This window comes from Hippopotamus amphibius, chromosome 6, assembly GCF_030028045.1.
Source record: "Hippopotamus amphibius kiboko isolate mHipAmp2 chromosome 6, mHipAmp2.hap2, whole genome shotgun sequence".
Classification (NCBI taxonomy): domain Eukaryota; kingdom Metazoa; phylum Chordata; class Mammalia; order Artiodactyla; family Hippopotamidae; genus Hippopotamus; species Hippopotamus amphibius.
The window spans coordinates 26437094-26581272 of record NC_080191.1 but is presented as its reverse complement, the minus strand read 5'-3'; the positions used below and the strand labels follow the sequence as shown (position 1 = coordinate 26581272).

At 38.9% G+C, this 144179-nt stretch overlaps 4 protein-coding genes across 7 annotated transcripts in view; 2 read left to right on the top strand and 2 right to left on the bottom strand.

The window, feature by feature from the left end:
• Window positions 1-14935, bottom strand: part of LOC130855032 (nephrocan-like) — a 22675-nt gene extending 7740 nt beyond the window's left edge. The window contains exons 1-2 of the mRNA XM_057737850.1: window positions 14747-14935; window positions 2100-3001 (exon numbers count right to left, since the gene is read on the bottom strand). Of these exons, the coding sequence (XP_057593833.1) occupies window positions 2100-3001; window positions 14747-14935 (1091 nt within the window). The remainder of the gene's footprint in view (window positions 1-2099; window positions 3002-14746) is intronic.
• An 11150-nt stretch (window positions 14936-26085) lies between these two features.
• On the top strand, window positions 26086-64378 carry GOPC (golgi associated PDZ and coiled-coil motif containing). Of its 2 annotated transcripts, XM_057739130.1 has the most exons (9): window positions 26086-26617; window positions 47836-48000; window positions 49538-49561; window positions 52933-53108; window positions 54979-55144; window positions 57545-57640; window positions 58292-58456; window positions 60930-61110; window positions 63847-64378. In XM_057739130.1, the coding sequence occupies exons 1-9, from the start codon at window positions 26330-26332 to the stop codon at window positions 63975-63977; spliced, it is 1392 nt and encodes a 463-aa protein (XP_057595113.1). In that variant the 5' UTR covers window positions 26086-26329; the 3' UTR covers window positions 63978-64378. The 2 variants fall into 2 exon arrangements, with proteins under 2 accessions (XP_057595113.1, XP_057595114.1); XM_057739131.1 differs by lacking the exon at window positions 49538-49561 and having other exon boundaries at window positions 26112-26617.
• Window positions 64379-79734: 15356 nt separating this feature from the next.
• Window positions 79735-142736, bottom strand: DCBLD1 (discoidin, CUB and LCCL domain containing 1). Of its 3 annotated transcripts, XM_057740076.1 has the most exons (15): window positions 142574-142736; window positions 120587-120799; window positions 106324-106458; window positions 104914-104965; window positions 101291-101363; window positions 94439-94572; window positions 89594-89634; window positions 88413-88628; window positions 87895-88019; window positions 87508-87655; window positions 87300-87407; window positions 85410-85494; window positions 85132-85181; window positions 84122-84241; window positions 79735-81832 (listed from the first exon to the last, which is right to left on the bottom strand). In XM_057740076.1, exons 1-15 carry the CDS (start codon window positions 142683-142685, stop codon window positions 81324-81326), a joined length of 2121 nt encoding a protein of 706 aa, XP_057596059.1. In that variant the 5' UTR covers window positions 142686-142736; the 3' UTR covers window positions 79735-81323. The 3 variants fall into 3 exon arrangements, with proteins under 3 accessions (XP_057596059.1, XP_057596060.1, XP_057596061.1); XM_057740077.1 differs by lacking the exon at window positions 106324-106458; XM_057740078.1 differs by lacking the exon at window positions 79735-81832 and having other exon boundaries at window positions 84158-84241; window positions 85132-85177.
• Window positions 142684-143304, top strand: LOC130854873 (uncharacterized). Its single transcript, XM_057737749.1, has 2 exons — window positions 142684-142707; window positions 142765-143304. The coding sequence occupies exons 1-2, from the start codon at window positions 142684-142686 to the stop codon at window positions 143302-143304; spliced, it is 564 nt and encodes a 187-aa protein (XP_057593732.1).
• Window positions 143305-144179: the final 875 nt, after the last annotated feature.

Sequence of the window (144179 nt, the reverse complement as noted above, 5' to 3'; positions counted from 1 at the left end):
AAGTCAGATTTGAAAATTAGGATTAGCTCAGGCCTGCAACTCCAATATATACTCTGTTGGATAAAAGCTTTGTGCTTTCTGTAGTCACTTATTAAAACGCAAATACCCTGGCAGGAGTAAATAATTAAGCTATTTTTCACTCATTAAACTTAGCAGGATTACTGCACCAAATTCTTTTTAAAAGTCACCCGAACAGAAAAGTCCACCACGGAGTTCACAGTTTTGCCCGTGGCTATTGTAACCTGCTGATAATCCTTGTGTGGTATAGTCACTTCCAAACCTGTTTTGTAAGTTTTTATTTTATACACAGTTTTTTTTGGAGGAGGAGGATACAGTAATATAAAATAAGGCTTGAAACATAGTTGAGAAATTATTTAAATAACAACAAGATTTAGAACCCTGAAAAACTGCCTGCATGTTCTTGCCTTCAGGACCTTTGTACTGGCAGTTTTGTCTAGAACACTTTTTCCCCCAGACAACTTCACAACTAAATCCCTCACCTCCTTCCAGTCTCTGCTTAAAGCTTACCCTTTCAGGAGGGTTACCATGCTTACCTTATTTAAAATTGCAACCAGTCACCCCCACTCTCTACAGTCCTGAATCTGGTAATCCTGCCCTTTTTTGTTGTTAATTATAACACCTAACACGATCTAAATATTATGTACTTTACTTATATAGTATGTTGTCACTCTTTCCCTGCTAGAATTTAAGCTGTACGGAACAAGAAGTTTTATCTCTTTTCTTACACTGATGTATCCCAAGTGCCTGCTAAGGTACCTGGCACATCGTGAATGCTCAAAACAGACTTGCTGAATTAAATTAATTGTATGCACATGCTTATGCATCAAGAGAAATTGATTACTTTCAAATCATCCTCAATACATAATTTAAAATACTCATTTCAGTTTGAAAAATCACATTTTGATGTTTTGCGTTTGATACAGTTATACCGTATAATTTAAAAATCCCCTTTCAACTAGAAAAAAATAAGCATCTGTCCACATCAGATAATTTTTTCCTTTCTCATTGACAAGAAAAGTTATCATAATGAACAATGATTATAAGTAAATCAAGTGCCGCAGGATTCTACAGAAGCCAGAAGTTGGCATATTAATTGTGAGTAATTTGATAATGATAATAGGGCAGGAAGATTTTTTTTCTATAAAGCACTGAAAGGAAAAAGAATTCACTGATAGATACATTTAATAAACAATCTAATAGCTTTTTTTAGGAGAATAATACTACTTATTCTTTTTTTTAATTCTACTTTAAAATGTGGAACATGGAATAAAGTTTAAATAAATAGGATCAATGTAAGTATGTACATTAGTTATAGATTATGACTGGTTAGGGGGAACAGGTACAGTGGGTTGGGCATAGAAGGAGAGATATTTGGAAGAGAAATTAAGAGTCAGAGTATGTACGTGTGTGTGAGAGAAAGAGAACAGAAGAAACAACCAAAAACAGAAAGTAAGACAGATGCAGACTGACTCACAGGCTCACAGACAGACACCCAGAGAAATAAGCAGTGCCCCTTAAACCCTTTAAAGATCACAGCACTGAGAAAAACATGAGGCTCCCAATATATAATTCAAAATAAATACAATGTTTGATTACAAAGTTTTGATTTTTTTCCCATAAATACTGTTTCAATGCTTTTTAAAAATATAAATGTTTTACTACATTTCCCCCCAACCCCCTCATTTTTCCCTGGTGTCCTTGCTTTGCTAGTGGTTAAGCACACGCCTAGTCGGCCTGTTGCTGGATCCAGGCCATATACTTAGAACACATTTTTACAAGGAACACCCCCCAAGGTGTTTGTTAGCATATGGCCCCAAGGCGGCATTGCATATTTTCAAATACAGATCTCACCTGTTGGTGTCTTGTCCCACAGGCAAGGTAAGTTAGTGCAGGAGTCAGCTTGAGGGCTGGAGATTCCAAACCCCTGTTTAAAACTTCCACCCCTGAACCCTTGGATAGCCTTGATCAGATACTTTATGTTTGCTCGGATGACTTTTCTTGCTTGTATAATGTGCTTAATTGTCCCAGTCTTTGGAAAACTTTTTTAGTAGTTACCCTAAGTGATAACTGTCACTTACCGTAGAGGTATAGACAAGAGTAGGTTCTGTTCCAGGGCCAGGTTGGAGAGCTGGGAACACCTCTGCAAGGCTCCAGCTTCAAACAAGCTGACAATGTTGTTGTCCAGAAACAAATGTTTCAAATCTCGGAGGTCCTGAAAATCTTTTGCTGTAACTTTCTGAATCAGATTATTGCTGATATCAAGCTTTTGTAGCCTTGCTGGTAGTCTGAGGGGCAACATTTGAAGCTGATTTTGGGACAACTCAAGAGTAGTTAAATTGACAAGGAACTGTGCCCCATCGATGGAAGAGAGTGAGTTTTCTGACAGGTAAAGATGAGAAAGATTTTCCAAGTGTTTCATATCTCGAAACCTTACCACTTTGAGCCGGTTTCTCTCCATTTTTAAAGAGAGCAAGGATTTCGGCAGGTTGATAGGAATTTTAGTCAGAAAGTTACTACTGAAACTGAGAAATTGCAGAGACTGCAGAGAAGTGAAGAAGCTAGCTGGTATGAGGTGTAGCTTATTATTCTCCATGCTCAGATGTTTCAGATGGGGAAGTGCCAGTGGGCCATCCACAGACTCAATATTGTTGCTGTCTAACACCAGGCTTTGCAAACTGACAAGGGAGGAGAGCATGCTGGGAGAGAGAGAAGAGATCAGGTTGTTTTTCAGTTCAAAGATTTTTAATTTCTTCAATCCTTCAAAATCAGATCCGTGAAGGACATATATTGAATTATCGTTTAGTTTTAACACTTCAAGACTGGCTGGGAGAGCACTGGGGACCCGTCTTAACTTATTTTTCCAGAGTTCCAAGGTCTTCAAAGCACTCATAGTTTTGAAAGTGTCATTTTCTACTGACTCTGTTCCACTGGCCAGCAGAATAAAATCTTCTAGAGCCGACATTTGGGTGAAGTTAGATAGCTACAAAAAAAAGCAAGGATGGGGAGAGAAAAGCAGTAAACTAGGATTATTGTAAAAAAAAAAAAAAGCCATATACATTATCATTCAATACTAAAGATACTTCAGATTTCCCTTCAGGATCTATTTAAATATTTCTTGGAAAAGGGTAGAAACTCAGGTCCTGACCATTTTTACTAACAGTGTAAGATGTCTAAAATATTTTAAACACTTTCACACACATTAGTAGACTATTGGCCAACTTTTGCTGTGTATTCTTTGATCCAGTAAGTTTACTTCTAGGTAGAAGTACTTACAAATTGCACAATGATTTATGCAGTAGGATGTTCTTTGTTGCATCATCTTGTAATAGCCAAAAGAGAAATAATCTGGAAACATTTCCCCAAACTATTAACTAGAGTTGCTAACTCTATAAGGAATTTTCATAATCTATCTACATTTTGCATTGCTTAGATTTTTTTAAATTATAAATTACATCTTAACAAAATTTAAGCATTAAAAAAATTTCAGTGTCCTAGATACTGCTATCAGTAGAATGGGCCTATCAGAGAAATATTTGCAACTATATAATAGTTTGGAAAACTATAGCCTCCTTGTTCCTACCTGCCAATTTGCACTTCACTGATGAAAAAGGTTCATGAAGAAACAAAGAGGGTACACATGTCTCCATCTCTGTAGAGCAAGGAGTCCATTCATGCATCTTTCTCAGACCTAATGCTATTCCTCTCCTAAATTTCAGAAATTACAAAATCTGATATACTTTCTCCATGGTTTGCAAGTTCAAGCACTCCTATCTCTCTACATATCCTCCAAATTCCTCCTAGCTTGACATTCAGCTCTTTGCATAGGATGATGTAATCTTTGGTACTTGGTTCTCAGAGTAAAATCAAGTTTAGGCAAAAAGAGGAATTGTTCCAGATTTTCCTCAGCTTGATAAATCTTCACCAAATTTTCAACCTGCTTCAGATTTCAATTAGGCTGTAATTTTCAGTGCACAATTTTATGTCTTACTTTCTACAGTTTATAAATGTTTTATTTAATTGTTCAGTTGAGCCTCTTTGTAACACCAATACATGATTAATACCTTCAAAGTGGGTTAATTTTGCATCACATATTTGTTATAGGTATTTATATTCCGGGAGAACATGTGATGTGAATTATGGTATATTTTAAAGTACCTCCTAACATGATACTCTGGTAGAAAAATCTCATGTTAACAATTCCATAAATGGATATTTTCAATCATAAATAGTTTTGGCAGCCGCCTTGGCTTATATATTGTTGCTAACGTTTGATATTTCCTTAATGATTAATCAGATGTATTAATTAGTCCTAATCCCAAAATTAATAGCTTTTTTTTTTGCATTTGTTGAGAATCTACAAGTTCCAAATACGTTTTTATGTTATCGTTAATTCTCTTAATAACCCTGCAAGTTCAGTATCATCATCTTGAAAGAGTTGAGAATTTCAAAAAAGTCTCTTGGACTCCAAAGCCTTTTCTTCCTCAACTCATCATTTTCTAATACATCTTCCATTGCCTGTGGTCTATAATTAATGTCTTTCAAAAAAGACTCAAGATCTAGACACAGATTGGAGAGAGGATCAAGATGGCGGAGTAGGAGGACGTGTGCTCACTCCCTCTTGCAAGAGCACCAGAATTACAATTAACTGCTGAACAATCATTGACAGAAAGACACTGCAACTCACCAAAAAAGACACCCCACAACCAGAGACAAAGGAGAAGCCTCAATGAGACGGTAGGAGGGATGCAATCGTGTTAAAATCAAATCCCATAAATTTGGAGTGGGTGACTCACAAACTGGAGAACAGTTATACTGCAGAAGTCCACCCACTAAAGTGAGGGTTCTGAGCCCCACATCAGGCTTCCTAACCTGGGGGTCCAGCAATGGGAGGAGGAATCCCCAGAGAATCAGACTTTGAAAGCCAGCGGGATTTGATTGCATGACCTCCACAGGACTGGGGGAAACAGAGACTGCACTCTTGGAGGGCACACAAAAAAGTGTGCTCACCAGGACATGGGGGAAGGAGCAGTGACCCCACAGGAGACTGAACCAGACCTACCTGCTGGTGTTGGAGGGTTACCTGCAGAGGTAGGGGGCAGCTGTGGCTTACCGAGGAGAGAGGGGCACTGGTAGCAGGGGTTCTGGGAAGTGCTTATTGGCATGAGCCCTCCCAGAGTCTGCCATTAGCCCCACCAAAAAGCCTGTAAGCCCCAGTACTAGGTAGCCTCAGGCCAAACAACCAACAAGGTGGGAACACAGCCCTACCCATTGGCAGACAAGCAGATTAAAGTCTTATTGAGCTCTGCCCACCCAGCCCAACCCACCATCAGTTCCTCCCATCAAGAAGCATGCAGGAGCCTCCTAAATAGCTTCCTCCACAAGAGGGCAGACAGCAGTATCAAGCAGTATCAGCAATATTTCGTCTTGTGGAACTGAAAACCACAGCCACAGAAAGATAGAGAAAATGAAAAGGCAAAAGACTTTGTACCAGATGAAGGAACAAGCTAAAACCCCAGCAAAACAACTAAATGAAGAGGAGATAGGCACCCTTCCAGAAAAAGAATTCAGAATAATGATGGTGAAGATGATCCAGGACTTTGAAAAAAGACTGGATGCAAAGGTCAAAAAGTTTACCAAAGACCTAGAAGAATTAAAGAACAAACAAACAGAGATATGCAACACAATAACTGAAATGAAAAATACACTAGAAGGAACCAATAGCAGATTAATTGAAGCAGAAGGGCGAATAAGTGACCTGGAAGACAGAATGGTGATGATCACCGATGCAGAAAAGAATAAAGAAAAAAGAATGAAAAGAACTGAAGACAGCCTAAGAGACCTCTGGGACAATGTTAAACGCACCAACATTCACATTATAGGGGTCCCAGAAGGAGAAGAGAGAGAGAAAGGACCTGAGAAAATATTGGAAGAGATTATAGTTGAAAACTTCCCTAACGTGGGAGAGGAAATAGCTACCGAAGTCCAGGAAGTGCAGAGAGTCCCAGGCAGGATAAACCCAAGGAGAAACATGCCAAGACATATAGTAGTCAAAATGACAAAAATTAAAGACAGAGAAATGTTATTAAAAGGAACAAGGGAAAAATGACAAATAACATACAAGGAAACTCCCATAAGTTTCACAGCTGATTTCTCAGCAGAAACTCTGCAAGCCAGAAGGGAGTGGCATGATATATTTCAAGTGATGACAGGGAAGAACCTGCAACCAAGAATACTCTACCCAGCAAGGATCTCATTCAGATTCAACAGAGAAATCAAAAGCTTTACAGACAAACAACAGCTAAGAGAATTCAGCACCACCAAACCAGCCCTACGACAAATGCTAAAGGAACTTCTCTAAGAGGGAAACATAAGAGAAGAAAAGGACCTACAAAAACAAAAACAAAACAATTAAGACAATGGTAATAGGAATATACATATTGATAATTACCTTGAATGGAAAAGGACTAAATGCACCAACCAAAAGACATAGACTGGCTGAATGGATACAAAACAAGACCCATATATATGCTGTCTCCAAGAGACCCACTTCAGACCTAGGGACACATACAGGCTGAAAGTGAGGGGATGGAAAAAGATATTCCATGCAAATGGAAATCAAAAGAAAGCTGGAGTAGCAATACTCATATCAGATAACATAGACTTTAAAATAAAAAATGTTACAAGAGACAAGAAAGGACATTGCATAAAGATCAAGGGATCCATCCAAGAAGATGAGATAACAATTATAAATATATATGCACCCAATATAGGAGCACCTCCATACATAACACAAATGCTAACAACTATGAAAGAGGAAATTGACAGTAGCACAGTCATAGTGGGGGACTTTAACACCCCACTTACACCAATGGACAGATCACCTGCACAGAAAATCAATAAGGAAACACAAGCTTTAAATGACACAATAAATCAGCTTGATTTAATAGATATCTATAGGACATTCCATCCAAAAACAGCAGATTACACATTCTTCTCCAGGGCACATGGAACATTCTCCAGGATAGATCACATTTTGGGTCATAAATCAAGCCTTGGTAAATTCAGGAAAATTGAAATTGTATCAAGCATCTTTTCTGACCACAGTGCTATGAGATTAGGAATCAATTACAGGAAAAAAACTGTAAAAAACACAAACACACAGAGGCTAAACAATATGCTACTAAATAACTAAGAGATCACTGAAGAAATCAAAGAGGAAATCCAAAAATACCTAGAGACAAATGACAATGAAAACACAACAATCCAAAACCTATGGGATGCAGCAAAGACAGTTCTAAGAGGGAAGTTTATAGGGATACAATCCTACCTCAAGAAACAAGAAAAATCCCAAATAAACAATCTAACCTTACACCTAAAGAAACTAGAGAAAGAAGAGCAAAGAAAACCCAAAGCGAGTAGACGGAGAGAAATCATAAAGATCAGAGCAGAAATAAATGAAATAGAAACAAAGAAAACAATAGCAGAAATCAATAAAACTAAAAACTGGTTCTCTGAGAAGATAAATAAAATTGATAAACCTCTAGCAAGACTCATCAAGAAAAAGAGGGAGAGGACTCAAATCAATAAAATTAGAAATGAAACAGGAGAAGTTACAACGGACACTGCAGAAATAAAAAGCACCATAAGAGACTACTACAAGCAACTATATGCCAATAAAATGGACAACCTGGATGAAATGGACAGATTCTTAGAAAGGTCTAACCTTCCAAGACTGAATCAGGAAGACATAGAAAATATGAACAGACCAATCATAAGTAAAGAAATTGAAACTGTGATTAAAAATCTCCCGACAAACAAAAGTCCAGGACCAGATGGATTCACAGGAGAATTTTATCAAACATTTAGAGAAGAGCTAACACCCATCCTTCTCAAGCTCTTCCAAGAAATTGCACTGGAAGGAATACGCCGAAACTCATTTTATGAGGCCACCATAACCCTGATACCAAAACCAGACAAAGATACTACAAAAAAAGAAAACTACAGACCAATATCACTGATGAATTTAGATGCAAAATCCTCAACAAAATACTAGCCAACAGAATCCAACAATACATTGAAAGGATCATACACCATGATCAAGTGGGGTTTATCCCTGGAAGGCAAGGATTCTTCAATATATGCAAATCAATCAATGTGATACACCATATTAATAAACTGAAGGATAAAAACCACATGATCATCTCAATAGATGCAGAAAAAGCTTTTGACAAAATTCAACACCCATTTATGATAAAAACTCTCCAGAAGGTGGGCATAGAGGGAACCTACCTCAACATAATAAAGGCCACATATGACAGTCCCACAGCAAACACCATTCTCAATGGTGAAAAACTGGAAGCATTCTCTCTAAGATCAGGAACAAGACAAGGATGTCCACTCTCACCACTACTATTCAACATAGATTTGGAAGTCCTTGCCACAGCAATCAGAGAAGAAAAAGAAATCAAAGGAATCCAAATTGGAAAAGAAGAAGTAAAACTGTCACTGTTTGCACATGACATGACACTATACATAGAAAATCCTAGAGATGCCACCAGAAAACTACTTGAGCTAATCAATGAATTTGGTAAAGTTGCAGGATACAAAATTAACACACAGAAATCTCTTGCATTTCTATACACTAACAACGAAAGATCAGACAGAGAAATTAAGGAAACAATCCCATTCACCATTGCAACAAAAAGAATAAAATACCTAGGAATAAAGCCAACCAAGGAGGTAAAAGACCTGTACTCAGAAAACTATAAGACACTAATGAAAGAAATCAAAGACGACACAAACAGATGGAGGGACATACCAAGTTTTTGGATTGGAAGAATTAACATTGTGAAAATGACTATACTACCCAAAGCAATTTACAGATTCAATGCAATCCCGATCAAATTACCAATGGCATTTTTCACAGAACTAGAACAAGAAATCTTATGATTTGAATGGAAACGCAAAAGACCCCAGATAGCCAAAGCAATCTTGAGAAGGAAAGCCTGGAGTTGGTGGAATCAGGCTTCCTGACTTCAGGCTATACTACAAGGCTACAGTGATCAAGACAGTAGGGTACTGGCACAAAAACAGAAATATGGATCAATGGAACAGGATAGAAAGCCCAGAGATAAACCATGGTCAACTAATCTATGACAAAGGAGGCAAGGATATACATTGGAGAAAAGGCAGCCTCTTCAGTAAGTGGTGCTGGGAAAACTGGACAGCTACATGTAAAAGAATGAAATTACAACACTTCCTAACACCATACACAAAAATAAACTCAAAATGGATTAAAGCCTAAATGTAAGGCCAGGCACTACAAAACTCCTAGAGGAAAACATAGGTAGAACACTCTTCGATGTAAATAACAGCAAGATCTTTTTTGATCCACCCCCTAGAGTAGTGGAAATAAAAACAAAAATAAATAAGTGGGACCTAAGACACTTACAAGCTTCTGCACAACAAAGGAAACTCTAAGCAAGACGAAAAGACCACCCTCAGAATGGGAGAAAATATTTGCAAATGAATCAACAGACAAAGGATTCATCTCCAAAATATATAAACAGTTCATCCAGCTCAATATCAAAAAAACAAACAACGCAAACAAAAAATGGGCAGAAGACCTAAGTAGGCATTTCTCCAAAGACGACATACGGATGGCCAAGAGGCACATGAAAAGCTGCTCAACATCACTACTTTTTAGAGAAATGCAAATCAAAACTATCATGAGGTATCACCTCACACCAGTTAGAACGGGCATCATCAGAAAATCTACAAACAGTAAATGCTGGAGAGGGTGTAGAGAAAAGGGAACACTCTTCCACTGTTGGTGGGAATGTAAGTTGATGCAGCCACTATGGAGAACAGTATGGCGGTTACTTGCAAAACTAAAAATAGAGTAACCATATGACCCAGCAATCCCCCTGTTGGGCATATACCCAGAGAACACCATCATTCAAAAAGACACATGCACTCCAATGTTCATTGCAGCACTATTTACAATAGCCAGGACATGGAAGCAACCTAAATGTCCATCAACAGATGAATGGATAAAAAGGATGTGGTACATATATACAATGGAATATTACTCAGCTGTAAAAAGCAATGAAACTGGGACATTTGTAGAGACATGGATGGACCTAGAGACTGTCATACAGAGTGAAGTGAGTCAGAAAGAAAAAAACAAATATCATATATTAACACATATATGCGGTCTATAGAAAAATGGTACAGATCAACCGGTTTGCAAGGCAGAAATAGAGACCCAGGTGTAGAGAACAAACATATGGACACCAAGTGGGGAAAGCTGGAAGGGTTGGGGGGGAATGAACTGGGAGATTGGGATACCAAATTGTACACTCTAAATATATGCTGTTTATTGTCTGTTAAAAAAAAAAAGATCTAGACACAGATCAAAGAGTTTTAGAAAAGCAGAAATTTTAGAGATTATCTAGTGCAAATCATCCATATAAGGGATGAGGCCAAAAAAAATTAAATGACATGTCTAAGACTCAGTGTTGTTTAATCTATTCTTCATTCTGAAGTGCCTTTTTCTAGGCTTTCTTTCATATAAAGTCATTATTTACTCTACACATAGATTTTCATCTTTGGGACTGTTGATCTGCTCCCAAAAGACCTTGGTGTTGCAAATGCTTCTACTTCTATCTGAGTGACAACAAACCCTAAAAGATTGTTGACTATGCAGTAAGCCTCAGAGATGATATAGATCTGATTGGGAAATTTCTTTGGGGACTAGACAAAGTATGGTGTCAGAGCTTCAATTTGTCTTCATTTCTATTTGTAAAGTATATAGACCAGCCTAAATAGTAAATATAAGTCATTTTATTAACTGAATCCAGCAAATAGTTGTATTCTATTATTAAGCATAGAGAACCTTTGCTCTTTGTCAAGTCAATGCAGATTACTTTTGATTATTGTTAGTTAAAATGGCTACCATTTTCTAAGTATTTCCTATGCTTATCTTTACAAAGCTCTATGTGTAAGCATGATTATTCCCTTTTCAATGAGGGAAACTTAAGCTCAAGAAAGCAAAACAAAATGTCCAAGTATGTCTTGCTAGCAAGGGGAAAAGTTGGGTTTCCACCCACGTTTATCTTACCCCAACACATATATTTTTAACCTTAGGGTCTATAACATGCATTTAGCTTAAGAGTATAGCGTTCTGATGCCACAGACAGTGAGGAAGTCACCCACTGATTTTCAACTTATCAGTTGAGTTTGCAGAGCTGACAAAGGGAAAAAAAATCTGTCAGATTTGTTTTTCCATTTCCATGGCCTAAGCAGGGTTGTACTCAAGAGTTGTGAAAAGAGATGCTTTTGCCCTGGAGCTAACCTTGGCAGTTTTTCAACATTGCTTAAAAAGCAAGGCAAGTATGGTTTGGTGTTAACAATTAGGCTTAGGAAGCTTAGCTAAGTAAAATTCCTGCCATCACAGTTTTACAGTTTAGTGAGCTTAATACTCATGTAGATAAAAGCTACTGTATAATAAGAAAAGTTAAAAAAAAAAAAAAAAAGGCAAACCAAGTAAAATGAAATAGAGCAGAGGGGCAACTTCAGCTGGTTTCTCCATGAAAAGGCTTTGTTTCAGGTTTCAATTATGGTCAGGCCCTACTCCAAGCATTAGAGGGTTACATGCCTTTCTTGGACTCCTTATAGGTCTAACGCATACAGGAAACTCACACCCTCACAGTGACTGCCTCAGACATGTGTGAACCAAGCCAGCAGGGGGTTTGTAAACTATGTTGGAATTTTTTTTCTGATCATCAAAGCAACACTTGTCCTCTGTGAACAATTTAAATTCTGGAAAGTATGGAGAGAATATAAAAAGAATCCATAATCCACCCCCCCCACACACTTGTCGATAAACTATATATTCTTACCCAAGAGGAATTTGAAGTAGCTTCTTCTCTTCCACAAAAGATGTACAGTGCAATTATTTTAACTCACTGCCACCATAAAGACATTTCATTTGTCCTCTAAATGTTAGAGCTAAAACTATAAAGCTCTTAGAAGAAAATATAGGCATACATTTTCATGACCTTGGGTTTGGTAAAAGCTATCTTGGATAGGACACCAGGTGTGATCCTCTCCAGCAGCACCCAGCTGTCCAGGTATAGAAGAAACAAAGGAAAATGATCACCCTAACTTAAGACTGAGGCTTTGCTGAATAGGTGTTGAGATAACTAATTGTAGGATGCAAAGGGGGAAGGAGTAGGGAAAGAAGATAGATAAGAAATAAACTGATTATCTGAGAGAATGTGGGTAGATCTAGGATTAGAAGTCTCCTTGAGGTGACAGCTGAAGGAAAAGGAGATGATGATCAGGGTGGGTATGGGAATTCAAGATTTTTGAGTGGAGAAGTTTCAGATATAATGAGAATTATGATATAAGCAACAGAGTAGATGGCTGTGGTGACGTAGAAATGTAGATAGATTCCTTTTTATGAGTTCAAGGACGTATGGGACTAGGATATTGGACACTGAAAGCACCCCAAAAGATGCAGGACTTAGGATGGAGAGGAAGATTAGGAGCCAGGGTGGCAGGGACCAGGGGCACAGTATAAGACACACAGAGGAACAAACTGTTATAGTCTGATGGCATGCACCTCAAAGAAGTAGGGATTTTCACAGATAAATGAATAAAGTTCCTCTTTTCTTGAAGGCAGGAACTGTGAATTTTTAGTGTTTTTTTTGGCTGCACCATGTGGCTTGCAGGATCTTAATTCCCTGACCAGGGACTGAACCTGGGCCATGGCAGTGAAAGCCCAGAATCCTAACCACTAGGCAACAAGGGAATTCCTGGAACTGAATTTTTCATCTTTTATCCCCAGTCATAAACACGGCATTCACAGACCCAAAGACATTTGAATTATATGAACAAGTAACAGAAACATTTAGAAACACTGGAAACTATATATATGTATATATATACACACACACATATATGTGTGTATATATATATATGTTATGCATACATGCATATACATGACATGTATGTGTATATATATGCACGTATGTGTGTGTGTATATATATAATTTCTATTGCTATGAATCTGAAGATTTATTTTAAGGCTTCTTTTTTTTAAACATGGGCACCCAATTCTGTAGTTCAAACCAAATAAGCAAAATATATATTGCATTCACCAAATGCAAGTAAACTACAGTCATTTAAAGCCTGAGGATTTTTAAAAGAGAAAAGAGTATTATTGTTCAGAGCTTTCTACTTCCTTCACAAAACAGTCCTCTCTTTCACCAGCCTTTCACGGGAAACTGTCCTTCCTAGAGATAATTAACTGGGTTCAAGTTGGAAGTAGCAGTATTGCTGTTGAATGAACTTAAACCAATGACAAATGAACTCATTCAATAAGTGAATTTGATGAGAGGCATAATTTCATTTTATTGGCTGCAAAGCAGCAGTGTGGGATCATTACCAGGCTTAGTTGACACTCCAGCTCTCCGTATCTCAAGTCCTCAGGACAAATATTTAAGCATCTTGCCCTTTACCCAGGTGTCTTGCTTGAATGCTGAGACCAGACAGGGTCAGACCTTCCCTCTGGCATTAGGCACTAATAGATTAGAAGAGGAAAGTAAACAGATGACGACTAGGCAATTGTGCTTACTGAGCCTCGAGACAAATACTGTGCCACATATTTTAAACTCTGTGTTTATGTGCACCTACATTAAAATATCTTACTGAAATAAAAAAGGGGGGGAGTATCTCTGTTTGAAGGAAAAGTACATTCATCTACTGACTCTGTGCACCTGGATCACAGACAGGCAGTTCCTTATCTTAAGATTTGGATCAATGAGGGAGAAGCAGTCACCGGTAAAAGCAAACTCGGAGAGCCGTAGAATTTTCCATTTAGAAAGTTCCTGGGATCCCCAATCTAATCCAGCCTTTGCACGTCATAAAGGTAACAAATGAGGTCCGGAGACTTTTTTAACTGCTTGTCTAAGATAGTTCTATCTCTAGTTAGTGAGAAAACTGGAATGAGAACTCTAGTCTCTTAATGCCTTTCAAAATACCAAAGGTCAAAAACAAAAGTTTCTTTATGTTATACAAGTCAGGCAAATCTATAGCACTCTTTTCAGTGCCCTCTGAATAGGGAAGCATGAAAATGGAAGTCATAATTAAAAGCACATAGAATGAGAATTGCAGTAATGTGGCAAAACAAAAACATATTTCTTCTGTGTAGGTTTGCACAAAGACACTGATGCCTGGCTGGTTTTTAGGGTTAGTATGAATAATTCTCATATGCTGCATTCACTTTGATAGTCTTATAATGTTCTAAGTATTATCTGCCTTCTATGGCATGAACAAAACTATTTTTTCCCCTAAAAGGACTTCTTTTTAATATGGGGACCCATAGGGGCCATATGCTCTCAAACTCTTTTTGTTAAGAAAGTCATTTCTTTACTTTTACTCTGCAGTAACATAATTAAATTTTCAAAAATAGAAACTAAAATAAAATATTGTTAATTATAGACTGATTTTTGGGGAGGCTACTTCCCTAAAAAGAAATATCCAGAGGCATATACCCATCTCAGTATACAGAGCAAACAGGTAGCTAGTCCAGCTACCCAACTTGGTAACCATCACTTTGTTTTGATTATTTAAATTGAGTTGAACAAACCCACACTCACCCCTTACTCTAACTCACAAAGTAAAATTACAGTAACTCGGATGTAGAATAAGTAATTACCTGAAGGTGTTGAATTTTGCTATGGCTGATGTAGAGCTTCTTGGTGGTGGAAGGAATACCTGATGGTACCTCCGTCAGCCTGTAACATTGCACCGACTGCTCTGAATCACAGCTGCATCTTCCAGGACAGTTAGGATGGAAACTATAGCTAGATGAGAGCAAAACAAGGAAAGTGTAAAGCAGATGCATCTTCCAAAACAAGGCCTCTCAGGTCGGAGGCGAGTGTTTGGGTGATGTCTCACTCTTTATACTGTGAAATCTGGTAATAGAATCTTATGAATGTGTACTCTGTCAATGTAAGAAGACAGGAAAGAAAAAATTCTCAATTTGCCTGGGTTAAAATGTTAGCAGCCGTTACAAAGAGGAAGGCGCTTAAACATTGATAAGCTGCCTTAATATTTGTAGGTGAGCAAAACCCTGTGTTATTTATGGCTTGGAAGGCTAATCTGCAAACACCTCTATTATCTGTAGTTCCCTTGTTTTGTTAAAAGTGACACCAGGGAATTAGTGGGAAAAGACAAAGAGCTGTTTTATAGTGGGCTATAAAACCTTTGAATTTTCTGTGACCCTATATTAAAACCATTTTTGTGGACTGCAATGGGCAGGTGTTTTCTTCTCACATTAACTAGTATGGGAAAATAGGCAGGTTTTCTATTTATTATTGTTGTTTCAGTAACATTTTATTGCTAGTGAAACAATGGGAGTACAATGGAGAGATATTTAGAATCACAGATAACTGGTTCAATTCATCTGTCACTTAATTATCCAAATATCATATATAGAAAATATTTTTTCATTCAAAAATACTGACTCAAGTGAGAATAAAACATCAAACTAGGTCTATTATCTTTATTTATTTGTAATAATGGAAGAAAGGCCTCTAGTTTCTTCAGAGGAACTTGGTTGTGAATTCCTACCAGTGAGGGAAAGCTTCCCTTGTCCTGGGTGCCCCTTTGTTGTGGCTTTTTGTCTTCCTGTGATCATCCCTGTTGAAGGAATTTAAAAGCATTTTAAGCAAAAGATTATATAGAGAAGCTCTTTCCCCCTAAATGGAAGACCTAAATTTCCCCATGCTAGTTGGCCTCAGCAGATTGCTCTAAACAAACCCTTTCTAATATTAAAAACCTTCTCTGATGTCCTCTTTAAATTTACCTCTCTTTGCTACAATTTTTATTTTGAAGGTAAAAGTTTCTTTGCTTTAATAATCAATTAATTCTATTTTCAGAGTAAGGATTTTTGTATGTTTTTCCCAAAAGACTTTTCTACTCCTCTTTTCTGATTGTTTGCCCTCTGTTTTCTTTTACTATCAGAGACAAGAAGTGATGATAGATTTCTTTTCTGTCAATATGCTGATTTTCAAGGAGCTTTATTATTTATTTCTTTTGTCCAATAATAGAATTAGTTTTTAGTTTTTAGAGTTTTCAAATAGCACAGCAAGACTTGATAAAAGAAAATTTGGAAAAAGGAGCAAGGACGGAAAAAAAATTTAAAAATAGCTTTAGTCCTGTCTCCAAATCAAAGCTCTTTTCAATTTTTTTCCTCTGCCTAGTCTTTGAAACAACAAAGAGAAATACTCATTGAACACATTTTCTGTGTTGCTAAAAAGGTAAGTTCATATTTAGTTACTTGAAATGAAATGTCTGTAAAATCCTATCCTTTCATCTGCCATTAACAACAGTTAATTTTTCTGTTATGCAGCACAGCGATGCTGTGTATCCTCTGTTGGTAGCCATGGGATTCCCTTGTCTTTGATTAAGCCTTGAAATTATGATGTATAATATATTTTTCTTCTTTTCTATCGTATTTCTATAGCTTTCTTGAAATTTTGGCATTATATCTAATATATTACTCCTTTTCAATGTGAATAGTTTTATTTTGCCAGGTCTCTTCCCTCCTATAACCCAGTTATAATCCTCTCTTCCCTCCTGTAACCGAGTAGTTCTTCACCAGGGGCAATTTGGCAATGTCTGGAAACATTTTTGATGACAGTAAAAGGATGGGGGTGGGTAGGTGGGCAGTGCTCCTGGCATGTAGAGGGTAATGGCCAGGGATGCTACTGAACACCCCACAATGCACAGGATGGCCCCCACAATAAAGAATCATGCAGCCCAAAATATCAGTAGTGTCACTGCTAAGAAACCCTGCAATAAACACAAATGTGGGCTTCTATGCAATAGATATTGTCTTTCCTTGGTGTATTAAAAGCAAAGGGCAACTGAATTCCAGAGAAGAAACTGACTAACCCCAATTCTCCCTGACTTGCAATTGATTTGTGATTCTTATTATAAAACTGATCAACCAAGAGCTAAACAGAAGACTTTAATTTATTAAAATCTCTTTCTGAGGCAAAGTAAAAGACATTTTAAAGAATAAAAAAAAGGGTGAATATGATTCTTTTTAAACTTGTTTGCTTCTTCTTGTTTGTAAAAATAGCGTAAATTAAAAAAATTTTTTTTGATAGTTACTTATCTTTTATTTTATTTTTCTTATTTTTTTAAGCTCTTTATTGGAGTATAATTGCTTTACACTGTTGTGCCAGTTTCTGCTGTACAACAAACTGAATCAGCTGTATTTATATATCTCATATCCCCTCCCTCCCATGATTCCTTCCCACCCTCCCTATCTCACCCCTCTAAGTCATCACCAGTCATTGAGTTGATCTCCCCTGTGTTATGCAGCAGCTTCCCACTGGCTATCTATTTTACATTTGGTAGTGTATATATGTCAATGCTACTCTCTCACTTCATCCCAGCTTCCCCTTCGCCCCCTACCGTGTGTCCTCAAGTCCATTCTCTACATCTGCATCTTTATTCTTGCCCTGTCACTGGATTCATCAGTACCATTTTTTTAGATTCTATATATATGAGTTAGCATATGGTATTTTTCTCTTTCTGGCTTACTTCACTCTGTATGACAGACTCTAGGTCCATCCACCTCACTACAAATAACTCAATTTCTTTCCTTTTTATGGCTGAATAATATTCCATTGTATATATGTGCCACATCTTCTTTATCCATTCATCTGTTGATGGACATTTAAGTTGCTTCTATGTCCTGGCTATTGTAAATAGTGTTGCAATGAACATTGTGGTATATGTATCTTTTTGGATGATGGTTTTCTCAGGGTATATGCCCAGTATTTTTCTTATTTTTTATTGGAGTATAATTGCTTTACAATGCCGTGTTTCTGCTGTACAATGAAGTGAATCAGCTATATGTATACCTATATCCCCTCCCTCTTGGACCTTCCTCCCACCCCCATCCCACCCATCTAAGTTGTTACAGAGCACCAAGCTGAGCTTCCTGTGCTTTATAGCATGTTCCAGCTAGCTAGCTATTCTACACAGGGCAGTGCATATATGTCAATCCTAATCTCCCAATTCGTCCCACCCTCCCCCTACCCCCATGTGTCCACATGTCCATTCTCTACGTCTATGTCTATGTCTCTATTCCTGCCCTGCAAATAGTTTCATCTGTAACATTTTTCTAGATTCCACATATATGCATTAATTTTAAAGTAAAAGAAAAAATTTTCTAATAAAATTTACTTAACCTCTCTACACCTCAGTGTTTTGTTCTGTAGAATGAAGACTAAATGGGGAAAATAATTTCAATTTTACAGAAGAAAGAGGAGAAATGTACTAAAGCATGTCAAGTCCACAGGTAAAAAGAGGATCTCAATAAATGATAGTGGTGGGACTTCCTTGGGGGTCCAGTGGTTGGGATTCTGCACTTCCACTGCAGGGGGCATGGGTTGCATCCCTGATGGGGGAACTAAGATCCTGCAAGCCTAAGATCCTGTAAGCCCCACAGCATGGCCAAAAACACCCCCCCAAAACAATAAGATAGTTGTATAGGTTTGGGTTATTAGTTGCAAGCAATGGAAACAAATTCTGGCCGACTTAAGAAGAAAAGGCATATTGAAAGAAAATTGGGTAGCACACAGAATTGTAGGAAAGTCTGGAGAACTAGATTTGGAAATGGACAAGAATAAAGGAAGGCTATATAGCTAAAATCACACACTTCAGTGTAGTGTCACCACACAACAAGGATGCCTTGGCCTCCACCATTAAACTGGAAATTGGATACCATTGCTGGCACTGTTGCTACTGAAAAAGGATGCAGCTACTCCCATCCCATCTCTACTCCCTACCAGCAAGAATTCTTGCAATCCCTGCCTCACTATCTCCATGTTAAAAAATTTCAGGTGATTTTGGTTAGGTGAACCTAGGTCGTATCCCTGGGCTCTAGCTGTCACAGACCTGGGAAAGTGATTATCTGATGTTTTCAGTTCATTATGGGAGAAGGACTCTATTTCCAGTATTCCAGTCACATAAGGCAGGGAATTCCCTAAACAAAAGAAAGGGGTTCAAATATGGACAGTCCCCCATTTGCAGTGGCAAATGTCCACTATAGAAACCTTTTCACTCTCACTCTTGCTCATCATGACCACAAAAGCCAAATGAGTTCTGAGTGAGTTACAACTAACTGAGGACCAAACAAATTACATTTCTAACAATGGTTGTGACATAGCTTTTTGTGTAATTGTTTCACTATACTTTGGTGACTTTTTCATTTAGAAGACTATAAAAATTCTAATGAGATCAGTTAAAATATTTTTATACTTTTAAATATACATGCAAAGAAAAAATAATGTTAAATGGTATTCAGAATGCGATTGTTTCGGGCCCCTTTTAGAACTAATCTGGAAGAAATATAATAAATGACAGAGGGGGAGTCTGTTTGATCTGTGAAGTCTGATAATCTGAGAAGGAAACAGTAACTTGACAGTGAATGAAAAAGGAAGAATCAATGATTAGTAAACTCTGATAGCATGATTGATAAATGGTAGTTTTAGATAGTGCTGACTCAAACCTGCAGCTGTGGGAAAGGGTAAATGAAGAATGTAGATCAGGTAAGACTGGAAAAGCAGTTGTAGTCAGTCTGAGAGCATAAGGGAATAAAAAGATAGTGATAGGATTTTAAAAAAATTTTTATTGAAGTATAGTTGATTTACAATGTTGTGTTAATTTCTGCTGTACAGCAAAGTGATAGTTATATGTATATATATTATTTTTCATATCCTTTTCCATTATGGTTTATCACAGGATGTTGAATATAGTTCTCCATGCTATACAGTAGGGCCTTGCTGTTTATCCAACCTATACATAATAGTTTGCATCTGCTAACCCCAAACTCCCAATCCTTCCCTCTCTCACCTCCTTCCCCCCTTGGCACCCACAAGTCTGTTCTTTATGTCTGTGAGTCTGAGTCTGTTTCTGTTTCTGTAGATATGTTCATTTGTATCATTTTTTTAGATTCCACATATGTGATATTATATGATATTTGTCTTTCTCTTTCTGACTTACTTAGCATGATAATCTCTAGGTCTATCCATGTTGCTGTAAATGGTATTATTTCGTTCTTTTTTTATGGCTGAGTAGTATTCCATTGTGTGTGTGTGTGTGTGTGTGTGTGTGTGTGTGTATCTCACATCTTCTTTATCCATTTATCTGGACATTTAGGTTGTTTCCATGTCTTGTCTATTGTAAATAGTACTGCTATGAACATAGGGGTGCATGTATCTTTTCAAGTTATAGTTTTGTCTGGATATACATCCAGGAGTGGGGTTGCTGGATCATACGGCAACTCTATTTTTAGATTTTTGAGGAACCTCCATATTGTCCATACTATTCCATAGTGGCTGCACCAATTCACATTCCCACCAACAGTGTAAGATGGTTCCCTTTTCTCCCCACCCTCTCCATCATTTATTATTTTTAGACATTTTAGTGATGGCCATTCTGACTGCTGTAAGTTGGTATCTCACTGTAGTTTTGATTTGCATTTCTCTAATAATTAGTGTTGAGGAGCATCTTTTCATGTGCCTGTTGGCCACCTGTATGTCTTCTTTGGTGAAATACTTATTTAGGTCTTCTGCCCATTTTTCTATTGGGTTTGTTGTTGTTGTTGTTGTTATTGAATTATATGAGCTGTTTGTATATTTTGGAAATTAAGTGCTTGTTGGTCACATCATTTGCAGATATTTTCTCCCAGTCTGTAGGCTGTCTTTTCATTTTGTTTATGGTCTCCTTTGCTGTGCAAAAGCTTGTGAGTTTGGTTTGGTCCCATTTGTTTACTTTTGCTTTTATATCTATTGCCTTGGGACACTGACCTAAGAAAACATTGCTAAAATTTATGTCAGAGAATGTTTTGCCTATGTTCTCTTCCAGGAGTTTCACGGGATCATGTTTTATATTCAAGTCTTTAAGCCATTTTGAATTTATTTTTGTGTATGGTGTGAGGGTGTGTTCTAAATTCATTGATTTGCATGTGGCTGTCCAACTTTCCCAACACCGCTTGCTGAAGAGACTGTCTTTTCTCCATTGTATATTCTTATCTCCTTTGTTAAAGATTAATTGACCGTAGGTATGTGGGTTTATTTCTGGGGTCTGTGTTCTGTTCCATTGAGCCATATGTCTCCTTTTGTGCCAATATCATGCTGTTTTGATTACTGTAGCTTTGTAGTATTGTCTGAAATCTGGGAGGGTTATGCCTCCTACTTTGTTCTTTTTCATCAAGAATGCTTTGGCAATTCTGGGTCTTTTATGGTTCCACATAAATTTTAGGATTATTTATTCTAGTTCTGTGAAAAATGTTATGGGTAATTTGATAGAGATCATGTTAAGTTAGATTGCTTTGGGTAGTATGACAATTTTAACAAATAATAGGAATTTTTTAAATTGTTTTTCACTATGTTTTGTTTTTAGGTTTGGGTACACCATACCAGATGTAGTATCTTATAAATTTTAACTATGGAATAGCTAAAATAATTCCTGATGCCTAAGTTATACTGGGCTTATTAGTAAAATCGACCATTACTGTTAAATGAACCTTTCTCTTTAGGTTGGGAAAAATATTCCTTGGATTTTAAAGGAATATGTATTGTATAGATATTTAACATGTATTTTATAGATATCCCTAACTCCTTAGCCAATATAAAAAAATATGTTTAGCTATGCTCTCTAGCAGCTATCAAATGTATGTCTTGAAAAGTGACTGTCTTTAGAATTTCCTAGGTAGACTGTCGTAATGTCTTATTTTTTGAACTGATCACACAAATATTTTCAGTATTCCTGCTATATTCAAGAGCTTGTGTTAGGACTGGGGACTCAAAGATAAGCAAGATACCATTATTATTGCCAAGAAGGTCACAGTCCAAGGAACTCCAAAAAATGTATGATAAATGCTATATCAGATATTTGCAGGAAACTGAACAGAGATGGAGTCCATAGTTCCACATGAGAAAAAAAGGAAGGCCTCTTGGAAGAGGTTTCTGAGGTAATCCTACACCACTGCACCAAAGTTCTCAAGTTTTAAGAACAAGAGGGCAAACAGTTGTTCCACATGTGTATGTAAGAGAAATAACCAGGAGAATGAAGCTACTAAATCACCCTGGAATGCCCAAACTTCTTCAGCATGTGTATCACAGAATTTCAGATTGTTAGCAAATGTGAATAAATATAAATAATACATATGACTATGATATTCCAAGACTTTCCCCACATTGCTCAAATAAAATGGTAGCAGGTTTTCCCTGACCCTCTTTATTCATTACAACATGAATTTCTGTAACATCCTACAGAAAAATCCAAAGAAACTTTTTGGCCAACCCAATACTTACTTAATGCCTTTTCCTTTTCCTGGTAGGATTACTGGAGAGTAAATCAAACATGTGAAGCTTAGTATAGGGCCTGGCACACAGTAGCATTCAATAAGCGGTAGTCTCCCTCTCCAGTCCAGGGTAGATTGTCTATGTCCATTCACTACAGTGCCTTTGCAATTAATGATACACTAATAAATGTTTGAACTCTACACTAATCTCACAGCTAATTACCGGTACCCACCAAAGAAATCTTTAGCATCTTCTTTCTTATCCCAGTTTCCTCAGTTCCTCACTGTATTCTTAGTAATACCGTACGGTAAAACTCTTAAGTTTTAAATTCTTAAACAAGACTGTCACATTTAAGTTACACAAGAAATTTTTAATCACATGAACATGATTCATGAAACAGTTATTGGAGGTTTCTGCCAATGCAATTGCATATAGAAGTATCAAGATTGTATTATTCCTAAGAAAATAAGTCCCACAAGTATTCAGATTACATACAACTCCAAATTCTAAAGTAGACCAAGACAAGGCAATAAATGTAGGTAGAGCACACTGACAATAGATGGCAGCACCAGAACATGAAACCCTGCCTTTCATTTCCGTGTTCGGCTGTGACTTGCAAAAATGCAGAACCGTAATCAAGGTAGGCAAAAGATAATGTCTACCTAGAGGCTGCCTCATGAGCATTTGAAATTGTCACGTAGCACCAAGCAGCAAGCATATAGGGATGCGGAAGCTGCTACAAAACATGGTAATAAGGAGGGACAATATGAGATGAAAGTGTTCTAAGACAGAGGGTGTGACTTGTTGGACTTCTAAAAATTGTACAAAGAAATGGAGTCCGATTCTTCAGTCCTGAAAATGGGGGTATTCACCAAGGATCAGAGCACTGGATACATATGAACACTTAAAATGCATTTCGGTTGTACCCATACAATAAGTATGTTGAATAATACATTTTTTTAAAGAAATGAAATTTATTTTCAAATGTAGTTCATATAAATGAAAGAAAATGGTAAGAAAATGAGTATTACAGTTAATTTTTTGCATAATAGTTCTTATATTAATAGATTGTATATGGCTTATAACTGGGAAGAAATTGTTTTCTTGAAAAAAACTTTTGGACTGATTTGCCAATTTATTACACTGGTAACTTATACGTGAAGAAATGGATTTCCTTATCCTTCAAAAACCACATGATTAACAGCTAAGACTTTGGAGAAAAAGACACCTAGATTGAAATCTCACCTCAGGGGATCTTCAGCTGTATACCAAGCTTATCAAGATACTTAAATACTCTGTGACTCAACTATAAAAACTGACAGTAGCTAACTCACAGGATTTTGTGAGTCAAAGAACTAAAGCAAATACTCCGAAGCTTAACACATAGTATGTATTCAATAACTGAAAGCCATTATTGTGAGTCCGTATGTTTGTTGGCCCCTCAACCCCAACTTTAAATTCTTTTTGTACTTTAAATTCCTAATGATGCTACTAACTATATTATGAATAGAGAAAGTGGCTGGGAACTTGGTGTCGTAATGATGTTCTTGCAAATACCGCAGATAAAAATGAAGTTAATTTGGAAGGGAGTGGAGGAAAGACGGAAATCTTAGTTTTATATCATTTCTGGGTAAAACCTGTGTGAATGTGTCTACTTAAGCTCAAGGCAAGGATCTCTGAGTAGTCTTGCTTAGCTAAGTTTGTTGAGGCCAAAGGACTTTGACTGATATGCTACACAGCCTGCCCTGACCCAGAGAGCAAATTAAAGCTATGATTTCTTATTCCTCATTGGCATAGCATTAGCCAGGGGCCCACAGTGCAGGCTTCGGTGGAGGTTAACTGGAAGGGTCTGCAGGTGGCCAGTAAAATATTCCCTTAGGCAAGTCTCCTAGGAGAGGCAGTTCCTACTTTATCCTACTTGTTTCTCCTTCCGTTTTCAAGAGTGGGCTACTGGAAGTGGAAGGGTGTTGAGAGTGTGTAGGTAGAATGGTAAAGAGCAGTTGTTCAACACTCCCAAAATTCAAATTAAAGTTGTAGCTATGAGGGTTAGACTCAGTAGCCTACGAGCTCTGCTAATGTGAGGGTTGTCTCATTCATTTTTGTACCCCTTATGCCTCAACAGGGTTCTGTATTCAATATACTTATGAATATATGAATCTTTATAATTTTGTTTTACTGAAACGTCATGTGTAGGAACACTATGCCAATTTTTAAAATAAGTACACCTTTTTAGGTAGTTGCTTTGGAAATGTATGACCTGTGGTGTGATACTAAGGAATACCAAGTGCCAAGCACTGCAGCTAAGCATTTTACCTTATTACCGAGTGAAGTAAATTTCAGAAACTGAGGCTTCAAGGTTAAAGAATACAACTAAGATGGCACAACTTATAGGTGATAGGGTTTAAAACTTGAACCCAAGGCTGTTTTTTTTTAGAACTTTTATTGAGATACCATTGACATACAATAAACTGCATATATTTAAAGTGTACAATTTGATTTTTTTTTCTTATTAGTAATGTATACATGGCAATCCCAATCTCCCAATTCATCCCACCCCCCCCAAACCCCCTCCCCCTTCCCCACTTGGTGTCCACATGTTTGTTCACTATATTTGTGTCTCTATTTCTGCCTTGCAAACTGGTTGATTCGTACCATTTTTCTATAGCCCACATATGTGTTAATATACAATATTTGTTTTTCTCTTTCTGACTCACTTCACTCTGTATGACAATCTCTAGGTCCATCCATGTCTCTACAAATATCCCAATTTCATTCCTTTTTACACCTGAGTAATAGTTCACTGCATATATATATACCACATCTTTTTTATCCATTCATCTGTTGATGGACATTTAGGTTGCTTCCATGTCCTGGCTATTGTAAATAGTGCTGCAACAAACACTGGGGTGCATGTGTCTTTTTGAATTACGGTTTTCTCTGGGTATATGTCCAGTAGTGGGATTGCTGGATCACATGGTAGTTCTATTTTTAGTCTTCAAGGAACCTCCATACTGTTCTCCATAGTGGCTGTATCAATTTACATTCCCACCAACAGTGCAAGAGGGTACCCTTTTTTCCACACCCCCTCCAGCATTTACTGTTTGTAGATTTTCTGATAAAAGGCTGCTTGACTTTTAATCATAAGAGAAAAGGTCTCGCATTAATTCCGCAAAACTTGGTGAGCCACTGTCCTTCAACTCAGTTCTAGGCAGGTTCCACCCGGAATTTAAGGCCTAGTTTACCAAGAAGAACCAGTGTGTTCACCCACCCCACCCACCTCACCCTAAAAGAGAACTGGGCTGGAAAAGGAAAAACGTGGCCACTGCGCATGCTCAAACGGCCCTTTCTCACTCTTCCTTCCCTGCCCGGGACGTCACCGCGGGCAACTTTCCCGGACGACTTTAGACTGGCTCCCGCCCACTGCGAAATCAAACGGGTGGAAGCTCTTCCTCTCTGCGACGTGGACACCCCTCTCTTCCTCGGGCCTTTCCAACTTGGAAGCCAAAACCACGCGCCTCTGTCTCTCGGGGATTCAAGCTGGCGCTTGCCAGTTGTCAATATGGCCGCTGACAGACTAGTCCCAAGTAGAGGCTTTTCATAGGCCAAGGTTGCATCCTAGCCCCGCCCATTTCGTCCCTCCCGGCTGCGTCCGCCTAGGTCTTCGCTACGCATGCGCGGCGGGGGCGGGGCGAGAGGTGGGACGGCCCAAGTCTTCCGTGTGCCACCGCCGCCGCCTCAGCTTCGTCTCTCCTGTCCCCGTGGGGCTGCATTGGCGGCGTTAGCCGCGCGAGGGGAAGAGAGGGGACCGACGGAGCGTGCGCGCGCGGGGGTTCCCGCAGTCCCAGCAGTTCCTCTCGCGGGGTGGACTGCGGGGTCAGCAGCAGTCGGGGGAGGCCCTAGACGGCGCCATGTCGGCGGGCGGCCCGTGCCCGGCAGGAGCCGGAGGGGGCCCAGGGGGCGCCTCAAGCGCCGTGGGGGTCTCCCCCGGCGGGGTATCCATGTTCCGGTGGCTGGAGGTGCTGGAGAAGGAGTTCGACAAGGCCTTCGTGGATGTGGACCTGCTCCTGGGCGAGATCGATCCGGACCAGGCGGACATCACTTATGAGGGGAGACAGAAGATGACCAGCCTGAGCTCCTGCTTTGCACAGCTTTGCCACAAAGCCCAGACTGTGTCCCAAATCAACCACAAGCTAGAGGTGAGCTGTGGGCGCTGGAGGGGGTGGCCTTCAACTCCAGTCATCAGACCTCATTTAGCGCAGTAGTGAAACGACCCTAGAAAACTGCTAACTGGGGCACCTGGGCTTCATATGTGAAGGGGGAGTGCGTGGGTGTGTGTGCGAAGCAAAGGAGTCAGGTGAGGTTAGAGTAGAGAAAGGTGTGTAGATTGAGGTGCTGGGGTCCTGTCATCCACCTTCCTTATATCCTTATGAGGAGGAAACAGGAACTAGTTACACCAGCCTACTTGTGCATATATTACGTTAACAAACCTAGGACTTAATTGAAGCTCAAAGATTCTGTCATAGAATACTTTAGCTCACCTTTTAACGTTTGAGTTTTTAGATCTACTTTCACATTGATAAACTAGCTTTGTATGATACCAGACAGACACAGTCCGGATTATTTTTAACTATTTCATATCAGTTTCTGTTGTTGCAAACAGACGTGCTATTCCTTGCCTGCATGAACTATTTAGGGGAATTTGATCAAAGCTCTTAGGAAAATTTAGTGGAATAAACAAGATAGTATCAATGTCTATCTCAGTTTACAGTTAGTTGGTCCTTAAATTACAGGCAGATACCTCCAGAGCGCCCTACAATTATTCAGATGACCTCTAACATTGAGGTTTTGTCTGTACTTTACTATATTTTCCAAAGTCTGAATTTATTTTTGAGAGTGTAAAGAATGATCATTTGCTTTAGTCTTTAATCTTGGTTGTGGGTGTGGGTGCAGGGGTGGTGGTTCCAAAAAAACCAAAAAACCTGCCATGTTTTGCAGAAAATTAAAATAGCGCATTATTACAATATTTAGAAATCCTGATAGATTAACATTATTACATAAAGATCATTTTCTAACTGGATAATTTAAATAAGAGAATGGGTCTTTCATTTTCAAGTAGATAAAAAAAGGATAATAAATGATGTGGAAAAGCTCTTTGAACATTAGATTTCATGAGAAATCTTCATTACTATCAGTTATGATTGAGAGTGCCCACTGGATCTAAATCAGTATGAATACAAGAAATGCATCTTCTCCCTGCTTAGTGGTTAGCATCCTTTTTCTTTCCTGTCAGTTAGTCATGAAAAAGGTGGTATAATTTATCTTTGATTAGCATAGAATTGCATAGGGGAGATTTTATGACTCTTCTGCACTGAAAGGACTGTTAATTTCTTTCATCCTTTCTGAAAAGGTTGGAAGTGTTGATATGAAGCTAATCACTTCTTAATCTAGATATATGAAAATGTCTCTTGATTTCTTGATTTAGTAGTAGTTTCTAGAAGATGGTTATTTATTCACATAGTAAAATTGCATTTGATGATCTTTAGAAATAGTACTTCAGCTTTAAGTAACAGAGTACCAGTAGCTTTTGCTACTCTTCATTTACAACCAAGAGTATTTACTGAGGAGAAACAGATTTTTTAAAATGAAACAATATCTAATTCATTCTTTAAATGACTTAAGGAAACTTTAAAGTGGTATTTTGATGTGAGGTATAAAACCTAATTTTGGAGAAGTGATTGTTCTATGAGCAGGAGGTGATGCTTAGTTTTTTTCATCTTTAAGTATCTTAAATGAGTATTCAGAGCTATAATAAATTATGCATGTTCTTTTTTAGAAATTATAATTACATATTCTGATTCCATGTCGTGGCTTAGAAGGTGGCATTATTTCTCAAAATAAGAAATGTTAGCCTGTCACAATGTGAGCATGTTTTTTCAACATGCTTGAAGGCTTTGATTTAAAGATCTTAGAAAATGGGGATTGTTTGTGTGTTTTTTCAGTTACTGTTGACTTTTCTGTCTGTGGGGTTATTCTTTCTGTATTTAGCAGTTTCTACAGTTTTCATGGAATCAGTTGTGTATTGCTGAGGAGAGAGGTTCATTGTCAGTAGTGCTTTTCAAAGTAAATCTGCCATTGTATCATCTGCAGAATTTCAAAGGTTGCCCTGTGTACTGTTAGCAATCCTTTGAGATCTTGAAATTTTAGAAAAGATTTCATACTTTCTTGCCCTGTTTTATTTCTTAGTAAGTGAATTAGTTCTATTGTTTTAAGGATATAGACATTAAGACATAATATTTGAGGTCACTTATGTTTTAATATAGCAGATGTGCACCAAAGTTCGGTGGTTTTAGATATTAATACCTTAAATCATATTACCATAATAACATATTTCTTCTTTTAATCAAGACAGATGCCTCCAGTATGAGTAACTTATATTTAAATTGGTCTTGAGTATCTTTCCAGATTGCCCTTCTGCTCAGTCACTGTTTTTAGGTAGTTAATTTAATATTAATATAATAGGAAAATAATTTTGCTATAAAAAAAATCAGAGGTTACATTAAAACATTAAATATAAGTGACATCTAGGTGACTGCTTTTTTCCATAAGTTATGTTTGGGGAGAGGGATATCTATAAGAGGAAGGGGAGGGCAGAGAATTCAGAATATTTTTAGGTAGTGCCATTTCAAATTACTCACATCTCCACCTTGCTTATACTTCCCATGTGCTTGAGAATCCCTGCTATGGTGAACCACTTGGTGACAGCTGTGCAGGAGTCAAAGATAGTGATTGGGATAGTAGTAGTAGTAATAGTAGTAGTAGCAGTAGTAGGTGTATTGGAGTAGAACGAAGGTTGAGAACCCATGCTTTAGAAAAACTTACCTCTCTCCCTTGAAATACGGTTTTCTGCCTGTTCACCCCTTCTTTAAAATAATAGCAAAACAGTACATCTTCTGTCACATCCTCCTTTCTCACAGCAGTTGCTGAATCAGTATCTCTTTTTAAAGTGATTTACTGTTCACAGCCATCTAGAGCCACATTGAAAATAAACTAATGATATACTGTCCTTTTACTGCTTTAAAGCTATTCTGGTTTTGTGTGTGTGTGTGTATCAATTTTATTGCAATTTGTTTAACATTGGCTGTTAACCACTCATGAACAATTTCAGTGCCATAAAATGCTTAGGTGTCAAGAATAGTAATCCCCCCCCCCCCCCAATATCTGGCCCCGATTCTCACCTGTCCATCCTTGCTTTGTTTTTTCTTTTTTGGCCATGTGTCTTGTGGGATATTAGTTTCCCAACCAGGGATCGAACCTGGGCCTCTGGCAGTGTGACTGCCGAATCCTAACCACTGGATCGCCAGGGAATTCCCCATCCTTGCTCTTTTTTCAGTAATTACTACATTGATTCCCCTTTGCTCTTCAACTTACTTATACCAAGGCCATTCATATTTAGTTTCTAGTGCCGTGTTCCATACTTGGATGAACTTGGCAGCATTCTAGACTAGTACAGGGAAGCTGTTCTGTTTTTAAACAAGAGATGAGGCTGTTTTGCAGCACTGAAGTTTAATATGATCCAGTATATAATTATTGAGGGCTGATTATGTGCCATATGCTGTTTGGGGCACTTGGAATACAATGGAGAGCAAAAACGGACACAGTCATCACTGTTATGGAACTTGGATTCTTTTGGGGGGAATTTGTTGAAGTAATTATCATGTAAATGTGAAATTCCAACTTTGAGGTACGTTGTGTAAGGAGAACCTCTTCTGGGGGATCAAGGAAGGCTTCTTTGAGGAAGTGACTATTGAGTTAAGACATAAATGATGAGTAGGAATTAGGCCAAGAGAGATAGGAGTATCATTCAGCATTTCAGTAAAGAGAACAGGAGGTGGAAAGCACCTGTGATGGACGAGTGCTAATGCATTTGAAGAACTGAGAGGTTGGTATGTGTTATAAGAGCAGAGGGAGAAAGGAGTGAGATGCAAAATAAGTTTGAACAGGTAGGTAGGGCCCATATCTACATGATTTTATAGACCATGTAATAGATTTGAGGGCTTTATCATAACAGTGGGAAGTGTTTTAAATTAGGTGGTAACCTCAGATAGGAGATTAGAATAGTCCCTTCTGGCTATGATAAGGAGAGAGTATGGGGAAATAACAAGAATAAATGCAGAAAACCAAATAGGGGGCTCTTAATTCTATCAATGTGAGATGATGGGAGTGGGGTAGTGGAGATGGAGAAAAGTGTTCAGAACAAGAGAGATTTGAGAAGCAAAAATAAACAAAATATAGGGATGGGTTGGAACAGAGGGATGAGGGAATTCAGGATGACTCCAAGGTGTCAGTTGGCTGGATAAATGGATGGATATGAGATATTATTGGCAATAACTATATTGCTAACTGTTGGTCAGTTACTCTGGGCCAGGCTCTGTGCTAGGTCTTTTATATATATATTGATTCACCTAATTCGCACAGTAGTCCTGTTGGGTAGGTTTAGTATTGTTATTCCCATTTTACAGGGATTAAGTAAGGGACCTAAGACTACAGAACTAGAGAAACCAAGCTGTCCAAAAACATTTATGTCTAGTTGGGGAAGGAGGAGGTGGAGAGAAAAGCAAGCAGAAAAAGTTGTGTGGCGGGGTAGCTGGGGTGGGGGATGGGGGAGTTCAAGGGAGGTATTGTTTTCATTTTTTTTAATGGAAAAATAAACTTAAACATGTTTACAAGCCATTGAGAAGCATATACTTGGGAAATATGAATATTCTAGAGAAAGAGAGGGATAATTAGTAGTAAGGTTTCTAAGTGAAGATGAAATCCAAAATACATGTGAAGAGAGTGGCTTCATATTCAGAGGACAGCTATTATACTTAAGGAGAAAGGAAGAGGTGATGAGCTCAGGAGTAGGGGGGAGTGTTTTATGTGATGGCTTCTTTGTTCTCTGTAGAACAGGAGCCTGGGACAACGGCTGAAACTGGGTGAAAGTAAGAGCTCAAGGAGAATGAAAAAGATCTGAAATAGTTATGGAAGAGTGGGAGAGCATGTTGACCAGAGAAATAGAAGGACTGCCAGGCAATGCTGAGGACTAATTTGCAGTTATCCTAAATTCATGGTACAACCAGTCTGCCCTGTTGTATGACTTTCTCCGGAAATACAGGCACAGTAATGAGAGTAATAATTGAGTTCCTCCAGTTCTGTAGCAAGGAGTTTGCTCTACAGACAAGAGTGTTATTGAAATGAACATGGTATTGGGGATGAAGAAAAGGAGATAATCTTTAAAGGAGTAGAAACAGTATTTGATAATTATCTAGATGCAGAAGAAGAGGAATGATTAAGGATGACATCATGTTTTTGTTTGGGAAATATATTGGTTGATACCGACAGTGGCTTGAATAGTGCCCCCCATCCCCCCAAATTCGTGTCTACACAGAACCTCAGAATGTGACCTTATTTGAAAACTGGGTCTTTGCAAATGTAATTAATTTAAGGATGGAGATAAGGTCCTAGCAGATTACAGTGGGCCCTAAATCCAGTGAGAGTATCCTCAGAGGACACACAGGAACACAGAGAAGGCTATGTGAGGATGGAATAAGAGATTGAAATGACACGTCTGCAAGCCAAGAAATGCCAAGGACTGCTGGCAGCCACAGTAATTGGGAGACGGGCATGGGACAGTTTTTCTTTCAGGGTCTCCAGAAGGCACCAACCCTGCCAATGCCTTGATTTGAGGCTCCTGCATCCTGAACTGTGAGAGAATAAATTTTTGTCCTTTTAAGCCGCCAAGTTTGTGGTATTTTGTTATGACAACCCTGGGAGACTTATACCATCCACTGAAATAAGGAATCCAGGAGAAGGCGCAGGTCTGGCAGGAAAGATAATGGGTTGAGTTTAGGAGATTGTGCATCGTTGAGGTCCTTATCCTTTTTTTGCATATTCCTAACATAGTTTCCTAATTGCTTCTTACCTCCTCTAAATCATCCATTCATTGCCAAGATCATTCTAAAGTGATTCATATTAATAGTTCATATCAAAAAAGACAACTCTGACTCTTTCTTCTTTGTATACCTCCCTATTACTGGCTAAAATTCAAACTCTGTAGCATGTTGATCAGTGTCCAGTCTGTCCTTATCTCTTGTCACCCTTCTTAGATGCTTTGGCCTCAGTAAAACTGGTCTATTTGCATTTCTCTAAACAGACCTGCTCTTTCATGGCATCTCTACTTTGGCATAGGCTTTTGTGTATAATACTTTCTCTATCCCCTTTGTCTGCAGTGTCAAACGCCCACTCATTTGTGGATTACAGAATTGGTATTTGGCCCCTTTTAAAAAGGGGTCAATTTTTGGAAATTTGGAACTCACACATTAAACACCAACCTTTCTGACCTACTTACATCCTTATCTCACCTGTTAGGGGTTTTCACATCCCAGACCTTTCCCTACTCCAGGTGTTAGCTGATCTCCATCTACATTCAGGTAAACTTCTCCTTTCTGACTTTTGTTTCTTTTTGAATTGGTACATCATGCATGCCTCTATACTAGTGTTTACAACACTTTACATCATAATTGCAAATGTATTTTTTATCTTTCTACTAGACAGTAAAATCCTCAAGGACAGAATCCATGTCTTATTCATCATTTTGTCTCCAGATCCTCGCACGCTGTGTATGTTCAGTAAATGTTCATTTGAATGAATAAGTTATTTGAAACAACTTTAGTTGCCTCATTCTGCCATGAATCCTCAAAGATTACCAATGATCATTCTGTAATACAAGTTTCATGAGAGCTGGGATGGTGTCTGTCTTGTTAACTCTACTATCCATTGTGTCTGACGTAGTGCCCACATTATTGAAAGACTGAATCAATCACAAAGATATGATTTATCAGTTAATAGTTCATGGTATTCCATTTTAAGAAAAATTTGAAACTGACTAAAAATAACTTTAAACATCATTATATTGGAGCATTGAGTGTGGATTTAGTGTACTTTTGACATTTCTAATATATTGGGTAGGTTGAGTCTCCTCATCCCACCTCCAGTTTGATCGTAGAGCAGCTGAGTTCTTTAACATTAAAATGAAAACAGAAAACATTTTATACTGTTTGGAACTTCATTTTGAGGTTTAAAGTACTTTAACTGTTAAAAATACATCACAGACTTATCTACTTGTCTGCATTTCACATCCCCCAACTCTAGTTCAGTCACATTGTCTCCCATGTTACACGCAGCTGCCTTTTTTGAAACATAAATTTGATCATGTCATTCTGCTTTAAATTCCTTTAAAGTTGTACTTTGGATAAATTCAGGCTTCTTATCGCTCATGAGCTCTGTGTGATCTGAGTTCTGGATAGCTCTCCAGTGACATATTATCTTGCCTTTTATTCTGTATGGCCCAGTCCATATGGGTCTCCTTTCAGAAACTCTAAGACAGTAATTCTTAAAACTTTTTGGTCTCAGGACCCCTTTACATTCTACAAATTATAAGGTCCCCAAAGACCTTTTTTTTTTAAAAAAAAAAATATGGGTTATATCTACGGGTATCTACTGTATTAGAAATTAAAACTGAGAAAACTGTCAATATTTATTACGTCAGTTAAAAATAACGTGTACACATAGCTGGTTCACTTTGTTGTACAGCAGAAACTAGCACAATACTGTAGAGCAATTGTACTCCAATAAAGATAAAAAAATAACAATAAACCCATTACATGTTAATATAAATATCATTATTAATGAAAAATAACTATATTTTCCAAAAAATTATGAGTAGCATTGTTTTACATTAAAAATTGTTTTAAAAATATCTGGCTTAATAGAAGATAGCTGGACTCTCACATCTGCTTTTAAACAGTTGTGGTATGTGGCTTTGGTTATAGGAAGATAATTTGACTCACGGAGATAAGTAGCTCTAAGTAGCTCGATAAGGGAGGAATGTTTTAATAGCCATTCCAGATAATTGTGGATATTCTTCTTTGATAGTAAAAGGTAGTTTCTTAAAGGTTAGTTACAATGTGGAGTCTGAAACTCTTATCAATGAACTTTTCATACACCATTACATTAAAATACATTGGTCTGTCTTTGTAGCCTTTGAATGGATCTTTTACCAAGGCATGATTTTAATATCGTGCATAGGTCATTTTGAAAATATTGGCTTGCTGACTTATCCAGATCTTCCAAACGTGGACACATCTCATTATATAACATCAAAAAATCACATTTGTTAATATCTCCAGTCTAATGAGAAAAATCTGCATGTATTGGGAAGCTGTCCAGCTTATGGTGATGGATTCCAATTTTCCAAAATTCTAATTTTCACTTGAAAATTTGTTCTTATCATTGCAAACAAATGCTGTCAGTTGTTTTCCTTGAAATAACAGATTCACTTTATTTATTCTCAAGAACACGTCTGCCAGATATGTTAATCTTGATAACCACAGTTTGTTCTCCTTTCAAATAAAAATGGTGTTCCAAGAGAAAAAATGTTCAGTTTTGCAACTCAAGCAGTTGCATAAGTGCCTTTCCTTAAGACAGCATAGTTTGATATGCAGCAGGTTTGCTTCATGCCTGCTTCCCATTTCATCACACAGAATATTAAAAAGACTCAAGGGTTGATATTTTTAGAAATTAATAATCTTACTACTTTATCAAGGACATTCTTAAGTGAATTTTGGGGGGTTTTTGTTTTTGTTTTGTTTTGTTTTGACTGCAAGTGCATGGAAGTGAAGAGTACAGTGACTACTGGTAGTTTGGTGTCACTGCATTGTCTTGTGTCATCAGCATTCTATTCATAATTGCTTTTGTACCTTTGGTACAAATGTCAACACAAATGGAAAAGGCAAATAATATTTTATTATTATGAAAATAATTTTGACCTTGCAGATACCCTGAAGTGGTCCCACAGACCTGTGAGAACTGCTGCTCTGATAATAACCAAAACACTTCCCAGAAAGATAGCCATACACTCCTCACTAATTCTAATCCTCTTCTTTTAGCTTTTTTAATATAGCTTATTGTGTTTTGCAGTTATCTATAGTACTACTGGCTTTGTAATGACCTTGGGCAAGTTACCTATCCTCTGTAACTTGGACAGGTTAAAACGTAAGTATAGAACAGTTAAAACATAAGTATGTTCAAAACAGTGCCTGGCACATGGTTAATGCCATTATTATATATGCCATTCATTTTCTTTATGAGCTGCCTCCTGCACAAGGCCATTCTAAGCTTTGCAGGGAGGGATCCATATTTGTTTTGTCTACCAGCGTATCCCTAGAGCCCAGCCTACTGCTTGGCATATATTGGTGCTTAATAAGTACTTGTTGAATGAATGTGTGATGGTGTGGGAGACTAAAAATAAAAATATGTTTGCTTGTCTTGAGCTGTAGAACACTTTGGGGAGAAATAATGACAGATGAAGTTAGTGGTCTTTATGCTTGGATTGGAAATTGGAGCAAGTAGGTAGAGTTTTCTCACAGCACTTTCATAAGCCAAATGAACAGACTGTTTCAAGAGCTGACAGGTAATAAAAAAGAACATTATTTCTTATCTTGAGGGATGACAGAGATTTTCATGTTTGACCTTTGAATATATTTTCTGTTTGGTCACAGTCTTTGCTTTAGAACAGGACTCATTGGCTTTTTTACAATCTTGGATGGTAGAGCAGCGCTAACCATCCTGCGCACAGGAAGAAAAGAGAAAATAGAGGAAAATCCTGTATAAAGGAGTGGGTTGAATTAAATGAGCTCTAAGACTTTGTTCAGCTATTTTGAAGAAATAGAAGAAAAAAAAAAGAGTGGATCAAAATGCTTTCATTAGTTACATTATTACCTTGACTTTTGTCATAAGGAGAAAAGGCCATGTGAAGAATGGTTCTCCCTCTGCTGTCTGTCAGGTAGCTTAGGATAGATTCTTTTAAAAGTTTAGATCCAAGAAAAAAAAAAAGAGCATCACCAGATAAAATGGTGTTGCTTCTTTAAATGAGGCAAGGAGAATTACATAATCGGTAAAGGTTCTCCTATTAATAGGAAACTCAGTATATAATACTCAATAAACTGTAATAAGATTTTTTTTACAGTCATATCCTGCCATCTCTGTATGATTTTTATTTTTTACAATTGTTTTATTGATCTTATGAGCTTTAAAGCCTTTTGGGAAGTAGGTGGGTATAGATGATAAATTTTAGATATTGGCATTAAATGGTATAATTGCTAGAGATTTAAATTTTGTCTGTACTTTTCATCCTAAATTGCATTTGCAAATATTAAAAACATACACTTAAAAACATAATTTTCTTTTTAATGACTTGATTACCTTTTGTACACAAATTTTTTTTGCTCTTCATTGGAGTATAATTGCTTTACACTGTTGTGCCAGTTTCTGCTGTACAACAAAGTGAATCAGCTGTGTTTATACATATATCCCCATATTCCCTCCCTCCCATGACTCCTTCCCACCCTCCCAATCTCACCCCTTCAAGTCATTGCCAGTCATTGAGTTGATCTCGCCTGTGTTATGCAGCAGCTTCCCACTGGCTATCTATTTTACATTTGGTAGTGTATATATGTCAATGCTACTCTCTCACTTCGTCCCAGCTTCCCCTTCGCCCCTGCGCCATGTTCTCAAGTCAGTTCTCTGCATCTGCATTTTTATTCTTGCCCTGTCACTGGGTTCATCAGTAACGTTTTTTAGATTCCATATATACGTGTTGGCATATAGTATTTGTTTTTATCTTTCTGGCTTACTTTACTCTGCATGACAGACTCTAGGTCCATCCACCTCACTACAAATAACTCAATTTCAGTCCTTTTTATGGCTGAGTAATATTCCATTGTATATATGTGCCACATCTTCTTTATCCATTCCTCTGTTGATGGGCATTTAGGTTGCTTCCATGTCCTGGCTATTGTAAATGGTGCTGCAGTGAACATTGTGGTACATGTATCTTTTTGAATTATGGTTTTCTCAGGGTATATGCCTAATAGTGGGATTGATGGGTCATATGGTAGTTCTATTTTTAGTTTTTTAAGGAACCTCCATACTGTTTTCCATAGTGGCTGTACCAGCTTACATTCCCACCAACAGTGTAGGAGGGTTCCCTTTGCTCCGCACCCTCTCCAACATTTATTGTTTCTAGATTTTTTGATGATGGCCATTCTGACCAGTGTGAGGTGATACCTCATTGTGGCTTTGACTTGCATTCCTCTAATGATTAGTGATGTTGAGCATTTTTTCATGTGTTTGTTAGCCATCTGCATGTCTTCTTGTACACATATTTTAAAACAAAAGGTGTAGAAGAAATTTGTAGGTAAATGTGAGATAATATTTACATCTTTATCAGCAGCTTTCTATGCTATGGTTCATAACAGTGAAACTGCTATTTGAAGTCAACTATTTTCTTTGTAATTCTTACAGCGAACAACTTGGAGTATGTGTGCTTTTGTGTGCATGCCTGTGCATGCCTACATGTCTGTCTGTGTATGTTCATGCCTGTGTATGCACAGGAGTTCCTGTGTGTGTGTGTGTGTGTGCGTGCGTGTGTGCACATCTGGGTGTGTGAAGGGTGGGACTGGCTAGGTGGCCTGTGTTCAGAGTAGTCTCTTGCTTAGAGCCCTGTTTAGTTCTGAGATTTGGGAATGTGATCTCATTTGGAACTCATGGACTCCTTCCTTTTCATTTTTCCTATTACTGCCAGAATTATAAAGGATGTCAGGAGGTCTGAGTTTTAATCCCATGCAATTTGTAATTTAGGGCAATTCACCTGATCTTTTTGGGCCTCAATTCTTCATGTGCAAAATAAAGATGTTTTACCAGGTTTTTAATTTAGCTTAGACCTTCTAAAATGTTATCAGAAGAGCTGTACAAAATGCCAAAACCAGTGAGTAAGCTGGATCCAAGTTCCCTGCTGTTTGATGTTTGCTAACTTCTTGTCTTAGTTTAATCCTCCCTAGAACAAGAGGTTTTTGAGGGGTACTTAAGGTAAAGTAATTGGTATTTTTATCCGTAAGACAGTTAAATAAAAACTAGCCTACATTTAGAAAGAAAAAGTTCAGCTGTTGTGTATTTATACAAGAGTATATGGACAGAGGCTTAGGGTCTAGACAGAGTGGAATAATAGGAAATTCTGAATAAAAAATAACTTTGATTTTGGTGCCAAAAGTGGAATCCAGAAGTTAAGAATTATATTAGTAAGGAATTATCTTGATGGAAAAGAGTGAGAAAAAAAATAGAATAGTAATGACTACATATACAAATAAATGGTAATGATAATCCTAAAAATTTGTTTAAATACACTGCCTCTCTATCTGTCTTTTTCATTCCTGGGAATACTTCATTCCTAAAGCATGTTGCAGAGTATGCCCTGAAGTTTCATATATCTCCCCACTCTATTCCAGCTGATAGTGGAGATCCAGGGACCACATTTTTTTTTAACTAATTTAAAAAGAATATTATTTATTTATTTATTTATTTATTTATTTATTTATTTGACTGTGCCAGGTCTTAGTGTGGCACACGGGATTTTAGTTGCAGCATGCAGACTTCTTAGTTGTGTTATGTGGACTTCTTAGTTGTGGCATTAGAACTATTAGTTGTAACGTGCATGTGGGATCTAGTTCGCCGACCAGGGATCAAACCCAGGCCACCTGCATTGGGAGCATGGAGTCTTACCTACTGGACCACCAGGGAGGTCCTCAGGGACCACAAGTTTTAAGAATCACTGCCTTAGAAAATCTCACCATTGGTTGATTTAATGGCCTTTAAATGAAGGCCTTTTTTTTTTTAAGCTCTTTTTTGGAATATAATTGCTTTACAGTGTTGTGCCAGTTTCTGCTGTACAACAAAGTGAGTCAGCTATATTTATACATATATCCCCTTATCCCCTCCCTCCCTCGACTCCCTCCTACGCTCCCTATCCCACCCCTCTTAAGTCCTTACCCATCCTTGAGTTGATCTCTCTGTTTCATGCAGCAGCTTCCCACTAGCTATCTATTTTACATTTGGTAGTGTATATATGTCAGTGCTACTCTCTCACTTTGTCCCAGCTTCCCCTTCACCCGCCATGGTCTTAAGGCTCAGAGATCCTCCTAGAGTGAGGTCATTTTGTCCTTAATGAGTTCTAGTGAAAGAATATCCCGATGACCAGCTTTGTTTTATTTATTTATTTTTTCTGTGAATGAATCCAAGATCAAATGTAGGAAAGTGAAAAGATTGGATTAACTGGTTAAGTGGTTTTGATTTTGCTTTTTAAAAGATTTTTTTGGCTATCACTTGAAAATTTAAGAGTTGAAGGTTGAAATCAACTGTTTATTTTTAATTTTCATTCTTTGCTAGTTGTAGTGTTGCCAAGGTAAGGCGGTGAGGTGAAAGATGCTCAGCCTTTTTTTATGGTCAAGCTAGTTGTGAGTCTGTTATTTACTAGCTGTGTGATCTTGGGCAAATTGCTTAAACTCTGATTTCCAGGTTCCTTAGCTATTAAAAAAAGAGTATGGTGTAAGAATTACAGATGGTGCATGGTACGAGAATGCCTGCCATATGGTAGGTAAATGCTTGCTTTATGGTAGCTGTGAATATTGTTAGTAAGTTAAACAAGTATTGTAGCTGTAGCAGCACATCTTTCCTTATGGGTAACTGCTTGATAACACTTTTACTACCTTGCCCTGGGAGTGAGAATTGGGTTCAAAGTGCTGTTTTGCCACTGACCATTTGGGTAGCCCTAGAAATAAAAGCAGCTTTGATGGGCCTTGGTTTTATTATCTAAATAGTAATCATCATAGTCTTTATGTTCTCTAAGATCTCTTTGATTATAAAGTTCTGTGATATTAGGAGGGTAGCCATGAATAAAATATCAAAATTTCTAATCTTCACATAAAATTTACCATTGACTAACTTTTCTTAGCAGCTAAAATGCTTATATCATAGACAAGAATAGTTATTTGAATATTACTAAATTTAAAGTAAATTGAAAACACTTGTTTAGTTCCAAAAAATTAAATTGGGCTTTGAATTTTGATACCCGAATCCTTGCTTTGTAAAGAATTTTTACTTTATTTTTTTAAAGTTGAGCAACCTTTTGAGAAATTATTTCACTTAATGAAGAATCCATGTTTCTAGTAGGCCACTTTCAAAAGACCTCTATACTACCCTGTTTTTCCTTCCTTTTTAGAATACAATCATTTCTGATTTGAATATTAGTCTCCCAGATTAATTAAATGAATACCACTTATGCCTCTTTAGCATCTTTCTTAATGCCAGTTTTACTCAGTTATTAATAAATCGTGAGATTTTTGGTTTGAAACATAGATCATAGTGGGACAACCGGACACTACATACCTGTTGAAACACACAATGTACTTCTTGCCACATTTAAGTGCTGTTGCTCCTCAGTATTTGCAAGGGATTCCAGGCCTCCCCACCCACACCCCTGCAGATGCCAAAATCGATGGATACTAAAGTCCCTTATATAAAATGGCATAGTGTTTGCATGTAAGCAACACACATCTTCCTGTATATTTTAAATCATCTCTAAATAACTTATAATACCTAATACAATGTAAATGATATGTAAATAGATGCCAGCATGAGGCAAATTAAGTTTTGCTTTTTGGAACGTTTCTGGGGATTTTCTTCTGAATAGTCTTGATCCACCATTGGTTGAATCTGTGGATGCAGATTGTGTAGAAATGGAGAACTGACTGTAAATCTCATTAAACCTTTAGATCTGCTTCTAGTTTATAGGAAATATAAAGAATAGAGGAATATATTAGACAACGCTACAAAGAAACAGTAAGAGATACAGAATGAAAGTCAGTGTAATGAAAAAAAGATAAGGGTTGTTATAGATTACATGGCTTATTTTAAACTTTCTGGGTAAGTTTACTTTAGCATAAGCTTCATATTGCTCAAAAAGAGTGCATATTTTTCAAATATTTATTTTCCTTTTGCGATTATTTTATTTCAAAGATTATAAAACTCTATAGGTGTTTTTTTGACTAAGAAGGACTTTGTAGACTAGAACCAGGCTTATTTGTACTTTAAAGGTGCAGTTTTCAGGGAGTACTGAACACTGTCTACTAATAGGTGATTTTAAGTTTCTATAATTTTTTTGGTGGGCATTTTGTTAAATAATGCATGTCTATAATACATTTTTATCATACATGTAAGGGTTTTTTCTAAGGTTTTTGGTTAGGAATATTTGTGAACGATGTGTGAAAAACTTACATACTTTTCTGGAAGGCAGTGGAAGTGAATTTCTGTATTTAATCTCTTGCATGCATTTATTATATTTAAAGAACAGAGACAAGTACTAGTATTATTATTTCTTTTAGCATTTAAATCTTAATGAAATTTGTTACTGCTTCAGATTCATGATAAAAAGGGCCAGCCCAATACATTAGCTACTAGCCTAATGTGGCTATTGAGTGCTTGAAATGTGGCTGGTCCAAATTGAGATGTGCTGTATGTGTAATACACACAATGGGTTTTGGAGACTGAGTATCAAAAAAAGAATGTAATATTTTAATAATTGTTTTATATTATACGTTTCAATGGTATTTTGGATATGTTCCGTTAAGTAGAATATATTATACAAATTTATTTCACCTGTTTAATTTTTCTTTTAAAAAAGTATTTATTTATGTATCTATTTATTTGGCTGCGCAGGTATTAGTTTCAGCATGCAGAATCTTTGTTGCTTCATGTGGGATCTTTAGTTGTGGCATGTGGGATCTAGTTCCCTGAACAGGGATCAAACCCAGGCCCCCTGCATTGGGAGCACAGAGTCCTAACCACTAGACCACCAGGGAAATCCCTAACTTTACTTTTTAAAAATGTGGCTACTAGGGGACTTCCCTGGAGGTCCAGTGGTTAAGATTGCACTTCCACTGCAGGGGACACAGGTTCACTCCCTGGTGGGGGAACTAAGATCCCCCACATGCTGTGCAGCACAGCCAAAAAAGTAAAATAAAATAATGTGGAAAAATTTTAATTACATATGTGGTTTATATTGAATTTCTGTTAGGCAATGCTGTACTAGAATATCACAGCTTTTCTATTGCATTGAAAACGTGAGCTGAGGATTTCTGGTCTGAGAAAGATCACAATAGATTGATAGTTTTAAATTTTAAAAAATCTTTTGTAAAAACAGAAAAACTAGAATTACAAAAGAAAAAATCCAGTGATAGCCTCTTCAGCAAAACTAGATGAGGAGGGGTATACTCACAAGCCCCAGAACATGAGTAGGTTGGGGTAGCAGGACCCACACAAATTGCATGTGGATGAGCACCTGTGTGGCAGAAGTAGTAAATAGCAAGGGGACCCAGACGCAGAAATCACTAACAGAGCCCAAAAGGAGAGGATGTCACTTTGGATGGGAAACTTCAGCAAAGGATCTGAGAACAACTGGCAGAACTGCCTTCAGGTTGCAGGAGAATGCAAAACAACCATGGGGACACATTAAGAAGCTACAGGAAGATTAGAAAGTACTGGGGTGGACTTCAAGAATCTCAGAAATTTCTAACAAAAACTGCTTTTGAGAAAAACAGTCCAATTCTAAAGAAGCACTGCTAGAAATAGAATCCAGATTGAGCAGGGCAGAAACATGAAGTTTGAAGGGAGGAGAGTTTGTATTCAAGACGGGAGGAATACATTCAGGAGGTTGATTTCAAAACAGTGGTTCTGGCTACAGAGAGGCCATGGTTTTAAACAGTTCATTTTAAGGCCAGGGAAAGGAGCTGACTAGGAAGGTACCTGTGCTGACTTCAAACCCGTGCATGGACGTCTCCTCCTACCTAACATGTACTACGTGAAAACCCATTTCATTTAAACATGAGTAACAGAAAAGGATTTTATTTAAATCCTATATAAATGTACTGTAATCAAAAAAGGTAAAAATTAATAGGACAACAGACAATGAAGGCATATCAGAAAAATAAGGCTACAAAGCAGTTGTAAAGTGTAAACTGTATTATAAAATAAACTAAAGGAAATTAATAGTTATTTATCTATGAATAAAACAATAATTCAGAGATAGAAAACTCAGAAATAAAGTATTAAATAAATAAAAATAAAAAGAATTCTTGTAGAACTTTGGGGAAAAAAATAGGAAAATCATTTCAGAATGGAGCCTAGTTTGGAAGGATTAAAAATTAGGCAATACAGTAAGTACAGCAAGAGGAGGAGGATATACAAGAGAAAAACAAAGGATTTGAGAGGAAATTGCAAATATAAAAGGGAAAAAGTAATTAATGTTAGTATAATTGGAGTCCCTGAAGAAGCATGAAACAAATATTTAAAACTTCTATCGACAAACCCTCATTTATTGCTGGTAGGAATGTAAAATGGTTCAGCCACTGTGGAAAACAGTTTGATGGTTCCTTAAAAAGTAAAACATAGAATTATCATATGACTCAGCACTTCCACTCCTAGGTATATACCCAAAAGAACTGAATACACGTACACAAACAAATATATGTACACATATGTTTATAGCAGCACTGAACATAACCGTCAAAAGATGGAAATAGCTCAGATGCCCATCAACTGACAAATGGATAAAGTTGTATATACATACAGTGGACTATATAGCTGAATATATTATAAGTGAATTTTATAGTTGAATATATTATTCAGCTATAAAAAGGAATATTGTATGCTTCCATTTATGTAAAATATTTGGAATAGGTAAATGCATATGACAAAATGTGGATTGGTGGTTCCCAGAAGCTGGGTACAGAGAGCAGGGAGTGACTGCTTAACAGTACGAGGGTTTCTTTGAGGGTGATGAAATGTTTTGGAACTAGATACAGATGATGACTGCACAACTTTGTGAATATAATAAATGCCACTGGATTGTTCACTTAAAAAGGTTAGTTTAATGTTATATGAATTTTGCCTCAATAAAAAAATCACCAACCAATTCACTCTTAAAAACTATCAACAAAATGTTTCTGAAATAACAGAGCATTGAATCTGCATATTGAGAAGAGTACACCTGGGCCTAGAATGATTAACACCATGCTATATTTTAGTAAAATACAGGACTTTACAAACAAATCAGACACAAAATCAAGTCACTTATAAAAGACAGAAAAGATTAGAATTTTGGGCATTTGAAAAGCAATATCTCATTCCACAAGCCAATGGAGCAACATATTTAAAATACTCAGGGAAAGAAAATATGAGCCAAAGATTTTATATCCAGCCAAATTGACTTCAGATATGAAGATTACAAATAAATAGTCATGAACATGCCAGAAATCAGGGAATACTGTCATGAGAGCTTTTTGAGAAATCTATGAGGCTAGAGAATGAGTTGAAATCATAGGAGCAGCTCTGGTAAAAGGTCTAGTGGTCAGCATAGAATTTACTTAATAGTGGAACTAAGACTATCAGAGTTAAAGATGAGAAAATAATATTTAAACATTACATGTTGTATGCTCTGCAGTATAAATACAGTGCAACTACCAAAAATGGGAGAAAAGAGTATCTTGAAAGTAGTTTAAGCTGTATTGCTTATAATTATTGGCTGAAATAGTAAGATAACACTTTATTAAGATGCTGAAGAGTAAGAAAAGGGGGAAGAAAATGCTAATAGTTTCATGACTTTTCATAGCAAGGATATCTTAAATATAATCTAAAGAGAAAATTAAGCATATTATCTAAAAGTAATTATTAAAACAGATACAAAGCTTCCAGAACACTAAAAAATATATATTTTAAAATCTAGCAATGAGTGGGACTTCCCTGGTGGCTCAGTGGTTAAGCATCTGCCTGCCAATGCAGGGGACACGGGTATGAGTTCTGGTCTGGGAAGATCCCACATGCCTCAGAGCATCTAAGCCCATGCACCACAACTACTAAGCCTGTGCTCTAGAGCCTGTGAGCCACAACTGTTGAGCCCATGTGCCACAACTACTGAACTCCATGCACCTAGAGCCTGTCCTCTGCAACAAGAGAAGCCACCACAGTGGGAAGCCCATGCACCACAACGAAGAATAGTCCCTGCTTGCCACAACTAGAGAAAGCCTGCGTGCAGCAACGAAGACCCAGTGCAGCCAATAAATAAATAAATGTATTTAAAAAAATCTAGCAATGAGCAGTTAAGACTTTACATGTATATGTGCCATATACAACTATAAAATGAAAAATATGGTGAAAGGTTAAAATAGACAAAATTATACCAGGTAAATGCAAATAAAATGCAAATAGGAGTTGCAAGCTTGATAACAGATAAGGTAGAATTCAGGTTAAAAAGCATTTAATGTGGGGGAGGAAACTACTGACATATTGTGCTACACTGAAGTTAAGTACTCTGTTCTTCAAAAGACACCTTTAAGAAAATTAAAAGCCAAGCCACAGAATGGAAGAAAGTAATTGTAACTCATACCCAATAGAGGACTTTATATTCATAATAATATGTGTGTATATCTGTGTGTGCGTGTGTGTAGAGAGAGAGAACTATAAATCAATAAAAATATATATAACCCTGTAGAAAAATAGGCAAGAAACTTCATAGGCACGTCACGAAAGATAATATCCAGATGCTCAATAAACGTATAAAAAGATGGTCAACCTCATTAGTAATCAAGAAGTTTTCATTAAAACCACAATGAAATGCCATTGCATTCCTACCAGAATGGCTAAAATTAAAAAGACTGACAATATCAAATGAAGGCAAGGTTGTGAAGCTATCAGAACCTTGGTGGGCATGTCAGTTGCTACAGTTATTTGGAAAACTGCCCTTTTCTGCTGAGGTTTAACATATTCATGCTCTGTAAACCAGAAGTTTCCTTCCTAGTTATGTACTCACCAGAACTATATTCCATAGAAAGCTCTGATGGGTGTTGCTAGTGTACCTGTCTTCACCTCCTTACCTGCAAATATCATGTGGCTAAAAGGTCATTGAAAGAAAATGTTCCATGGTTATATTATGTTGATGGTTGCACAATACTATGATTATACTAAAAATCACTGAATTGTACACTTTAAAAGTGAATTTTACAGTATGTGGATTATATCTCAATAAGGCTTTTATTAAGAACAAAAACAAAAATGTCATTAAGAGCATGTAGTGGTTTCCTGTCAGATTTAATTTCAGTTTTAGTTTATCTCCCAAAGCCATTTGTTGTATCTAGCCTAACTTTCCTATCCAGTCTTGTCCAGTCTGTCAGTGTACAACCCTTCTCAGTAGTCTCTTCTCCTTGCTAATAACATCTTCATATTCTAGTAAGTGCTTTCATATATAAGATTAATAATATGAAAATAGTCAAAGCCATGGGTATTATCCCTATTTTATTTATTTAAAAAAATCTTATTGAAGTATAGTTGACTTACAATATTGTATTAATTTGAGATGTACAACACAGTGATTTGATATTTTTATAGATTGTACTCCATATAAGGTTATAAAATATTATGTATATTCCTTGTTGCTGGGTATTACATCCTTGTATCTTATGTACTTTATACGTAGTAGATACTATCCTATTTTAAAGTTGGGGAAGCTTGAATGGAGACAGAATGATTTATCTGGAATCACAGGGCTAGTATTAGAATTTGTTTCATCTTCAAGATGCTTACTGAGCATCTTTTATGTACTAGGCACTAGTTGGTGCAGTTGGGAGATTGAGGTAGGTTCTAATCCTCTGGTCTCTATACTCAGGGAATTTACGTATGTTGCTTCTAGTCTCTGCCCTTGCTAGTCTTCTCATCTCTTGGTAGTCTCCTCATTTCTTGACTGCTTTACTGCTTCTCTTTTGTCCTTGTTGTCATTTAACTTCAAAGCCCTTCTAAACTCTCTTCTCCTCACTAACCTTTAAACCTTCCTTTACTTTGAATTTCTTGGGACCGGACTAATTCTAAATATATCTGTAACTTGCCGCATGTTTCTTTAGTTGGTTCGAATACGTATTTATTACCTCAGTCCATAAGAAAGCTTCTCAAGGGCATAAGTAATTATCACCTGTAATTTAGGAAGTATTCTCCACAATTTTCTTTTCCTCATTGGGCCAGCATACTTTTTGGCCCCTTAGATGCTTATAAGTAAAATTATGTTGAATAGACAACTTGCTTTGGTCTTTAATCTACTTGTTAGTTGAGAAGATCAAACACACACAAGGAATATATCCTGTGCACAATTGTAAAACAATGTATCAAATTGTAAAAAATGAAAACCTTAAGATTGAATGGCTAAGAGGCTCTGATGAGTTGTTCTGCTGCCCTATAACAATTAGCTGTAGTTTACAGTTCATGGTCTTTTAGTGTTCACCTATTCTTTTCAGATAGTCTCTGTCATTCTTGAATAATAATTATTAGAGTTAAAATAAAGAAAATTAAACATACTTAATGTCTTTTGTTGCTGTTTTATTTAAAAAATTTTTAAAGTTAAGGTATGCTATGTTAATTTCTGCTATTGTTGCTGTTTTATAAGGCACAGTTGGTGGATCTGAAATCTGAACTGACAGAGACCCAAGCAGAGAAAGTTGTATTGGAGAAAGAAGTACACGATCAGCTTTTACAGTTGCACTCTATGCAGCTTCAGCTTCATGCCAAAACTGGTCAAAGTGTTGACTCTGGTACCATTAAGGCAAAATTGGTAAGTAGTTTAGAAGGGAACACATACTTATATGTATTTTAGAGGGCTAAAAGGACAGTATTTAATGAGGCTTTTTAATTATAAAAGTTAATATGTGCCCCTGGGAAACTTAGAAAATACAGGAAATGTGAAGGTCATCATAATCACCCACAGTTATCACCTGGAGATGATAGGTGCTAACGTCAATAACCAGCTGGTGCTTAGAATAGGATCTTCTTCCTATTTAACAAGATCTATATAAATATGCTTAAAAGATATTTGTGATTATAACATATAAACAATTTTTTTGCCCTGCTGTATCAGTTAAGATTAAGTTCAGCTACATGTAACAGAAATCCCAAGTAACATTGGAATTATTCTTAAATAATACAAATTATTCTCTCTCAGTTGAAGAAGCCCTGAGAAGGCAGTCCAGAGCTGATATGACAGCTCCACAGATTTCAGGGTTCCAGTTTCCTTTTGTTGTGGTGCTCTGCCATCTTTAGCTCACAGTTTCTGTCTTCAGGATTTCTTCATATCTGCATTCCAGGTAGGAAGAAGGAAGATCTAAGGGCAAAACAGTGCTTCCCAGCTGCATTCGTTTTCTTTAAAAACCTTTTCACCAAATCCTCCTCAGCTGTTTGCCAATCATTTAGCCATCTCAGTGGCTATCCCTAGCTGCATGTCAGTCCCTTAGTTAGTCACAAGACCACCTCCAGTAAAATAGGAGTTCTGTTAATAAAGAAGAGGAAAATGGAATTGGGTGCCAACCAGTGGCACATTTTTTCTTCTGCTCCTAATATAAGTATTTTCCCTGCCGCTGAGTGCTTTGTCCTATTTGCAGAATGTTCATTGTATAGATGTTCCATAATTAACTCTTGCCCCCTCAATCAGTCAAGGTTGTTTAAATAGAATTTTTTTAAGTCTTCTTTCAGTTTAACCTCATCCATATCAAGTGTGTACCATGTACCAGGTACTTTATTAACTATAGGGGACACAGCAGTAAATAAGACAGATAAAACTTGGGAGAGGCTGGAGATGAAATGATGTTGATGATGAGAGTAATACAGATTTTCAGTTAATTCTGGTTAATTAGTTTCTAATACTGATATGTTAGAATTTATTTAAATGAATACATTCTCCTAAAGTCCTTTTAAATTCTGAAATTTTATAAATATAAATTATTAGTGTTGTTTTATTTAACTGAGATGAGTGAGATTCATAGCTGCTTCTTTGGAATATTTGATATTAACATTGAGAAACAGTGTACATTTTCATTAGAAAAGAATTCACCTACCATTTAAACATTAGATTTGAAACATGGTGCTGTAGTGGAAAGGCACTGAACCAAGTGTTAACTAATTTGGATAAAACCAAAATTTTTAATCTAATCCTGTACATTTACTCTTACTTACAGATTTGCAAATATATTTGTTCTGATGAACTTTACCCAAGTAATATTCAACATATGGGAGTTTTCCTTGTAATGATTGTACCACTAAATAAACTAATTTGTTTGATGTTTTCTAATTATAAAACTTTTTTCTTATATCTTAAGTCTGTCCCCTCTGTGGAGGAGCTGGTAAGTATGCCATTTCTATTTTGCTTTAATATGTCATGCTGAAGTGTTCTTAGTGCTGTATTTGCATAGTACACGTTGTCACTTTGTATGTATTTGAAAGTGATGTTAGTGATGGTCGTTTTTAATGTGCCGATACCTGAAAAGTTCAGCGAGTCGCCCATTGCTCTTTTCTCACCTCGTGTTGCTAAAAGATTTTTCTTTTGTTTGTGATTTGTTGGCATTATTTGCAGAACCCATCAATTTTTGACAACTTCTGAGCTTTGTAACTTGCTCATACCGCTACTTAAAAAGAACAGTCGGTTTTCCTTATGTAGGCCTAGCTCTTTCCTCCTTTCTATTTGAATTTATTCCCAGAGAAAGAATGTGCATGTTGGTTTCTTATTCATCCACTGCATGTGTTATCACTTTTTAGCAGCCTTGAGAATAATTGTGTGGCCTTTGAAACAATTGAATTTTGAAACCCTTTATTAGAATTTATTTTGGAAAATAACAATGTATAAGTTCTTAATATTTTTCTCACTATCTCAACCTAATCAGATTCTAAGTTGTCATATGACTTTTCTTCTTTTGAAAATAAACTGTTTGGATATCGGAATACAAAATTAACTTCTTTGTTGTTACCTAATGATGATGAGCAGGTTAACTAAAACAAAAAGGTTTTTTCCCTTCAAATCTAAAAGTGATTAGCTTCAGTGTTCTTAGTCCTGTTCTTGCTTGCATCTGTTAATTTCAGGTCTGTGAGTTTGTCAAATTCCTTAGGGGTTTAAATCATTAAAGCAAATTAGTGGCTTTATGTGTTTCTCAGATTTCATAAATAGCTCGTTAAAGTGATTGTAAGTACATAATCCTCAACATAAAATTTATTTAGCCCATAAACAAAGAATTCTGGGTCTTCTAGGAACGCTTTTTCTGAAACAAACAGCATTAACCTCAGTAAATGTCATAAAGAAATATTTTTGTTCATGTTGTCCAAACTGTGGTTTCTTTTGGAACTGATACCTGCCCTTTTAGAAAAGAGACTCTGAAATAAATTGAGATTTTAAGAATTCCAAAGTTATTTTAAAAGGAGGATTCTAGGTTATTAGTTTTTCAAATTAAAAAAAAAAAAAAATCTAGGGACTTCCATGGTGGTCCAGTGGCTAAGACTCTGTGCTTCCAATGCAGGGGGTGTGGGTTCTATCCCTGGTCAGGGCACTAAGATCCCACAGGCCGCAAGCCGAGGCCAAAAAACAATAAAATAAATAAAATTTTTAAAAAATCTAGAAATTGTGTTCTAATGGTTATATTTGTTTTTTACAGAAGTTGAAAAAGCCTGCTAATTAATCTTCCTTCTGTTTATCACATATATAATGACAAATATTTTCATCAAGGAAGTAATAAATATATTCAACATTTGGTAGTTGTCATTCATTTTAGCTTGTAGTTTTTGTTGTTATTGTTTTTAAGATTGTGGTACTCACTGCCTTCTATTTAAATATGTCATATATTGATGTTTAAATATATCGTGTATTGATATACTGTTGTTAAAACAGTAGATCAAAGCAGACGTTGACATTGGTACCAAAACATATTCCATTAATTGTTAAAAGTTTGCTTACATTTGTTTCTCAGCTTAATATTCACAATAAAAAGGGAAATAATTATAATAATCACTATTCATACATTAGAAACAATATCATTTGCAGTTCACTCAGAAGAAACATTCTTCCTGTGCTGAGGTGGATCTTTATTTAAATCTCCTAAAGGGGATGTTGTATAGTGAATAGTGTCTTCCACAGCTCAGTAAATATAACTATATTTTCACAGGATTTATAGATTCTGTAGATTAGTGAGTTAGTAAAAGCAGTTCCCTAAGTCAGTAAAAACACTTCCACTCAAACTTGGGATGGTTCTCTTGATTCAAAAATAACACTTAAAAGAGCTTTCAGGGCCCTTATCCAACTCTCAGAAGGGTTTTATTTGGCCACAGAGTCTGTGTAGTGTGTGTATTTGAATTTGAATTTGACTTCCTTCAGGGAGAATTTTGTACCTTCTGTTTTCTCCTCCACTTTGTCTTGTACCTGCCTATCTGTTCTGTACTTGGATTCCAAAGGTGTTAACGTTTGTAACCCTTGATGTATAGGAGTAGGTACACTGTACTTTATACTTTGAAGGTATATTGAAAATTATTTCTCTCATATGTAAGCTGGTGATAAAAATTTGATGGTAGAGATCTTAAGGTTATATTATATTCTCTGGCTAACACCTGTAATTCATATATGTGGGTTATCTACCAAGTGGAGCGTGGGATGGCTTCCTTTTTTGAGAGCTAAAAATGGATATCCATCCAGCCTCATAGTAGGCAAATGAGACCAGTATTTTTCCTCAGGAAACAGTTCTTCAGTCACTTTAATATATGGACAAATAGATGGTCCAGATCCCAAAGTTCAGTGATAATCTATACCATAGACATACTATATTATACTATAGATATCTATACTATAGATACTTTTTTCCATAAGCCATATTTTTTATTGAAGTATAGTTGATTTACAATGTTGTGCTAATTTCTGCTGTACAGCAAAATGACTCAGTTATACACACATATATATTCTTTTTTTATATTCTTTTCCATTACAGTTTATCCCAGGAGATTCGATATAGTTCCCTATGCTGTACAGTAGGACCTTGTTGTTTATCCATTTTGAGTGTAATAGTTTGCATCTACTGACCCCAAATTCCCATTCCATCCCCCTCCCCCCCACCCTTGGCAAGCACAAGTCTGTTCTCTATATAGATGTTTTTTAATGTGTAAATATTTTAATGCAGTTGTTACCAGCATTTCTCCATGACCGTAAAATGTTTTAAAAGAATTGGAATGTCTGTTCTAACTTAAGTGTTATTAAGTTTCTCATAATCCTCTAAGATAAATTGGCTATAGAATGATCTCTGTGTAACTAAATGACTATAGACTTGCATTAAAGTTAATTAAATGTTTGGGCACAACCACCAGAGTGATTATTTTAGTCTAGTTTTAGAGTTATTTTTAGAAAGTAGAGAGTAGATTCAGTTATCTGTTGAAGCCATTATTATTAGTATGTGATAACATGAGCTTAGAGAAGCCTACTAATCTTAGTATCCTCAAGATCAAGGTGCCCCAAGCCATGCTATTATTTTATCTGGAAGTGGTTCCAACATGTGCTGGTACTAGTTCAAAAAAACTGGATCCAAATCTTTGTGTTCCATTTTATAGAAGTGAAGTGGTAATTTTTATCATATGCTTTCATTGTTGGTATCATAGATTGTGTGCTTTTGTGTATTTTAAGGAACATGATCTGTTGCTATTGAGTCTTAAAAGTATTTTCATTACTTTTTTTTTTAAATTGCAATAGGAAAGAGAGCTTGAAGCAAACAAAAAAGAGAAAATGAAAGAAGCTCAACTTGAAGCTGAAGTGAAGTTGCTGAGAAAAGAGAATGAAGCCCTTCGTAGACATATAGCAGTTCTCCAGGCTGAAGTTTATGGGGCAAGACTGGCTGCCAAGTACTTGGATAAGGAACTGGCAGGAAGGTGTGTGGAAAATGGGTACCCTAGTGCTCTTAGGTGACCAGTTGCAAAGTTAAAGAGGTTGACTCTTATCTCTTTTGGTAAATGAAATGTTAATCTTTATCCTAAGTGATTTTATCATTGATTGTAGCTTACTGTTGTTAACTTAATATTGATAACATTACATATTGCAGATTTATTTAGCCACACTAAGTAAGTATTTCCAGTTTACACACACACCCTGCTAGTAAATCACTGTGAAATGCTAACAACACTTAGAGTTGCACTTTTCATTATTTCCTGCCTTGACACCATGACAGATGAAGTTCCCATGTACATCAGAACTTCTGTAGGAATTCTTTCTGTGATCATTGAAACTCAGTCTTTCTTGCCCCTCAAAAACATGTTGGAATGACAGTGATATTATCATAATAATACAGAGTTATGCTTGCATTAATTTTTTTTCCTTAGAACTTTTCTTAAGATACAGTTAACAGACAATAAACTGCATATATTTAGAGTGTACAATTTGGTATTTTTCTTATTAGTAATGTATATATGGCAATCCCAGTCTCCCAGTTCATTCCCCCCCAACCCCTCCAGCTTTCCCCACTTGGTGTCCATATGTTTGTTCTCTACACCTGGGTCTCTATTTCTGCCTTGCAAACCGGTTGATCTGTACCATTTTTCTGTAGTCCGCATATATGTGTTAATATACGATATTTGTTTTTCTCTTTCTGACTCACTTCACTCTGTATGACAGTCTCTAGGTCCATCCATGTCTCTACAAATGTCCCAGTTTCATTGCTTTTTACAGCTGAGTAATATTCCATTGTATATACATACCACATCTTTTTTGTCCATTCATCTGTTGATGGACATTTAGGTTGCTTCCATGTCCTGGCTATTGTAAATAGTGCTGCAATGAACATTGGAGTGCATGTGTCTTTTTGAATGATGGTGTTCTCTGGGTATATGCCCAGTAGTGGGATTGCTGGGTCATATGGTAACTCTATTTTTTGTTTTGCAAGGAACCTCCATACTGTTCTCCATAGTGGCTGTATCAATTTACATTCCCACCAACAGTGCAAGAGCGTTCCCTTTTCTCCACACCCTCTCCAGCATTTACTGTTTGTCGATTTTCTGATGATGCCCATTCTGACTGGTGTGAGCTGATACCTCATTGTCGTTTTGATTTGCATTTCTCTAATAATTAGTGATGTTGAGCAGCTTTTCATGTGCCTCTTGGCCATCCGTATGTCGTCTTTAGAGAAATGCCTGCTTAGGTCTTCTGCCCATTTTCTGATTGGGTTGTTTGTTTTTTTGATATGGAGCTGAATGAATGCATTAATTTTTTATGGTAAATTATTTGCAAACTTTGGTGATTCATTATTACTAAATAATTTTATGCTTATTGTTTTAATGTCATATTAAGAACTGATGTGGAGCAAATAAAAATAATTTATACCATCTTGAAGTACACATTTTCTAATAGTTTTACCACATTTAAAAAAATAATCATTTTGTAAAAAGAAACTGTCATTGGAAAAAATGTTTTGTACAGTTAGCCTCATCTAAAGACTAGTATGATTGCATGCAAGACATGAAACATGTTAATTGACATTAGCCTCATAAATTGTTTCTAAGATGTATGTGAATTTAGTATGTGACTAAAGAGGTCTCAATCATTCTTTTTTTTTTTTAAACTGGTTTTCCCTTGAAGACATGTCTTTTTCAGAATTTTCATGTCTTAAGTCTGAGAGACATCAGAAGGTTCCTGAGTATTAGTTTTATTACTGAATTAGATTCATGTGAAAGCTACTTGTGTTCAGTAATTCTTCTGAATTCTTTCTATGTAATGAAAAACTAACTGAATTCTTTTCCCAATATGAAGGGTCCAACAAATACAATTACTAGGACGAGATATGAAGGGACCTGCTCATGATAAGCTTTGGAACCAACTAGAAGCTGAAATACATTTGCACCGTCACAAAACTGTCATTCGAGCCTGTAGAGGACGTAATGACCTAAAGCGACCGATGCATGCACCACCAGGCCATGTATGTTTGCTTTGCTGCTGTTTCTCACTCAGCCTTCTCCTTTCTTTAATCACAAATCCTTTGCATTTTAAAATTTCTAGTAGTATTTAAAACCTTTATTTAAAAGTGAATTAAACTTATTTAAAATAGGCACATATTTAAAGTTTCAGCAATCCATATAGCTCTTTACAGATTTACTAATGCCCGAAAATGACATTTCTGAAAAGAGTGAATTATTGCTAGCAAATTCATGTTGCTTTGGCTAATATTTCAGAATTTTCCTGGATCTTGATTAGGCATGTTTACAAATCTTTTAAGCTTAGCAGAGTGTGTATGATCGTAGTGATAAACTGGCAAGTATTTTGGGGTAGTTCTTTATAAAAGGACTTTTGGTAACTAGATTTATATGTAGTTTCTGAACTAATATTTATACCTGTTTGGGCTTGCATTAAGATGGAATTTGAGATCTGTAGCCACCACTGTATGGGAGCTTTTCTTTCTACCTGGATAAAAATTTATTATATTTCACTACAACAGCAGCCTAATGATATAAACCTTAATATAATGAAATCATATCTAACTCCTACCCAGTGGATCACATATCTTAGTATCAGATAAAGCCTGGCCTTGAGTAGTAAAATTATTTGTTGCCTCTGAAAAGAGTATTGTAAGAAGAATTGATATGTACGTGGAGTTGGTGAGAGAGGAGTGGTGATTGCAATAAGCATTCATGCCATTGTCTTCTTTGGGACACTGTTGGTCCCCAGTAACTTTGAGGCAGTGTCCAGATGATAAATGGTATTTTATGCTAAATAAAGGAATTTGAACCTTAACCTGATAATCATGGGGTTTTTAAATAAAATAGTGGACTTAATAAGATAAAGCATTTGTTTGACAATTACTTTGGTATAGTGAAGAGGATATATTGGAAGAGGGCCTAGTTGGAGTTGGGGAGATACATTTAGAAAGATGATAAAATAAGGAGAAAGTGATTAGAGGAAGGACAGATTTGAGATAAGTGGAATCAAGAGGAATTGTGACTAACTGCTTTTGGTTAAGTAGGTGAGTGAGAAGGAAGTCTGGATTTTTGGTTCGGGCAACTGAGTGAGATGATGGTATGCATTGATAAAGCAAATAGAGGGAAAGCAGATTTTGGCAGAAAGACAATGAGATCTGTTTTAGTGTGTGTAGTGTGTGAGGTGCCAGTGGGGCAGCCAAGTTATATTCAATTAGATACATGGCTCTGGAATTCTAGAGAGAACTCTGAGTTGAAGATTATTCGTTAAATTGTCCTTTGAAACCATGGAATTAAGTCACCCAGGGAAAATATGTAGTAAGTAAAAGGATGGAAGGAGACTTTTATGGAGTAAGGGAAGGAAATGGATTGCCAAAGGAAGGAGTCTGAGGTGGAGCTGTCAGATACAGGCCATCTAGGAAAGTACTGGTGTAATAGACTCCAAAGAAAAGAGAAGGTTTCAAGGAGGGGACAGTAAACAGTGTCAGCTTTCTGTAGGATTCAGAAGGGCAGTGACTAAACAGTATTCATTGAAAGTAGCCACGTTCGTTACCAGTGACTGTAGAGAAGACCGTTTCCGTGGAGCAAGTGGGGGCAAAACCCTAATGACAATGGTTGGAGTACTGAATATGGGAGACAGGGAAGTAACTACAGTTAGTATTAACTTCGTGTGAAGGTTAAGCAAAGGTGGAGGGAGGATGGTAGGTAAAGAAGATAGTGGGTGATTGAAGGGTTTTTATCTGTTTTATGTTTGTACATGGTCAGTATTTTCAAGCTGGATGAGACTTGGAATTTCACGTGCTGAATTAGGGAAGGAGCTTATAGAGAGAGGGAAAGAGTGAAGGTACCAGAGGAAGAATTATTAATGGAGCAGGGTCCTTTAGTTTAAGAGGTAGACTCCAGAACTCATAGAAATGAAAAAGTAATTAATGATTCAATGGGCTTTTTTTTTCAGTTCTGCAAATCAGTTAAAATGGATATAGATCTTTAAGATATTTTTCCAGTGAAGATAAAGTTACCTCCTTTTATTTCTTGAAGATATGTGTTTATCAATTCCTGGCAGTAATTTCTTTTGTAATGTCCTACAATTTAAAAAGAGATGTAGCATGTATTAAAGAAATTAACAAGAGGATGAAAAAATCTTCTGTACATTTCACCATATTAACAGAACAACTATTTTTGCTTTCCCATTTTATCTATGTATTAATTACTTTCTTAACAGTATACTGTGTATCCATTACAGGACACTAATAAAGATTTCTAAAAGCAGGTTATAATACTATATGGTGTGTATATATATATATATATATATATATATATACACACACCGCATACTTTACTGTATGGGTTTACTCTATATGGTGTATTATTTAAGTAGTACTAATTTCTTTTTTCCCTCCAATAAGGATCAAGACTCTTTAAAGAAAAGCCAAGGTGTTGGTCCAATTAGAAAAGTTCTCCTCCTTAAGGAAGATCATGAAGGCCTTGGAATTTCAATTACAGTAAGAAGTAGTGCTTCCAGTCTCCTTTGCCACAGTTGTCTAGTATAATCATGCTCCTTTGTTGGACATCACTGGGAAATAAAGTATTCTCAATATATTTCTAAATAACTAAATTTATCCCCATGGGTAACAGCACACACACACAATGATGACTAAAAGCTAGAAAGTGAAAGGTACCAAATACTGCATTTCATCAATTTTGCGTTGCATATTTTTTCACATTTTAACATCTGTGAAATTGAGATTCATCTAAGAATTATTTTTGTGGAACATAAAGTAATAGTTTGTCTTACTATTTATAGTGACTTAGATTTGATAACAAGTCTAATAGTGCTGTGGACTACTATTCATAAAATATTTTTATTTATGTTTAAGAGAGTAGCCAATTTTTAAAATTTTTTTAGCGTTCTTTTTTTTGGCTCTGGAATGCGTTTTAAAAAGCACATGTATATTATTAATCGTTCTACTTAGAGGTAACTTTGATACTCATAATAATTTGATTTACCATTACCTAAATATAGTAGCAAATAGGATTTCACTCAGTATTTATAGAGACAGTATAGGTGCTTATTGAAATGTTTCCAGGAAAATACCAGTAGAATAGTCTGTGACTATACAAAGGTAAACTAATGCACTGCTTTTTTTGGTTAGGGTGGAAAGGAACATGGTGTTCCAATCCTCATTTCTGAGATCCACCCAGGGCAGCCTGCGGATAGATGTGGAGGGCTACACGTTGGAGATGCTATTCTGGCTGTTAATGGAGTTAACCTAAGGGACACAAAGCATAAAGAAGCTGTAACAATTCTTTCCCAGCAGGTAAGTTCTCTTTGTGTAACTAAAATTGGATCTATAGATTGTTCCTTTTTGAATCTGTTGAATATTTTATACTTCCCTAGGAGGTTTCTCAAGTAGTAAAGTGTTTATATATAGATACTAGTTTCCTTTTATAGAAGACATTCAGCCGGATTTACTGAGAAAGATTTTATTTGCTCTTCTTCACAGCTGTATAGCTTTGAGCAAGTTACTTAAGTCGTTTGTGCTGCAGTGTCCTCATCTGAGAGCTGTAAGGATTAAGTATGTTAATACATATAAAGCGTTCAGAACAGGACTTGGCTCTTAGAGAGCAAAACATCGTTAATGACTAAAACACTATACAAATGTGAATTATTATAGAGAAAACAATGCTAGAAGTGGATTGACTTTACAGTCATAAATGTTAGAACTCAGCGGTCCTTAGAAATCATTTAGCCCAACCCTCTTATTTAAAATGAGTGAACTAGGGTTCTTAGAAATTAAAAAATTTGCTCAAGGTTGCAGGACAGATAAAGAGTTGAGAGTCATATCCAGGAGTCCTATTTGTTATCCAGAGTACTTAAGATATTTTTTGTTTTGTTTTGTTTTTTCCTTCAAGAATAGGGTTGAGGAAATTAGAAAGATGTTGGTTAGCACATTGAAATGTTTATTGGATCATCAGCGTAGTAGACCAGGGTAGAACTGAATCTCAGACTTTAAAGTGCATTTATAGCTCATTTAGGTCAACTGTACACAATGCATAAATATCTGCAGTATCACTAATTAAATCGTGTTAAAGGGAGGACTTGGTGATAAGGCAGTCCATTTCATTGTTGTACATTGCTGATTTTTAGAAAGTTCTTTCTCATATTAAGCGTAAAATCTGTTTCTTCATGACAGCTACCCACAGACCTGATTCTATCATTTAGAGAACTTTATGAAGGCCACTGCATTTACCATCTCCCCCAAAATGTTATTTTTAAAGCATTGTCTGATGAGGGAGATCTAAGAATGCAGTGCTAGTCCCTTTAAGTTGGTGTTTTCTCAGCTCAACTTGGCTGTCATCCAGTAGCATTAAGAGTGGGATGAATGGCAGCTGTGGTAAAGGAGAGGTAAAATAGGCAGTTCATGAGATAGAAAGATGTATGGAAACACTAAGCATATGTTAAAATTCTGAAGTATAACCTTAAACCACTGGGAAAGAGTAGCACCAAAGAGACTAACTTAGTGAGTAGCAATTAAAAAAAAAATGGCATGCTTTTGAACAAAGGCAGGCTAGAATTTTCAGAGAATTATAAATACTGGACTTGGGTGTAGTGATTGTAGTCTCTTATTAAATGACAGTTATAGCTTGTAATTTTTTTTAACATAAAATAATCTATAACCTTTTGCTTGAACGTAAAGATGTTATTAAAGAATTACAATATAAATATTACACATTTAGGGGGCTTCCCTGGTGGTGCAGTAATTAAGAATCCGCCTGCCAATGCAGGGGACACGGGTTTGATCCCTGTACCAGGAGGATCCCACATGCTGAGGAGCAGCTAAGCCTGTGTGCCACAATTACTGAGCCTGTGCTTTAGAGCCTGTGAGCCACAACTACTGAGCCCACGTGCCCCAACTGCTGAAGCCCGCATGCCTAGAGCCCCTGTTCTGCAACAAGAGAAGCCACAAAGTGAGAAGCCTGCGTACCACAACAGAGTAGCCCCTGCTCGCCACAACTAGAGAAAGCTGGTGCACAGCAGTGAAGACCCAATGCTGCCAAAAATAAACAGATAAATAATAAAATAAATCTTTAAAAAAAATAAATATTTCACATTTAGTCAAGTATGATAGAAAGAGCAAGGACTTTGGAGTCAAATTTCTATTTTTTCCTGTTTTAGTTGTTCATCTTATTGAGTTACCTGCTTTCTCCAGGACTCACTCAGGTTTCTCATTCATGTACAAGGGATTACAATAGTGTTATTCTGAGGATTGAAGGGTAATATTTTTTTTACAATAAATACGGTAATTACTATTATTACCGAACAGAATACCTTAATCAACACTATGTCTGGCACTCAGTGAAAGTTAAGGAAAGGCTCAAGACCTGTTCAGTAAGAAACAAATCATTGTGTAGAGGTTTCTTGAATTAGAGAAAAGTTTATGTGGTACTCTTAGGTGCAATTTTATCTGACTATTTAGATGGATTTGCTTAATTGCTACTATGGAAAATATAAAATAGCAAAATGACTTTCAAACTGAACATTTGTTCCAAAATTCTGTAAATTGAAGTTATCCTTTTTTATTTTAGGTCTATTAGCAAAAATATTTGATCAGTAAAAAAATCTGTAATATTAGAAGGAAATTACTTCTACCTCTAGAGATTCTAAAATTTCATTATTTGTTGTCTTAAAAGGAGCTACATCTGAGGTCCAACTACAGCTTCTCACCCCAAAGAATTTGGAAATCTTTTAAAATTATAATTACAGTAACTCATTTTCTTTCCCCATTTTAGAGAGGAGAGATTGAATTTGAAGTAGTTTATGTGGCTCCTGAAGTGGATTCTGACGATGAAAATGTAGAGTATGAAGATGAGAGTGGACATCGTTACCGTTTGTACCTTGATGAATTAGAGGGAAGTAGTAATTCTGGTGCTAGTTGCAAAGACACAAGTGGGGAAATTAAAGTGTTACAAGGTAAAAGTCACTCTAAAAGTTATAATTAATGTGTTTATTATTAATAAACTTTAAAAATATAAAAGCCTTAGATCTTCTTCAGTAACACTGTCTTAATGATGGGGAGACCATCATTTAAAAAATGGATAACTTTCCCTTGCTAAATTATAGCTTTATTGTACACCAGTAACTATGCCAAAATCTTATTTACATGTAAGTTCTTCTAGATTCATCTTGGACAAGTACATGACCAGTTAATAAACTACAACTGATCCTTGAAAAATAAATAAAATTCAAGTTTTCTAGACTCTGAAACAAAGACCAAATGCCTTTTAGAATAGATACATCTTCGTCATCTTGCTGTTTTAATGCACAGTCTTCTCTCATAATGTAGTGATTTTATAGGCTAAATATGAATAAGAGATTAGACTGTTATCTCATGATTGTTATTAGAATCAGGATATGTGATCCTGAGGATTTTTGGTTTAGCTTCTTTGCTATCATTTATACATATTTTAAAGAAAAATTCTAGCACTTTCTTTTACATGGAGTGGGGGTTCTTAAATTGATCTTTGGGGGACCCTGAGACCTTTCAGAGGGTTCTTGAGGTCAAAACTTTTCATAATAGTACTAAGGCATTGTCTCTCTTTTTTTGCTGTGTTGGTATTTGCACTGATGGTACAAAAGCAATGGGGGTAAACCTGGTGGTGCTTTTGTGTGAGTCAAGGCAGTAGCACCACTTCACTAGTGATGAGTGTGTTCTTCCTTGCCATCCACTCAGAATAAAAAAGAAAATGCCACTTTCTCTAAAGAATATCCTTGATGAAATAGTAAAAACTGTTGATTTTATTAAATCTTGAGTATATGACTTTTTAATACTCTGCGTGATGAAATGGGAAGTATGCATAGTATTACTGAGTCTACATGCTGAACTAAGATGCTGGTCTCAAAGAAAAGTACTTAAGTGATTAATTTGCTAGCTGAACTAGTCATTTTTTTCATGAATGACAGTTTTTATTTGAAAGAATGACTGAAAAATTATTGTTCAGACTTTTGGGCAGCCATTTTCCTTAAACTGAACAAAGTGAATCCATCCCTTCAAGGAAAACAACTGATAGTATTTATTGCCAGTGAAAAAACGTGAGCTTTCCAGTGAAAATTAGAATTTTGTAAAACATGCATCAACTACCGTGAGCTCCACAGCTTCCTGACACTTAGAGAACTTTTCTGATGAGATTGCTGGTGATATTAATGAATGTGATTTTTTGAGATTTTTTGAATGTATACTATTATCTATTTTGTAGATTAACCAAAATATAGTAAAATGAAATGTGTTAGCTTTTGCAGTTGGTACGTAACTCAGTGATCTAATATTTTTCAAATGACCAGTGCATGATGTTACTAAATCCTGCATGGGTAAAAGAGCCATTGAAAGTGTAAGATAGACAAATGATTTTAATATAGCGGAGTGTGAAAGTTCATTGATATGGTTTTAGATTCTGTACTGTAGAATTTTGGTAGAAGATCAAAGAATATTGACAGTTATCTGGAAAGGCTAAATTACTCTTCCCTATTCTAACTCTATAACTGTGTGAGGGTGAACTTTCTTCATATACTTGTAACTGATTGAGTAGAAGCAGACATGAGAACCCAGCTGTCTTCTGTAAAGCCAGACATAGAGGATATTTGCAAAGTTGTAAAATAATGATATTCTTCTAAGTAAATTTTTTGGAAAATAGAATTATTTTCACTAAACAAATATGTTATTTATGTGAATGTTTATGGAGTTTATTACCATTTTTAACAAGTTTTTTTTGTATTTCTCAGTTTTAATCACTAATATGATAAACATCAGTACCTCACATAATATTAATAACCCACATGAACAAAAAAGCTCTTTGCAATTCTCAGTACTTATTAAGAGTATAAAGGCATCCTGAGACCAACAAGTTTGAGAACTTCTGGCATAGAGATTTATAGTGAACTGATGAACTGTTGCCCTTTAGGTAAACCTGTATGTTGTGAATTATCTATACAAAGAGAGCAGTAGCAGTCGTTCTCCCCCTGCATCTTGAACAGAACGATTGTGGCACTATGTCAAATCCTTGCACTGTTGAGCTGCTTTTCCTATGCTTTTCTTGTTTTTCACTCTTTCTTCTATTTTTTGTCAGGATTAGAAGTCTTGTCCCTTCTTTTTTCAGCTGAGGCTAAAAGGCTTCTCCATCACCTGTGTAAATTGCAAACCACTTAAAATGTGACTCAAATGTGTATACTATTATCTATTTTGCAGATTAACCAAAATTAATGTTAAATTTTATCTGGACATTGTCTTACCAACAAATTAGATTTAGTGATAAACTAGTATGTGCCTCCGTGAATCAAAGTTAAATAATATGAAAGCAAAATATAAAAGAAAAATACAATTTACAGTTCAAAAGTTATTTGTGTGAGTAGAACTGACTGAATTTTGCAATTGTGTGTATCAATTCTAAGTTTCGTAGAAAATTTGGTAGGAAATTTTATATAATTTTTAGGTGGGTCCAATATATAGTATTTAAAAATCTATACAGTGCTTGTCTGCTATAAGAAGGAAGAATTCTTTTGTCAGAAATTGCTTACTTGATTAATCTAGTGCCCCATTATTTGCTTCATATTTTTATTAGTAATTACAGTGGGCATTCCTTTGTTATTGCTCAATAAAAATGTGACTTTTTTTTTTAAACTAAAAAGTATCTGCTTGTTTTCTCTTTCTTTCAGGATTTAATAAGAAGACAGTAACTGATGGCCATGAAAATGGAGACCTAGGAACTTCAAGTGAAAGTCCACTGGAAGACAGTGCTTCTAAATTAGATGATCTGCACCATCTGTATCATAAAAAATCTTATTAAATCGACTGTATCTCCAGACAAGATTGTTAATCAGACTGTTCTGAGTTTGGGGCACTAGGGAAGATGGTGACAAAGACTATACAAGATCAAGGGAGGCTGTTTCTTGCCTAAATGCAAGGCGGGTACCTCAGGGCTTCACGTGAACAATTCTAAATGCATAAAACTCCCTGTTTTCTGTGGTATACCATAATTAACTATTGCATGTAAAGCAGTTTTGATTTTCTTAAAATTTTAAAGCACCAAAGCATGTGTTTCCCAAAAGGATAGTACTAGGCTCTTAAGTACCAAACAGAGCACTACTGTTTTATTTGATTCCTTTTCTATTTAGTAGAAGGACAGTGCTAACCAGAATTTTTTAAAGAAATAGCCTTTAAATATAAGAGAATAAATTCATATTGTATATTCCAGAATGTTAAGTGTGGTGTTTCAGAGGATAGAACTTGACTCAATGAACTGCAGAAATGTAGGCTTGACTTAAATTTTTTTTTTAACTGAAAGAATGGTTTTAGTGTTTTTTTAATTTAATGTTTCCTGATACCTAAATCAGTTGTTAATGATCATTTGCTATAATGAGTTTGCTTTTCAGTGTTATTCATGCAATACAAAATAGTTTTCTGTAAGCAATCATTTATCAATCAATGCTGCACTAGAAATAGGTTCAGAAAAGTTATTATACATTGTACTTTTCAGATTTTTAAAAGAAATGCAGGGGAGTGTAAAATATCTGTTCTCAATTATGTTGATCTCTGTGTGTGGTATTGGAGCATTACGTTATTAATGTTTAGTCACAAATGCTTTTTTTCTGGAATCCACAAAGACAGTTTTATACATTTTGAGTTGTTCATAATGTTTGTCTTGTGATAGTCCTGGCACTTAAAAGATACATTTTTTTCTGGTAGTAAAAGCTCAAATGTTTACTATGTCAATGAGATACTTTCAAAAGCAGTTTTTTCTCAAAGTAATTAACTGATTTGCCAATCATCTAAAAAGCTGAGGCACTGGTGGGTAAGATAAGGTGAACACGTTTTGATATGGTAATTGTTTTGGTTGGCTTTTCTTGTCAGTGTTTGCTTGACTAAAGTGTTTTTCATATGCAAACTAGATTTGCTACTTTGCTTATCCCAGGAATAAGCATGGAGTGCCTGCTCTCTTATTTACTGTTCCACAGGCCACTGTACCCTGCAGGGGAAAGTGAAAACATTGCATTTAAAGAGATGATAGTTTTGCCAATATCACTGTTTTAAAAGATATACATTTAAGGGAATATTAAGTGGGAGAAGGCTTTTAGAGTATTGTCAGTATCTCATTTCCGATATTCAAATGTTATGTGATATAAAACATTCTCTTTTCTTTCCTAGATGCACTATATATTTGTTCATAGATAAATCTACAAAATGTATATACTTTTTTTGGTGGTTTTGCTATTTATAAATTTTATGTTTTAACTGTTGTTCATTTATGGTTTAAAGTTTGGGGTGGTTTTGTTCATCTGGATATCACCATGTTAATTTGTAATAGAGATGCACTTCATTATATATGGTTACTGATATTAAAATACCTTGTAGCATAATATTGCCTCTAAGCAAAAGCTAGTATTTAATTGTACAACTGAATAAGCAAGCTGCTTGTTATTGTTTGTTCCTGACAGGCTAGGCCTCTTAAAAGAAAAAAGTTTTCTCCTATGCATTCTTCCTACTTCTACACATACCCTCATGCATGACATGAGATTTGCAAACTGGAATTTAGCCAGTGTATTCGTTTAGTCAAAAAAAATTTCCATTGTTGCATATCTGAGGACTTTTTGTTGTGACTTGAAACCATGTTATCCTTATCTTTTTAAAACAGACTGGGATGGGATGGCCATGACAGTTTTTCAGAGTATCCTTTATCTACTAAGACTGAATCCCTAGGAGATATTAGCTAAAACCTTTTGACTTTCAAGAACTAATACATGTATAGAGGGTTTTTTTTTAAGAGCCTTGAATTCGCATTTCTATGAGGGCGCTGTATAATATGAAGGATTGTATGAGATGGTTATGATATAAGCTCCTTCCTTGGGCTGATAAGCAGAATGAAAAATTTTCCAGGTAGTTTAAAATTGCAAAGATCAGTTCCCATTTCATTCCTGCTTCACCTTGGTTTGTAAGCCTATATGAGAGTACTGTTGCTCAGATGCTACTATGAGATTCCTATCAAGTGTTCAGAAAGTACTCAGTTAAAAGTTCATTTTAGAGTATGTAGTCTTTGGGGGATGAACTAAGAATTACAGACTTTTTTCCAAAGACTGAATGAGAAACAGTTTTTATGTTTCCACGTTTACAGGAAAGAAACTCATAAGACGTTTCGAGGACAAAACCAAACAGATAAGGAGAGAACTGTTGTTGCAAAGCCATTACAATTAAAAAGGAAAAAGAAAAATATACATATGCACACACAAACCGAATACCTGAGAAAAAAGTTTCAAGAGTATGAGGGTTGTGTATGTGTGTGTATCTTTACACTTAACTTCTAAAATTCTCTTCTGTGTGTCTTTTGTGAATATGATGGCAAACATTTGGGTTATGAAACTTGTTAAAATAGATTGAAAAGAGATGAAAATTTTGTGATCCTTGGTAATATAATTGAATGGTTTTAACTGAACAGTTGTCAGAAGTTAGTCCAGCTTGTCTTTGGTGCTGGTTCTATTCCCCTCACTGTGGACTTATTTTGTTTTCATGTTTAGAAACAAAGTATATTGATTCATGTGTAAGTTGCACATTTCTGAGGTCCTTATTATGTAATCCACTATCCCATCTATCCAGTCTTCCACATACAGTTGGCCTCAAATCTATAGGATTTTTGACAAATGTATTATATCTAGTTGTGCTTAGTATTTTTTTATTAGTCTGTAAATAAAGATGGCATCTCCTACATTAAAATGGTGTTAATCACATTAAAAAATAAACATTTTACAGTTTTCATGTTAAATATTTTATTTATTATTTATTTCTAGTAGCTTCTGTTATTTGTACCAAGAAGTCATAAAGTTTATGCAAAGGCTGAACCTAGTTACTATGGTGGAACAGTTTTTTTTTAAAGTAGGAATTAACCGTTTGATTTCAGGAACTATTTGATCTGAATTAGTTAAAAACGTTGGTTGGAAGGAGCTCCCAGAGCACCTGTGGGACCAGTTTTCTGTTGAATCATAGCAGATGCAAAAACTCTAGTCTCCTTAGGTTAGTTTTATGTTACAAATAGTGATAGCCAATGTTGTCTTTGAGGATAACATTGATAAAAATCAGAAAATGAATCTTATTAGATACTATGTAAGAGGATAGTCATCCATTTTATCATCTAAGCAAATGGGATTTAGAAGTTCCCAAATTGTGTATAAAATAATTTTTAGAAATATCTATATACACTGTTCAGTTTGTTTGCCTAAGAAGTTTTACATGTGGTCATTTCTAGTCAACTTAAGAACTAGGTGTAAAATGTGTAAGAATGCTTTTTCTTTATCAAGGGTATTTGAGGTCAGTCAGGAGGAAAAACCTACAAATGGTATTTTACTCTTAAGTATTAATGTAAATCATATTTCAGAAAATTACTTGAGTTATGAATATTTAGAAGTACTTTTTTTTGTCATTGAGTAACTTTGAGTTAATCCTAATACAATATGCTGTGTGTCAGCTTCCAGTTTACCAAGCAGTTTGGAAAAGTCTTCTCCCCAGAATTCATCGAGGTAGGATATTGTTTACTGTATTAAATAAAAAAGATTATTTGTATTTTCATTATTAATCAGTGTTCTATTTTACGGGGTTTTGTAATTAACCTTTTTTTTTTCTGAAAGGTATTGCAAATTACCATGTGCTCTTGGTGCTGAATATTTGTCTGATAATAAACCTTTTCCAGGTGTATTTTGAAAGCTACAGTCTAGGTCGTGGCAGCCAGGAGAATGTGCCTCTTAGCTCTCCAGCAGGAGGGAGCATAAGGGACTGAAGGCCTTCCGGCCACTGCACTCGGTCATCCCCACGTTCACACCCAGGCCTTGCCTCATGTTGCTGCCAGCCAGGGACTGAGCACGGCAGGGAGTTGGCTCCTTCACTTTGGCCTGAAGACTACCCGACGGTCTTGCCAGACTCCCTTAGGATTGCGTTATAGGCTCTAAGTTGCTTTTACCCAACCTTCCTTCTTTTATTTACCTGGGGTCATGCCTGCATTGGGGGCTGGTTGCCTCCCAGCCTCCCACCAACCCCAGCTCCCCTGCTGTTTTTCCTCACCAGTGTTGCCCCTAGTAAATCTGTTACATAGCTGGTCCCTTCTTGGTCTGGGGTCTGCTTCTTGGAGGACCCAGACTAACACAAGTGGACCAGGAGTGAGATCTGAGAAAACAGGTTAATAGGACATTAAGGGCTGGTTCATCTCCTTTGCAAAGGATGAAGAGGATGACATCCTGGCCGGTAAGTGGTGTACATATAGGCCTTGGCACAAGGTTATGGCTCAGTTTCTAGATATTTCACAGATGGTGCGCAGAAGAGTTATCAAAGCAGGCCTGAACCTGTTATCCTTAGAAAGGCCTGCTTGCGAGGTTCACCTGTGGCTAGTGTCCAGCAGGTTTGGATTTCATAAGTGTTCCCCCCATGCCCTAACTGATAAGGGTGGTTTACTGTGTCTAAAATGTTTGTATAGAAAATACGGTTTTATGTTGAACACCTGCTTTCCTTCTGGGAATCATGAATTTTGTTACATGGTAGGCAGAGTGCCTACTAGACTGGGCACAATAAAAACCCTGGAATCCTATGCCAGGTTCATGCCAGCTTCCCTGGTGGACAGTATTTTGTACATATTATATATCATTACTGGAGCAATTAACCTCATCCTTTGTGACTCCATTGGGAGAAGACTTTTGGAGCTTGTGCTGGTTTCCTCTGGACTTTGTTCATGTGCCTTTTCCCTTTGCCGATTTTGCTTGGTGTTCTTTCTCTAATAAATCACAGTGGTGAATACAGGTGTATGTTTAGTCCTGCAGGTCCTTCTAGCAAGTCTGTCAACCTGGGGGTGGTCTTAGAGACCCCAGACACAGGTGGTAACTTAGGCAAATATCCCCATGGAGAGGAATTCTCCTAGAAGTTCAGTGAGGCAGGCATTTGATAAATATGGAAAGGCAATGTCTAAAAGAACAGAATTGGCTGGTTACTGCTAGGTTGTATTGATGAAGGATAATGAGACACTGAGGGCTGTCATCAAGCTGTTAATACTGAAATATGAGAGCCAAAGGACCTCTGGGGAGCTCACAATGAGGCCTTTTCTCCTGCAATGGAAGGACTAAAACAGCCGAGATTCAGGCTGAACATCTAATTGTTATAGTCACAGAGCTTCAGCGACTTGAATGCTTAGCCAAATTCTTTTTTGTGAAATTCAAGGTGCTGGTAGGGGAAACCTAGAACCTTGAAACAAGCCATGGGGACAATTGGATGGATGTTGGCTCTGCAGTCCCTACTGCATCCTATAGTCTTGAAGAAGTAGCCCGGCCTTCCCTAATAAGTCACCTCTGTTTATACTGGAAGATGCTGCAGAGGCTGCTACCCACCCCTCCTCCTCCCACTGCTGTAAACATTGGGGTGCATGTGCCTTTTCAAATTAGAGTTTTCCTCTTTTCTGGATGCATGCCCAGGAGTGGGATTGCTGGATGTATAGTAGCTCTACTTTTAGTTTTTTTTAAGGGAACTCCATACAGTTTTCCACAGTGGCTGCACCAATTTACATTCCCACCAACAATGTAGGAGGGTTTCCTTTTCTCCACACCCTCTCCAGCATTTACTGTTTGTACACTTTTTGATGATAGCCATTCTGACTGGTGTGAAGTGATACCTCATTGTGGTTTTAATTTGCATTTCTCTAATAATTAGCAAAGTTGAGCATCTTTTCATGTGCCTATTGGCTGTCTGCATGTCTTCGGAGAACTGCTAAATCTTCTTTGGAGAAATGTCTACTTAGGTCTTCTGAGCATTTTTGATTGCAGTGTTTGTTTTGTTTTGATATTGAGTTGTGTGAGCTCTTTGTATATATTTTGGATACTAATGTCAGTTGGATTATTTGCGAATATTTTCTCCCATTCCATATGTTGTCTTTTTGTTTTGTTAATGGTTTCCTTTGCTGTGCAAAAGCTTTTAAGTTTGATTAGGTCCCATTTGTTTATTTTTGCTTTTATTTCTTTTGCCTTGGGAAACTGATCTAAGAAAATACTACTACGATTTATGTCCAAGAATGTTTTGTCTGTGTTCTCTTCTAGGAGTTTTATGGTGTCATGACAAATGACAAACCATTTTGAGTTTATTTTTGCACGTGAGGAGACGTTCTAATCTCATTGATTCACACGTAGCTGTCCAGCTTTCCCAACACCACTTGTTGAAGAGACTTTTTTTCCTCATTGTATATTCTTGCCCCCTTTGTCCTAGATTAATTGACAGTAGGTGTATGGGTTTATTTCTGGGTTCTCTGTTCTTTTCGATTGATCTATATGTCTGTTTTTGTACCATTACCATGTTGTTTTGATTACTGTAGGTTTGTAGAATTATCTGTGAAGTCTGGAAAGATTATGCTTCCAGCTTTGTTCTTTTTCCTTGTGGTTGTTTTGACATTTCTGGTCTTTTGTGGTTTCTTATAAATTTTAGTATTATTTATTCTAGTGCTGTGAGAAATGTCATAGGTATTTTGATAGGGATCACATTAAATCTGTAGGTTGCTTCGGGTAGTACAGCCATTTTAACAATATTAATTCTTCTAATCCAGGAGCATGGGATATCTTCCCATTTCTTTAAATCATCTTCAGTTTCCTTTTTCAGTGTTTTTATAGTTTTCTGCTTATAGGTCTTTCACCTCCTTGGTTAAATTTATTCCTAGGTTTTGGGTTTTTTGGTTTGTTGGTTTTTGATTTTTGTTTTTTTGTTTTTTTAATGTAATTGTAAATGGAATTGCTTTTTTTACTTTCTGACATTTCATTGTTAGTGTAAAGAAATGCAACAGATTTCTGTATATTAACTTTGTATCCCACTACCTTCACACTCCAATGTTAAAATAAGTCTAATCTTGTATATACCAATTTAAAATAGCCTCAAAATTTATAACGTACAAATAGAACCATTAGAAAGTTATGACAAATCCATCACAATAGTGGAGATTGCAACAAAACTTTCAAAAAAATCAGGAGAGAAGAAGGAAGATTTAAACAGCAAAAGTAACAAGGTTTTTTTTTTTTTTTTTTAAACAAGGTTGTTTTAAAGCTCAAGTTAAAAGGGTATTTGGTTATAAAATAAAGCCTCTAGCCTTTAAGTAGAATGATAGATGAATGGACTATAAGAAGGAAAACTAGATAAGCAAAATGTTAGGACAACTAAAACTTAGATTCTATGCTTTGGAACGGTAAAATTTGCAATTTGATAAAATGCCAGCAGGGGGCAGAAGATTCCAAATGTGATGTTCTACTTCCACCTGTTAGAGCTGGAAGGCTCTATGAGGCTAATCAAATAAAGACTCTTTGTGTATGAGGATGAAGATATTACTTTCCAGGGTCACACAGCTAGTAAGTGTCAGAAGCAGGACTCAAATCTGTCTCTTGATTCATCTTTAATAGGCCATATTCAAAGAGAGAAGAAAGGAAATACAGATGAAATTGTTGGTTTTTCAGTCTTACTCTCCCAATATTTTAATTTTTCTTAAATGGTGCAAGGTTTGATGCAGCCTAGGATTGATTCTGTTTTGATTTTTAAAAATGATGGTTGAGCTGGAGTTGAATTTCAATAGAAATAGTTTCTTTGTAGTTGATTATTAGAATGCAAGAACTCCTGAGGTTACAAGTAGATTCCTATACCCTTGAGACTGTAGCATTCCCTCTCCCCACACACATAAATCCTCTGTGTGTGTGCCTACGGTTCCCATATTCTTTAGTAAGCAATGCTTGTGACATTCAGGGATGTGTCATTGTCACTAGGTACCTTCCTATTGTCATCCTCACCATTGTTAAGGGCATTTTTACCTCTGCCCACGGCTGTAACAAGTGGATTATCAGCTTCTGAAAGCAGAAAAATAGTAGAAATTTAAAAAAAATTAAAAACTGACTTTTCATGGGAAAAAAGACAAGCTGCTGGCTACACTGCTCATGAGAAAGAGAGTACTAAAGGCAAGTGCACAGAATAGGAAACAAGGCAGAAACAGCCACAAAAGCAGAGGCAACTAAAAGGGTAATGAAAGACTGTTTTGTTCGATTCCATATGAATAACTTTGAAAACTCTTCTAAGAGAATGTAATTTACCAAAACTGAAATTTTAAAATCTAATCAGATTTCCACAGGGAAAAAAATAGAAAGGAATTGTCAGATTGCTGCCAACCCAGACAAATTATCCCAATATATGGTTTCACAGGGGTAATGTACTAAACCTTTAAAGGGCAAATAATTCTAATGCCCAATGCCTAGCAAGAGAAGAACGTGGAAAGAGAAGACTTCTAAATTTTTTCTGTCAAGCTAAAAAAAACCTGATAAAGATTGACACAAAGAAAAAAATGAAAGGGTTATCTTGAAAAGGAATATTAATGCAAAAATTCTAAATAAAATGTTATCACTGTGAATTCAGTAGCACTTTAATAGATTCATACACCATAACCAAATGTTTAATGTTAGGGCATCTATTGGTATAATTAATCATTTGGCTGGGTCTAGAGAGGGATCCTAGGGAAGAAAATCATTTGCTTCTAATTCCATAGATACTGAAAAGGCATGGGTCAAAATTCAACACCCATTGTTGGTGAGGGGAAAAAAGGCACATAACATAATAACATACACCCCATAATCTATGCCCCAAAGCCAGCATCGTGATTAGTAGGGAGATACAGGAGCATTTAATATGGCACAGGAGGAATTAAATCTACGTCTAAGTATTACCAAGGAGGTTGCAGCAGCACTATCTGCAGACATGATGATCACGTTCCCAAAAAACTAAATCGACTAAAAACTGCTGGAAATAAGGAATTTAGTAAAGGAGCAGTATGTAAACAAATCAATCAGGACAAAACATTAATTACGTATTAAAATACATGTAACTGTTAATACCAACATAGTGCTTACCAGGGGTCAGGCACTGTTCTAAAGGTTTTACAGGTATTAACTCTTGTAATGTTCACCACAACCCCATGAGGTATATACTATTATGATCTCCATTTAGAAATAAGGAAACGAAGCCAGAGAGAGGTAAAATAACATTTCCTTGGTCACACAACTAAAGCAGAATTTGAACCCAGGCAAGTCTAGTCCCAGAATTCATGCTGTTTTCCATTAGAGCCACAGTGGTTCTTGATAGATAAGAGGAGGGCTGTGGGACCATTTACGATGACAGCAACCAGAAACAGCTCAGCATAAATTAAACCAAAAATGTGTAGTACTTACCCAAAGACCATTTAAAATGCCCTGAAAGGATGCAAAAGTAGGCTTGAACAAACGGAAAGGGTTATTATAGAAAATAAAAATTCCACTAGAAAAAAGAATGGGAGATAAGGCATATGAAAATTCTAGGCTTAGATCACTCTTGGAAGAAAGAGGACAGGTAATTTAGAAGGGCCTGGATATTAAGGGAGAATTCTTTACATTTGTGAGAGATTTGAACAGATTTATAGGTCAAGAGGAAGATGTCAGTTCAGAGGGAGAAGTTGAAGACAGGGGAAATGGAAATAATTGGAGCGAAATCTGAGGTGAGGGAGAAGGCCGTGGGTGAAGGTTTCACACACCTTTTCCATCGACACAGGAGGGAAGGATTGGAGTAGATGCGGCTTTTTTGTGGGGAGAGGGATGGACAGGTAGTTGTAGGATCTGATTTTAATGACTTTCCTAGGTGAAGAAGGTAGCAAGATCTCAGAGCAAAGGGAAATTGTGCAGAGTGGCATTGTTTTGGAATAGTTGCTGAGAGATGGAAAAAGAAGTGGATCCAAGGTAAGTGAAAGGGTTTAGTAATAATAAGCCCCAGGTAAATTCGAAACTGGGAATTTGTAAGAGCCCCTGTGTGAATAGTTATGCACTGTTCTCCTGCTGCTGTGATAGAGATGTGAAGATGGTATCCTGAAGGGGACTTACATTGTTGGGGCGTCAAGGTTTGGTGGTGCTGGAAAGACCATGGAGTGAAAATGATCAGACAAAACAGCTCAAGTGATGGATGGGGAAGAAAAGACAGCTGAAAAATTTAACAACTGGAAGAAAATGAGGGGATCTAGGCATTAAATAAATTAAATCTCTTAATGAGATTAATGAATAAGTAGGATAAAAGGTGAGGAATCAGAAGGATTGGAGGTTTTGAGCAGAGACAGAATTATCAAGATTTCAGAGCGGGAGTTGTTACTGATAACAGGTGTGGACATGTGTGGAGGTGGCTTAAATGAACTGCAGTTTTCTAGAGTAAATGTCAAAAAATCATACAAGTGACCATGTTGGACACTGAACTTTTCAACAGGATTATAGAGGAAGAACAGAGAAGAATTGAGCTAGGTGACCGTCCTCGGTGAATGGGGAAAATGGCTTCGAAGATACTAGGTGACACGTGGAGAAGAAAAGGTGGTAGAGCCAGCCAGCCTGAGTATCATAAAGGCAGAGCGTTTTGTATGGGGCTGAAGGAGAGAGTGGACAGGCAAGTGGGAATCAGGAAGAAGATGTGCATTGTGGGATGGTTGAAGAGAAAAGGCAACCTCCACTTGAAAAGGACTAAAAGAAAAGGTGCTGGAAGACAATTTAGATTTCAGATTGGGCAGAAAGAAAAGGAGGCAGTATTTATTGATCACCTCTGTATGCAAAACACTGATATGTGGGAAGACATTCTGGAACCTTTTTGAAACATTGAAAATGTTGAAGTATGTGGGCCGAGCGATGGGATTCAGAATGTCCTGCTTGAGCAGTGGAGGAGCTGAGGGTGCAGGGCATGGAGACTAATATCACCCTGTTTGGTCCTGAGGGATGGCTGGTTAGCCAAAGACGGGTAAGATTCCTCAGAGGAGGAACAACCTAAGACAGGCACAGCCGCAGAGGGGCCAACAGGGGTGATGCATAGAGCCTTCCTAATATCACCGTGTTTGGCCCTGGAGGATGACTGGTTAGCCAGAGACGGGTAAGATTCCTCAAGGGAGGAACAACCTAAAACAGGCACAGTCACAGAGGGGCCAACACGGGTGGGGCACAGACCCTTAATCCTTCTGAGAGAGGTCTCCTTCCCCCAGGGCTGCTTTGCTCTCCACACCCAGCTCAAATCAGGACCCAGGAGGCAAACAAAGATCATTGCCCCCAGTCATGTGAGGCCTTTGATTGTTTATGGGATTAACCTGGGAGTGTCAGACCCTTAGACTATGCCGAAAACTCAATAAAAGCAACGTGGGATTAATCAACGAGGCTCTTGATCCGAGAGGTCTTGAGCCCCCCGGTCCCACTTTTCTCTTCAGTCTGTGTCTGTGTCTTCTTCAAGCTTGCGGCACCCGTCACTCGCCTCGAGTCGCCGAGCTGGTCTCGGCACTGATATAATCAGTCTTCAGGACAGCCCTTTTGTAATCCTTTCCACCTTAGGGATTAAGATGTGGGTTTTGAAGTCACAAGTGTTAAAAGGTACACTGAGGCATATGAAAATTTTTAAGAATTTATTTGAGCATTTATGAATTCTAATTGGGTACAGACAGACCGGAAGTAGTTAGGAGCACTCCACCGAAGGAGCCAGAAGAAAGACTTAGAGAAAGTGTGGCAGCAAAGAAAGGAAATTATTTGATTGGCTAGAGCTTAAAGACTAGTTTGCTGTTTGTGACTGGCTGTCCTTAGGTTTCCATTTCATAACCTTGAGGCATTTACAAACTTAGATTTTGGTTTGCTTACCTAGGCTGCCATGGCATTAGAGCCACATCAGTCTCATGTCCTCCTTGTTTAACTAATTTAACACCAGTACAATGTGCCTGAAATCACATATTTAAAAAGATTAAATCCCAGGTTAAGCCTGAGTTCTGTATGGTTCTTAAAGCCTGCGTGATTTGCAGTAAACATGCTATCTCCTGTCTGTCGGGGAGGGCTCATTCCAAGATGGCAGACTAGATAAGAAGAAAACCTATCTATGAATTCCTGGGTAAAATAAAATAAGAATTCTTTAAAAGGCCCAGCTAATCTCAAGCAATAGAGGGAGATATCCAGGTATCAGAATCAAAGAAGAAACTGACACGTAGAGTGATGGGCACAGACTAGAGCTGAAGTTCTGGGCATCCTGGGCTGGGGGAGGGTTTCAGTTCCTTAAATGCTGGGTATTTAACCTCCAGGAAGGGACTGGAGACAAGATTTGGGGTTAGGCATGGCAGGAACAGTGAAAGGGTGAACCTAAAAAATCTGCCCAAGAAGACACAACAAAGGATGAAGGGCCTTGGATGACAAGGGCAGTCTCCTCTGAGGAATTAAACCAGAGGCCTGTACCGCACACAGGCTTGGGTCTAAACCTTCAGTATAGTCTAGGAACTGCCAGTCCAAAAGTTAAAAACTGGTGCAGGGTAGGTGATACGCCTGGTATTAGGGTTGCCAGATTTAACAAATAAAAATTATAGGACATGATTAACTTTTTAGTATGCATCTGTCCCATTGCACAGAACATGTTTAAAAAAATCATTTGTTTACCTGAAATTCAAACTTAACTGGGTATCCTATATTTTGTCTGGCATCCCTACCTGGTGTACCTGACAGATACAAATTTGAAACCCCTCAAAAAGGACATCATCACAAAGTTTTCACAAGGAGGAAAAAGGCTTGCTGAGGGATGGCTCACAATCAGGAGTCTGAAACCACACAAAGACACAAACCATCACAAACAAGAGTCGGTAGAAACAAACAGGACAGAGCCTCAAGAACTTCTGCTCATTCATTCACTGAGCAAAAACTTCTTGAACACATATTCCTAAGTGCTGGGAATATGCAGGGAACAAAACAGAAGTCATTTCCCTCAGAGGATATGGTCCAGTGGGAGAGTCAGGTAATAAGCAAGACAATAACACTGTGTCGGGTTAGGCAGTGACGCGCGTGAAGGAGAAAAGTAAAGCAGGAAAGGAGATAGAAAATGTGTTGGGGGAGAAACGTGCAGTTTTCCAGCGGGGAGAGGAAGGAAGACGTGGTCGAGGTTTCGCTGGAGTACAGACTTCACGGAGGTGGAAGAACAAGCCGTGTAACTACTAGGGGAAGAGCTTCCCGGGAAGAGGCTAGCAAGTGCAAGGTGTGTCCCTGGCACATGCAGGCGACAGCCAGGGGGCCCATGTGGCTGGTGTGGGGTTAACAAGGTGGGAGAAGTGGGAGGTGAGGTCAGAGAGGTGACAGCACGATGGGGGTTCCAGCTCACAGACCTGTCCTGTCCAACACAGTAGCCACATGCGGCTATCTACATTTAAATAAATGAAAGTTCAATAAAATTAAAAATGTATTCCTCAGTCACGCCAGCCACATTTCAAGTGCTCAATAGCCACATGTGGCTGGTGACTTGCCTTACTGAGTAGCTCAGAGAATATTTCCATTCTTGCAAAAGTTTAACTGGACAGTGTTGACAGGGCCTTATAAATCATTGCACAGCCTTTGGCTTTTACTCTAAATGAGATGAAGGTAACAGAAAAATCAAAGACAACATAAAATTAGTAGGTTTCAAATGATTAAAAGAAGGAATCAAAACCAAAGAAAATACCAAGACAGTGTAGAAATGGGAAGACTCGAAAAAGAATCGGTACACCATCCAGAAATTTTTTTTAAATTGACATTAAAACCTCAGTGATTAAACAGCAGATTAGATAGCAGAATTGGGAATTGGTAAACTGGAATATAATATGTAATCTTATACAGTGCTTCATGTGGGCCCGACAGTGCTCCAAAAGCTTCATTTAATCTTCACAACAGCTATAGGTAGGGGGAGAGTTTTTTCCCCCCAGGTAACAAGCAAGGCGGGTGCAGAGAAGTTCTGGTGCCTTGTTCACCATGCACTCAACCACTATGCCATGCTATCTTTCAGGAATTTGCCTAGAATACAGCACAGAACGATAAAGATATGGCAGATAAGAGGGATGAAGAGATGTGGGACTTTCATCCAGGACTGAATAGAGAAAACAGCAAAGAGGCAAGTAGTATTGGAAAAAGGGTGCTGAGACTTGTTCATAGTTGATAAAGATGAACCCCAAGATTCTAGAAGCACAAGTCCCAAGTGAATACAAATGAATTTATAGCCCAGCACAAAGTGGTAAAACTGCAGAATACCAAAAGCACAGGGAAAATCTTTAAAGCTTCTAGGAGAATTTATTCCCAGAACAGGGAAAGGCTGGGCGAGACCCATAGTGGGAGATGAGAGATCTGTAGCGGGCCATGAACACAGCAGTGTGGCTTCGAGAAGGGCACTGGGTGACTGGATGGGCTGTGTTTTGGGGCAGGGACCGCTAGCTTCTCATTAGTGGGCCTTAGCTCCTCCCAGGTCCTGGCGAGAGCCTAGGCATGTGCTCTCTCTCGACTCAAATAAGTACGGGGTGAGCACTGCTCTCAGAACCTTAATAAATATTTGGTGGTGAATGAATGCAACAGAAGCATTTTGAGAATAGTGAGGCCAAGCTGTGACTACACTTGGATTGCTGAACTGTTGTATGTATTTATGAAAGGCCTCATGGTGATGTTTTTATGAAAGGCTATTCATGGTGTCTATAGCTGTGCATATAATATAAATGTGATTTCAGTTTCTGCTAAGAATCTAAAAGCAGTGTAAAATAAACACAAAAATCTCTAGCATCCTTTCTAGATGTTTTCTAGGCTGATATAAATACTAGTGCAAGTGTAAATCACAGTAATAGAACCTAGAACACAGTTTGAGCAGCCTCTGTGGGCAGCATACTCTTGTCTGTCAGAGCAGATGTGTTTTCGCCGCAATTGTAAAAAGTGACAGGCTGCAATCTTAGCCTCCCAAAAGGATTTGATAACATAGGAAAAAAACAGACAATTGCCTTATCATATGTGCTAATGTTGCAAAACATTTTCCTGCTCTCATCCTCTAGTTTAGGCTGAGCTGTGTTGGGTGTATCAGACAGACTTTTCCACTACCCATCCTGGGCTAGACAGTGAGGCCATCCTGAGGAAGCGGTGTTCCAAAACAAAGCCCTGTTCTCCCTCTCTCTGTCATGATTAGCTCATGTATACACAGCTCCACCGTAAAGAAGTCTGTGTTTATGGACTAATGTTTTAATGTTAAAAATACATATAGCCCAAATGTTGTCACAATTAATTCTTATCTGTAAGCCTTGGAGGAAGGCACACTCACATCCTTTTCACACATGAAGAAACTGAGGCTCAGGTTATGTAATGACAAAGTGAATATACAAATGGATCATGGCCAGACCATAAATAAAAACAGCACTCTGGCTGGCAGCCTACAGCAATAAGCATAGGAAACCAACTCATTATCCATAGTAACCAGCCCAGAAGCCAGCCTGCTATAAGTCAGACTTGTAGAAAGTCAGATCACTACTTCTTGTAACAATCCAGCAAGCCAAACTAAAATGCCTGAAACAATCGACCCCAAATCGCTAGGATTTTATTAATAACTGACAGCTTCCCTAATTTTTGTCCCCATTTCCAACTTAGGACAAACCAGAGGGAGCCAAATGTGCCCTTTCCACTGTACCACTTGCCCTTTTATGAGGCTGCCCCTCAACTGCCTTCAGTAGCCCAGCAAGCAGGATACCAATGACAGACTGTGTACGTAGACTGGTTTGGCATAGTTTATTACAATTAGTATGCACAGAAAACCATGTAAACTCACAAGGCAAATGGTTTAGCCTCCACAATAACCACAGGATAGTCTGCCATGACCTTCCAGCACCTCAATGTTTTAAAATTTTTGTTTCACAGAAAGTCAGTCATACAAACAGGATTATCATACATTTTTAGGGAAAGGATTTTTTGGTCCACATTTTCTATTAAAACAAACAAACATATAGTTTCCTCTTTGGCAAAAGAGGTTAAATCCCCGCACAGTGAAGTCACAAAGCAAACTCAGATAAAAACCACTGAACATGAGGTACAGCTGAAGTCTGGGCTAATCTGGAATTGTAGACACACACTCGAGAGGAAATTGTTTCTTACAAAATTAGTTCAGTTTCCAACCATCTCAGTAGAAAAGCTGTATGTAGTTCTGGCCTCAGTCACTTTTGTAAGAACACACTTCAAATAAGTTTTTTTGTGTTTCAGAGTACAATGTGCTGTTTCTGAAGAAAGTCATGAAAAGTGTGGGCGTCTGACCTCAGCAATATTTTTAATCTGAGCTACAAAAGCATCTGACACAATAACTTAGAGCATAATTGCTGTGCCACTTTCATTCAATTTGTTGAGAAAGCAGTTTGGGTTGCTCCAAGTCTCAGCATTTGGCTTTGCAGACAGTTTGAAAAGGCAGATTTGCATGTGAAAGCAAATATCAGCCAGGCCTGAGGTGAGCAGGAAGCGAAGTGTGATGAAGGCCAGCTGCTCAGAGAGCAGGTCCCACAGACGGAGGGCAGTGAGGTGCCCTGCAGACTCCAGAGTCCGCCTGCTCCCTGCACGGCTGGACAGGCCACTGCACATCCCCACCTGAAGTGGAGTCTAAGGAACAGACAGCTGCTGAGGTGGTTGTATTCTGTTTGTTTGTTCTTTTTAATCTATAATCATAATTGCAAACAACCACCCTGGCGTGCTTTTCATGCTTCAAGTAATTTCATTCCTTCCAGGAGAAGAATGTTAACAATGTTTAGTTCTCGATATCAAAGGAAAGGAAATGAGCCATAATAACAAGATTAAGTTTAAACAGACCTGCTGCTAACACAGTATCAGATAAAATATATTTAAAAAATGAACATACTATTACACACGTTTCTGCAACAGCTGCATTCTCCTACTTAACCTCCGTGCAGAACTAACATCTGTTAAAGCAAACTTAAGTTATTTTAATTCTTGTTAAATACAACTCTGTACAGATTGCACATTTTACACCGAAGCAGCTCAGTATCACATTGAAAGAAATGAAAATGCCATCTGAAACTTTTCATTTTTCTAGTCCAACAAAACCCAACAGACGCTCACCCTAAGGGTCAGAACAATGTCAGCTGCACAATTCTGTAAACAGTGAGAGGAGGGTCTCTAGGACTCCACCGCAGGATCCTGTTAGACCGCGCGCGCACACACAGACACACACAGACACACACACACACACACACACACACACACGAGAGACACACGTGCGCGCGCGCACACGCACTCGAGCGCATCTCCGCTTCCAGCGCCGCACACAGCCCGGCGGCAGTACCACAGCAGGTTTCGCGTTCACATTGCGTTCACAGGAGAGCGGTCATGGCCGTCTGGTTGAGGGGTCTGAGGCAGTCTCTGGGGGCCGCGTAGGCGGCGCTGGTCGCGGTGCTGACCTGGGGCTTCCGACCGTCGGGCTGGGCGCGCCCCGCGGCGAAGCCGCCGCCCTTGGGCGCGTCATAACCGGGGTCCGCGGGCGCGCGGCTCTGCGGCGGCGGGCGGCCGGCGGCCGCGGGGAAGGCGCCGGAGGAGAGCGAGTGCTTGTGCGCCGGCCGGGGCCCCGGCACGCGGTAGCCGCTCCGCGCCGAGAAGGTGTGCGCGCGCGCCAGGGGCCGCTCCACGATGGGCGTGGCGTACTCGGGCTCCGCGCTGGGCAAGGGCAGCGCGTACTCGTGGCGGCCGGCCCGGAGCGGGCGGTCGTAGTGGCCGCCGGCCTCCGCGCCCGGCCCCGCCTCGTCCGCCTCGGTGTCCATCGGCCGGAAGGTGGAGCCCTTCCTGCTGACCGTCCCGGTGCCGATCATGAGAGGCTGCTGGTAATCTGGAACCCAAAGGGCGGACGTTTGCGCACCGCAGCCCACACACCCACAGACCGGCTGTCTGTAGGGGGTGCTCTGCCGAGCGCCTGACGTGTAACGGGCAGCAAGAGAGACGGAGGTAGAGAAGGCGCAGATGCCACGCGCAGGGGCTTACACAACCTAGGAAGCCTCCACCCGCACAGGAACCTCCAGAGGCGGAGATGACCTCTAACCCCGCCTAGGGGTATGAGGGAACAACTTCACGGAGCTCTAAACCTGGCTCTTGAAAGGCCGCATTTTGGAGGTGGAGGTAATATTGTCAGGGGAGGGAAAAGTGATCGGACAACCTATTAAACAACCATGAACGCAGAGTGTTTTATGGCCAGAGTATGAGGGACATGGAGGAATTTAAAAGGGTATAAAAACCAAAGTCATAAGTTGGGGGTTAATGACAATGGTAGTGAAAACGGTGAAGCTCACATTTACTGAGTCCTTACTTGGTGCCGGGCACTATTCTATGATATTAAGATATCAAGTAGTTAAATCCTCCCCCCCCCCCCAAAAAAAGTCCTATGAGATAGGGACTGTTATTCCCTTTTACAAATGGAAAACCGAAGCAGAGAGAGATTAATTTTTCCAAGATTACACAGGTAGCAGCCAATGGGGCAAGAACTTAAACACACGGCCCAAGTGTGAGCTGTTACCCATATGCTAGATCATGGAGGGCACTGAGTGTCTTGCTAGGGAGGTTGGTTTAATTCTGTAGAAACCTATGAAGATTCTAAATAACAGACTGGCAAAAAGAGGTAACTGGAGGGAGGATGAAGAGGGAAAGATAAAAAAAACAAAAAGTAAAAAGCAGAGAAATGAAATATGAAGTCATAAATTAGGGGACTGGCAACAGCTCTGGAAAGGCCACACTTTGGGGACAGGCATCAGAGAAATTTGTCACCAATGATGTAGGTGGGCTAGGACCAAAGAGGACACCTCCCAGACATTAAGACCTGAAAACTAGGATGCACATTCAGAAGCCACTTAGAAAAGGAATGCAAGGAGCACATGGGTCAACGGTTAGGAACAATGGGTTCAATTTTGGATCCCCTGAGGAACTGGTGGCCCTTGCAGGAGATGACGTCCAGCGGGCAAGAATTACTGACTTATTGGGGACCGGGAGGGAAGTCTGGATGCGAGCAACAGAAAAGATAAAAAGGAAAGGAGGGGCTCTGCCGGGAGCTCTGGAGCGCAGTGGGTGAGACTGCAAATGACTGCGAGCTGCAGCCCTGCATGCTTAAGGGGCCCAGGAGGACCACGCAGTGAGGAAGGAAAAGAGGCTGTACTGGAAGCTGAAGGAGAACGAAAGGAAGAGGAGGACAAACAAGGGGTTCTCCCCGCTTTGCACTTCACCCCCAACGCAGAGCTTGAATTGTCCAAGGAAAGGAACAAGATGGATTTTCATTGGAGAATTGCTCCCTTTACCCCTGAAGCAGGTCAAACGACCTTTCCACTGGTACCTTTCTGACTTTCACACATATACATGTCACCTGGGAACTGCTGGTTCAGTAGGCCTGGGCCATGGCCTGAAAGCCCACATTTCTAGTGAGCTCCCGGAATTGCTGCTGGTCCTCAGAACATACTTTGAGTAGCAAAAAGCTACAGCAGTATGTGTAAAGAGATAAGTGCACAAATTGATAGAAAGTATTCAGATCTTACAGCACGTTGAGAGTAATTTTATGTCCCTTGAGTCTAACTAAAAAATTAGAGCTTTTTATTCTTTTTAAAAATTTCATTTACTAATTTATACTATATTTTACAAAAATATTAGTCCTTGATGGATTAAAAAAATAATAGGCAAAAATGGATCCTTCCTCACAAATTGTTTGAGAAGCTTGACTGTCAACAACGGCTTGTCAGGGACGTTGAGGCCATTCTAATGGATTCCTTCATTTCCTACCTCCAGTTCCTCAAGGGCAGGAGCTATGCTCAATTTATCTTTCTAGTGCCTTAATCAAAACCTTAGCAACAGAAACAGATTAGTTAAGGGCTTCCAGATTTCAGCAGTACTTCAGGACCATTGCTCTGGGTGTCATTAGAGGCCTTGCAGGTGTAAGAGCCTGGGCTGAATGGGGCTTTTGGGAAATATTTTAGTGTTAGTTTGTAACTATGTGCAGAGCACAGAGGGAGAACCACACATTATTGATTTACCAGACCCCATCTAAACAAAAGATTTTAGTCTTATTTCTCTTTCTGGTCTCCCCTCTCCCATAAGCAGCACCTCCTGCCTGACAGCATGATCATGGAGACTTGGTACCTACCTGCCATATCACTTGTGATGAGATCCAACTTTTGTGTCATCTCCTTTTCATTATCGTAGCTGATGGTAAACTCAGCTGACTGATGCCTGGCAAAGGGATATTTGATCTGCTTCCAACAGTCTAGAATAAAGATAACATGAAACAAACTAATATCCTGGTAGTATAACACATTTACTCCACAACAGGCTCCTGGTTAAGTCAGAGGTCAGGCTGCCTTTTGCCAGCTGACTGTGACAGTTGCACAACCACAGCTCTCCAGATGTGTGTGGTGGAAACAGCATGTTGAGGTCATTACAACAACAGCATACACCATCCTAATCATTCTTTCTCCTGTGCCAGTAAAATGTATTTGTGTACCCATCAGGTCCCAGATTATCCCTAGGTTAGGCCACCTGGGCATGGTTTTCCCTAATCTGCACTGCATCTGTGACCTTGAGGAGTCAACACAGCTGGCTGTTTAGAGGCTATAGAGATGGAGTCCTAGGTTGTCCTGGAGGCTCTCAGGGGTCTTGCCCTGCTGTCCTCTCTCTGGACCACAGCTGACTCATTGCTTGGGCATCCTGTGTCCTAAGGATTCTCTGAAACCTGTCCTGCTTAGTGCTTCCCCAGAGTGAAAAATACAACGGAGGCCTGAAGATGCGGGGCGTGCTGAGCAACATCCAGCTCACAGCTGGGGCTTTTATAATTTCTCCATGGTGACAGGCGGTACAGGGACTGAAACTCCAATTGCCCGCCCCCCCCCCCCCCAAATTAATTTTGATAAATGATGGGATGATGCTGAGCAAAAGTAAAACTGGCTATGAAGATTCTGAATTAAGAGACAGGATACAATATATTCCTTCCTGGTAGATCTGCTAACATAAAGCTATTAGATCTTATTTCTTTAACCATAGAAATGTGGGTATTAATCAGGATCTGCTGATTAAAAGCACCTAATAATGCTTTTAATCAGCAGATTCTGTCCCTTCCTCAAAGACAGAATAAAACTGTAGATAGTTTTTTCAACCAACCTGTTTTCTGAGCCTTTGCTGATCCATAAGGATTTCCTTTCTTCTTCTTCCTATGAAGACAAAAAAAATCCCACTGAAAAGATTGCTAAATGATAAGTACTGTCCATAAAACAATATTTGGTATTTTCTACCTCTATCCAACTTGTTTTTAAAATATAAGTTAACCTTTTATCTTGGGAGAAGTAATGCTGCCTTCTACACATGAATATATGAAGAATAAACTTTTGTGATTGCTTACATAATTAGAGAAAAATGTTTTTAAATGTGAAGTCACATACTTTCTAAGGACTGCAAAGATTCCCACTCCAGCAACCAGCAGGACAAGGAGCACCAGTGGAATAACAACAGCTGTGACATTTAATCCTAAGAAGGGGAAAAGCCATCATGTTACAACACAAATGAACAGCAACCGAATTTCATGACCTAAAACTGTATACTGATTTGAAAGGTCCTCAGCTGTTTCACATGGGTGGCACAAGAATACATGCTAAGCATTTACTGATACTGGAAAGCAAAAAGAGAAGATTCAAAATCCCAGCTAATGTTCAGGAAAATAAAATTTATCTTTATTTTTTTTTCCTCAAGGGCACTTTCCAGTGTTCCTCAGTTTTAACATTTTCTCCAAGTTTGCTGCTTGGACCGTATTAGACTCTAAAAATCAAAATTGATGGGGAGGTTTACAGCTGGCCCACCCAGCCAGGAGCGACTGAGGCAGGTAGATGATTTAAGCACAGTGTAGAGCTCTCAGCTTGGCTCAGGCAACCCTTTTCCCAAGAAGGAGGGCAGGTTTGGACCTGTACAGTAACAGAGGCCCCGGGAACCAGAGCCTCGGAACTGTGGGCTGAAAGGAAATGCAGCCTGATGATCTCAACAGCAGTTCATTCTGCTGCATGAAACACCAGACCATGTCTTTCCACAACTGTCTGCTTTAAGGAAGGAGATCACCTTAACAGCCACTGAAGAGGCCCCAAGCTTGTAGAAACTGTGAAAACTAAAGGAGAAATGTTTGTTCTTAACCCTTCTTTTTTCCTGTGCTCCCTGGGAAGAAAATAAAGGAATGATTGGAAGTAGAATCATGTAGTTCATAAAAGGGAGGACAAGGAAGTTAGAAGGGAACAAAATTTATGTAAATAACAGTGGTGTTATTTATAAGAGCAGAAATTTGGGGAAAATCTAACAATTTAAACATCCAATAATAGGGAAACAGTAAACTAAATGATGGTATGTTCATATGAAAAAATACTATAAAATATTAACAACTGTGTTTTCAACTATTTAATAGCATTGGAAAATGCTCATAATCCAATGTCAAGTGAAAAATACATGCTACAGAACAAAATATATAGTACGCTGCCGTTCTGTCTCAGAGTTACAAATATAAACAGAGTCGCCTAGATGTTCTGTGTCAGAGTTATAAATATAAACATAGTCGCCTAGATGCAGTGGAATATGGTGACCGTGGATGCTGATTTATGGGTGATTTTTATTTTCTTATTTCCATATCTCTAATGTTTACAAATTTTATAAAATTAATATGCAAATTATTTTACATTCTGAAAAAATGTATTTTTAATGTTTATTATTTGGATAGATTATACATTTACATGTTCAAAATTCAAAAAGTATAAAATGGTATGGAATGGAATGTTTCCCTTCTACCTCCATTCTTCCTCCCCAGGAAGTGAAAGTATGTTTCTTGACATTTTTCCAGATATACTGGGATGAATATAAATACATATATTGATGCCATATCTCCCCCTCCACACACATATGGTAGAGTGCTATATAAACTACTGTATACCATGCTTATTTTTTTAAGTTGTCAATGTGTCTCAGAGAACTTTCTATATTACTAACACACTCTTTTTTTTTTTTTTTATGGTTATAGAGTATTCCATGGCATGGATGTGCTACTGTCTTATTTTTCTATAAAAGATTTACATAGTGTTCGACGGGCACATACGTTTGTTTCCAGTCTTTTCCTACTTACAATACTGCAATGAAAAGTGTGGACATATATTATTTTACACATGTGCAGATATCGCTGGACCCTCTGCCTCCAGACACTTATATGACACAGAAAAAAAGAATGTTGTTGAAGCTACTGTATTATTGGCTGGAGTACCAGTTATATTCCTTAAGAAACCACAAAACGATACCTGCCGTACCTTTGGGCATTTCTTCAGAGGGGATGGGTTTTGAGATTGTCTCATCTTCTCTTTTAGTTGAACCAACAGTATTTAGACTTGTTTTGCGCCACACCAATGAGTCATTACCTGAGCGAGAAGAGATGTTGGAGAAATCACATGAGTAACAACAATTTGTGAAAGGAGGTGACCAGAATCCAGTAACTCACTGACTCACCCTGAGTCCTACCTGGTGCAATCTGGCAGCCAAGGAGCTCCACTTTCAAGGCTATCCTCTGGTGCCACGTCTGGGGGATCACGCGCACATATCTGGCCACAATGGGAGGGATGAAATTGTTCCGCACAGGGTCCCGAAAATTAGAGTTGCCCTGAAACACCTGTAGGAGCAAGTGAAGATTCTATTAGTTTCTAGGTCTTTATCAACCCACTCACACCTGTTTATATGAAATCAAAGCCAAGATTCTATGTCTGTTGCATTTTTATAGACATGCTTGATGCTGAAGACACAAGGCTTTGTACTCAAAGGCTAAGTAATGTGACGTGGTGCTGTGCATCTGTTTTCTGGAAACACATGGTGAAAATATTTGGAGGTCCACTCTCCTACTTAGTTCCTTACCTTTTCTTCATTATTCACAATTCCTTTATAGGTCTCCCACTTGGAGTTGTTGTTTCTGAAGTTCATTACAAAACTCTTTACGTAAAAGTTGAAATTTGACTGTGTGGATCCTGTGGTCCTAATTCCTTGTAAGAAAATATTATTTATGGGTTAGTTTTATATATGTTATAAACATATATTATAATTTCAGGTTTCTTTTCTTTTTTTCCCTCTCACTTGAAATTTGAAATCATTTTACAGGCCTACTCTTCTTATCTGCATTTAGAAGCATGATGACAGACGAGTGTTTCCCCACTGACAACATGTCATAAAGGGTTTCAGCAGGGAGATACCAGCTCTCTCATCCACACACCCACCCTTACACACTGCTCACAGGTTCTTCCCGCAGAGACAATGTGAAGATTTGTTACTTTTTAAAAAGACATGGAGTACTTTGAGGTGGGGGCACCCACGCGAATTCAAAACATAATGTCAACTGCAAGTCATCTTGTTTTGTGAAAGTGCACTGGTGTCAGTACCTGTTATTTTCTTTTTCTCTCCCAAATCTATCCTCAGCCACTCTCGTTGTCTATGGTTCTTGCTCCTGTTTCCCGAAGCCCACGACGGGCCTTGGTCCTGAAGTCGGGCTTGGCCAGGAGACCAACGGACCTGATCTCCAGTCTCATTGGTCCACTCCCAAGAAGAAGATGCTCTGATTTGCCGGTCAGGTTCCAAACTCAAGGATCTGCTGCAGCCTAGAAAAAAGGGCAGGACAATATTTCAGATATAGACACAAAATGAAAGCAAAACAAAAAAAAACAACAGCACCCTGTTTCACCTAAAATTATTCGGTTGATTTACTTCCATTGTGATATTGAATCAAGTGTTTAATTACTAGCTTTTTAACGATTCAGCCTTGCATTTGACTCACTGGTGCTGTCATGTCTTGATACTTTTGCTGCTTTTCTTCTTAATGGACCTTATATCCCCTAGCGGTGATGTCTCTTTGTCCCTACTATGCATTTTCCTTTCTAATCTTCTAAAGTCACCATGCTTTCGATGAAGTACTAGGTGTCTTAAAAGCTTACAGTGCTGAGGTTCTTCTCACTAAATCAGAGGGGGACTCCACACTCTGTGCCCTTGGAGAGCAGGTACTCAGGTGCTCTGAAGCTCAGTTAACTGTACCCAGCATCACCCCAAGGAGCTTAACTATGCCATGTCCAAGACAATGTGGAGACTGCAGATAAAGGCCAGTCCTCCTCCTGGGCAGAGAAGGCAAGTTTGTATTGTTCTCCCCGAAAGACGTGATTTTATGTGAGGGAGAATATTCCCTCAGAATATATTCCATGATGGAGGGGCTATAAAAGCCTTTATGCTATACATTTTCAATAACTTCATTCCAAATACACACAAGTCAAACTGCACTACTCAAAAGCTTTTTCTGTTAAAATCTAAAATAAGGAATTTATCTTAAATATTTCACACGTTCGTTCTTCCTGGCAAAAGTTTTAGAGAGATTATAAAGAAAATATTTTCTTCCTCATGTTAATTGGGTTTATTGTCTGATGTATTTTTAAGTCACAGCATACTTGGTGCTACATGACCTGAGGGGAAAAGAAAAAAATAATCCTTTAAGTTATATCATCTGAGGGGTATGGAAGAATACACTACCCCTGAAGATTTTAAAGTGTCAAATTCTTAAGGAAAGCATGATCCTTACCATTGGAGGTAAACAGAAATCGCTTGTCTGACAGGGAACCACTGAAATAATAAACACAAAGATGAGGAGGTGAGTTGCTTAACTGGATCTTAATGACTGGTACAGCGCTATAGCATGGGGCTCAGAGCCTTCCCACACTGCCTATGGTCCTCACAGCACCCGCAAGGCCATGGTTCATATCGCTGTCATTGGTATTTCACAGACCAAGAAACTCAGGCCCATCAAAGGTAAGCAACTTTCCTAAATTCGCACAGGTGACACGTGGCCAGGACTCTTGAGACACTGCCTCTGAATCAAAATCCTTTGCTGTTTCCATCATGCCACATTGTACTGGAAAGGAACATGCACATAGACAGTCCCCAGGACACCCTTGAATCCCAGTTAATGACCACATGGTGATGGAGGCAGAAAGGATGACTTTCTGAACCCTCCCTGGGCTTTAGCAGGCACCCCTCCAGCGCCCCACTCACTGTCAGAGATCAAGGACCAGACCTGAAGACACCTGATCACTTTTAGAAGAATGAGCACGTCATTTGCTAGCTGCCTTCTCTACAGACTTCTCCACTTCTTCCCCGAGGGGTCCTGCCCCAGCAGCGTTGCTCCGGGGACAGCCTCAGCCTTGTCTCTCTCTCTCCAGTCACGCTCCTACCTACTGCAGCAACAACACCAAGTCATGAACCAGCTCCTGCTTCTGGCTGACAAGGTGCAGCTGGAGAAAACTCAGAGTGCTTCACCTGAACTGCTGCCAGACAGTCCTGCACATCTGGCATTGACCCTGGGCCTCTGGACCCCCCAGTTCTATAGCTTGTATTACTCTCCTGGTGAACGCATCAAATCAGCCTTGCTCTGCAGTTGTCTCCTTCTGCGGGGAAGAGGTTCCTAAGGCCTAAGACCACATGTATCTTTTGTAAATCCCTCACCAACTCAATGCTGGAACAATACAGAGAATGAATAGAAAACTTGGAATCCTCAAGATTAATCTTATACGCATCGTACTCACTACATTAGATACTACAGGTGAACGAAACAAGGTAGATGTCACTGTCATGTTCAAGTATTTTACAATCTGAGCGTACTGCTTACTGTTTTAAATGTTTAACTCTGAATTATGTGGCAATAATGGACAGAGTGAGCACTGAAATGTGAAATCCACAGAGAACCCAAAAATAGTCTGGACAGGAATATAAGCACCTTCGCATCAAGGTTTTGTTTTTCGTTTCAAGTAACAGGTTTTTCTTTCATACTCTTTGTCCACTCTCAGGCAGAGACTCTGTAAAGCCCTGGTTTTCCACATAAAGGTTCTATTATAATCTGTGCTGAATATAATGCAGGCACCAATCATTTTGTACTTGAGAAAATGCAGACCCACTTGGGTCATGGGACCTTCTTCAGTTCACAGTTAGTGGCTGAGCAGCAGTGAGGACCCAGCTCCCTTAACCTTTAAGGAAAGGTGCACATTGTTGCAGTCTGTATTTAAATTTGTTAAGATTTACTTAAGTATTACACCTGAAGTTTGGCCCAAATAATACTGCTGCAACCCTGATCCCCTAAACGCACTCCCACTGCCATGAAACATTAAAATATTTATTTTGTTGTTGTTGAAAAAGAGAAGTTAAGGAAAGAAGGTTAGCTTTGGAGTTAACCCTGAGAAGAAGATTCTGGGAAAGGTTCTGCTTCTAAGAGCCCTCTGCCTGGCCTTCCTCTAGTATCAACTGGAATATGTTTCTCCATTTCACCCAATTAAACTAATTAAATACAACCACTAGAGAATTCTATAGGTAAATAAGCTTCCTCTTTTAAAAACGAAAACCCCCTAGGAAGAATGCGGTTCTGATTACATTCATTCACACCCTAACGTGTGAATGAATGTAATCAGATTCCAGGAATTGCCAGCCTTCCCAGAGGGCTGTAGAAGCAATCAGGAATAGTCTGGTGTAAACACACAGAAAAGCCTTCCCTGCAGATGGCCTGAGGCATCATCCTCTGTGTGAGGTCAGTCACTCTTCCTGATTCCATTCTGGTCCCCGCAAATCAAGGAAGTGACATGACCCGGGATGAATCCCAGAAGAACCCTAGATATTTACTTCAGGGACCACTTCTTCCTCAGCTGCAGTGCTTCCTTCTGTGTTTCTTCCTGAATGCCAAACAATCATGTGTGGGAACAGAAGTTCAATGACCGCATGTACAGTGCTTCCCCAACAGCAAAACAGCACAGATCAAAACAACTGCTCCCTGAAGATCTGGGAGTGGAAACGAGTGGAAGAGACTGCATGAGCACAAAGTTTACTCTTTTCAGCTCAGTACAAGAAGATGATGCAAAACCACAGAGCCAGAGGGGAGAAGGGGCCTTGATATAATTCTAGACTTTGTCTACTTCTCCCAAAACAAAAATCGGAGAATTAGTTCAAATGACTATATGGAATGTGGAGCAAAATGTTTCCTAATTTATTAATGGTTTAGATTTCTGGACTCTTATTTTTGCATCAAAGTTTAACATCAAATTATATAAAATGACTTCATATGTATTGGGTTGGCCAAAAAGGTCATTCAGGTTTTTCTGTAAGATGTTATGGAAAAACCTGAATGACCCTTTTGGCCAATGCAATATTAAGTCCAGTTGATGCAGCAGAAGTAATTGAGAACATTATGTCTACTTCTATGCAATAGTTTAAATAACTTTTCTTTAAAACTAAAAATCCAAATAGTACAAGTTAAACTTTTTACTATCTTATTTTCCTACAAAAGAAGCATTCAAATATATTCAAACATAGGCAAGAGATTCCAAAAAACAGATTTAAAGCCTAAGGCCAGTTCCTCATTCCTATTTGGAGACAACAGCACCCAACAAATATAGACCACAGCTTGATACCTTCCTGAAACAGCATCTTATCAACAGAGCAAACCATAAACAACACAGAAAGAAACAGATCCTCCCAGTGTTCACTGCAACACTATTTACAACAGCCAAGACATGGAAGCTACCTGAATGTCCATTGACAGAGGAATGGATAAAGATGTGGTACATATGTACAGTGGAATATTACTCAGCCATAAAAAAGAATGAAATAACAGCGCCATTTGCAGCAACATGGATGGACCTAGAGATGATCATATGAAGTGAAGTAAGTCAGACAAGACAAAAATCATATATTACTCATATGTGGAATCTAATTTTAAAAAATGATAACAAATGAACTTATTTACAAAACAAAAACAAACTTGCAAATATCTAAAACAAACTTATGGTTACCAAAGGGGAAATGTGGTGGGGAGGGATAAACCAGCTTACACACACTACTGTATAGAAGACAGATAACCAACAAGGACCTACTGTGTAGCACAGGGAACTCTACTCAATATTCTGTGATCACCTATATGAGAAAAGAATCTAAAAAAGAATGACTATATGTATAACTAAACCACTTTGCTGTAGACCTGGAACTCACACAACACTGTAAATCAACTATACTCTAGTAAAATTAAAACAAACAAAAAAAATCCTCAAAACTCAAAGTCAAGCAGACATTTAAAGCTTACTGTGCATAAGCAATCACTTTTACTATAAATCAGGATATAAATTTATAAATCAGGGTATGAATTTTAATGTCCCAAAGAGTCTGATGCAAATACATAAGTGAAAAAGTGTATATACACACGTGTGTGTAAGTATATATAATACGTGTGTATATAATATAAAAATTTATGTATACAGTACATGAATGTGCACATACATGTGTGTATACAGTCAGCCATATCTGCAGATTCTGCATCTCCAGATTCAACCAACCACAGAATTAAAATATTCAGAAAAAAAAATTCCAGAAAAATTCCCAAAAGCAAAATTTGAATTTGCCACAGCTGGCGACTATTTTGACAACATTTACATTGTATTTACAATGATTTACATAGCATTTACCTTGTATTAGGTATTATAAGTAGTCTAGAGATGATTTAAAGTACATGGGAGGATGTGCATAGTTGTATGTAAATATTATGCCATTTCATATAAGAGACTTGAGCATCCGTGGATTTTGGCATCCACGGGGGTCCTGGAACCAATCCCCGAGGACACCAACTGTGCAGTGGAACCAGTCCTCGAGGAGCACTGTGCCCTCACAAGGCGGCCATCCATTCCAAAGGGAGTGCCCCTCTGGACCATTCGCAGGTGCCTGTTTATACTGGTGGACATCTGGATCACAAGGCTGGCCTATTTTAGTTGTAACAGCTCTAGTTTTCCACTCTAGAAGCTGAGGAGACCTGAAAGCATTAAAAGCTGAGGTTGAAGTGTTTAAAGCAACTGACATATTTTTTTCTTATGAAGCTGAAAGCTCAGAGGATAAAACAGAACAGAGACGTTAACAATGTTAAAAAAAAAAAAGCCATCTTTTTTTTTCACTTCCCAACTATTATTCATCCTTGTGAGACTCTCTCTAGGGATCCTCTAGGGCGTTCAGTGGTTCTGCCTGGGTTTATTTCAGTCCCTTGTCTCCTTCAGTATCTTCGGTAATATTGGCAATAATCAGTAATTTACAGCAACAGGAAAAACGAGAGAGGAATAAGCCTTTATTGCCTCCCACTGAAGCACCTGAGAGCAGAAGGCTCCTGTGTCCTGGGGCTTCAGCTGCGTGCCATTTTTACTTGCTTGTCAGCATCACCGGTGAGCTTTTTTATTGCTACATTTACCTTCCACACGGGCACCACAATTGCTGCTCTAAGCACTCAAACGTATTTTTCCCAGTTGACATGCCCTTGGTATCACATGTCTGCAGTCCGTTCAAAATGGTGAGCTGATTAATTATGCCTGCGGGGTTATCGTCCGCTCAGAACAAAAGGCAAAGTACTTACTCCCTTGAGAGCACACCATTGGCCAGGATCCCTTCATAGCGACTTATCCCTTTGCGCAGAAGCACGCTGATCTGACCACCCACTTCATCTGCAATTACTCCTGCGTGGATGGCGGCTTTGCACAGTAAAGAGGTCTGAAACACAGCAGCAGCATCACTTATAAATAACTCAACAATGCATGTCACGTGTACGGGGAGCTTCCCATTCTGTGACAACTTGTGGTCAGGATCCCTCGTGGACCCATGATGTGGCTAAAGTACAGGTCATTTAAATAAAAAGTAGAAGGGAGTGGAAAAAATGAATGGCTAACTAGCTCAGAATGACATCAGAGTCATCATATGTATGCTGACTAAGTTGGGAACCTTTCCACTAGGGAGGAAGGAAGGCAGGTACTCTACAGGATTCGTGGCTCCCCAGTGCATAACGCCTCCTGGTGGCCATGCCCGTGTGTGGTCACCTCCCACACCCACTCCGAAGCGGGCCCTGTGGCTTGCTGGGTTCTGCCGCAGGTAACGTGGGGCCAGCAAACTGCCACACGTGCCAGTGAGGCCAGCTTAGACCCCTACCCCAGACGATGTGCCACACGACGGCAGCTGCACCAGCGATTCCAGGCAAAGGGAGCTTAAGAACCAACCAGCCCACACGGCGGACCCACAAACTCATCAGCGAAGAAAAGGGCTGTCATGTTAAGCCACTACGTTTTGGGGTGACTGGTTCAGCAAGAATAGATAACGGATCAGTTTCTTACATTTGCTTTACTAAACACACATACAGAGGATCATTTGACATGGTGAACCTTCCATACCGCAGCTTCATTTTAAAATTAGAGATTTAACAAGGCATCAAAACCAAAATAGGAGTGTCAGCCACAGAACACTGAATGGAACAGAAAACGTCGTGACGGTCTCAGAGCAATCACAAGCAACCCAGGGCCCACAGGCTCTATTTCAATTTCTGAATCTCCTCTGAGAGGGTCGAACAGCTGACACCTGCTCAGCCCTCCAAGGCTGCTGGCTGGTGTGACAAACCCAGCAGGGGCACCTGGCTGGCTCTGATTAGCAGGAGGCCCCGGGATTGGAAGTGGGGCTGGGGGAACAACTGGAACTCTCCCACAGGGTGCCCAGGCCCGAAGGTCCCCACGAGCACAGACCTGGGTGGGAGGGTGATTAGCTAGTTAGCCCAAGAATGAGGGGCCAAGAAGGGTCTTTTCCTAAGTAAATTTTAGCAGTGCCCTGCTTCTCTGCAATGGCTAGTGCCAAAAGGAGAAAAGCAGCTCATAAAATTGTGTCTCAATAACTGAACTTGGGAGTTTCTCTTTGTGTTAATGACAACACTATTTACCTTACTGCAGTGGAAAATTTTTCTTAGATTTCGGTTACGATATCAGAAGGACCCATGAGACCAACGATTTTGCAACTAATGTGGTTGCCATAAAATTGAGAACGTTTGGGATCTTTAATTTAGAACACTCATATTTCCCACACTAGATTAGATTTGGCAAAGTGAGTCAGTTTTGCAATGACCACTATCATAGCGGAAAAAAAGGGGGAGGATTTGATGACAGAGAAGAAATATGAGAATGCTGAAACAGAGGTGGATACTACCCTTCTTGATGTTAGGAAAAAATAATTAGAAGAGAAAGAAAGTACTCTTTAAATAGGCAGCCAGGATTGTCATTTTTTCTGAATTTTCTTTTCTTAAAAAGTTTTCTTATTACTGTTTTAGACTCTTAAGAGTACAAAGTGGAGCAGCTACCTGTAATGGAGAAGTCCAGAATTTAAATTCAGCAACTTAGTACATCATCCTGGCTCTGCCTCTAACTCTACTAGGTGTGCTTAAGTCATCACACTGCTCTGGACCCGGCTTCCCAATCCATCTCAAAAATGAAAAGGCTGTGGGGGGGACTCGATGGGGGGGAATCAAGGAAGGGAGGGAATACGGGGATATGTGTATAAAAACAGATGATTGAACTTGGTGTACCCCCAAAAAAATAAAAAAATAAAAAAATAAAAAAAAATGAAAAGGATGGACTGGGTGATGTCTAGAATCACCTTGTGATTCCAAAGGGCACCCTGAGTACCTATTACAGGCTCCATGCAGGCCTGCCTTCCTCTCTCAGCCCCAAACGAAAAGCAAATTGGTCCAGGGGTCAGCTGGACAGCTATTCCCTCTGCCTCTGGGGTCACCTGGCCTCCTTGGAATTCAGTCTGGGGATGGGATGGTCTTCATCCCAGGATCCCTGCCCTGCATAGAGCTCGCACTGGACTTGGCACGTCCAAGGGTTTCCTTGGTAACAAGAGGACAGCTTCACAGGCCAACAAGCAATAGGACCTATCAGTTTCATTGGCAAACAAATATTCTCACTTCCCACAGTCCCCCACATTGAAGGAATCCAGTGGTTTGTGCCTTTTTATGGAGTTTATTTCATTGCATTATTGCATATTAAATTAAATGTATTTATTTAATATTTTTTCATAATATTAAATGCAGGCCATAGGATACATCCCCAAGAGAATAACCACCAGATCTGGCTATCATATTATCATGAAAAAATTATCAGCCCTTTCCTGGGTTATTCCCTTTAAAAAAAAAAAAAAAAAACACTCCCTCACCCACCAACTTAAATAAAACTGATGTGTTCTAAAGTTGGGGCTTTTTGGTATCAGTTTAAAAAATTCACATTCACCGAACCTGAGTTATCAAATTTCCTTTTGAACAGTAGATTTATACTTTATTTTCTAGTTATTTTAAGGTCTAAACTTCACTGAAATGTAAATATAGGAAAGCCACATCACAGGCCTGTGTTAATTAGTGACTGCCTTAAACAAACAAAATAATTTAAATGTAATTCTTCAGGGAAGGGAATGCAGTGGACAGCTAAGGAGAACACCTGCAAGACTCATGAACTTGGATGCTGATGGAATTAAACATCTCTGAAGTTCACTGAGCCACAAAAGATGGCCAGGCAGTTCAGCATGAGAAGACTTAACTCTCAAAGTAATTATCAAATCATCCCAGAACTGGAGCATTTTCTTAAGTCTTCCTTCAGGAAAAGTCAACTTGTACTAAAAAGTATTGACAAAGTATTAAAATTTAAAACAAAAGTAAACATTTTAGATTTTAATAAAACATGAAGCAAGCACATGTTTAAAGTGTTGGTGGAATGATGGTCAAATGTTAATTTATAAAAATATATTCCTCATTTTATCCTGTGAATTATTTCAATGTTGCTACAGTCTTCATAATTACCATGATGATAACATTTTCTCTAGAAAAGTAATATACATTCATTATAGAAATTTTGGAAAATATGAACAAAAAATCACTCATATTGTCATCAGTCAGAGACAATCACTCACTAATACAATGTATTTACCTCTGGCTTTTTGTAGGTGTTTGCAATAGACTGGGTTTCTCCCTTTCTCCCCTAAACCAGGAACACACTTTATGCACTGTCTGCCTTCAATTTACAATACTTCTTAAACATTTTTGGGGAATGGAGAACTCTTGAAGCCGGTTAGCTAAGGGATGTGCTCCACTTAAAAGCAGATAGTACAGTCAGCAGGCTTGGGAGAAGGTGTCAAGAGAAAAACCGTTCTGGAGGCTTTTTATTTTTGGTTTCCAGGTGTGGGAAGAAAAGCCCATATTTCTTAACTGGCAGGTAAGCCTACACCACATGATGCCTTAATTCACCAGGCAAGGAGACAGAATCACAGAATCTTCAGAATTCTAAAAGATCTTTAAAGTTTTCTGCTGATACTTCCTGACAGACTGTCCCTTTCTCCACCCTACAGCACCTTCCACACACATACAGGCCACCCTGACGAACGGCTGCGACCTCTACACTCGATACTTCCAGTGATTAGGGCCTCACTGCTTCTCAAGATATCCTATCCCATTTTGCATTGTTCAGTTATTCCTTATATGCCACAGAAATTGGCCTCCCTGATCCTGGTTCTGCCTTTTGGAACAGCACAAAATGAACCAATTCTTTTTCTCTAATTACTCTTTAATTCATCACATTTCTTCCCTGTGACAGAGCATCTGCTTCTTCAACAGCTTCTCTAGTAACTTGTTTTACAGATTCTGTCATCCTGACCAAAAGGATATGCTTAGGTTTTGCAAAGATTCTTTCAGAAAAGACTTGCTACAACTGAACATATTTCCTAAGAGGAAGACACCCTGGAGGAGAGACTCTAAGATAACCCCATGATCTCTGCCTCCTGGTATTCTCCCCTTGTGTCATCCCCTTAGGTGGGGGTGGGAGCTGTGGCTTTCTCCTAACTAATAGGATATGGCAAAGGTGATAGGACAGTACTCTCATTGTAACATTACATAAGATCGTAACCTGTCTTACAAGGAGAGTCCCTTGTTAGGAAACTCGCCATTGCTGGCTTTGGTTAAAAAGCAAAAGCCTAAAAGCCTGAGCAATCAAAACTTGATCCTGTAGGCGGTGCTGACACCTTAAAAGCTTCTGAATAGGGAGAATAAGAACCTATCCAGTGACTTCCCTGGTGAAACAGTGGTTAAGAATCCGCCTGACAATGCAGGGGACACAGGTTCGATCCCTGGTCTGGGAAGATCCCACATGCTGCGAAGCAACTGAGCCTGTGCACCACAACTACTGAAGCCCACTCGCCTAGAGCCCATGCTCCACGACAAGAGAACCCACCGCAGTGAGAAGCCTGTGCACCACAACGAAGAGTAGCCCCCACTCGCCACAACTAGAGAAAAGTCTGCAGGCAGCAACGAAGACCCAACACAGCCAATAAATAAATAAATTAAAAAAAAAAAAAAAAAAGAACCTATCCAATGGGAGGGGCAACACAGGGGTGGGGAATTAAGAGGTACAAACTATTAGGTATAAAATAAGCTACGAGGATATATCGTACAACATGGGGGGTATATTTTACAATAACTATAAATATAGTATACCTTTACAAATTGTGATGTACACCTGTAAATTATATAATATTATACAGTAACTATACATAAATAAAATTTTTTTAAAAAGATGGTACACAGGAGATAGAAAATAATCAGAAGGAGAAATAATAAAAAAAAAAAAAGCAAGTTGCCATGTTGAGAAGGTCCACATGGTGAGGAGCTGAGGACAGCCTCCCGTCAAAATCCAGGAAGAAACTGAGGTCCTCCATCCAACAATGCACCAGTAACTGAATGCTGCCACCAGCAAGTGAGCTTAGAAGCAAATATTTTGCGAGTCAAGCCTCAGGTGAAACTGCAGCCCCGGACACCCTTGTGTCACCTTGGATACATCCTGTAAGTGTCCCTGAAGCAGAGAACTCAGCAAGCCATGCTCAAACTCCTGACCCGCAGAACATGAGAGAGAATACATGTGTTGTTTCAAGCTTCTAAGTTTTTGGTAATAGTTATGTACTAACTGATATTTAATATACCCACAATATCAACATTTACAAAAAAAAAAAAAAGACACTAATCAGACTTCTTTGAAGAGATTAATTTTCAAAATATAAAATTTCCCTCCAGATAAAATCATACCGAAAGCAAAGAGTGTAAAACCAGTTAGTGCGTCACATGGGAAACCTGTTCATTAGCACTTGCAGATCGCGTACTGAGAGGTACCGCCCAGGAAACCATCCACTCGCGACTCTAAAAAAGCGAGCTCTGTCAAGAGGAGGCAAGGAAAACAGCTAAGGAAGAAAGAAACAACACTATTTCTCTTCCTGCATATAATTCTTAAGTTTCTTACATACGACAGGAAAATAATAAATTAAACTTTATATTGCTGGGGGAGAGAACTATACCTCAACCCTTTATTTCTTTTGGTTAATTTCCTGAAATCATTTAGGACTTCAGCCTGTGCCCAAGCGTATTTTCAAACTGAGGTAGTGTAAATCATTTTAAGATTCAGTTTCTAGGTCAAGTAAATATCCTGTGTTAACCTTGCAAATTAGGACAACACATGAAAAAGGAAACAGAGCAAAATCACAAAGTCTGCTGTTTCCAGAATCAGGATGTACTGAAAGCAAAATTAAAGCCAAGTTTTTTTCCTCCTGCTGGGGATAAATGATCAGTCTTCTAGAACACGTATGTTTTCCCCGTGCATAAAGACACGTGTCAATAACTCTTAGAAAAGTTCCATCACTATATAGATTTTTCACATTTCTAATAACTCTAGCCCCTTCCCATAAGTTATAAACCCAACTATTTTGAATAGTAAATTTAAAAAAATCAGATATCAGATTTCCAGGATAGAAATCTGTAAATGGTAAGAAATGAAGGATTGTATATCTGGATATAAGACATATACTTTATAAAAACGATTTCTTGTGAACTTATTTTTTTCTGGGAACAATTTATATCACCCAGAGAGTTTCAACAGGCATTAGAAATTAGGGTGCAAGGAGGGAGGGGAATGCTATATAAGAGCAGGGCAAACAGCTTCACTGGTCCCAGATACAATGTCACTATTTTATGATGTAAAATGTTCAAGCCCTTGGCTGTATTACATGAATCAACTGGAGCATTAAAATAAAGAAATAAATTATAACAAAAGGATGATCTCTTATAAAAATTGGATGGAATTATACCCTGAGATATAATTAAAATAAATATAACATAAATAACAAATGATTTTGTTTACCATTTCATTTATAGTCTGCTTAACTGGAAATGCTAAAAATAGGAATGAAAACATGAATAACCTTGGTTTTTATACTTATTTCACTTCATTATTCTCAGAAAAGAGAACCATGCATCTGTCTACAAAGTTTTATATCTTCTTTGACTCCGTAAAGAATTTCGGCAGAGCAACAAGCACTAACTCTTTTGAATTTCTCCCCTACCATAAAATTACCCTCAATTACTTACATCTCTGTATCCATGCACCACATTCCCAGAAATATCTCCTGCTATGTCTCTACAACCAGCTGGGCAGAACTTACTGGAAAAAAAAAGAGAGTTTATACTTTATTAGGTCGTACTTAAATTAAAAACTATTAAATAAAGTATTTTCCCTCCTCCATACAACATGCAGGAATATCTTCCTTTAATGACAAATCAGAAACCTAATTTGTGAAAACACAGATTTATTTAAAATGTTAATCTTAAGGCAAGTTTTATACAATTTTTTTTATATCAGAATTCATTATAAACTCTATTAAACAATGGAGCTTCCCTAAAGCATCTTAATTGATTTTAAGATGTCCAAGAAATGGTTCTAAGAAAAAAGGTAAAGTTCCTAAATACTATATATATAGCATAATCCTGTTTCTATAAAAAGAAATGTTTAAATAACAACTTATTCCTATGGATAAAAAGAAAACAAGGAAGAATATCTCTGGATTCTCTCCGAGTGTAGGATTTTGAGGAACTTTCACTTTCTGTGTTATGAACTCTGTAAATTTGGATTTACTCTACTAGCACTACCCACCTGGAACACAACGGAAGCCATGCAGGTTAACTGAAATATTCTAGTGGCCACATTAAGAAAGTCAAAAGAAAAGGCAAAATTAATATTACTAACACATCCTATTTAACCTAATATATTCAAAAGTTATCATTTCCATATGTAATGAACAGAAAAATTATCAAGATATTGCCAGTCTTTTTTTAAAAAATGTCTTCAAAATCTGCAGTATATTTTATATTTACAGCACACCTCAATTTGAATTAGCCAGGTTTAAATGCGTGGACAGTGATGGTCTACATTAGTTATAAATTACGTTTGCAATCAGAAAAAAGATGTATATTTTTTTCAGCTTTATTGGAATATAGTTGATAAACAAAATTATAAAATATTTAAAGTGAACATCATGATGATGTGATATACGTATACACTGTGAAACAGCTCCTCCTATCTAGTTAATTAAACGCAGCCATCCCCTCACATACACACACACGCACACACACATATGTACATACGTATCTTCTGGTGAGAACATTTAAGTTCTACTCTCTTAACAAATTTCAATTATACAATATTGTGCTATCAGCTATAGTCACCCTGTTATACATTATACACCCTGCTATACATTAGATCCTCAGACCTTATTCACCTTTATGGCTGAAAGTTTGCACCCTTTTATCAACCTATTCCACCTAACCCCCAGCCCCCGGCAACTCCTTTCTGTTTCTATGAGTTTGACTAAAAGAGGTATATTTAAAATTAGGATTCTCTTTACTCAAGAGTCATTTTTCAAGACACTTTTCAGAAACATGTCATGGCATATGGTATGGTAGAAGGGGCCTAGGGTGTGGTGACCCGGGCTCTTGTCACTACCTAACTAGCCGTGTGACCCCAAATATTGATATAATCCCCCTTAAATTCAGTTTCCTCTTCTGTAGTTCCTTCAAGCATCAACATATCAATAGCTATGAGAGACAACGATACATCTAAGAAAACATGCAAAAGGAAACTCAAGATATCATGTGAACGTTAACAGCTTTAAAGAGGAATGCCATGTGCCCTTATTTCTATATATACCATATGACAATAATGTTTGCTTGGTTTGTTCAAGAAGAATGTACCAGCCCAAGCAGGTTCCAAAACAGCAATTGCTTTTATTTCATTTCCTCTCAGTTTCCTCCTGCGGAGTTAGCAAATTAGATGCGTAACAACATCTAATTATCAAAACTACCCAAACAAACGGTTCATAATTCTTCCCCACTGACCAAATGGAATCCAGCACGGCAGCAATAATCAAGGAATTAAGACAGAAATAAGGCAAATCCTATCATAGGTTTCCCGTTCCTTATCCTAGCCCTTAGAGCCAGATGTATTTCAGAATTCAGAATTTGGGGTATTTTAGAAAAGTAAGACAGTGCCAATGATGTACATGATGTAAGACTCCACTGAGGTCTGCAACTATTAATCAAAACATTAATATCTCTGTGTCAAATACATGGATAGTCATAGTAGGCCAAATACATAAAGATAAAATAGCCTCATGTTTAATTTAGTCTAATTTTGCTGTCAGATAAATTTAAGGTCACATTAATCAGGTACTGCCACCAAATGAGTTACAAATATCTTTTGACTTTTAAAGCTTTTCTACATTTTGCAATTATGGATGAAGGATTATGGCCTTGTACCAGGCATCATCCCTCATCTTTAAACTAAACACTACAAATGGGCTGGGCTACAGCTTAGAGATCGGGCACCATAACATCACACTGTAGCGCTGAATAGGTCCCTTTCTCTAAGACGGCAGGAAATGGCTACTGATGCCCAGAGGCCCTGTCACCACTGGGACTGTACATGTACAGCTGGAAAGAAAATGCTGGTGAACGTCTGCACTGCATGAACGACAAATTTAAGGGCAACGTTTAATTATTGGCCATTTTCATTTTTGTCTTTTCTCAATTAGACGTCATATTTGTAAACACTAGAGTTGATTCTGCATGTAAAAGAACCTCATTTATCAGAAGGTCAGATGGATAGGAACCATGGACTCTTGAGCTTGACTTTGGGGCGTATTAATTTATTGTGTAGCCCTAAGCAGGTTACTTAAATGCTTTGTGCCTCTGTTTTCAGAGTATAACAGAACCTGCCTTGTTGGGCTTATTGGAACAGTCACATGAGCCATCTACATGCTAAATCCAGAGAGCTGTACTGGGCACTAGAAAAACACTCTAAGGAGTTAGAGTTGCTGTTAGTGTTTTTGTTGACAATGACCTCTAGACCAGTAGTTCTCAGCCAGCGGTGATTTCTGCCTACCAGGAGACATGTGGAGTTGCCTGGAGACAGTTATCCCAACAAGCACACAGAGGCCAGGGAGGCTGCTATATATCCACAAAGCACAGAACAGCTCTTCACAACACATCATCCAATCCAAAATATCAGTGGTGCCAAGGCTGAGAAATCCCCCTCTAGACGCTTACTTTAGACGTGAGAAAATGTACATCAAAGAGATTAAGTAAATTTTCCAGTTAAAGTGAAGCTGGGATGAAAATGTTCATCTCCTGTTCTCAGTAGGTCTCTTTTTTTGTGGGAAGGAGAAAATGAATTCCCTCCAGAATTACAAAAGTCACTCCCAAATGCTGGCCAGGTAAAAAATGCCCTCTAGACCCCACTGTGGCTCATTGGTACTAGAGCAGAACTCAGGGTCAGCAAACTATGAGCCATGGGCCAAATCCAGCCTGTGCTTTTCTTTTTTTTTAATAATGTTTTACTGGAACACAGCCACGCTCATTCGTTCACATACATACTGTCTATGGCTGCTCTTGCACTACAAAGGCAACAGAAACTGTATGAACAGATGCAAAAGAGACCACACGGCATATAAAAGCTAACATATTTACTCTCTGGCCTTTGACAGAAAGTTTGCCAATCTCTGCTGTATTAGAAACCATTTCAAATATTCCTGATTAGTTAAAATGTGGATGATATTTTTAAATTACATACAAATAAGGTACTTTATCTGGTTCAACGTCAAGGAAAACAAAATATTCAGCAACAAATGACTGCAGCACGGCTAGGCCACTGTATTTACCTGTATTCTGTCTTCAAATAATGGTTAGCTCGTTCCAAACACGTTATTAAATCTGTCATAAATAAAGATAATTGCAATTAGCAGACTGAATGGAAGTTAGGACACTCATGCTTTAAAGATTTCTTTTAAAAGGAAACACAGTTTTTGAAAAGTATTTATTCATTATCTAGTTATCTGAGCTTTTCTGTTGAAAAATAAATAAAAAGACACTATCTCCAGGATTTCATCAGTTCCCGTCATTCTTTCCTACCATCAGTGATGGTTCTTCAGCTTTTATCCAGTGACTGATAACAGAATCTATTTCCAACAAAAACCCAACACTGGTTGGTTACTCTTTACTACACACCTACCAAGGTCACGTGTATAACCTCCCCTGGTAGGAGGAAAACAATTTCAAGAGCCAAATGTGGTTCACAGAGAAGGTTCAGGAACATTTTAATTTAACAATTTAGCTAGTGGCATCTGAGCAGCCACAGGGCCAGGTGTTTAGCAAGAACACAAAAAGCCTATCAGCTTTGATCAATGAGGACCAAGGACTTAAAAGGAGGGTGCTCTCTGGAGTAATTTATAGAAGGAACTAATACTCAGCAATGGAAACTCTAAGATACTGTGGATTTTAGTGCTTTAAGATGGACCTCGTATAGTTTCCAAAATAGTCCACATTTGCTGCAGAAGTTCTTTCTTTCCTAAATCTTTTCAGTTGTCCTTGGGAGCAACATATGCTGAGTACTGGCCATGCAGGGGTCTGCTAGGATTGCTCAGATCTGACTGGCTAAGCAGGAAATGAATGAGGTACCCCCTTCCCAGAGTACTTCTGCTGGAGGGGCCTGACAGCAGAAACTCTGGGCACCTCTGTGGCCTTGGGCAGACCCTGGGCTGCATGGAAATTACTCAGGAGTTCGAGGCCTGGATAGGAGGCCATGCTTTCCTTTCCCATTAGTGTTCATGCTCTCCTTCTCTCTCGTCCACGTGCCAGCTCGATGGGCAGAGCACTTGGTGACAGTGACTTCACCCTCCCCACACCTGTATGCTCCCATGCTGGTGCACTGGTGTGTAAGAGGGGTGTCACTGGTTAAAAAACTCGTCCCCTAAGCTAAGAAAGGGGGTGGGAGAGCTCCAGAGACCAGCCGGACCTTATAAGGGTCAGCAGGATAGCCCTAAAGATACACAATCCAGGGTTTCTAGGAAATGAGACCAACCCTCTCCCACATAAGTCAGCTGGTCAATGTAACACGTGCTGTGAAAGTATTCAGTTCAGACCTAATCCCTTACACAGACACTGTGTTCCTCTCTTCCCTCGCATCTCAAGTCTGGATCTGAAGTCACAATTCTGTCCAGAGATGGTGACCAGCAAGAGGAATTCTAAGCCAGATAAAGGTTTACAGATTTACGCTGGTCCTTCTGCTATACCTGGATGGTCACTGCTGGCATAGGTCAGCAAAAATCCCCGCCCAGAGATGTGGGATCCACTCTCAAAGCGAACAGTGACTTCATTGGTGTTCAGCAAAAGTTCTTTGGGCATAGTCATGCTTCCACAATACGGACCTAAAAACAAAGCATACTTGTGGCTCATTGCAGAATTTAGACCAGTACAAAGAACTGGTATGTACACTTTTTTCCCCTTAAAGTTCAAATTTACCAGACAGCACATGCATAAGATTATCATCTTCACCAAACTGAAATTTTGCTTCCTACTGAGACTGAGAACTAGTGACTGATTGTAAAGCTACTATGCAGACAAACCAAGGTGGGGTAAGTGGCCAACTCTAGATAAGCAATAGGCTGGAACTAGTTAACTGCGAACAACCCAAGAGGTAGGTTTCGATTTCTGTAAGAAGACGACTAACAAACAAGTCAAACATATGAGGTGGTAAAGAAAGTGATCTTTTAGGGGCCTCCTAAATTTGCTTAAAGTGTGGTTTAAATGTTCGTCTTCCAAACAAATTCATATGCTGAAACCCTAACGCCCAATGTGATAGCGTTAGGAGGCGGGGCCTTGCGAGGTGCTTGGTTTCACAAGGGCAGAGCCCTCTTGAATGGTATCGGTGCCTTTATACAGGAGGCCCCAGTGAGCGTGCTTGCCCCTTCCAGCATGTGACGACACAGAGAGATGGCTATGAACCAGGAACTGGGCCCTCACCAGCCTCCACACCACATCTGCCAGCACCGTGATCTTGAACGTCCCAGCCTCCAGACAGCGAGAAATAAATGTCTGTAGTGCATAAGCGACCCGGTCTGTGCTATTTTGCTGCAGCAGCCTGGCAAGACTAAGACAAATAGTAAAGAAAATATCACAAAAATGATATTCTAGAGAACTCCTAAATTTGCCCAAAGAAACTCACAAATTTCCTTTTTTCAAGGAAGTTCCACTACTATATAGCACAGGGAACTATAGTCAGTATTTTGTAATAACCTGTAAGGGAAAAGAATCTGGGGAAAAAAATATATGTATAACAATCATTTTGCCGTACACCTGAAAGTAATACAACATTGTGAATCAACTATACTTCAATTAAAAAAAAAAAAGTGTACATAGAGAAAAAGAAAGTTCCCGACATATTTCTCTTTCTCTTCTCTTCTCTACCACTCTTAACAGTAACTTCTGGTTAACACATATAATTTATTTTGATTTGTAAGATGAATTTCATAAGAAAGCAGAATAATTTCTAAAGGCTTTTGAAATACCACAGTGTAAATGATGCAATTAAGAGCATAACATATTGTTTCTAGAATATGTTGCTTGAAAAGCAATAGGAAGCTCTATGAACTTTCAAAAGACAAGATTAAGATTTGGAGCTTAAAAAAAAAGACCTTCCTAAGATTACTCAAGTTGAAGTTTAGTTTGTAAATCGTCATCTTGAAAGTGAAGTATGCAAGACATGGTAATTTCTCTGAAAATAGGGATTAGCAAGCAAATTTTGAAGGAAGGTATTCTTCATCAACTTTTCCCAAAATAGAACAGTACAGAAAGAGTCAACGGGCAACAACAACTACATCAGGTTAAGGGAAGCAAAAGATCACTCCAAGTCAACATGAGTGCAACGGGTCACACCAGCCAAAGCCAACATAGAGACCCAACTGCTAAAAGATGCAAAAGAAGATCGTGAACCCAACTCAACCTTCCTCTCCTGATATAAGAGATCGGCTTTCTCTTCTGTCCTGTCCGGGTGTCATATTCTGAAGATGTGACGAGATGAGAGAAATGCCGTGTGTTTACATGCCCCAAATCTCTGTTGTTCCCTATCATTAAACTATAATTAAATCCAAATAAAAAAGATCATTTCTCTCTTTAGAAACACTCATCATATATAATTACTTACATGAGTTAATACTTGCAAATTATTTAGAATGGTACCTAGGATATAAAGAGTTAAGTACCTGTTAAATAAATAAATACATTAAAACAAAAAAACAATAAATAATGCCTGTTTTCCTTTTAGACTATGTTCCATGGGGTCAGGGACTTTTTTTATCCATCACTTTATCTCAAACAGCTTGTACATGTGACAATTTTCCAAATATTGTTTGAATCAAAATGAAGTTAAATGTTCTTCTATTTGCAATAGTCAGTTTTTAAAAACTAAACATGATTATAAAGATACATAAAATATTTAATCCTGTCGTTACGAAATATCATAAAGAAATGAGCAAGAGGGGCTTCCCTGGTGGTGCAGTGGCTAAGAATCCACCTGCCAATGCACGGGACACAGGTTGGATCCCTGCTCCAGGAAGATCCCACATGCCACGGAATAACTAAGCCCGTGTGCCACAACTATTGAGCCTGCACTTTAGGGCCCGTGAGCCACAACTGTTGAGCCTATGTGCCGCAACTACTGAAGCCCACACGCCTACAGCCCGTGTTCCACAACAAGAGAAGCCACCACAGTGAGGAGCCCGCACACCACAACAAAGAGTAGCCCCTGCTTGCTGCAACTAGAGAAAGCCCGTGTGCAGCAACAAAGACCCAACACAGCCAATAAATAAATAAATAAATAAATTTTTTAAAAAAGTGAGCAAGAAAAGTGTGGAAAAACAAGAAAGGAAAGAAAATCATTAGTGTGGTAGATAGATGGATTTTTTGATCTTTAAGATTGCTCACAAACATGGAAGACAGGTAATTAACACTAAATCCATATTTGTATAATAAAGTAGAATGAGAAGCATTTTTGCAAAATTAAAGTGAGTCAAATTACTGTGTTTGACTTTTGCAACTGATTCTCAGTTTGTTTTAAATAAGTTTTAAATTCATTTGTTCTCTGCACAGGTAAGTGAGGTACTTGCTTTGCAAACCTAAGAACAAAGATGAAATAACCAGTATCTTGTTGCTATTAATAAATCAGAATATTTTTCTAATCACATTTATTTTTTCCAAGAAGAAATAACAATATACATACTCTTCTCCAAAAAGTGATGATGATACCATACCAATCTCTCCTTAAACTTCTATTGCATTCCAATGAGTTCTAACGAAAAGAGTGAGGAAAAGCAAGTCTAAAGTGATCATCAGTGAGAACTTGTTTGGAATTTTTTTTGTTGAATTATATTTGACATATAACACTGTAATTTAAAATACACGTTAAATTGATACATTTATATATGTTAATATGATTGTCATTGTAGGGTTAATTGCACCTCTGTCACATCACATAATTATCATTTCTTTTTAGCGGCTGGAATAATTAAGCTCTAGTCTCTTAGCAAGTTTGATGATTATGATACAATATCACTGTCTATATTCACTGTAGTTTGCATTCAAATCCTAGGGCTTATTTTTTCCATTGTAAGTTTGTACCCTTAAACAATATCTGTCCTATTCTCCCACCCTCCATTCCCCGGTAACTACCATTTTACTCTCTGTTTTTATGAACTTAGCTTTTTTAGATTCCACATGTAGGTGGAGATCATACAGTATCTGCCTTTTTCTGTCTGACTTATCCCACTTAGCAGTATGTGCTCAAGGTCCATCCACGTTGTTGCAAATGACAGCATGTCCTTATTTCTTGTGGTTGAATAATTGGAATTTTTTAAAAAGATTTCTATGGAGCAGTTGAAAGGAAAGGTTGCAAAATTATAAATATTTTACACAAATAGGTAAGAGTGTATGCCATCACACTAAGTTGTTGTGCAATGCATATAATTTTCTAGATCAAAACCACATAAATATAGTAAAATTCTAATTTGGTTGCATCCTCCCAAAGTCACAGTAGGCATGGTAGGTAAACATTTCTGGAAGAAGTTCAAAGAAAGAAAACGTAAACACACACACCCTTTAATCACCCTTATCCCACAGGCACCATCCTCCCCACATTCTCACTGATGTGTTGGGATAGGATATGCCCTGTCTATATAAATGCCATCATTAAAAGTTATTTGATAGGTTCATCACAGCACAGCCACCACAACAGGAGGCAGCTTTAGTCCAGGAGGGGGAACTGAGGCTGAGGACTGGCTGCTGTATCGCCTTTGGCAAAACACCCAAATTATTGCCCGCCTGAAGGTCTGACAGATAAAGATTCCTTTTCACAGACTGGAAGTTAATAACTGCATTCCTAGAGTTAAAAGGGAAAAGAGATGAAAATAGAAAAATGTGACTGGCAGGGAGATGGAAAAACAGTTAATGGGAAACCATGAAAGGATCCTGCCAGTCTGTCCTAAGCAAGGTTCTCAGTTTTCAGCCAGACTCCCTTGAGGATGATATCGTTTCTTATGAAAGCCTCTCACCACCCACGCCTGCCCGAAAGATATATTACTGTTAGTACTCCCTGTCCCAATTTTTTAAAAGGATCTACACCTGTATTTGAACATGCACAATGCCAATGTCACTGGAAACCCAAATAAGAGCTCAGAGGTGACTTCTAGCTTTGACCATGGTTATATTCTCTATCCTGTGCAGCGTTCCTGGATTAGTAAACCTGCCTCAATTCACTGTCAGACTGAACCCCCACCCTTCCTGAGTGGTTCCTAAGAACTCTAGCAGACCTAAAAGTAAGACTCACAGTCTGCATGGACGTTTGCTTCACAACTGGCAGTGCTGCGTGGTTCACAGAACTCGGACTTACTGTCTAACTCTGACCTTCCCTCTCACCTCCACCCTTGTCTGGGAAGCAGGTTCCATCTTTGTAGTCCCAGATTCCCATCAGAGTGGAAGACAGCAGAAAGGCAGTTCATCAAGTAGGCAGAAAAATCAGGAAAAATAAATCCTTCTACCTTTTGTGGGATGAAGTGAGTTACCCTGGATTGTGGGAAAAGCCATTATGATACCAAATGGAATAGCATTGTGGCATTTGGCACCAGACATGAGACCAAGAGCTAGCAGACAATGGACTGATTCCTTGGACAAAAGGAATAAAGGGCCAGGAACCCTAGGAGCTGCCTGCTTTGAGCACAGTAGGCCAGTTCCTCTCAGCACATCCTCTGTCCCATGAGCAGCTGAGAGGGGAAACCCTTTATCTTCCCACGTGTGAATAAAAGCAAACTGTCCTACAAGGAAGAATGAACTGTCTGCCTGGAGCCAGTCCTCTGGATTCTCTGGCAATCTGACAATCTGTGCAGCAATTCATCCTCCTGCTGCATTCTCCATGGCCTGTCTGCCTAAGTCTCCAGACAGTACAAGGCAACATTTCATTTAATAATTGTTCCCAGCCATTTCAGATGGGTCTATGCTTTTGATCTTGAAACTGATGACACTAAGTTATTGTTTCATCTGTGGGAGAGATGTGTTTAAAAAATGGTATGCATGCTGTTGAAAGAAACCCAAAGAGACCCTTCGTCTCCATAACCATGCTCTCAGTAGTGAAAAACAGAGATCAAATAACTAACTCTCGAGAGATTTGTCATAAATCAAATTGAACAACAACAACAAAACTCCTAAAAACCTTCATTAGCCTTATGAGTACCATCTTAAGCACACACTCAATTTCTCAGGACCGGTAAGAAGGCGCCCATGAGACGAAGTGCCGCTCCCTGGGAAAGCCACTGGCAGAGCCAGCCACACAGCGCATCAGCCAGCTGCCACGAAAGTGGCACCTGGTGTGGCCCAGATCTGGGCGCAGAGGCCTGCTGATAACACAATCTCCAGAAACGCTGACGCTGTGAACGCCATTGGACTTGTGTCCATTTTCCAGCTGTTGTTTTTTCTCTGTGCAGTCAAATGGCAGTGTTTGTCCTTGCTTGCTAATTGCAATAGGTCACTGTACAAAATCACAGAATTTTCAGGGCCAGTTTCTTTGAAAAGGAGGGAAATTAGCATAAAAAAGGGATATTCCTGGACTGTGCCATTAAAACCATAGTCACGTAAGAATGTCAGTGGTATCCCTGGAGAGTTCTGGTCTCTGGTTCCCAGACAAAAATCAGTAACAGATGATAAACGAACCAGGCATATACCTAGACAAAGGTGCGGCTTTCCTTGGGGCTACAAGACTCAGGTCAAGAAGTATCTTCACACTAGAAGCCACCTAGGCCATTACTTCTCTCCCAACAAAAGACGGCAACTTGCTGAAATGAATCACAGTGCGTCTCCAGGGAAGTGCTTGGGAAGAGGAGGAGGAGGAGCAGGCCAATACTTTTTCTCCTTGAGGCTTATGGTTATGTTCCTGAGACATCTAGCATGGAGCATTCTGGCTGATATAACCTTTTTCATAAGTTTACGGTTCTTTCTGAATTCTATCTTGGCAAAAAATAAAAGACAAGACAAAGCAAAACACACAAAAAGCGGTCCTTCTAAAGCATTTCCACGAAGTAGCCCCAGTTATAGAGGAGAATGCACTTCCGGGGTGTTTGAGACCCAAAATAACTTTCCATAAGCTAAAGATTTCTTCAAAGCCTCTTGTTTTATCTTTAAAAGTCATAGGAGTTTTGCATTCTCCATAATAGGGCTGCATATATAAAATAGAGGCTGCCAATCTTGCATTTTTCTCTATTCGGAATTTTTTAAAAAATCAGCAGACAAGGCATAATGGTTAGATCTTATTGCAATCTGCCAGATACGTACCATTCTAAACAATTATCACAGAAATCTTGTTGCCACTATGAGTCAAAATACTTAGTATTATTTCCTACTTTTCCCATTTCTCTTGTTTCTGGTGTAATATACATATTAATGGCTGCCTTCACATCCTTGTACCTCAAAGTCACTGACAATGGTTTAAAAAATACTGGGGGTGGAGGTGGAAGTACAGGAAATGTAAGAGAACAATTCTGGAACTTCCTGGCTTTTCCATAGTGCAAATCATTTAGCACAACACAACTGATGTAACTGACGACAGTTAGCTTCACTGACCATGATGTCTCCATCAACTTTTTGACTAAGAAGCATTTTTTTTTTAAACTTTAAATTCATACTAGCACTCTGCATGTGAGTGATTCCTCAGAACTCCATTTGGTTCTCAGGATACCCCTAGGGGAAGCCTGCAGAGGTTTCCATTTCTTCCAGCGAATGATGAACAAGGACCACAGCTCACTTGTTCTGCACAAGCCACGAGATCAGATGGCTTTTGTCACCCTGAGTGGGAACGGCACGGTGCTTAAGAGTGGGGTCCCCAGAGTCAAATGCCCAGACTTGAATCCCAGATCTAGTTCAGTGGTTGTAAACAAGTTACTTGACCTCTTTGAGCTTCAGTTTCCTTAAGTGTGGGTGCTAATAACAGGCCCCCTCTCACAGGGCTATTGCTATGAGGGTTAAGTGAGTAACTTTAGAGCACCAAAGCCCAGGGTGCAGCACAGGTGCACATTCCATTGTAGGCACCTTCTACACTGCTCCATGGTCTTCTCTATATAATAAGTAGTGTCCTAATATTTTAGGTAAATCAAGTCTTTCTTTAAATGTGGAGGAGATATTTACTGATAGAGGAATCTTACTGCAAATCGTCCTACAGTGTGAATAAAGACAATCAAATTGATAAGTTTACAGACTTTTAAATATAGAATGCTTGCCAAAATCAAGCCACATGCAATCAGATTCATTGAACGTTGACCATCTGCAAGTGTATGACTTCACTAAGCAACAGGGGATACGGAAAGGATGAATAACGCAAGTCCTTCCTAGGGAAACCGCCTATCTGGTAGAGAAGCCAAAATAACGTTTTCAACCTGAGGCTGGTGCACCACTGAAGGCTTAGAAAAACAGCATGAGGCTAAGAGAGGGAGTGACTGGAGCTCTCGTACATCAGAGGAGGTTCTAGGATGAGTAGCAGCGGATTTGCTTTGCCTTTACTCTGTGTGTGTGTGTGTGTGTGTGTGTGTGTGTGTGTGTGTGTGTGTGTGTGTGTGTGTGTGTGTCTGTGTTAAAAGGGGCAGAAAAGCAGGGGAAGAAAGAGAGGAAGAAGTAACATGTGGAAGAAACAACATAATCAAATGTACCGAACACGAAACTGTGTGATGTGTTTAGGAAAATGCACAGAGATGTGGAGACAGAGATGCAGCTGGAGATGCGGTGTCTGTGCACAGTGGGGAAAGAAAGAAAGAAAGAGAGAAAGAGAGAGAAAAAGAGAAAGAGAGAAAGAAAGAAAGAAAAAGAAAGAAAGAAAGAAAGAAAGAAAGAAAGAAAGAAAGAAAGAAAGAAAGAAAGAAAGAAAGAAGAGAAAGAAAGAAAGAAAGAAAGAAAGAAAGAAAGAAAGAAAGAAAGAAAGAAAGAAAGAAAGAAAGAAAGAAAGAAAAAGAAAAAGAAAAATGATTACAACAACATTTAACAAGATAACCTTAGATGGCCTGGAGGGAATGGAGACTGGTGAAAGGAGAGAGGAGAAAATTGGGAAGCTCTTTCCATAAGAAATATTGATAGATACAAAGATGTTAACTGGTGGTGGCAGTGAAAATAAAAAGCCAAACTGAATGCACTATGGGCTTAGGGAGCATGGGTTCCCTGCTCATCTCATGAAGCTGGATGGAGAAAATCTGTCCATGAAGCTTTTTCTGGCTCAGGGAACTCCTGCCACAGGCTTGGACTGATGTGGGCAAATGCAGGTCACCAGGAGCGCACCAGGAGGGGGAGGGCGGGGTGTGCTGCCGCAGCTCAGCCTCTGCCGGGTGGAAGGAGAGTGCTCGGGGTGTGGACAGGGACCAGCGTGTTCTCTGCTCTTAGACACCTTACACAAAGAATAAACTGTGTACAAAACCGCTGAGGAGGCAGAGGGGGTGGAAAGAGAGAGGAAGGGCAAGAGGAGGGGGAGGAGAGAGGGCGTGACAGTGGCTCACATTTACTGAATGCTTATTATGTGCCAGACATCATTCTTTTATGTTATATATTCATGTGCCCCAGTCACCCATAGGTGGTGGATACCGTTCTTTTGCTCATTTTAAAGATGGGGATACGGAGACAGAGGAAGTCAAGTCATTTGCTCAAGGTCAAGTAATTAAAACATGACCGGTAAGGCAGAAATCTGGAGCCAGGCAGTCTAATTCCAGAGTCTGCACGCGTAAGCCCAAGTGAAAACTCTACACAGAAACAGACATGTTCATCTCAATCCATGCTGAAGGTCAGCCTGGTTTTATTGATCCACAGGGACCTGGGTGGGGAAGTCTATGAAACTCCATTAGAACAAGGTCCTTTGAGATCCCGAGGAACCAGTATGTGGTTCCCACCAAGATTCCTCCAGCAGGTGCTTCAGGGGGTCTAGGAGCAGCCCTAAACTCTACCCACTGGGGAAAGATCAACTTTCATGGAAAACGGGGACCTCATCAATCTTCTTGAAATATCAGAAAACAGAAATGATAATTTCTCTGGGATTCCCACAAACAGTGATGGCAGAAACAAACCTGTGGGTGAAGTCTTTGTGGTCAGCAACACTGGAAATGGAACTTAACCAGTGAAGGTTACAGGGTCCCTAGAAAGTTTTCAAGTTGAGAATAATGATCTTCAGTATGAATTCACAGACTCCCCTCTTCAGTGTCATAAATAAAACCACGTGAGACCTTCCATATTTTAAACGTAGGTATACTTGTATGACACCATGCCTGAATCAGCACCCGCTCTTCCAAGTTCAAGATATTTTAATATTTTATATAACTAACCTCTTATTATTTTATATCATGAATATAAAAGGGAGGAGACTGAGAATCAGTACCAAAGCAGCATTCTGCCCTTTACTACACAACAACTAGATGCTTCATGATCTTGACCGGATTCTAGACCAGAAAAGGGACATTAGTGTTTCTTTTAAAGGGAGTCTCTGGGGACTTCCCTGGTGGCACAGTGGTTAAGAATCCGCCCGCCAATGCAGGGGGCATGCGTTCGATCCCTGCTCAAGGAAAATCCCACATGCCACAGAGCAAATAAGCCTGTGTGCCACAACTACTGAGCCTGTGCTCTAGAGCCCGTGCTCCACAAGAGAAGCCACGACAATGAGGAGCCCGTGCACCACAACGAAGAGTAGACCCTGCTCGCCGCAACTAAAGAAGGCCCGTGTGTAGCAAGGAAGACCCAACACACCCAATAAATAAGTAAATAAGTAAATTTATTAAATAAATAAAGGGAGTCTCTGTTACTTTGGTCTCAAATGAAAATGCACAATTCTTAGCTATAGTGAAAACAATCTCTGCTAAGCAACATATGATACTTCTTAAAGATTTTTTTGGCCAGGATATTAGTACACATGATCTTAAAAATCAGTATATAGGTTTTATATCCCCCAAATTTGTAAGTTTAAAAGTTTACGTTTAAAAATATCTTAAAAATCTTATTTTGTCCTTAAACAACATATATTCTAAAGTAAGGTTGATATAGTTTATCAACTTTGCTGCATCCTGTTTCAAGGGTGTTTTAAAAGGGAGAGTCAGTGTCTTCACTCAGCCACAGATATATAAGTACATTCTTCTAGCTGATGTTTGAATCTGAAATATCAGCCATCGTTATAATACGTGACAAACAGAAGAATAATAACCCCATCTTGTTTGCATCAGGTCTCTTAACAATCAGTGAGGTCAGATGCATATTTTGCTTGATCACTGTGAAAACTGGTGTGGGTCACACTTGTTTACAGTATTATACATTTTGCTACCAATGAAAGCACCCAAAGCATATGAACCAAACATTTAAAACAAAATCGGCATGGGGGTGGGGGGGGCGCGGGGGCAGTGGTGAACCATTACAGATGAACTGCATGATGATTCAAACTGTACCACTTCAGCAGATTCACAGTGCTTAATGCAATCACATTCCAACTGTGTCCACTCTTGGCAGAGCTTACAAACAGGGATGCCAGAAGACATTATTCTTTTTCAAAACATTAAGTTCATATTTAAAAGTCTGATAGTGTTGGGTCTTAAAATCTCTTGGCAATGGGTTTTAGCAATGAATTGAAAAAAGAACTGAGCTGGGTAAACCAAAACTATTCAGCTGTTTCAGCCACACGTGTACCCTTTAGAGCCCTGTACACTGGAATTGCAGGCGGTATTCCAGAGCGTATGTTCCCCCACGGGTGCACTGCAGGGGGCACGTCCCTCCACTGCCAGCCCAGGCCACGGTGCTGCGGATCCCTGGGACCCTCCCTCCACAGCCCTGCAGCCACACTGGCTGCAGGGCGGCCTCCCCCACTCCAGGGAGCTGGGCAACAGTCCCACAGCAGCGCCACCCGCTGAGCTCCCAAAGGCCAACAAAGTGCTCCTGCCTCTTCCTCCTCCTCTGCTGCACTCCTCCAGGAGGTCCAAACTCACCAGGGGACTATGGAACTAAATTAAAATTTAGGTTTAAAGTTAGTGGTTTTTTAACACTTATTTAAAATCAAGAAACGTGTTTATTCAAGAAAAAACTAGAGAGAGAAGACAGAACAATACCCAGAGTTGAACCTTCTAAAGCCCTCCTTCTAACATTTTGCTACAGTTATGTTCTTACTTTATTCATAGGCTTTTTTCTATTATTGAAACATTACAGTGTATTCATATTTTACCTAACACGATATCCTAAGCAGCTTTCTATGTTAACAGTCTTTTCAACAAGTAGCTGTTTAATATTGCAAGTAAGTATTACATGTTTTACTAACCTGGTTCCTCACCATTGAACTTGCTGATTCACTTTTAAAATCATTTATTCACAGAGTATCTACTACATTCAAGTCAAGTTACTGGATTAAATATTGTAAGTACACATAGATGAAAAATGGCTCCTCCCAGAATGCTCTTCAAAACTACAAAAGACACAAATATATATATATATATGCAACATACACACACATGCATGTGTATGCCTCCTATACAGGGCCCTAAGCCACTTAATTCCTTTAAAATATGCTTACAGGATTGAAATATTCTAATTTCCTTTCCATGTATTCCTTTTATTGCTAATTTCTGTTATTCTTGTCTGTTGGATTTTCCTTCACATAACTAGTCAAGGAATCTTTCAAGTAGCCTCAAAAGAAAGAAATTCTAAGCATGGTTAAATATTTTATCTTAAGAACATCCCCAACCCAAAATGTTAACTACACCTGTGTTTTAGGCAAAATTGCTGGATGATGTAATGCTGGGCTGGACCACCTGGGAAGGGTGATAATGCACTGAGGTTTTCCCTGGGTGTTGGAGCTGGGAGAGGAAGAGACATCTGGAAACAGATGTCTTGGAACCACAGATACATATATATAAATTTTCCTTTCAGCCCTTAACTAGCTTTGTGATCTTCAGCATGTTACTAAAAAACAAACAAACAAACAAACAAACAAACAAAAAAACCTCACCGTGCCTCAGTTTCCCTATTTGTAAAAAGGCGTTTATAATACTTACCTTGCAGGGTGGATGTAAGGATTCCAGAAAATCTAAGTGAGGCCACACTTGTGCCTGACATACGAGTATGTTTATTTCTATAATGAGCACATATTTTGTTTTTAAAAGACATATAACTATGTAGGGGAAAATTTAAAAAGTGAATTTGCTGGGCTTTACTGAAATGAATTGCAATTCATTACTCACTCCCTAGTAAAGAGTCTAATCTTGAAAATTCAAGAAGCTAGAAATGTGAACTAAAGCTCCCTTAGGCCAAGCATGATCACCCTGTAACCCACCTCCTGAAATAGTTAATTCCAGGCTTTTCCTCCTTTTTGTCTGTTTGTGAACATACATCAAAGAGGATGGAGTAAATGCCCTGGTGTGGGACATCCACATCCAATCTCCAATCCTGTTTCAGCACGACTGGCTCCCCTTTCTAGTTCTCCCCTCAGCTTCTGAGCTGAGAGAGACCCAAAGCAACAGAGGTGATTACGCAGCTGCTCTGACAGCAGGTGGAATTCACTGCTCATCTTCTGGGACAGCGGATGCCTCCCCCAAGAAACTCACGTGGAAAAGCCGTCTCTGGCCCTGCAGCACTTTCCCTTGCTTTTTACACGGGAGCTCTGACACTCAATGCCCTCCTCCCATTCTGAAGGAAACTTCCTGGCTAATGAGGGATTCCCTGAAGAGTGACTTCATAAATTAACACACACTTGATTCCCAGAACTAACAGAACAGTAAGTGTTCCCAGGGGCCTTAAGCATCCCCGGAATTCTCATTTTTCCCAGTTGAGTCAAACGAGTTAAAAAGTTGCAACTAATTATACGAAATCAACCATCTTTACTCTGTCATAGTAATTCAACCATCATTAAAATACAGTAATATTCCCAGGGATTAAAAAAAATTCTTAGGTTTTTTTCTCCACGGGGGCTAGATAAGTGTAGACCCCTGGACAGTCTCAGGGCTAGTCTGGGCTTCCACGCTGGGAGGAGTGAGGAAGCTCTGGGTGCAGACGTAAAGACAGCCTTGAAAGCTGTGTGTTTGAGAGATATTACCTACAGAAATAGCAGGCGGACAGGGTTTTGTTTAAATTCTGTATCATTTTTGCAGATGTATGCTCAGAGAATTTCAGGAAGTCTCTAATCTCAGGACAATCTGTATATAAGTTCTGTCTTTGTTTTTTAATTGTCTAAACCCAAGTTGTTTCCTTGGGCTAAGGATTGAGGGTCACTGTTAATGGTGATTTCAGACACCAGTGTGCTAACAGCACACCCCAAACTACAAACAGCTTAATTTCAAAAGGTTACTCTGAAAACTGTCCTTTGCACTTGCTGTTCCCCTACCCAGAAAAGTCACCCCAGACATACGTGTACAGTCCCTTCACTCACTCCATTTGGGTCTCTGCTCAAATGTTTTCTTATTGGAGAAGCCTTGCTGATTATCCCACCTGAACACAAACGCACCCAGAACCAGACTTAATATCACCTTAGGAGGACTTATTTTTCTTACTCCTTATTTTTCTTTCTCACTACCTCTCCTATTATAGATGCATTTGTTTATTTGTTTTCCACGCGCCCCTCCACCAATGCAAGCACCATGAAAGGAGGAACTTTGTTTTTTCACTGCTATATCCCACCCAGTCCTTCACAGAGTACTTGAACACAAGAGCACTGTTAATAAATATTCGTCACACGAATGAATGAACTGCAGATGTTTTAGCCAAATGCCATATATCTCCAATTTCTTTCTGGCAAGATATAAACTCAAACTAAGCTCCTGAGACCCACACAAGGCCAACACTAACATGTCCTCAGATGTCTTTGCTGCAGCTTATGAAACAAATGCATCCATGTGAGCTACCCCCAGAGTCCACAATGAGCAAGGTTCTCTTCTGATTTTCCCCGGCTGTAACACCAATGAACACACCGCTCGCCTCCTCCCTACATCCCGAAGTTCCCCACGCTCGCAGAAACCCAGGTCTTACCATATTGATCTGAAGAGCTAGTGAACAGAAGGTAGTCAGAAGCACAGGTCTGGGATTCAATATCCAAATCTCCCAACCTCAGAATCAACCTCTTGCCCTTGGGTACTGTGATTGTCTTTTCACAAACAGTGTGGTTAGGGTAAGTCCCTGGATAATTCTTAGATGTCATGGTGCCACTGTCCTTATAGGTCACTATGTGCCCACAGCCATCATCTGTTAAAGCAAAAAGAATACAAAAAGTGAAATTAATTTTTACTGAGGATTGAGAAAGTCCAGTACAATCTTCACCTTATGTATTTTATTCCTTCTATGGAGAGAGGGGGAAAAGCTAAAAAAAAAAAAAGAAAAGAAAAAAAAAGGATTGAATTATTAAACAGTATTTATTATTCCAGGTTACTTCATCTCTTGTTTCTCAGTTTAATCTTCTGAACATTACTGATCAAAATGTTTCCTGTATTAGCACGGTAAGCCCTTTGCAAACACATCATTTAATCAAATCACTTTTGCTAATCATCTATTCACCTGCCCATCCACACGTGCACAGTGGGCCCTTGGCATTCGCAGATTTGCCATTCGCGGTTTTATCTCTTAGCAAGCCAGTGCCATGAAATAATTTGCAACTGAGAAAATACTGCTACTCATTTCAGGGGTGGTTGTCCTGACTATATGGGCTCATGTACGCAAAATGCTCCTGGAAGACTCTGAGGCTTATGCTGAGAGGACCTTGTGTGATAGCCTGTCATTCAACTGGGTACTAACAATCAGCCAATACTCATGTCTCAGTTAATAACAGTCACAGGTTTGAAGCTTCCTGAGGGACTCAGGCTGTATGATGAGCGTCAAGGATCTACTGTCTCAAGTGCTTGCCGCCTGCCAGACGTGGCGTTGCTGGAGACACATAAAAGCAGCAACGGCTGCTCAGGACTCAGAGTGAATGGGAGAGTCCCTTGTTCAGGTAACTACAATCCCAGGTGCCCCTGCTGCCGCAGGAACTTACAGTGCCAAAGAGGGCAGGAGAGAATCTATTCCAGTGACTTCTCACTACTTCGGAAAAACAAGGAATTCTCTTCAGACTTCTGAATCGAGAAGTTAATCAATTGACCAACAAGTTGCTCCAGTAGATTAAAGTGACCACATTAATCACGCAAACATTTAACAGCAGGCACCACTGGGTGGGCCGCAAGGTTAGGAACAAACATTGCATTCAAAGTACAAAACACCTGTGGTTAGGGCAGCTTCACAGAAACAAAGCCAGAATTTTTGCCCTTTGCCAGAGGGAGAAAAAGCTCCCTTGGAGTTGGAGAAGCTCTCTGAGGTGGTAATAGAAGGTATCCCAGAGCCTCCCATGGACAAGCCCCAACTTGGGCATCGTGGGAATCGGAAGCCCAAGGCAGTCTTCTTCCTTCCCCAGGCTAGTCCCTGCTAGAGGACCGTCTGGGGTCTTCCTTTATTCCACTTCCTTCTTGCCCTGAGGCTTGCAGCCCAAATGACAGGGGGGCCTAGCTCAAATCAGGGGTGGGGAGAACTGCAGACTCTATCCCGAATCAGCAGTCAAGCTCTAGGGAAGGACCTGCCCATTATGCAGAAACTCTCACAAGATTCCAAGCAGGGAGGCTGGATTGGGGGAGGGTTTACCTAAAGCAGCAATGAGGTGGTACCAGAGGGAAATGGAGATAGACAGCTAAGATAAAACTACTCTGAAACCTGGAGGTCCAGGCAGAAGTTGTGGAATTTATACAGTAGGCAATAGGGGCCCACAGAGGTTTTTGAGAAGGGAGATGATGAAAGATGTATTAGAAAAAGATTCCATACAGGAACTAGAATGCAGGAGAATCTGCCTCAGAAGAGGAGTAGGAGGGCTGGGAATGGGGTGGCTGGAGTGGAAAGGGAAAGAAAAACAGGGGGAATTTCACAAGAAAAAAATCAACAGACTCAGGTTTCAGCTAATTATAGTGGGAAAGATGAGGAGGAAAAAAAAAACACAACAGTGAGTCAGAGATGATTGGAACACTGAGGCTAATAGGACAGAAAGGGAAGCCCAGAGGACAAGCAGGTTTAGGGACAAAGGTTGTAAGCTTGGTTCTTAAGTTTGAGGTGATAGCTATATTTCTTGAGTTCTCCAGCAGTAAGTACAAAATTGTTGAGAATTAAATGATAATTATCCCAGAGTAACGCATATGGTGCAGAGGCACATAAAGGTTTTAATTTAAATTTAGAATTATTTACCTGCTCTTAAAGACTTTAGCAAAAAAAAATTCCAATGGACAATTTCTTTTGGAAACTGGAAGACAGGGCAATCATAGCAGCAGATGTTCTCACAGGGTGAGTGACACGGGGGCCGCCCCTTTAAAGGAGACAAATGCCCTAGCTCCCCACCAGGTCCTGTAACTCATTTCTGTGACTTGTCCCACCTTAGGAGGATAAAACAACATTAGGGTAACTGGTGTACAATTATGCATGTAAATATACACATAACTAACCCTCTCTAAGCCACCAAGATATCACTGGTCACACATTTAAATGTCTCTTTTCTTAGTACTATGAAATTCTGCTTTTATAAAAGAAAGTGAAATCTTTTCCTAGAAAACATCACTAAATATGTTTTAAAATAAGGCTCAATTACAGGTGAACCAGCCTACACATGATTATTGTATTCTAAATTTTAAGTGACATGTCATGACAAAGGAAAATCCCAGGGTGTCATTTTTATTCAAGCCTGTAATTATGCTTCTTTACAATGCCTTCTACTCGAAAGCCCAAAAGGAAACTCATTTCACCCAGTGACACTGGCAGAATGGGAACAGGCTGAAGACTTCAACACTCCCATCATTACTTTACTTGGGGGATCTGTGCCTCCTCGGAAAAGTTTCCCTTGTCCATTAACTATTGAACGAAACTAGGTCTTTGTTCTGCCAAAAAAACCTGAAAGGAACTGCTGAGTCCTAATTTATTAAAAAGCAAACAGTCACCAGATGTTGCAATTTCACTCCTGCCTATGGAAGACTATTTATGGAGTTTTCTGTGGCAAGCACCAATATAATAAACTTATTCCATGCATATTAATGACATCAGGAGTTTTCAACCTACTCTTTCCACAGTTTTGATGACTTCAAAGGACTAGATATAATTAACAATACTATAGTATATAATTAGAAGTTGCTAGGAGAGTAGATCTTAGATGTTCTCACCACAAAAAGGAAACAGTAATTATGTGAGGTGATAGCAGTGTCAGTGAACACTACAGTGTTAAATACCTTTGAAATATATAAATGTATAAAACCAACGCATTGTCGATTTAAACCCACACAATGTCACATGTCAATTATATCTCAAAAGAGTTGAGAGAGAAAAGGAACTAGAAATATGCCAAAGGGCAAAGGGAAAATGCCTAGGGAGAAAAAATGCCTATGGTATCATATATTGAATAAGGCAGATGCATACAAATAAAAACAACAGAGAAGCACTATTTCCATGACCTCATCCTAACACTCTTGTAGCTTAACTCAGAGCCCAAATCTAATTAAGAACCACTGACAAGGAAGAGGACAAGAGTTATTTAAAAATCTACCAGTTTACGTTCCATATGTAATGTATCAACATCAACATTGTGGTTGTGATATTATACTATAGCTTTGCAAGATGCTATCACAGGGGAATCTAGGTAAAGATACCCAACATCTCTCTGTATTATTTCTTACAACTGCATGTGATCTATGATTATCTAATAAAAAATTTAATAAGTAATTGAAAAAAATCTGTCAGTCTGGTTAAGTTTTGCTAGCAGGTGGTGAAAATGAAGGCACTTTTTCTATTTTACACTTTTTTATACTATTTGGATTTTGTGATCCTGTATGCTCTTCTACTTATTTTTAATTAAAGAATATATACAAGCTTGCATTTAAAAGATCACCATGAAAAAAAGTTTTAAAAAATAAAAGATCACCATGAAATGACAACCAATAAAGGAGGCCACTTTTATTCTAAAATCTCTTTGAACTAAATCCATTAACCAAGTTCTCACATTTGTCTAAGGAGCATGGGCTCTTGAGTCTGAGTTCATAATATATGCCCTAGTTTACAGATGAGAAAACAAGATGCATATGGACTTTCCTTAAGGCTATTCAACCAGTGGTGGATCTCAGAGGACAATTCCAAGACGACCTAGTTCTAGGATTTTAAAAACACTTTTGTCTCACCTCTTTATTTGATTTTGTAATGTGTATTTGTGCTTAATTTTGGAAAACCACCTGCACTGCTGCCCTACCAGACCTCTTTTCAGATACTGTCACAACATCTGTCTATTAAAATGAGCAGCTCCCTAAGATATAGCTTATTTGGCAATGGTCACAAATACGTGGAAAACCGTTGGGTAGAAGGTTGAGGAAGAATTCTGAAATGAAAGGATCAAGCAGGTGACCATCTAAACCCACTGATGGGTCTCAGCACGATGAAGAAAGAAAATCAGATATTACAAGTCTCCTGATAGGATAAAATGTGCTCTACATACCAACAGCTATGAAATACTCTTGCCAAAAAGCAAAACATGTGAATCAATAATTGACTCTGAATCTCACCAAGGCTTTACGTCTAACTTCAGGCTATAGGAAACATAGTGGGTAGAAACACAAGTGTACTGACACCATGAGGAAGTCATTAGCAGAATCCAGGCTGTGACAGTCTAGGTGCAACTGACCCAATTTTTTCAACAATGAATTGTATAAAGAAATGTTTTTAAAAGTGTTTATTTTAGATTAAAGGTAACAAGCACCACAACAACCATGTAAATCTTATTTGGACCATGCTTTGAAAAACCAACCTTACAAAACCATTTTTAAAAGATAACTGGGGGCAATCTACAGATTCAATGCAATCCCTATCAAATTACCAATGGCATTTTTCACAGAACTGGAACAAAAAATTTTTTAATTTGTATGGAAACACAAAAGACTCCGAATAGCCAAAACAATCCTGAGAAAGAAGTACAGAGCTGGAGAAATAATGAGCCCTGACTTCAGACTATACTGCAAAGCTACAGTAATCAAAACAGTATGGTACTGGTACAAAAACAGACACATAGATTAATGGAATAGGATAGAAAGCCCAGAAATAAACCCACACACTTATGGTCAATTAATCTATGACAAAGGAGGCAAGAATATACATTGGCGAAAAGACAGTCTCTTCAATAAGCGGTGCTGGGAAAACTGGACAGCTACATGTAAAATAATGAAATTAGAAACATTCTCTAACACCACATACAAAAACAAACTCAAAATGGATTAAAGACCTAAATGTAAGACCACTCTTAGAGGAAAACAGAGGTAGAACCTTCTTTGACACAAATCACTTTTTTTTTGATCCATCTCCTACAGTAATGGAAACAAAAGCAAAAATAAACAAATAGTACCCAATTAAACCTAAAAGCTTTTGCACAGCAAAGGAGACCATCAACAAAATGAAAAGACAACCTATGGAAAAGGAGAAAATATTTGCAAATGATGTGACCTACAAGGGTTTAATTTCCAAAACATACAATCAGCTTATACAGTTCAATATCCAAAAATGAAAACAAAACAAACAAAAAACCCCATCAAAAAATGGGCAGAAGACCTCAACAGACACTTCTCCAAAGACATATAGATGGCCAACAGGCACATGAAAAGATGCTCAACTTCACTAATTATTAGAGAAATACAAATCAAAACTACAACTGGTACCACCTCACACCAGTCAGAATGGCCATCATTAAAAAGTCTACAAATAGTAAATGCTGGAGAGAGTGTGGAGAGAAGGGAATGCTGCTACACTGTTGGTGGGAATGTAAACTGGTACAGCCACTATGGACAAGAGTATGGAGATTCCTTTAAAAACTAAAAATAGAGTTACCACATGATCCAACAATCCCAGTTCTGGGCATATATCCTGAAAAGACAGGAATCCTAGTTCAAAAAGATACATGCACCCCAATATTCATAGCAGCACTATTTATAATAACCAAGACATGGAAGCAACCTAAATATCCATCAACATTTATATATATTTTATATATATATATATAAAATGAAATATCACTAGCCATAAAAAATAATGAAATAATGCCATTTGCAGCAACATGGATGGACCTAGAGATTACCATACTAAGTAAGTCAGATAAAGACAAATACCATATATCACTTATATGTGGAATCTAAAAAAAAAATGATATAAATGAACTTACAATACAGAAATAAACTCACAAACAGAAGAAAAACTTATGGTTAGCATAGGGGAAAGTGGCGGTGGGGGATAAATTAGTGGTTTGGGATTAACACAGTACTATATACAAAATGGATAAACAAGGACCTACTGTATAGCACAGGGAATCATATTCAATATCCTGTAATAACCTATAATGGAAAAGAATCTGAAAAAGAATATATATATATACACAACTGAATCACTTTACTGTGCACCTCAAACATTGTAAATCAACTATACTACAATAAAAAAAAAGTTGGATTTTCAAATGCAAAATATTTATATTAGTAAATACTGAAACTAATTTACAAAAAGATAATTGGGGTATTAAATTATACCAGGGGAGTATTATTCACTTTTTTAGGTGTGATAATGGTATTGAGGTTATGCGAGAAAATGGTTTCTTTTAGGGATGCCTACTGACATATTTAGGACTGAAATGACATGATGATGGCATGAGGTCTGAGATGTGTCATAAAACACTTCAGCAAAAAAGGGAGAGAGGAAAATAAATGAAAAAGATGGGGAAATGTTGATGGTTACCCTAGCTGGATGATGATGGTTCATACGTTTTTTGAGTTTTTTGTTTGTTTTTCAATTAAAATGGAAGTAAAGGTCAACCTTGAAGGGAAAAAAATACAGTCTTGGTTTTACCATTAAGCTCCACACGGTGTTGGGAGGACTCAGGGGCAGTGAGCGGCGGCAGTGCAGTAGCGGAAGGGGAAAGGGACTCTGAACGGCCACCACCTGCCATCAAGGGGTGAACGTGACAAGAAGGGGTAAGGTGGAAGCTGGCCACAGGGAATCTGTCTACTCTTCAAAAGTGGCTACCATACAGCGTTTATCTTCTTCTTCCTTTGAACTGTAATTTAATTGCCAAAGCACATGATGACTAACTGTGTATCATTTCCTCCTCTCCACAGGCTGAAAGCTTTTCCCCCGTGGGATATTTGAAGGGTCCACGAGGGGCCTGCATCCTGGAGTTTGCGCGGAGCCATAGCTGGTTTGTGAGACTGACCCACCACCTCTCAAAATAACTTACAGAAATAAAACTGGATGGATGAAGCTTAGATTTTGGAAAAAGCTACAAGTACTCCTTCATGTTTTATAAGTCCTCAGGTGATCTCCACCCCAAATGTAAGCATTTTAATTCTGAGTATTTGGAAACAATCTAAATTAGAAGAGTCGGACTATGATATCTCCAAGCAAACTGGCATTAAGGAAATGTTAAGGCCATGTTTTAGAAAACTATTTAATTTTTGAAATAAAATATAGACCCCCATACATACATAGATGTGAAGGAAAAAAGGTTTAAAGTGTATATTTTTATGGGTGGTATCAGAGTTGATTTCCATTTTATTTATATTTGTTTGCTGAATTTCTACACTATGAATACATCATATATAAACCAGAAAAATAATTAAAACTACCAAATCCACCAAATGTTCTTTGTAGCATTAAAGGCTACTTTCAGCATTGGTCTTAAGGTACACAGATGGGAAGAAGTCTCTGTAAACCAACATACACAAACTGGCATTAAAAACTTACTTAACAAACAGCTTGGAACTTAGTATAATGTAGTTCCCATTTGAAGAAGCTCACAGTCAAGGGGAGAGAGAGGTAAGCTAAAAAGCAATTTCTGAGAGTACAGTGACAGGTCCAATGGACTCAATATCTGTTCTCCAAATGCCTAAAATGAACGGCTATGCCTCTATTTTTCAGACTTTAACATCAGCTATTTAGGAAGTATGGATATACAAGGTATTTTCTAAATAAGCTTAAAACAAATCCCAGATGCTTGTCTACACGAGTCAACCATTTATTTAGTCTACTCTAATTCCAGCCACTAAGAAAGGAAAACAATAACTTCCTTAAAAGACTATTTCCCTTTGATAAGAAGTCACATTCCATTAACAGCAAAGTGAAATTAAGATATATCTGATATGGACTAAGTTCTTAATACTACAAAGAATAATTTAGGCTTTCAGTTTTTTTTAACTGAATTGCACTTGTTGGAAAATTATTTGGATGAAGTGAAATACCTAGTGCAAAAAATACCTTTAAGATTAATTATTAACTAGTCCACAGAACAAAAGAGGAGCCTTCAAACTTGTTGAAGACCCATAGTTAGAAAATAGATTTCTCATCACAACCTAAGTAAGCACACATGCATATACCCACATAAATAACAAACAAAAACCTAATGCTATAGTACTTTTTATTATACGTAATGCACTGTGATATTTCCTATTCTATCCCATTTTGTTCTTAAGTTAAAAGCATGCTGGTTGTGCCAGATGAACTGGTTGTATCACCTACGAATGGGTCACAAGCTGCAGTTTGGGAAACAGGGCTCTAAAGTATCATGAGCAAAACCATTTCTAGAAACATGATTTCATTACAATTATATCCTTGCTCTTCCTCATATTCAAGTTACAACAGGTCTCAACACATACACCATTACCCATGTGTGGGTGTGAGAAAATTTCTTCCCATGTCTGAGATGGAGTGAGCTCTTGATGACTACAATCTTCTCAACCACAAAAGGGAGCCTGCAATTACTGCAGAGCTCTTTGTCTGATGGTAAGGGGAACAGGCTTCCCAAGCTATTACTAATTTCACTGTCTGCCATCCTCTCCTATAAATGTTGTTCTCCTTCAATTTGTGCTTAACTTTTTTACTGCCTGGAAAGGAATGGAAGAACAAGGGAAGGAGAGCTTTTATTCTATGTGAAAATAAAAAGAGTAAAACAGAAGTTATGATGGTAAAATTTCAATTATTCAAAATCTTTAGTCTTCCTAAAAGGAAAATGGACAATAGTCACAGCTAGACTAGAAACACATGACCAAGTTCTCCAAAACTGTTCTGCAAAACTTAGAATCTCTTTAAACCTTGTGTAAAATAGATGCTAAAGATATAACTAATAACATAAGGAAGATGACACTTTTGTCTCAGCAGATGAAAGGCATACGAAAGTAAAATAAAAGCAAACAGAAGGGACTTATTGTCAAAAGTCTCTCCATGTAAACTCTCAACACAATGTTTCCTATCAGCTAAAAAATCACTTAAAACAAATCAATTTGAATGCATGAAAATTAAATCATTTCAAGAGGTCCTATCCAAGAGTCCCTACATAATAAGAGACTATTTCCATCAGTATGCAGAGACATCGATAATTTTAATATTAGCATATTAAAAAGCATCATTTATTCCCAATGGAAAGAAAAATCTCAAAACCTAGTTTAATGCTATTCTTTAATGTGCTACAAGTAAAATCAATGAAAACCCTATAGTTCTTGGTCACTCTCCAGTCTCGTGATTCCTACAAAAAGGAAAAAAGATCACTCAAAGGGTTATGGATGTGGGGGAAGAGGATTTGCCCACATATTGTTTTTCTAATTTCATAAACTATTTCCATATACTTGGGAGGTGACAGAGCACAATGGTTATGACACTGGGTTCCTGTGTGGCCTTGGGTGAGTCCCTTTACCTCTCCAAGCTTTAATTCACAGGGTTATCAGAAGCATTAAATGATATAATGCTAGTAAAGCACTGAACATAGAGGCTAGCATATAATAAGAATATATTTTAATTACCATATTTTTATTTTAAAATACTACACATATTAAAGTATCAAGAATATTGCTTTGAATTAGCTGATTTCACTCATCGGCTCTATGATTCTAAGAAGTCACATATTTTGTATCAATCTTCCTCATCTTCAAAATGACCAATCAAAACTGGGCATAGTAAAGATGAATGAGGCTGCGTGTGTTAAGTGCTCCAAATTGTTGGGAATTCTAACCGGAATGTATTCTCCAAGGTTTATCTAAGGCCACTAACTGCTAGTTCAGCATCTCTCAAAGTAGTCACTGTGGATCCCTTGGTCCTAGATGGTTTACAAAGAGATCACACCCTTGTTGCCAAAAAAAGAGTTACAAGGCAAATAAGCTTCCAGAATCACACCTTTTTCTTCATCATAGGACATCTCAAAGCCTTTGCAGTGCCCATGAAGCTCTTAACAGAGAACGCAGGCTGTCATACTCCCAGCTTTGCTCAATGGGCACCTCCTGGGAGTAGTGTTCTGTGGAACACATGGGCCAGCTCCTGGGCACAGAGCTATCCCCAAACGGGGCTTCTGGGATCAAAGATCAGAGGTAGAGAGATGGATTTGGGCCTTTAGAGCTCTAAAAATGGCAGTGAAATTGTAATATATGGCTGATATTCAAAAGCAAGACTTCCCACTTTTGTTATCACAAGTGCTTAAGTTAGGAAGGGAATTGGCAACAAATTGGACACATTGTTTGAGAGGTGTCTTAATTGCACAGATGAAAATGTAACAAAACAAAACCCTTGTTTGTAAAGCAAAACAAATCTAAGATGACTGTTTTATCCCTGTTGAATAGATGCTCAGGATAAGGAAGCTGGAGAAAAGTGGCTGCTGACCTTTACTAATAATGTCAGGATGCTGAGGTCATGTCCACACGCTACAGTTGCTGAAGCTGAGGATAAACGCAAGCAATCCTTCCTGCCCCGACAATGTGCTGTATTTTCTAATCTTGGTTCCATGTTAAATATGCATATCACCAATATTTATATAAAGTGTAACTAGATATTGACTTTTCTCTTGGTGTCCAAAAATTCCAATATTACCAAGCACAAAGTTCATCTGAATTTTAGAAGTTAACACTGTGGGTAAATAACAAGGTCCTACTGTATAGCACAGGGAACTATATTCAATATCCTGTGATAAACCACAATGGAAAAGAATATGAAAAAGAATATATATACATGTATAACCGAATCACTTTGCTATGCAGCAGAAATAAACACAATACTGTAAATCAACTACACTTCAATAAAATAAATTTTTTTTAAAAGTAAAACTCTAAATGTTTCTCTCTTGTTCCCTCATACACACAGGTATTTTCACTTTGACAGATTTTTTTTAAAATTAAGAACCAAAAAGTTATTGGAACAGAAAAAAAAATCATAAAATTAATTGTGAAAAGACTCTTACTAACCAACCATTTATTGTAAAAGGTGACAGATATTGAGTGTTATAAGGGGCTTTATATTATCTTATTTAATCTTCAGGACAATCATATTTGATGGATGATATATTAGTTCCCTTTTTAAAAACTGTGAAACATTTCATACACACACACACATACAGAGGCAGCTGTAAAGAAAGAGTAACATCTCAAACATTCAAATACATAACCCATAGCTTAAAAGACAGGACATTTCCAATACAGCCCAAGAAGACTACAGCACCCTTTCTTTATCACATCCTTCCTATTGTCCTTGTCCTATGTGTGAAAAAGTTGAGGCTCTGAGAAGCTGAGTAATCAGCCCCGGTGGCAGAGCTGGCATCTGAACCTCATCTGACTCCAGAGATCATGGAACTCAAGCACTGAGTCAACGACTGCTGAAGTCACCCATTTCAGAGTCGAGGAAACTGAGGCAGAGAGATTTAAGACGCTGCCCAAGGGGCTTCCCTGGTGGCGCAGTGGTTAAGAATCTGCCTGCCAATGCAGGTGACATGGGTTCCATCCCTGGGCCGGGAAGATCCCACATGCTGCAGAGCAACTAAGCCCCTGCGCCACAACTACTGAGCCCACGTGCTACAGCTACTGAAGCCTGCTCACCTAGAGCCCGTGCTCTGCAACAAAAGAAGCCACTGCAATGGGAAACCCTCACGCCGCAATGAAGAATAGCCTCTGCTCACCACAACTAGAGAAAGCCTGTGCACAGCAACATAGACCCAATGCAAACAAAAATAAAATTAACAAAAACAATAAAATAAATCTTAAAAAAAAGACACTGCCCAAGATCACACTACTGCTAAGCAGCACAACTGGCATTAAAACCCACATTACAATTATTTACTTATAGTCCTATTCTTTTGATCTTGAAATTAACTTGAGGAAGATAGCCATATTTAATTCAGGGTTTCTTGTAAAACTTATGAGAAATTCCACCACTCTCTCTTTTTAATTATTTAAGTGCTTTTTACTAGACTATTAAAGGAATAGTCTGAGAGGCAACTATTTTACTTCCAACAAAGGTTGTCCTCTTTGCTTAGCACCAATGTAGCTCCTAAAAGCTGCTCTGTAAATGAAGGTTTCAGTAGATTCAAGCGCTGCTTCTCAAACTTCAGTGGACACAGCAAACACCTGGGGACCTCGCTAATGTGCAGGGCTTGTAATTTCTGCATGTCCAAAAGTCTCTTGGTAAGGACTATTCTGCTGGTCCTTTTAAGATATACTCTGAGTAGCAAGCGACTTAAAGGGCCCTCATTATTAAGAGGAAACGTGCAGTGAATTTTTTAAAAAATGAAAAATCCTTGAGATACCAGTTTTGTATGGTTTTATTTTAATATCTATTCCTAAAATTGGAACACATCTATATTTTTAATTCTCTGACACATTTTTACTCTCGATTTCATTTATACATCCAGGACAGAAAATAATAAATTTCAGGATCTATATTTAAGTCAGAGCAACATTTCTGACACCTGGACAAGATTGTGAATTTAGGAATTATTTGAGCACAGAATGAAAAATACACAAAGAAATAGGATAAGAAGGTTTATGGGGACATACATGTAAGCACCACATATAAGGAAAAAGCAATCAATGTTTACTAACCGGAAAATAGCAAATCTCAGTTGGGGATGAGACGGCATTTTATCACACATCTAATGAGGTATGAAACATAAGCATTAAGAGGAAAAAAAAAACCTTATAAAATTCATATCACGCTGCACAGTCCTGAAAATTGTACAGGATCACAGTGGATAAAAGCACATGGTTAGCTTCTAATAAGGAGTTTTAAAGGTCTTAATATTTCCGTGGCAAATGTAATCACCTCTAAGAGAAGCCAAAGAAAGGCTATTAATTTAAAACTTTATTGAATATATAACCCCCTGAAATTGTGTTCCTCCAAGACTTCTCTTCTTGAACTTGATCTCATCTGGATGAATGTCCCTTGAAGAGGAGGGGCAGGAGACTACCGTAAGGCATTTAGAATCGCAGGACGTGCACCTGAGTCCCACTTTAGGCACATAAAGTGAACGTGTCTCGGGTAAATGATTTAATCTCTCTGAATCTTTGTTCCTTCAATAGCTCTCAGAGCTGTGAGGATTAAATTAAATTAGGTGAAAAAAAAAACCACCCCACTTGATAAAAAAATATATACGAAGGAAAGGTTTTAAAATGTTATTTACATAAAGGTATCTGATTGGGCAAACAGCAATGATGCTTAAATCACTGAGTGAAACGTTGATGGGGAAAAGCAGTTTGACTGAGCGAAAGACTATTATCCCACAGATTACTTCCAGGGCACATGGGAAAAAGGCAACTTTACAAAGGATGCATCGAGTTGTCACTTCCTGAAGTGACTGATCATTCTCAGCATCATTCAAATGTGGGGCAATAATAATAACAATAATAATCTTGTTGTTATTAGTCATACATGGCACCTGGAGGTACCTGTACCAAAAACACTTAGCCTGAATCTAATCAACCCTGTAGGTCTAATTCAGGTTTACACTTCAGGGGATAGTGCAAGTAAAAGACACACCACTCAGAAGTCAGTAAGTCAATCTGGGATGTGAGCTGTGTCACCAGACAATTGAATTTGACTTCCTCCCAGGAAAATAAAACGCATGTGGGTGGGGGTCAGTGGTAGATCAAAAGTGCCTTAAGAGACGTAATAACTAACCGCAATGTGTGGACCTTGTTTGGATCCTTGTTTGAACAGACCAATAGCCAAAAGACACGTTTAGGTGAACTGGGGAAATATGACGTGAGTGTTAGATATTAGGGGAGAAATGCCATGAAGTTTTTAATATATTTTAAATACGTCAGGGGGAAAGCCATGTATCTGTTAAGATCTTAATAATATAGCACAGTAACTGTAGCAAAGAGGATGAAAAAGGAAAAAGAAGAAAGGTGGGGGAAGAAAACAATTTCCTACCCAAAAGGCAAGAGGGTCTCAAAGATTTTTAGACACTTTTGAGCTAGCACTGACAGCAGTTACGGGGCCGTTTCTCTATCTGTAGAGTTGGCTATCTTCTATTTTAGGCTCTTGGCAGAGCAGGGGCTTTCTAGGGGCAACGAAGAAAAAAAAAAAGGCAAATCTTGGTCCATGTAATTCTCACAATAAGAAGCCTCCATTCTACACTCCTTGGAGTGGGAGCGATTCAATGAACAGATCTCACATCCCAGTGGGCGCATCGGATGTTAAGTCTCAAAAGTTTCCTTCTCAGGGCTTCCTAGGTGGCGCAGTGGTTAAGAATCTGCCTGCCAATGCAGAGGTCATGGGTTCAATCCCAGCTCCAGGAAGATCCCACATGCCATGGAGCAACTAAGCCCGTGTGCCAAAAAAAAAAAAAAAGTTTCCTTCTCTGGACTGAAATCAACCACCTTTTAATCTGAAGTGAAGCTGCTTTTGTGAAAAGCAATAAAAAAGCTGAATTAAATCCACTAAGCCAGTTAAAAATTAAGTGAGGCCCACAAAGATGTTTCCATTTTCCCTTAGGAAATTTGATGCACTGGCACTTTGACTTGAACTGGACTTCATAAACTTTAATATCCACTGGCCTTGATCTCTGTCAGAAATAATAGTGAAATAAAGTTTTTTTTTCTTTTCTTTTTTTCAAGAATAGAGTGCTTTTCCTTTTCTTTTTTTCAAGAATAGAGTACTCCATAAAAATCATTTACACACAATCTCTAGGTACATCCACTCAACACTCTCAGTCACGAAACGGAGCCATATAAAATTAAAATGACTGCATGGAAGCATATACCAATACAAGACAATGACACTTCTGCAAATATGGGGTATTAGGACTCCCAAGGAGATAGTTCATGAAAACCAGATGAACAGATTAAACAGAAATGGCATTAAACAGTCAAGGACTATATGGCTCAACACAGTGCTAATGTCACAAATGCCTGAACAATGCCCCCAAATGATTCTCAAGGTAAAGCAGGGCCCTGCTGCCCTCAATGTATAAGCACCTGCAGATCTTAGGGGACCAATGACCACCCAACTCCTCTGTTCTCAAGACTGCCAGCACCTAACTCACAGCAGCTTTGCTGGCGTTGCCTGGAAAGGAGTCTCTGAGATTCCCAACACTTTTCAGAGTTGAATTCAGTTATTTTCTTGAATACATGTAGTGTGTCTAAAGACATCACAATAGTGTATGCAATTTCTGCTTAAAACACTTTAGTGACAATTACCTTTCACCTCATTCTCTCAAACCTCAGTCACAGCATTCATACACCAACTCAGGAAATAGTTATCTGGAGTCTGTTATCAGCCAGGCACCATTCCCGGTGCTGGTGGTGAATAAAAACGCTGCTTCATTCCTGCTGCCACAAATCTTAGAGTTTCCTCCTATTTTCCTCCCATGCTCCCCCGCAAAAAACAAAAACAAAAAACAAACAGAAAACCCTATCCTCTTCAACTGCCACTGAAAGGCAAGTTTCGCAGTTGGTTCAGATCCAGCATACTAGAACTCACAGTTTGAATTTATTTCCACATTGGGTTAAAAATCACCATGTGGTTTTTTTTTTTTCCTCATCAATTAAGTCTCTTCCAACCCCACACCCCCCAAGGCAAACAACTATTTTTTAACATTTTATATACAAAGCAGAGAATGAACATCTGGAAGATGACATCAACATGACTCTTCAGTTGCAAAAAGGCAAAATTACTCCACAGTCTAACGAAAAAAAATCTGAAAGTCTGGCAATATTTTTCCTTTCATCTTCAATGCCAGACTATGAATATGTCAGAATGAGTTCCTCTATTTTAAATCTATATTTTCAGACTTTTTGTTTACAAACAACAGTTGGACTAGACACAAAACCTCATTACTTTGTCTTGTGAAGGTTGTGATTCTCAACTAGAGTCAACTCTGAGTCTTTAACAACAGGGCAGGAGCTGTGTTTTCACTGCCTTCTCCCCTCATCCTCACTGAGCACCCATCTTCTACTGAGCTCCCATCATGTGCAGGTGACTGTTCAAGGCATGAAGCTCTCAAGGACCTTAACTTCTCACAGTGGGGAGACAGACAAGAAAGAAAAGTATAAACTATATACTCTGTTGGAAGATAGTAAGTGCTCTAGAGAAAACTGCAAGCAGGGAGGGGGCATGTGGAGCTCTGGGGAAAGTGAGAGGGTTCCAGGTGGTTAGGGCCATCCTCTCTGCAAAGGCAACATTTGAACAAAGACTGAAGGAGAAGGGAGTCCTATGGACTTGGGGCAAGCCTGTTCCAGGCAGAGGGAACAGCACATGCAAAGGCTCTGAGGTAGAAGGATTCCTGATACCATTGAGAAATAGCAAGAAAGTCAGTATGCCTGGGAATAGGGGGGTGTGTGGTAGAGAATGAGGTCCAAGAGGCATTGGGGGGGGGGGGCAGAAAAAAGGAGTCCCCATATTTGTCAAATTAATAGTAATAAACAGTAATGATTAGCAAAATAGCTGGCATTTATTGAGTTCTTTGTGCTAAGTGCAATTCCAAATATGTATTGTGTATTACCTCCTTAAAAATTCACAACAATCGGTCGCTCTAATATGTATAGGGTTGACTTTATGCTTCAGGACATGCATAGCAGTAAGTCCAAAACTCTATAGGAAATATTTCCCTTAACAAGTACCCCCCTCCCCTGCCTCAACATGACTAAAACCTTCGCTAAATGCTGCAATTAATTTCCCCTTGCATCTTAAAAATAAAAACATAGTTTCTTATAAATGTCCAATGTCTTGCTTATTTCCAAGTTGTGGTTTTTTATATGATTTTCAAGTCTGTTTCAGTACCGTAAGGTGAAAGGGTTGAATTCAAGAAAAGTAAATAAGTACATTGTGAGACACTATTCAGAGTTCAAATCCTGCTTTAATAACATCTTTCGATGTGTTTAATGAATCTTTAGCACAACTTTTTTCCCCCTGAAATATGGTATATGGTATAACAATGTTTCAGAGTGTTAGTTACAAATTACATCTATTAGAGTCAAAAGACATGGCACATATTGTTCTGCTGGCCATATTCCCTTCTTTCTGCTGTACTTGCGTTTAAAAGCCATCCTTACGTATAGAAATAAGCATGCCAAGGAGAGGAATCAAGATGGTGGAGTAAGAGGACGTGCGCTCACTCCCTCTTGCAAGAGCACTGGAATTACAACTAACGGCTGAACAATCATCGACAGTAAAACACTGGAACTCACCAAAAAAAAACATCCCACATCCAGAGACAAAGGAGAAGCCACAATGAGACGGTAGGAGGGGCGCAATCGCGTTAAAATCAAATCCCATAAATGCTGGGTGGGTGACTCACAAGCTGGAGAACAGTTATCCCACAGAAGTCCTGAGGGTTCTGAGCCCCACGTCAGGCTTCCCAACCTGGGGGTCCAGCAACGGGAGGAGGAATCCCCAGAGAATCAGACTTTGAAAGCCCATGGGATTTGATTGCAGGACCTCCACAGGACTGGGGGAAACAGAGACTCCACTCTTGGAGGGCACACAAAAAAGTGTGCTCACCAGGACCCAGAGGGAAGGAGCAGTGACCCCATAGGAGACTGAACCAGACCTACCTGCTGGTGTTGGAGGGTTGCCTGCAGAGGTGGGGGGGCAGCTGTGGCTCACCGAGGAGACAGGGGCACTGGCAGCAGGGGTTCTGGGAAGTGCTCATTGGTGTGAGCCCTCCCAGAGTCCACCATTAGCTCCACCAAAGAGCCTGTAAGCTCCAGTGCTGAGTCACCTTAGGCCAAACAACCACCAGGGTGGGAACACAGCCCGGCCCATAAGCAGACAAGCAGATTAAAGTGTCACTGAGCTCCAGCCACCAAATAGGATTAAAGTTTTACTGAGCTCCACCCACCCAGCCCAACCCACCATCAGTCCCTCCCATCAGGAAGCACCCAGGAGCCCCCTAGACAGCTACCTCCACAAGAGGGCAGACAGCAGAATCAAGCAGGATCAGCAGTATTTCATCTTGTGGAACTGAAAATCACAGCCACAGAAAGAGAGAGAAAATGAAAAGGCAAAAGACTTTGTACCAGATGAAGGGACAAGACAAAACACCAGAAAAACAACTAAATGAAGAGGAGATAGGCACTCTTCCGGAAAAAGAATTCAGAATAATGATGGTGAAGATGATCCAGGACTTTCAAAAAAGACTAGATGCAAAGATCGAAAAGTTGCAAGAAAAGTTTACAAAAGCCCTAAAAGAATTAAAGAACAAACAAACAGAGATATGCAACACAATAACTGAAATGAAAAATACACTAGAAGGAACCAAGAGCAGATTAACTGAGGCAGAAGGGCGAATAAGTGACCTGGAAGACAGAATGGTGATAATCACTGATGCAGAAAAAAATAAAGAAAAAAGAATGAAAAGAACTGAAGACAGACTAAGAGACCTCTGGGACAATGTTAAACGCACCAACATTCGCATTATAGGGGTCCCAGAAGGAGAAGAGAGAGAGAACGGACACGAGAAAATATTGGAAGAGATTATAGTTGAGAAATAAGCATGCCAAGAGAGCTGGGCTTGCTAAACAAAGTTAATTAGTGGAAGCACCAGATGAACCTTCATAAAGAACTTCAGTAGATTATTACTTAGTTTCCACTATTTAGGACACAATTTGAAAATATCTCCTAAATACAAAGAGAGTGTTCAGTTCAACTTGAGAAACATTTATTGGTCAGATCCTATGAAGATAAAGACAATCCCAGTGGCTGCCCTCAGGAACTTACAGTCCACCAGGCTGACCCACTCGCAGACCTTCAAGATGAAGGAAAATCTGGGGTGATTGCATGCACTGTTGCAGAAGGTGCCAGAAGAAACTTGTGATTACTTTTAAAATGCCTCTCACCCAAATCATCAGACATCAGCTGTCCCCTGTCAAACCAAATACAAAGGAGTGATGGCTTAAAAACAGACTTCTGAAAATAAAAAGTTAGAGTCGGGCAGAATTTTTAAATCAATTTTTATGTATCCAATTCTACACTTAGAAGTTTCCTCAGAGACTAACTGCTTATTTTTATTCTTCTAATACCTAAATCACAAGGAGGAAATCTTTACTATTCATTTCCAAACATTTTGGTGAAGAGAGAATCAGGGATTTTTAGTTAGCACAAATTCCTCACATGAATTAAGGGCCTTTTATTCCACAAAACTAATAATCAACGTAATAAGACCTGTGCCCAAGCCTATAGATTTATACAAATTGAATCAATGCTAATGATCAACTTACATGTGGGTATTAAGTTGATCACGTAAGGTCAACATATTCTGTAACATCAAAATCATGTAAAAATTCTGTGTAAATATCTAACTCTAGTTAAGTGGGTCCAGAGGAGCAGGGCACAAGAAGGAGTGAAAATCAGCCCAGATTCTGCTCACCAAGCCCTAATGCCTGAGGCCTGGCTGGCTGTGAATACAGGAAGAATGGTCTTTAAAAAATAAACAGAGCAAGAACACCACATAGGCAAGTAGCAGCCTTACAAAGGAATCAGCATAGCTTCAGGGGTCACCAGACTCTGACTTTAAAAATTTTAAATAATTTCATTGATGAGGCTTATAAATATTCTGATTAGTTTATCACATTTGTTTCCTGAAACATAAGCCAATGAATAAAAGTCTAATACTAAACTGTGTCTGATGCAGATGGTAGTGGCACTTCATCAAACCCTAACATTATCAGATGCTTCCACCATCTCAAAGCGGATCTGAATGAGAACTACCTGTGGGAACTTTATGGAATTGCATATTCCCAGGCCCACCCATCCGATGGTCTGCTTCACAGTATGGGTCTGGAACTTGATAAAGCTTCTGGAGAGAGTGGTGATCAGGTAGGATGGGTGATCAAGAAGCACCAGACTAAGCTGACTCTAAGGACAATGAAAGTAAGATGTAATAAATGGTGTCTTTTCACCAAAACCAGACTGTTAGGTTAAGGCTACCCTCTTACTGTCTAAACACTGAAAGCCCTAATATCACTGATGACCATCATCCAACTATATATCCAGTAGCATAATTCAAAACCTAAAATGGGTTTGCATACTTAAACTTATGAAAGCTTGAAAAGCAAGTGACCAAGGGCTAATCAGGAAGATCACAGATGTAAGAAATACTCAAAAATCACTGATTATGCCTCTTTACTCAAGAGATATCAGAACTCAAGTTCCTAGATATTTTTCAGTAAGTGTGACAAATCTAAGTTTTACTTCTTTTGTGATTGAATACCTATGCCTTTATTGGTTCTTTTAAGATCCTAAATATATAGGATGCTTCATGGAGACACGACAATATCTTCTCCCATCAATCATGTGCAATAAAGTCTCAAATTTGAAGACTTAAGAATCTAAGCAACCACACTTCTTCCCAGAGAACTACTCTATAAAGCACCCAGTTAACAGCCTCGATGCCATATAACATCTAAAACTTCATTTGGAAAGACAGGTGACAGCTTTGGCCAGATTAACACTGGGACACACTGCTGTATCTATTCACAGATGTACAGTATCGAAGGTGCATCTTCAAACAGTGACCTGAGAAACATATAAGTGCTTCAAACACCTATGATCAAAATCCTACATATTAAATAAAAGCATACATATTTATCGATATTCTACGATATTCCTAGCATTCAGCTACAGTGTCAAGGAACAGTTTGTCTAAACTTTAGCTTTTTCTTTTTCTTTCCTAACAAATCGGTATGTAAGCAAACAAGAATCACTATCAACAACTTGAGTACCAATGTTTCAGACTGGGAATACATGGTTCAGTGAAAAAAAAAAAAAAAAAAAAAAGCCAGCATTGGGTTGAGTTTTGATTCTCTTCTCTTTAGAACAAACGCGGCGGGGGCGTGGGGGCAGTCAAAATATTCTGGATAGATGCACTGCCATTAAGAAACCTCAGCTGTAGAGGGGCAAAAGTAAGGGAGGAGGGAAACAAGAATCGAAAAACTCCGCAGAAAGCTGCCCCTTGCGATCGATCAAGAACTAAACTACAAGGATTTGCCTACAACTGGTAAAACGGCTTACTGCTTTCATCTGGCGGATATGCCGCAGTAAACTCGGCTGCGGGCTACTTAAACCCAACGTGAAGCCAAGGGCCAGGTCCAGAGAAAGATCAGCCTGGTCGGGAGTCGACTCGCTCCAACACCCAAGAAGGAGCCGAGCCACGGGGTTGCAAGCTGGGGCGCAAGCAGCACGCTCGGCAGGCGAGGCGCGGTGGGACTGCCGGCCTCCCAGGCGACCCTCGGGAAAACACTTCCCGACCATCCATGCAAGCCCCCAACTCACGCGCTACGCTTCCAACCGCGCAAGGACGAGAGGCGACCCGGGGGGCACGGCCGCCCACATGCGGGGCAGCTCCGTCAGAAGGAGGCTTGCGGGGCGCCTCCCCGCACCTACTCTCCCCTAAGGCTGGGGTCTTCAGCTCGCCACCCCTGGGCCGTGTCACTTCTCACGGGGCCGACGGAGTCAGGAAGTCTGGAAACTAAGTGAGCGTGGCTGCGGAGCGGGAAAGCGCCAAGCTGACCCTCTTGTTGGGGGGCGAAGGAAGGAGTCTGGTGGGGAGCGACAGGAACGCAGTAACTTATTTTATCCACGAGCCGCCATGGGCCGGAGAGAGCAGGAGCCGGCGGGGAGCGGGCGGCGACGCCGATGTCCTCCCGCGCGCCGTGCCTCCAGGCCCAGCCCGCCGCCCGCCGGACGCGCTCCACTCACCCAGCTTCTCCGCCTGCAGCCAGAGCGGCGCGCAGACCGCGAGCAGCAGGGCCAGGAGGCCGCGCCGGGCAGCCCCCGCCGGAGCGCAGCCGCCGCGGGCGCCGGCCACCATGGCCCCGCCGGGCGCCAGCTTGGCAGGCTCGGCCTAGCCCCGGCCGGCGCCTCCTCCGCGGCGCCGGGACTGGGCGCAGCCTCCGCCCGGCACCGAATCTCATTGGGGCCGCCGGGAGCCCAGCCTGGCGGGGGCGTCTCCCGCCCCGCCCCGCCCCGCCCCGCCCCGGCTGCCCCGCGCGCCGGCCCCCGAGCAGGAAGTCGCTCCCGGGCTGCGGCTGGCCGCGGGGGTGTCGGCGTCCCGGACGCCGCCCGCCCTCCCCTCTAGGTGCGCGGCGCTCCCGGTTCACGCTCTCCTTTTCCTCCCCCCTCCTCCCCCAATGCACGTGAACCTGAGAGCCCAGAGGCCAACCGGCTGTGAGACCCGCCCGGAGCCGCGCTGTGCCCCGGTCGTCCCCAGAGTGCCTGAGCGAGTCGTGGGCGCGCCAGAAAGCCCACTCTCCTCCCGGGCTTTGCCAACCCCACGGGGGCGGGCATTGCCACTGACAGTAGCACCGGGGGACTCGAGATATTGTCACGATAGGATGATGGTGGTGACAACATCCAGTTCAAGTTCCTCCCTTCCAAAGTTACTAGGTTCCAAAAGTGTGCCTCCCAGGCACAGTGCTAAACTCTTGTGACACCCGCAGACACTAAAAATAGGCAAGTATGCAGTACAAATTGCAGTCGGTGACGAATAGTGCTAGCACTTTCAGGAAGATCTAATTAGATAGCGGGTGACGAGACTGCAGGTAGGAATCAGACAGGAAAGACCTCACTTAAAAAGTGGCGTCTAAGTCGAGACTCGGGGAGTGAATGGGAGCTGGGAAAGTGGAAGGCGGGGGACAAGAGAACGGACAAGGTGTGCGAAAGAGCCGAGGGAGGAAAGGGCCTGGGTGAGGGGAGCAAGGCAAACAGGTGAGTTCTTGGCCAGAGGTGGCAGCCGGAGCACCGAGCAGGGGCCAGAACGTGGAGGGCCTAGAAGGCCGAGTAAAGGATGTTTAAACTTTATCCTCGGAGCAAGGAGCAGCCACGGAGCGTTCAGACGGAGGAATGACATGATCCGATTATCTGGCGGGTGGAGAAGCGCTTGGGGGAGGGCAGTTTGGAAGAGGGGAGAATTGCAAGGCTATTAGCGAGTAGTTGGATGGCGAAGTGGCAGTGGAAGTGAACGAGGACAGAATAAAGGCATATTTTAAAGACTCTGACGTCCCCGGATCGCTAGTCCTCCGCTCACTGCCATAACCTTCGCGCTACCGCTCGGCCCCCTGCAGTTTTCCAGGGTAACATGCAGCCACAGTTACACCTGCAGATGCGGGGAAGCGCAAGTGTTGGAGGCGGGGAGGAAACACCAGCCTCTCCGAGGTACAATATTGGCCCGTCACGTGCTCGCTGAATACCAACCCCCCGCCCCCCCGCCCCCGATAGGCGCTGTACACACATGCATTCCTTTTTTTCCTCTGTATTTTTTAACTAAGTACAAACGCTTTCTCGAAGGCGGCAGAACTTAGAGGAA

Excerpts from the sequence above, each read along its gene's own strand:
- GOPC (XM_057739130.1), top strand. The coding sequence starts at position 26,330 with ATGTCGGCGGGCGGCCCGTGCCCGGCAGGAGCCGGAGGGGGCCCAGGG. Across the intron at positions 53,109-54,978 it reads GATAAGGAACTGGCAGGAAG|GGTCCAACAAATACAATTAC; the intron begins GTGTGTGGAAAA and ends CCCAATATGAAG. Across the intron at positions 61,111-63,846 it reads GGAAATTAAAGTGTTACAAG|GATTTAATAAGAAGACAGTA; the intron begins GTAAAAGTCACT and ends TCTTTCTTTCAG.
- DCBLD1 (XM_057740076.1), bottom strand. The coding sequence starts at position 142,685 with ATGGTGGCCGGCGCCCGCGGCGGCTGCGCTCCGGCGGGGGCTGCCCGG. Across the intron at positions 87,656-87,894 it reads TTGTGAATAATGAAGAAAAG|GTGTTTCAGGGCAACTCTAA; the intron begins GTAAGGAACTAA and ends TTGCTCCTACAG. Across the intron at positions 87,408-87,507 it reads TGGCTGCCAGATTGCACCAG|GTAATGACTCATTGGTGTGG; the intron begins GTAGGACTCAGG and ends CTTCTCGCTCAG.
- LOC130854873 (XM_057737749.1), top strand. The coding sequence starts at position 142,684 with ATGGCCCCGCCGGGCGCCAGCTTG. Across the intron at positions 142,708-142,764 it reads CCCCGCCGGGCGCCAGCTTG|CCTCCGCCCGGCACCGAATC; the intron begins GCAGGCTCGGCC and ends GACTGGGCGCAG.